General features: G+C 44.3%; 9 protein-coding genes and 1 long non-coding RNA gene across 14 annotated transcripts; 5 read left to right on the forward strand and 5 right to left on the reverse strand.

Moving 5' to 3' along the window:
• Nucleotides 1-11243: 11243 nt before the first annotated feature.
• On the reverse strand, nucleotides 11244-12718 carry LOC132837352 (histone H1-like). 2 transcript variants are annotated; one of them, XM_060857018.1, is made up of 2 exons: nucleotides 12103-12718; nucleotides 11244-11267 (listed from the first exon to the last, which is right to left on the reverse strand). In XM_060857018.1, the coding sequence occupies exons 1-2, from the start codon at nucleotides 12649-12651 to the stop codon at nucleotides 11259-11261; spliced, it is 558 nt and encodes a 185-aa protein (XP_060713001.1). In that variant the 5' UTR covers nucleotides 12652-12718; the 3' UTR covers nucleotides 11244-11258. The 2 variants fall into 2 exon arrangements, with proteins under 2 accessions (XP_060713001.1, XP_060713000.1); XM_060857017.1 differs by lacking the exon at nucleotides 11244-11267 and having other exon boundaries at nucleotides 11310-12718.
• Nucleotides 12719-24677: 11959 nt separating this feature from the next.
• Nucleotides 24678-28188, forward strand: LOC132837362 (late histone H2B.L4-like). The gene has a single exon (XM_060857031.1). The coding sequence runs from the start codon at nucleotides 24766-24768 to the stop codon at nucleotides 25144-25146; it is 381 nt and encodes a 126-aa protein (XP_060713014.1). The 5' UTR covers nucleotides 24678-24765; the 3' UTR covers nucleotides 25147-28188.
• Nucleotides 28189-32043: 3855 nt separating this feature from the next.
• On the forward strand, nucleotides 32044-32773 carry LOC132837359 (histone H2A-beta, sperm-like). The gene has a single exon (XM_060857027.1). The coding sequence runs from the start codon at nucleotides 32055-32057 to the stop codon at nucleotides 32445-32447; it is 393 nt and encodes a 130-aa protein (XP_060713010.1). The 5' UTR covers nucleotides 32044-32054; the 3' UTR covers nucleotides 32448-32773.
• Nucleotides 32774-34899: 2126 nt separating this feature from the next.
• On the reverse strand, nucleotides 34900-48248 carry LOC132837366 (uncharacterized). 2 transcript variants are annotated; one of them, XR_009647509.1, is made up of 3 exons: nucleotides 48185-48248; nucleotides 44619-44700; nucleotides 34900-34970 (listed from the first exon to the last, which is right to left on the reverse strand). It is a non-coding gene; the product is annotated as an uncharacterized LOC132837366 (long non-coding RNA). The 2 variants fall into 2 exon arrangements; XR_009647510.1 differs by lacking the exon at nucleotides 34900-34970 and adding an exon at nucleotides 41295-41353.
• Nucleotides 48249-65098: 16850 nt separating this feature from the next.
• Nucleotides 65099-67193, reverse strand: LOC132837355 (histone H1-like). Its single transcript, XM_060857020.1, has one exon. The coding sequence runs from the start codon at nucleotides 67148-67150 to the stop codon at nucleotides 66503-66505; it is 648 nt and encodes a 215-aa protein (XP_060713003.1). The 5' UTR covers nucleotides 67151-67193; the 3' UTR covers nucleotides 65099-66502.
• An 11835-nt stretch (nucleotides 67194-79028) lies between these two features.
• On the forward strand, nucleotides 79029-117747 carry LOC132837361 (late histone H2B.L4-like). Its single transcript, XM_060857030.1, has 2 exons — nucleotides 79029-79511; nucleotides 117684-117747. Exon 1 carries the CDS (start codon nucleotides 79040-79042, stop codon nucleotides 79418-79420), a length of 381 nt encoding a protein of 126 aa, XP_060713013.1. The 5' UTR covers nucleotides 79029-79039; the 3' UTR covers nucleotides 79421-79511; nucleotides 117684-117747.
• On the reverse strand, nucleotides 85692-106051 carry LOC132837365 (histone H4). Of its 3 annotated transcripts, XR_009647508.1 has the most exons (4): nucleotides 105974-106051; nucleotides 99757-99838; nucleotides 89599-90116; nucleotides 85692-86542 (listed from the first exon to the last, which is right to left on the reverse strand). XR_009647508.1 is itself a non-coding variant. In XM_060857035.1 (3 exons), the coding sequence occupies exon 3, from the start codon at nucleotides 90033-90035 to the stop codon at nucleotides 89724-89726; it is 312 nt and encodes a 103-aa protein (XP_060713018.1). In that variant the 5' UTR covers nucleotides 90036-90112; nucleotides 99757-99838; nucleotides 105974-106051; the 3' UTR covers nucleotides 89355-89723. The 3 variants fall into 3 exon arrangements, 2 of the variants coding, with proteins under 2 accessions (XP_060713018.1, XP_060713017.1); XM_060857035.1 differs by lacking the exon at nucleotides 85692-86542 and having other exon boundaries at nucleotides 89355-90112; XM_060857034.1 differs by lacking the exon at nucleotides 85692-86542 and having other exon boundaries at nucleotides 89355-90116.
• On the forward strand, nucleotides 86464-87365 carry LOC132837358 (late histone H2A.2.2-like). The gene has a single exon (XM_060857026.1). The coding sequence runs from the start codon at nucleotides 86530-86532 to the stop codon at nucleotides 87082-87084; it is 555 nt and encodes a 184-aa protein (XP_060713009.1). The 5' UTR covers nucleotides 86464-86529; the 3' UTR covers nucleotides 87085-87365.
• LOC132837356 (histone H1-like) lies at nucleotides 110755-112165 on the reverse strand. Its single transcript, XM_060857022.1, has one exon. It carries the CDS (start codon nucleotides 112094-112096, stop codon nucleotides 111449-111451), a length of 648 nt encoding a protein of 215 aa, XP_060713005.1. The 5' UTR covers nucleotides 112097-112165; the 3' UTR covers nucleotides 110755-111448.
• A 6168-nt stretch (nucleotides 117748-123915) lies between the features above and the next one.
• LOC132837364 (late histone H2B.L4-like) lies at nucleotides 123916-124512 on the forward strand. The gene has a single exon (XM_060857033.1). It carries the CDS (start codon nucleotides 124004-124006, stop codon nucleotides 124382-124384), a length of 381 nt encoding a protein of 126 aa, XP_060713016.1. The 5' UTR covers nucleotides 123916-124003; the 3' UTR covers nucleotides 124385-124512.
• Nucleotides 124513-133256: the final 8744 nt, after the last annotated feature.

The following is a 133256-nucleotide window of genomic DNA, read 5'->3' on the forward strand; positions in this document are numbered from 1 at the left end:
TGGGCTGAAGGCACTTCTTCTGTGCTGCAGATCTCTATGAATCGATATTGTGAATAAAAGACTGTGCATTCAAAATGAATGATTTTCAGTGGATCTAGAACTTCATGGTGTGTGCAGGTGTGTGCGTGCTTGCAGGCATGTGATTATTTCTCACTTTGCCAGGCTTTGGTACAGAATGTGTTTGGAATTTGTATTATTTATTTAATTGCCGTGTTCTTGCAAATCCTTTGTTGGAAAATCACATCTTGCTCAGTCACCTTCAACAGACCATTGCTAGCAGCAAACTGCCCCAGTCTTCAGGACAACAGCGAACACATCACCGTACAACCCTGCCATGGCGACCACTGCAAGGCATGTCAGGATGTCAGCATTACGCATGGGGTCACCACCCACTGTGTGTGCAGCAGGTCCTCATGTGACTCAGCAACATTGTCTATCTTATACGCTGCAGGCGAGAATGCCTTAAGGCACTGGGAAAACCAAACAGATGTTACAACAATAGATGGACACTGCACAACAATCACCATACAGGGATGATAGAATTCCTACAGTGTGGATACAGGCTATTTGGCCTAAAAAGTCCACAATGACCTTCCAAAGAGCAACCCACCCAGACCCATTCCACTTCCCTATTACTCTACATTTACCCCTCATTACTGCAGCCAACCTACACAGCCCTGAACACTACGGACTATTTGACATGGCCAGTTTACCTAATCTTTGGATTGTGGGGGAAAGCTGGGGCGCCGGAAGAAATCCCACACAGACACGGGCTGCAAGTATAAATGTCACACAGAAAGTCACCCGAGGCTGGAGTCGAATCCAGGACCCTGGCGCTGTGGAGTAGCAGTGCTAACCATTGAGCCAACGTGCCGCCCCTCTCAGATTTGGAAAACTTCAGTTGTCAAGGACATTTGTCCTCAGATCTTTAGGTGACTATCCTCCAAGGTGAAAATGTGTTGCTGGTCAAAGCACAGCAGGCCAGGCAGCATCTCAGGAATAGGGAATTCGACGTTTCGAGCATAAGCCCTTCATCAGGAATATTTTCCCTATTCCTGAGATGCTGCCTGGCCTGCTGTGCTTTGACCAGCAACACATTTTCAGCTGTGATCTCCAGCATCTGCAGACCTCATTTTTTACTATCCTCTAAGGTGGACTTGGGGATACACAACAACGCAGTGTGGTCAAGCAGAGATGAATAGCCAAGTTTGGTACCATTAAGAGAGAGGCCCCAACCGGAAACTTTGTTTCATGTCACACTACAGGTGACCCCACTACACTATACACCCACACAAGGACAAACACACTCTTACACACGATCACACTCACACAGACTATCTTTCATACACACACACTCACAGGCATATACTCGATCACACTTGCACACAGATATTCACACACACGCACATCTATGGGGAGAATTAGAGATGTACAGCATGGAAACAGACCCTTTGGTCCAACCAAATATCCCAACCCAATCTAGTCCAACCTGCCAGCACCCGGCCCATATCCCTCCAAACCCTTCCTATTCATATACCCATCCAAATGCCTCTTAAATGTTGCAATTGTACCAGCCTCCACCACATGCTCTGGCAGCTCATTTCATACACGTACCACCCTCTGCGTGAAAACGTTGCCCCGTAGGTCTCTTTTATATCTTTCCCCTCTCACCCTAAACCGATGCCCTCTAGTTCTGGACTCCACAAACCCAGGGAAGAGACTTTGCCTATTTATCCTATCCATGCCCCTCATAGTTTTGTAAACCTCTATAAGGTCACCCCTCAGCCTCCGACGCTCCAGGGAAAACAGCCCCAGCCTGTTCAGCCTCTCCCTGTAGCTCAGATCCTCCAACCCTGGCAACATCCTTGTCAAAACAATGACTGCAGATGCTGGAAACCAGTTTCTGGATCAGTGGTGCTGGAAGAGCACAGCAGTTCAGGCAGCATGAAAGGAGCAGCAAAATCGATGTTTCGGGCAAAAGCCCTTCATCAGGAATAAAGGCAGAGAGCCTGAAGTGTGGAGAGATAAGCTAGAGGAGGGTGGGTGTGGGGAGAAAGTAGCATAGAGTACAATAGGTGAGTGGGGGAGGGGATGAAGGTGGTAGGTCAGGGAGGAGGGTGGAGTGGATAGGTGGAAAAGAAGATAGGCAGGTAGGACAAGTCCGGACAAGTCTTGGGGACAGTGCTGAGCTGGAAGTTTGGAACTAGGGTGAGGTGGGGGAAGGGGAAATGAGAAAACTGTTGAAGTCCACATTGATGCCCTGGTGTTGAAGTGTTCCAAGGTGGAAGATGAGGCATTCTTCCTCCAGGCGTCTGGTGGTGAGGGAGCGGCGGTGAAGGAGACCCAGGACCTCCATGTCCTTGGCAGAGTGGGAGGGGGAGTTGAAATGTTGGGCTACGGGACGGTGTGGTTGATTGGTGCGGGTATCGTGGAGATGTCCCCTAAAGCGCTCTGCTAGGAGGTGCCCAGTCTCCCCAATGTAGAGGAGACCGCATCGGGAGCAGCGGATACAATAAATGATATTAGTGGACGTGCAGGTAAAATTTTGATGGATGTAGAAGGCTCCTTTAGGGCCTTGGATAGAGGTGAGGGAGGAGATGTGGGCACAGGTTTTACAGTTCCTGCAATGGCATGGGAAGGTGGGTGGGTTGTAGTTGGGGCATGGACCTGACCAGGTAGTCACGGAGTGAACGGTCTTTGCGGAAGGTGGAAAGGGGTGGGGAGGGAAATATATCTCTGGTGGTGGGGTTTTTTGGAGGTGGCAGAAATGTTGGCAGATGGTTTGGTTTATGCGAAGGTTGGTAGAGTGGAAGGTGAGCAACAGGGGCGTTCAGTCCTTGTTACGGTTGGAGGGTGGTGTCTGAGGGCGGAGGTGCATGATGTGGATGAGATGCATTGGAGGGCATCTTTAACCATGTGGGAAGGGAAATTGCGGTCTCTAAAGAAGGAGGCCATCTGGTCTGTTCTATGGTGGAACTGGTCCTCCTGGGAGCAGATACGGTGGAGGCAGAGGAATTAGGAATACAGGATGGCATTTTTGCAAGAGGTAGGGTGGGAAGAGGTGTAATCCAGGTAGCTGTGGGATTCGGTGGATTTGTAAAAAATGTCAGTGTCAAATCGGTCGTCATTAATGGAGATGGAGAGGTCCAGGAAGGGGAGGGAGGTGTCAGGGTGGAATGTGTTGGTGAAGTTGATGAATTGCTCAACCTCCTCGCGGAAGCACGAGGTGGCGCCAATGCAGACATCAATGTACCGGAGGAAGAGGTGGGGAGTGGTGCTGGTGTAATTACAGAAGATTAACTGTTCTACGTAGCCAACAAACATCTTTGTAAATCTTTTTGAATCCTTTCAAGTTTCACAACATCTTTCCAATAGGAAGGAGACCAGAATTGCATGCAATATTCTGTACAGCCGCAACATGACCTCCCAACTCTTGTACTCAATACTCTGACCAATAAAGGAAAGCATACCAAACGCCTTCTTCACTATCCTATCTACCTGTGACTCCACTTTCAAGGAGCTATGAACCTGCACTCCAATGTCTCTTTGTTCAGCAACATTCCCTAGGAGCTTACCATTAAGTGTATAAGTCCTGCTAAGATTTGCTTTCCCAAAATGCAGCACCTCACATTTATCTGATTTAAACTCCATCTGCCACTTCTCAGCCCATTGGCCCATCTGGTCAAGATGTTGTTGTAATCTGAGGTAACCCTCTTCGCTGTCCACTACACCTCCAATTTTGGTGTCATCTGCAAACTTACTAACTGTACCTCTTATGCTCGCATCCAAATCATTTATGTAAATGACAAAAATAGAGGGCCCAGCACTGATTCTTGTGGCATTCTGAAAAACAAACCAACAACCCTCCACTACCACCCTCTGTCTTCTACCTTTGAGGCAGTTCTGTATCCAAATGGCTAGTTCTCCCTGTATTCCATGAGATCTAACCTTGCTAATCAATCTCCCATGGGGAACCTTGTCGAACGCCTTACTGAAGTCCATATAGATCACATCGACTGATCTGCCCTCATCGATCTTCTTTGTTACTTCATCAAAAAACTCTATCATGTTTGTGAGACATGATTTCCCACACACAAAGCCATGTTGACTATCCCAAATCAGTCCTTGCCTTTCCAAATACATGTACATCCTGTCCCTCAGGATTCCCTCCAACAACTTGCCCACCACCAAGGTCAGGCTCACTGGTCTATAGTTCCCTGGCTTGTCCTTACCACCCTTCTTAAACAGTGGCACCACGTTTGCCAACTTCCAGTCTTCCAGCACCTCACCTGTGACTACCTGTAACATACCTGCTGTTTGGAAGGAGCAGCTGCTCACACTTAGCTTTATACCGAGGTCATATTACATTGTCTTGGGCCATTGAATATTTGCCTGGAGGAAGACAGAAGATTTATCTCCTTTAAATCAACATTAGCTAAGTTTGGTAATATCAAACTGAGCAATGAAATTTTGAGTTAATAGTTATGATGATCTTTATAAAGCCAGCAATGGGAACAGAGCAGGCGTTGGTTCCACTTTTGCCCTCAGCTGCTCCTGCTCTCTTTTTGTGATATTATAGAGCAATTTATTAAGATACAAAAATTAACCAAGCCCTCTACAGCTCCATGATTGGGATGCTTACACAGTTCAAAACTAAGATCCCAATACATTAACTATTGAAGAACAACAGGCACTATTTCAAATATGATATTTGAGACTTTTGATCCAATGACTGTCATATTTATTCTTTACTGAATTGTGACATTCATATATATTATCTTTATTTCCACAGTTGAAAGTTTGTTGCCAACAAACAATGTGAAACAGAAACCAAACAATTTATTCCAATCAGTATTCAGAGGATTGCAAACTACAGCAATGATATATAGTTCACAGTCCCAACAATTAGTGGAAACTAGTAATAGAAAGGATAAAAATTAGAATGTTCGAGTAAAAAGTGAGGTCTGCAGATGCTGGAGATCAGAGCTGAAAATGTGTTGCTGGTTAAAGCACAGCAGGTCAGGCAGCATCCAAGGAACAGGAAATTCGACGTTTCGGGCCAGAGTCCTTCATCAGGAATGAGGAGAGGGTGCCAGGCAGGCTAAGATAAAAGGTAGGGAGGAGGGACTTGGGGGGAGGGGCGATGGAGATGTGATAGGTGGAACGCCTTATCTTCATGATGGACCCCAATGCCTTATCTTCACCATGGACCCCAACGCCTTATCTTCACGATGGACATCCAGTCCCTGTACACCTCCATCCCCCATCACGAAGGACTCAAAGCCCTCCGCTTCTTCCTTTCCCACCGCACCAACCAGTACTCTTCCACTGACACCCTCCTTCGACTGACTGAACTGGTCCTCACCCTGAACAACTTCTCTTTCCAATCCTCCCACTTCCTCCAAACTAAAGGAGTTGCCATGGCACCCCCATGGGCCCCAGCTATGCCTGTCTCTTCGTAGGATATGTGGAACAGTCCATCTTCCGCAACTACACTGTCATCACCCCCCACCTTTTCCTCCGCTACATCGATGACTGTATCGGCGCTGCCTCGTGCTCCCACGAGGAGGTTGAACAGTTCATCAACTTTACCAACACCTTCCATCCCGACCTGAAATTCACCTGGACTGTCTCAGACTCCTCCCTCCCCTTCCTAGACCTTACCATTTCTATCTCAGGCGACCGACTCAACACAGACATCTACTATAAACCGACGGACTCTCACAGCTACCTGGACTACACCTCCTCCCATCCTGCCCCCTGTAAAAACTCCATCCCATATTCCCAATTCCTTTGTCTCCGCCGCATCTGCTCCCAGGAGGACCAGTTCCAATACCGTACAGCCCAGATGGCCTCCTTCTTCAAGGACCGCAGATTCTCCCCAGACGTGATCGACGATGCCCTCCACCGCATCTCCTCCACTTCCTGCTCCTCCTCCCATGAGCCCCGCCCCTCCAACCGCCACCAAGACAGAACCCCACTGGTTCTCACCTACCACCCCACCAACCTCTGTATACAGAGTATCATCCACCGTCATTTCCGCCAAATCCAAACGGACCCCACCACCAGGGATATATTTCCCTCCCTTCCCGTATCAGCGTTCCGCAAAGACCACTCCCTTCGTGACTCCCTCATCAGGTCCACACCCCCCACCAACCCATCCTCCACTCCCAGCACCTTCCCCTGCAACTGCAGGAAATGCAAAACTTGTGCCCACACCTCCTCCCTTACTTCTCTCCAAGGCCCCAAGGGATCCTTCCATATCCACCACAAATTCACCTGCACCTCCACACACATCATCTATTGCATCCGCTGCACCCGATGTGGCCTCCTCTATATTGGGGAGACAGGCCGCCTACTTGCAGAACGCTTCAGGGAACACCTCTGGGACGCCCGGACCAACCAACCCAACCACCCCGTGTCTCAACACTTTAACTCTCCCTCCCACTCCACCGAAGACATGCAGGTCCTTGGACTACTCCATCGCCAGAACATAACAACACGACGGTTGGAGGAAGAGTGTCTCATCTTCCGCCTGGGAACCCTCCAACCACAAGGGATGAACTCAGATTTCTCCAGTTTCCTCATTTCCCCTCCCCCCACCTTGTCTCAGTTGATTCCCTTGAACTCAGCACCGCCCTCCTAACCTGCAATCCTCTTCCTGACCTCTCCGCCCCACCCCACTCCGGCCTATCACCCTCACCTTGACCTCCTTCCACCTATCACATCTCCATCGCCCCTCCCCCAAGTCCCTCCTGCCTACCTTTTATCTTAGCCTGCCTGGCACCCTCTCCTCATTCCTGATGAAGGGCTCTGGCCCGAAACGTCGAATTTCCTGTTCCTTGGATGCTGCCTGACCTGCTGTGCTTTAACCAGCAACACATTTTCAGCTCATAAAGAATAGAATGTCCAACTGTAGACACAATGAGCAAAATTGGACTGCTTCTGTGCTCTACAAAATCTGTGATTCTGATTCTAATGATAAAGGAAATCACATCCTGTTGAATAGACTGTCCATATAAAAATATCATGGAGAAATGGACAGACCAACTTATTTACAAGGCTGGTCCGGTACATGGTGTGGCATAGTTCCCTTCCTAATGTTCTACGTTATCACTGAGACATTTACGTTCATTTTGGACTGGGATATTGTTGTTTGGTTTTGTGAAATAGTTCTATTCTGCATCTGAAAGTCCAGGCTGCATGATATTTTTTATACTAATACGCTATACAACAGAATGTGAATTCCTTTATCAGCAGAATCAGCATGACAGAATTGGTACAGCACAGAAAGCAGGCCATTCAGCCCATTGTGTTTGCATTGGGACATTCCATTCTGCATACAGTTTCCAGCAATGTATGAAATGTGAACTTCATCCACTCACTGTCAGTGTCTCTACATAAATGCCAATATGAGATCAGCTCTGAAGAATGAATTTTGTTTCAACATTTGGTTTTCCCATTAAGCTTAATTTTCTTGCATTCAGTCTCAGTTTTCATTTACATTTTGTGTGTACAGTAGAGTTTATTAGTTGCTGCTGAGCACAATAGGAATCTACCATCTAACACCATCAGCCTTAGTTTTGGCGAGTGATTTGGTGAGTCAATTTACAAGTGTCCACATCTGGAAATGCTTGTGGGCCTACATATTTTTCTTTTCCTTTCAGCATCAACTGACTGTGTGAGAGTCAATTTTCTCTTCTGCTGGTGGTCTGTATCACTTCAAACAGTGATACTGATGTTTGCTATACTGTTTTTTTATCTATGTCTCCTTATGTTTCTGATTCAGCATGTCATGATCTAATACAGGTTATGATGTGGGATTAATACATCCTAAATCAGTTTCGCATGTAGTAACAAAGTGTGGACAGGCTTCTGCATTAGTCAGTCTCTCAATCGGAATGTGAGTATGGATAAAGTCAGCTTTTGTCAGCTAACATTGAATGTGGGATTCATTCAGTGTCTCATTATGAGTTATCAATGTGCTTCTTATTCATGGTTATTGTATTTTGTATTGATGCAGTGTCATTTCAAAGTGGAATTGTCATCTTTCAGAACTGCAGGAGCTCTTTATTGTTCAAACCTTTGCGATTCAGAATGTATCAGATATTATCCAATGTCACTTGTGTCAGCTCCTGTCAGTGACAGTGGATGTGTTTATATCACTGTTAATCTCTGGCACTGTATGTCTCAGTTGAATAACTTCCACAACATTGGAATCTATGGGACAATGTAGTCAATGATTGATAATTTATTTTGGACATGCCAATCTCTAGACTGAATGTACGTTTAAAATGTATTATTCCTATGTTAGTCCCAGCGAAACTATATGAGAGTCTACATGCTGTATTCAAAAGTCTCTCATTATCTGTCTGAATACGGGATACTTTGTGTCCTTTGAAGTCAATATTTGATTTCCTTTTGTTAATTTCACACCAAATTTTATATTCTGTAGTTTTGTATGAGATGTGCATTGCTTTTCAGTTTGGGGTTCCATGCATAAATATATATTTTAAAATACAATTTGGGCTGAAGTGTAATTCCTCCATTTTGATGGAATTGATGCATGAGTTACATTTCATATCTAAGACAGGATGAGATATTTGGTGGGATAATTATATATAGTTCAAGCTACTTCTTGGAAAACCTCACTACAATTTACTGTGTATCATGTGATAGATTTAGTCTTTTCTAATATAGAACAACTGGGTTAAAATTTATGGCTATAGAGAACTATTGTATTTAAATTATATAGGGAGTGAATGTTTATGGTAAGATTGAAGCTGTCAACCTGTTCTGCTTAAAACGTTTAATGAAAGGCTCACTCTTTCAACCATCGGATCTTTGCGGATCTTGGTATTTCTTTTATTCATGTCTGTGGACCTATTAGTCTGGCAGTAACTCAGGACTTTGAGAGGGATTCTGTACCCATTGTGTATCTCACAGCTCTCTTCCAAATGTTGACAAATCATCAGCCATCTTCAATTCTTTACTCGTGTGAAACAGAACACATTCTGTGACTGTTTGATCTTTTATATGAATGCAGAACTAAGTTTGCTTCCTTCTGTCCCTTGTATTGGTTATATATATGGGAATTTTTTTCTCTAACTGTTACCTTCAATGGAACTATGTGATTCATTCTAATGCCTTTCAAATCTCATAAACAGACTTTTCTGCAGCCAGCAGAGAAAAATCAGAATGGTGTGTTGCCTCCCTGGTGTCAGGATCAAGGATGTCTCAGAGAGGGTGCAGAGTGTTTGCAAAGGACAGAGGGACCAACAGGAGGTCATTGTACACATTGGAACCAATGACACAGGAAGGGAAAAGGATGAGATTCTGAAGGGAGAATATAGAAAGTTAGGCAGGAATTTAAAAAGCAGGTCCTCGAACGTAGTGATATCTAGATTACTCCCATTGGTATGAGCTAGTGAGGATAGAAATAGAAGGATAGAGCAGATGAATGTGTAGCTGAGGAACTGGCGCATGCGAGAAGAGTTCACATTTTTGCATCATTGGAATCTCTTCTGGGGTAAAAGAGACCTGTATAAGAAGGATGGGTTGCACCAGAATTGGAAGGGAACTAATATACTGGCAGGGAGATTTGCTGGAGCTGCCCAGGAAGATTTACAATAGTAAGGTGGTGGGCTGGGACCCAGGGAAAAAGTGAGGAAAGAGTTCAATCTGAGACTGGTACAGTTGGGAACGGGAGCAAATCAAACAGTCAGGGCAGGCAGGGACAGAGCAGAGTACAAGGTAAGACTGATAAATTAAACTGAATTTACTTCAATACAAGAGGCCTAACAGGGAAGGCAGATTAACTCAGGGCATAGGTAGGACTGGGATAGCATAGCAATTACAGAAATATGGCTCAGAGATGGGGGGGTGGGCAAGAGAGGAGGAGTGTGTGGTGTTTTTGATAAGGGATAGAATTACTACTGTAGTTAGGGAGGATATTCCTGGGAATGTATACTTGGGTTACTTGGGTGGTACTGAGGAATAAGAAATGGATGATCACATTGTTTGAATTGCCTTTTCGACGCCCTAATAGTCAGCAAGAAATTGAAAACATATTTGTAAGAAGATTTCAGTTAGCTGTCATAATAATATGGTATTTATGGTAAATGATTTTAACTTTTCAAGCATAGACTGGGACTGCCATAGTGTTAGGGGATCAGATGGAGCTGTGTTTGATGCTTGGATTGAATGTATCCCTCTGGAAATTGAGCTCAATGTGTGTCTGGTTCAATCCACTCTGTGTCTGTGGAAAGGATGTTCTCTGCCCTGACAGCAGTAACATACCTGGTGTCTGGGAGAAGCAGTTGGTCACACTTGGCTTTGTCCTGAGTATATATTAGATTGTCTTGGTCCAGCGAGTATGCTTCTGGAGGGAAACAGAAGATATGTTTCATCTAATTCAAACCAACTGAGTTTTAAAATATCAAACTGATCAAAGCAAAATTCAATTTGTAATATTTATGATTTTTTTAAACGAAAGATGACAGTGTGAACAAAGCATGGTTTGGTTCTGTAATTTCTCTGAGTTATTCCCGGTCTCTTTTTTGTCGAAATTATTCAGCAATTTCCGGAGACACAAAACCGAACTTATAGCTGTGCAGCTCCCTGAAGCTGAAAATGTGTTGCTGGTTAAAGCACAGCAGGTTAGGCAGCATCCAAGGAATAGGAAATTCGACGTTTCGGGCATAAGCCCTTCATCAGCTCCCTGAAGGTAATACTTAGATAGATCAATGTGCAGTTCCCACTACACTAATAGAATCCTACAAGATGATCAGCGGATTAGATAAGGCGGACAGTGAGAGCCTTTTTTCCTTGGATGGTGATGTCCAGCAGGATAGAACATAGCTTAAAATTGAGGGGTGATAGATATAGGACAGATGTCTGAGGTAGGTTCGAGAGCAGTATGGGTGTGGAACGTTCTGCCTGCGACAGTAGTAGACTCGCCAACCTTAAATGGCATTTAAATAGTCATTGGATAAACATATGGATGATAATGAGACATCACAGAACACACACAAACACACAGGCTGCTGTTATCAAAGCTGAGGCTGCTGTGGTGATGCCTGTTTCAGGGAATGGAGAGTCCCGCCCCCCGAGAGCTGGGATTGGATACAGCCCCATCCGTCAACCCACAGAGGAACACCTCCGGAAGGTACAGATAAGGCTGGAAAAGGTTATTGGCGGGTGATTGGTTCACTTGGAATGACGGTCTGTCAATTTCAAAAAGCCCGCCGATTTCACCCTCACAAATCCTGAAATGAAATGAAACATTAAGAAGCAAAACACTGTCCGTCTGCAACTAAGATAAAAGTTTATTCTTTACAGCAGTATTTAAAACCCTGCGGAAAGCAGGCGGGATCACTGCCTGACCTGTGTGTAACAGGCAGGAGGAAAGTGAGGGGAACCTCACAGCCCAGCCTAACAACCGCCCTGAGTCAATCTAAACCCCCCCGCCGGTTTAAACAGCTTACAAACTCATACAGTGTACCCCGAGAAAGGGACAGAGTCTCCCTGTATCGGGACATCTTTGTTTCACCCAGATTGTAATGAGCCCGAACACAATGTGTCATTGCTGCCTGATCTGTCTGTGAGAGACAGACCGAAAGAACACGCCATGATAACATCCGCACCGCCCTAGCATCAAAACTGAACAAAGCATCATTCCTGGAAGGGTCAATGAAATACAAATACTGCAATCTGTCACATTGGGGTCCGGGCAGAAATACAAGTCGCGATGTGAAATAACCAGATGGGAGATCAAGAAACCCTCCCCGTGTGATCCCTTCCCCATTCTCAGGGTCTGTCCACTCACAAACTGTGGCGAGAGGGTGTGCCTGAGTAACTCAGTCAGATTAACATCTTGGGTATGTCTGCACTCGGCCCCGGGACAGGGACCATTTGATCCGGGGCTCAGCTCTTTCCTGAGAGATGTGGGTGGCTCTGAGAAGAGCCTTTGGGTTCAGATGGTGACATGTTACACCGACTGGTTCATTTCTTTGCTGCTTTCTTGGGCACTTTGGCCTGGGTCTTGGCTTTAACCGATTTGCTGAGGGGTTTGGGGGACTTGGGGCTCTTGGCCTTTTTCACCTTCTTCACGGAAGCCTTTTTCTTCGGCGCTGCTTTGATCACTCGCTTTTTCTTTGGCGGGGCTGCCTTCCCGGCGCCTGGTCTCTTAGCTGTCGCTTTCTTAGCTGTTGGTTTCTTGGCTGGGGATTTTTTCACTGTAGCCTTCTTGGCTGGTGTTTTCTTCCCGACCACTTTCTTGCCGCTTGCTGCTCTTCTCACCTTCTTGGCCCCTTCTGCCTTGCCTCGAGTCTGAGCGAGTTTGAAGGAGCCGGAGGCGCCCTGGCCCTTGACCTGAACCAGGGAGCCTTTCGCCAGGGCCCTCCTGATACACATCTTGATCTGGGAGTTGCGCTTGTCCACCTCGACCCCGCTTTTCTCCAACGCTTTCTTTATACTGACAAGGGACATCCCCTTGCGATCCTTGGACTGCTCGACAATCCTCAGAATCTGCTCGCCCAACTTGGGACCGGCTGGTCTTTTCCTGGGAGACGCCGCCTTTTTCTTGGGAGCCTTGGCTTTGGTGGGAGCGGAGGCTGGAGGAGCCGTTTCGGCGGCTGCACTGTCGCTCATGTCGAGAACTCTGTGCTGAATCTCTCTCTCTCTCTGGGTGAGTCTGAACTGGGTCAGCAATGAAGCTGCTGGGGGGCGGCACTGAGCAACTTCAAGGCAGCGAGCGGACGGCGCAGAGACAACCTGCCGTCAGCTCCCTGCTCCTGCTGCCTCTCTGTGTTTCTCTCACTGTCTAAACTCTCCGATTCCTCTGAAATTCCGTATCTCCGGGGAGCCAGGCTCGGTCGCTCCTGTCCCTGACACGGGAAGGTTTGTGACTGAAAAGTTTTCACTCGAATAGACGGCTCCGCTGTCGAGTTAAACGCATTTTGCTGCTGCACAGATCCAGCCCTCTGAGCTGAGCGCTGACATTGTCGGTACTTTTCGACTGAAATCTTGAAATCATCAAATATATTCCCTTGAATTCCATCTTTGGGGTCGAGTGGGGCAGCCGGGGGATAACTGGAAATGAAAATGTTTTTGATTCGCACAAGAGAGACTCAGAAATATCATAATATTCGCGGACACACAAACACAGTTACGTTCGACCAACCGACCCGCCCTTTTCCTCCAGTCTCTCTGAGACAATATTCACATCCATACAGTCACAGGCCAGTAATATCACCAAGTGGAAGGGTGGAAGGATAGAATTTCTCCTCCTTTCAGCCTTTGCTCCGGTGTCCCGGGAGTTAGTTGTAGTTTTCTTTTCTCCTCAGTGATTGTTAAACTCTCATCAACTCTCCTGGTTACATCCTGAAATATTTCCAGGCGGTTTGTCAAGCTGAGAACATGGAAGTGTAAGCACAGGAACAGGCCTTTCAAATCCATGCTGACTCCATCAGAACCTGATCATCGTTTGCTCAAAAGCTTTGCAATTAAATCTTTTATTTTGATTGTTTTCCCTGGAGACTGGCTGGTCTACAATTCCCAGTTGTATATCTCCCTCCGTATTCCATTGAATTGCTCACATTAGCCACCATCCGATTTGTTGAAATGAATGCAGAGCCTGTAGAATCTTGGAACATGAGCACTAATACACCCACGGTCCCTGAGGCCACTGTGGTAATTACTCTGGGGGGTAGATTATCAGTGTCTGGGATTTCTCAGCCTTCAGTCCTATCCATTGCCTCAACTCAATTTCCCAAATAATGCTGATTTGGTTCATTATCTCCATCTCACTAAACTCTGTGTTCCCCAAAATTCCCGCTGTGTTAATTATATCCTCTTTTGTGAACACAGAACAAGAGAAGATATTCAGTTGGAAAACCATTTTTGGTCCCCATTGTGGGCTCCCCCCATTTTAATTCTAAGTGAACTACGTTTGTCCTCATCAACCTGTGTGTTTTCCTTTCTGTCTTTACATACCTATCATAACTTTCACTTTTTAATGGTTTCTACAACCTGACTCTGTTACACCTTTTCTCTTCAGTAATCAATGCCTTTTTATCATTCTGTGTTGGATATTAAGCTGACCCCAGGCTTCACGTCTGTCGGGGTTCTTTCCTTCACAATTTGGAGGCCTTTTCTTTGGATCAAAGCTATCTCAGATGGCCCTTGTAAACTATAGGTTTGTAATTTATAATCAGGGCACCTTCAAACTCATGACCACTTCTGTCTAAAAAAGGATAAGGGAAGCTGATGTAGGGAAACACCACCTTCATATCAGACAAGTTCACCTCCAAGGCACTCACCGTCCTGACTTGGAAATGTATTCCTTCTCCTTTACTGTCACTGGATCAAGAGCCTGGCCCTCCCGGCTAGGTGGGGTCTATCATTATGGGACTCCATTCCTCACCAAGTTCCTGCCTGTGGCATGCCACACGCCTCCTCCACCACCAAACTCTCACCAGCCGAGGCCTGGTGGAAGAATGCCTCATCTTCACCTTGATAGCCTCCAACTACGCAGGGTTAATGTGGATTTCACCATTTTCCTCATTTCCCCTCAGCCCAACTCATTCCAGATCCAACCTTCCAGCTAGGCACCACCCTTTTGACCTGTCCTACCTGTCCATCCACCTTCCCACCTATCCATTCCAGCCTCCTCACCTACCGATCACCTTCACCCCAACTTCATCTACCTATCACACTCTCGGGTATCTTCCCCCCCAACCCCACCTGCCTCCCAATTATCTCTCCCCCTCCTTGTGCCACCCCGTCATTCCTGATGAAGAGCTTCTGCTCAAAACATTGATTTTCCTGCTCCTTAGATGCTGCCTGAATGGCTGTGCTTGACAGCTCCACACTCTCTGACACTAAAATCACTCAGCTACTATAAGCTGGTATTTGCATTCAGTCACAGACTTGATATTACACACCTCTATCCAGGTAGGGCTTTAGCCCGGCCTCCTGACCAGAGATTCATAAACTATCACTGTGACATCAGAAACCCTGCAACATTGGTGCTGGGTCCATTGCTTTTCATTATTTCTATAAATCATTTGGATGTGAACACAGAAAATATAGTTAGTTAGTTTGCAGATGACATCAAAATTGGAGTTGTAGTGGACAATGAAGAAGGTTATCTCCGAGTACAATGGGACCTTGTCCAGATGGGCCTATGGGCCGAGGCCTGGCAGATGGAGTTCAATTTAGATAAATGGGAAATGCTGTATCTGGAATGGCGTATCAGGACAGGACTTATATATGCTGAAAATGTGTTGCTGTAAAAGTGCAGCAGGTCAGGCAGCATCCAAGGAGCAGGAGAATCGACATTCAGGCATGAGCCCTTCTTCAGGAATGGTATGGTCCTAGGGAGTGTTGCTGAGCAAAGAGACCTTGGAGTGTAGGTTCATAGTTTCTTGAAAGTCGAGTTGCAGGGAGATAGAACAGTGAATGAGGCATTTCGTACGCTTTCCTTTGGTGGCAAGAGCTTTGATTTGCAGAAGTTGGGAATTCATGCTGCGGCTGTAAGGGACATTGGTTCGGTCACTTTGGGAAGAGTGTGTGGAATTCCAGTCTCGCTCCTATCACAGGATGTTGTGAAACTTGAAAGGGTTCAGAAAAGACTTGCAAAGATGTTGCCATGGTTGGAGGAGTGGAGTTACAGGGTGAGGCTGGGATTGTTTTCCCTGGGGCGTTGGAGGCTGAGGGGTGACCGTATCGAGCTTTTATAAAATAATGAGGGCATGGATAGGGTAAACAGACAATGTCTTTTTCCCTGCGGTGGAGGAGTCCAGACCCAGTGTGCATAGATTCAGGGTGAGAGGGGTAAAGTTTAAAAGGGACCTAAGCAGTAACTTTTTACACAGAGAGTGGAAACACGTAAGGAATGAGCTGCCAGAGGACATGGTGAAGGCTAGTACAATTACAACATTTAAAAGGCATCAGGATGGCTGTATGAATAGGAAGGGTATTATAGCGTGATGGGGAAAGTGCTGGAAAATGGGACTTCTTTGGTGATGATAACTGCTCGGCACAGCCGAGTTATACCGAAGCATCTGTTTCCGTGCTGTACATCTCTCTGACTCTTTTAGCTGCATTTGCGAAAATGTCCCATTTAAGACCATAAGACATAGGAGTGCAAGTAAGGCCATTCGGCCCATCGAGTCCACTCCGCCATTTAATCATAGCTGATGGGCATTACAACTCCACTTATGCGCATTCTCCCCGTAGCCCTTAAATTCTCCTGACATCAAAAATTTATCAATCTCTGCCTTGAAGACATTTAGCGTCCCGGCCTCCACTGCACTCCGCAGCAATGAATTCCACAGGCCCACCACTCTCTGGCTGAAGAAATGTCCCCACATTTCTGTTCTGAATTGACCCCCTCTAATTCTAAGGCTGTGCCCATGGGTCCTAGTCACCTCACATAATGGAAACAATTTCTTAGCGTCCACCCTTTCCAAGCCATGTATGATCTTATAAGTTTTTATGAGATCTCCCCTTAACCTTCTAAACTCCAATGAGTACAATCCCAGGATCCTCAGCCATTCCTCATATGTTAGACCTACCTTTCCAGGGATCATCCATGTGAATCTCTGCTGGACATGCTCCAGTGCCAGTATGTCCCTCCTGAGGCGTGGGGCCCAAAACTGGACACAGTACTCCAAATGGGGCCTAACCAGAGCTTTATAAAGTCTCAGTAGCACCTCGCTGCTTTTATATTCCAACCCTCTTGAGATAAATGACAACATTGAATTCGCTTTCTTAATCACGGATTCAACCTGCATGTTTACCTTTAGAGAATCCTCGACGAGCACTCCCAGATCCCTTTGTACTTTGGCTTTATGAATTTTCTCACCGTTTAGAAAGTAGTCCATGTTTGTATTCTTTTTTCCAACGTGCAAGAACTCGCATTTGCTCACATTGAACTTCATCAGCCGTTTCCTGGACCACTCTCCCAAACTGTCTCCATCCTTCTGCAGCCTCCCCACATCCTCAGTACTACCTGCCTGTCCACCTATCTTCATATCATCGGCAAACTTCACTAGAATGCCCCCAGTCCCTTCATCCAGATCATTAATATATAACGGCCCCAACCCTGAACCCTGTGGGACACCGCTTCTCACCGGCTGCCATTCCGAAAAAGAGCCTCTTATCCCAACTCTCTGCCTTCTCTCAGACAGCCAATCCTCAATCCATGCCATTTATTCTCACTCTCTGCATGACACTTTCGACAAAGCGTTAATACTCATGGGAAGAAGTTCGGCAGGAATTTAATACGCAGACATGATGTTACCGAATGGTAGTCCACATTAGATGGGTCGAATGGCCGTCAGCTTGCCCGCTCCCTGATCGGATTGCGATGAAGCCGGGGGGAGGGGTTATGAACATGACCGGGGAAGGAGCTCCATTGGAGCTTCAGAAAGGGACAATGTCCCACCTTGAAACGTTCCCTGCCCTTTCCCCCCACAGCCACAGGAACTGGGAGAAAAGGGAATTGGGGAAATGACCAATTGCTGTTTGTTTCTGGGATTCAGTGGGGGAGAGCGGCGCATGCGCGAGGCTGTCCCTTCTCCCAAAGGCCGATTGTTCCTGCCGGGAGGAGCGCATGCGTGAGACCCTGCGGAGCAGGAACTGGTCCCGGAGCTTGGAGTGAGCGGGCTGGGGGGGGAAGAGGGAGGTCTTTCTCGGGCTGTGTGTGTGTGTGGCGGGGGGGCTTCTTGGGGGAGAGAGAGCGGGAAGGAGCTGCTGTGGGCCATTCTTGTGGTTTGCAATCCTCTGAACACTGATGGTAATTCATTGTTTGGCTTCTGTTCCAGGCTGTCTGTTGATATTGGGCAGTGAATAATGGATGCACAGACTATAATTGTGTGACAATCCTAGAAAGGACACGTACTAGACTCAACAGATTCAAAGTTTAGAGTGAAACTTTAGAAATAGAACCTCTTCTTTCCTTCAATGAGTGTATTACCAACTTGATATTGGTGTATGTCACCATTGCAGCTGCTTCAGGAACTCCCAGTCATGGAGGTGTACAGATGTTAGTTTCTGGATCTCACCCAATCGTTAACAAATGGGAATAAAAGAAAATGAGATGAGGAGCAAGTCAGGGAAAAAACTGGAATCAAAGTCTGGTTCTGTTCGAATTGCTGAGTTTCAAAAATCCCTAATGATTATTAACTGAATGGCCACACTGATCAGTTTGATCTTGCCTAACTTGGCTTTATGTTGATTTACAGCTGAAACATCTTCTGTCTCTCTCCAAGCAAATATTCCAAGGATCAAGGCAATCTAATATTTCCTCAGTACAAAGCTAAGTGTGATCAGCTGCTTCCAACAAACACCAGGTATGTTACTGCTGGCAGAGTGGAGAATTTCCTTTCCACAGTCTCAGATCAGATTGAAACAGACTTAGATTGAGTTCAGTTTCCAGAGACTTATCCAAACAAATAGTCAGACACAACAGTGGAAAGACAAGTTTCTTTTCTCTCTCCATTCCCCATAGATGTCTTCCCACTTCCAATTAATATCATTCATAACGCATTAACATTCACACCATGTTTGAAGTGTTATAGGCTGACTCCTTATCTAAGGTACATAATTGGGAAGTAAATGAACATTGTATTTAATAATGGCATTTTAAATGTCACAAACCAGAAAGATAATGACATCACACTGTTACATCATTTCAACAGCCAAATATGACAATTAGTGAATCATTACTGAGCAGACACACATACACAAAGGAACTGGCTGATTCAGATTGAGTCCCAGAGACACTCAACGTATCGACACACAAGGTACAAAGACTAACAACAATGTACATCCATTTACGTTGCAGGGAACAGACGTGACTGCATCCAAAATGTTTTACAAAGACAAGCACCTAATCCCATTCAGCCAGCATTCCATTTCAATAAGTGTGTCATAGCAGCAGAGGAGCTGTCAACTCCTCCGTTATCTCAACACAATTCTCAACTTTCCATCTCCCCTCCCCCAAGTCCCTCCTCCCTACCTTTTATCTTAGCCTGCTTGGCACACACTCCTCATTCCTGATGAAGGGCTTATGCCCGAAACGTCGAATTTCTTATTCCTTGGATGCTGCCTAACCTGCTGTGCTTTAACCAGCAACACATTTTCAACTGTGATCTCCAGCATCTGCAGACCTCATTTTTTACCCGGAGAATTCTCACCTTGTTCACCTTGCAAACAGAGAAACTATGTTTTCCCTCTGCCCAGCAATAGGTTTGTTTTTAAAAAAAAACAGTTGTGTAACTTTGTTCCCAAATTCACTTCAATCTTGTACAAAGAGTCCCACATGTTCCCCCCCTATGAAATATTACAAAAAAGGAGGAAAATAGAATGTCATTTCTTCAAATTAACCATACAATCAAATAATCACCTTTTATTCTGATGAAGAAAGATCAATTAGCCAAATCTTGTAATTTGTAAATTCTCTTCACATAGAACATTGAATGTTACAGCCCATTACAGGCCTTTCACCCTTGATGTTGCACTGACCTGTGACACCAACCTGAAGCCCATCTAACCTACACTATTCCATTATCATCCATCTATTTATCCAATGACCATTTAAATACCTTCACAGTTGGTGAGTATACTACTGTTGCAGGGAGCATTCCATGCTCTTACTACTCTGAGTAAAGAACCTACCTCTGACATCTGTCCTGTATCTATCACCCCTCAATTTAAAGCTAATTTAATTCACATTCACACACATCCCCTCATGCTAGCTATCACCATCTGAGGAAAAAGGTTCTCACTGTCCACCCTAACAAATCCTCTGATCATCTCTTAAGTCACATCTTAACCTTCTTCTCTCTAATGAAAACAGCTTCATGTCCCTCAGCCCTTCCTCATAAGACTTTGCTTTCATACCAGGCAATGTCCTGGTAAACCTCCTCTGCACGCTTTCAATGTTTCCACATCCATCGTATAATGCGGTGACCACAAATGTAGGCAATACTCCAAGTGTATCCACCCCAGAGTATTGTACAGCTGCTAAATTTACCTGAATGGTTTAAATCTTCCCCACTGTATAACAGAAAGCACAATTCCTTTTGCTATTGACATTCCCACCAAAGAGCATCAGAGAGTACTGCCAATGCCTTGCACCGTCACACTACTGAACAGGGTTTTATAATATTCAGAATAGAACAATGAAATGAACTAGCCAGTTCTTTTTCCTGTAGAAGGAACGCTGTGGTCAGTCAGCTGCGATACAGTTTATTTGTTTGTTGCCCTTTCCCTCACACATTAACAACAGAATGTTACACCTATCCATTTCTCAGCATTATTCACAAAAGTATGTCACTATTCTCTGAGAAAAGCTGATGGCATCCTGAGGAACAGCCCCGATATCATTCCTCCCAGTTAGACTGTGCACTGAAGGAGTGAGAAAACTCTTCACTTTTCCATGTCACAATCCATGACCCAAAACAAATGAACTGAGCAGAACTGACAGGCAGAGATTGATAACTACATTCACAGATTCACAAAGCAGAAGCTGGCATGTACAGATTGATGACTATACTGACACATTCACAGGGAAGAAGTGTACAAAAGAAGATCGATAACTGTAGTTTCCTGCTCACATAACAGAAACATGTATATATAGATTGTTGAGTACAGTTTCTAACACATAGTACAAACTGAAAAGGAGAAATTGGTTACTATATTTACATACTTATATAACAGACTGGCAGGGACAAATTGCTAAGCATATTCACATACTTACAACACAGAAGCTAATCGAGAAAGATTGATAAATGCATTCACATAGTGGATACTGACAGTTACAGATTAATAACTGTAACTGCACACTCAGATACACAGAGCTGAAACTGTCAGGAACAGGTTGGTAAATATACTCAGACATTCACTTCGTAGTTACTGACAGAGAAAGTTTGATAACAAATCCATCATGTCGACATAGCAGAACCTGACAGGAACAGATTAATAACCATAATACTCCTAGTGTCACACGGCATCAATAACTCATCTCACATTTTCACAGAGCAGTACAGATCAATAACTATATCAGATTGACAAGCAAAACCTGACAGGTATAGAATGACAACTATCCTCACACATTTGCTGTTAGAAACTGAAGATAACTATGCTCATATTCACATGGCAGACACAGTTACCGCTTGATAACTACAGTCACCCATTCATATTGCAGTAACTGACAGGGACAGATTGATGATGACACCCACACATTGATATGACAGAAACCGACACAGGTACAGATCGATAGCTAAAATCACATATGGATGTAGCACAAACTGACAGGTAGAGACTGATAATGGCAGTGTAATTCATATTGCAGACACTGAGATTGATAACTACACTCACATATTCACATAGAAACTGACAAGTACAGGTTTGATATCCACAGTCACACATTCATAGTACAGTAACTGACAGGGATCCTCCCTATGAAATATTACAAAAAAGAAAGAAAACCGAATGTCATTTTTTGAAGTTATCAACATAAGTTTTCCACTACATCCTAAGATATACATGATGATGTTCCAGAGATTTAGTCACTTTTATGTTTTTTTTTAACACCTCTAGGACCTTCTTTACTGTCAAGTGTACTGTTTTCAAGACATCAATATTTATTTCCCCAAGTTCCCTAGCCTCCACCACTACAGAATGATAACTAAGTTCATATATTCAAATAGGAGAAATACACACATGCACAAACCCAAAACTGACAAGATCAAATTGATAACTACACTGTCAGATTTACAGAGCAGAAACTGACGGGCACAGCACGATACCTGCTTTGATGTATTCACAGAGTCGAGTCTGATAGGTATATATGCATGACACAACTCACACATTCACCTTGCAGAAACTGACAGGTATAGATTTATCACTACACAAAGCAGAAACTAACCGGAAAAATTTCATAACTACACTGGCATAGGAGAGACCGACTGTACAGATCCACTCTCACATATTGATATAGCAAACAGAGATTAATTGGCACAGATGCAGTCATGCATTAGTTGGGAAAACACACACATTTGCATTGTGAAAACTGACATGTCCATGTTGATAACTATATTTGGATGCTCACATAGCAAAGACAGATTGATAACTGCACTATATTCACAAAGCAGAATCTGACAGGAAGAAATTAATAATTTTATTTTGATTTGGACATAGCTGAAACTGACAGCTTTATAAATTGATAACCTCATTCACATATTCACAAGACAGATACTGACAAGGAATAATTAATAAATACACTCATATTCACCAAGCAGAAACTGACTGGTAAGAGACTGATAGCAATACTCATTCTCATAGGTGAAACTGCTAGATATTGGTTGATATGTGCACTATTATTCACATAGCAAACACTCACATGGACGGATGTATTACTTTCTCAGATATACAGAAGAGATACTGACAGGGACAGATTGGTAATTACACGCCTCTTGTCAATAACAGAAAATCACAGGAACAAATCAATAATAACACTCCCCCTTTCATGTAACATAAACTCACAGATACAGTTTGTTAGCTACACACAATTTCACACAGCAGAATCTGAGAGGTGCAGTTTGATAACTGCCTCACATATTGACTTGGCAGAAACTGGTAGAGATGGATTCAAACATGTGCTCACAAATTCACATTGAAGAAACTGACTGGTACATACAGAGAAGATCTTCTGGCAAGTACAATTTGATAAAGACACTTAACTTTGAATAGAGTCTCACACGTATCTGACAGGTACAGAGTGATAAATGTATCTACACATTCTCAAAGCCAAACACTGACAGTTACAGATTGATAACAACACCCTCTCTCACGTAGCAGAAACCAGCAGGGACATTTGATAACCATACACTCACTTATTCACTTTGCAGAGACTGGCATGAATATTTGCTTCTGATATTCTCATATTTACTCAGCAGAATTGGTTGAGAATAGACTGACAATTACACACACACATATTCAGCAAGAAAAATTGACAGGTATCGATTGGTAACTCTATTTATAAATTCACACAAAGTCTGACAGGGCAGATCAAACTTAAACTCAGATAAACTCATAGGTACATAAACTTTGACAGGTACAGATTCAGAGAGCAAAAGCTAATAGTGAAAGATTGATAAATTCACTTTTACATTGGAAAGACTGGCAGGAATAGATTGATAAATGCACCTACATGCACAGAGCAGAAACTGATAGGTACAGATTGATAACTACATACCTGTATGCACACAGCAGAAAGTGACATGGACAGAGTGATAACTACATTCACATATTTGTATTGCAACAACTGACAGGGACACATTAATTGACCATCACTTGTTCACATGACCAACCTGACAGGCATAGACTGAAAATGACAGTCTCGTTCACACAGCAGAATCTGATGGGCAGAGATTGATAACGGCACTCTCACATTCACATTGGCTGCAACTGACAGGTACATATTGATAAGTGCATTGACACATTAACAAACCAGAAACAGATCAGTACAGAGTATTACTGACCCTTTAAGATTAACAGATCAGAAACTGACTGGGACAGGCTGGTAAATAAACTCTTACATTTACATCGTAGAGACTGACAGGTACATATTACCAGCTGTATCTGAACAAATTTCACCATTTATAGCCCATTGACATGCGCAATATTTTGAAGATAGATAGACTGAATTCTCATCCAAAATATACACTCGGGAACTGCAACATATCTGGAGAAAGGGAGGACTGCAGGTGCTGGAGATCAGAGTACTGGAAAAGCACAGCAGGCCAGGCAGCATCTGAGGAGCATGAGAATCAATGTTTTGGGCATAAGCCATTCATCAGGAAGGGAAGGGCTTCCTGATGAAGGGCTTCTGCCCGAAACATTGATTCTCCTGTTCCTCAGAGGATGCCTGGCCTGCTGTATTTTTCCAGCACTACGCTCTCGACACTGAAAGAAATCACCTGTTTTAGTGAATTTCTCTTTTTGCCAAGTGTGTTTATTGGACATTACTATATTAAAATTCATGTGATCAACAGAAAATAAAAGGCACAGGTCACAATATATCACTTCCCTTTTATTCATGGTGGTAATCCAAGTAAAACTGACAGTGTTACACACACTGGCAGCTATTCTGAGGAATGTATGAATAGTTTGGGCCTATTCTCATTGGAGAATTGAAGAAGGGTGTGGAACCTTAAGGGGAAATGGAAACTGAAGGGGGCTGACCGATGAGATGCTGGTAGAATGTCCTTAATCTACAGAGAGTGTAGAGCAAGAAACACAAACAAGATGCAATTGTCAAGTAGTTCCATCATTTCCAGGAGAGAAACACACTCCCTGTCAGATTGCACTGCACTTTGTCACTTGGCGACAGAAGTGATGCCAATTTTCAAAGGGATGAGAAAAGAGAACCATTATTAAAAGATGCAGGGTAAATCGGTATTAGGGTCTCACAATTTAGAGTGAGCTCGGAGGTTGATCCCTGCTCAAGAGTTCGGTTTGTGTTCCCCATGTCATTGCAGATCCTGATAGATCCACATTTTGGGATTCTCTGCAGGTCAGCATCGTGTCCCACAGTAACCAATCAGAACGAGGTGAATATTTCCTGTAAGGCAGCCAATCAGAGAGCAGGCCTTCCCCATCCCTCATTAGCATTACTGACGCTGTCAGTGTATAAAAGGCGAGCTCGGAGCCCGCTTTCCCCTTACACTGTGTGTGAAAGGGAGCGGCAGGATGGCGGATGAGAAGAAAGCACAGGCAGTCCCCAAAAAGGGCGCTAAGAAAATGGTCAAGAAGCCGGCAGCGAAGGGCGTCAAGCAGAGGAGGCGGCGGAGGAAAGAAACTTACTCCATCTACATCTACAAAGTGATGAAGCAGGTTCACCCCGACACCGGCATCTCCTCCAAGGCCATGAGCATCATGAACTCGTTCGTCAAAGATATTTTCGAGCGGATCGCGGGGGAAGCTTCCCGCCTGGCCCAGTACAACAAGCGCAGAACCATCAGCTCCCGGGAGATCCAGACCGCCGTGCGGCTGCTGCTGCCCGGGGAGCTGGCCAAGCACGCCGTGTCGGAGGGCACAAAGGCGGTGACCAAGTACACCAGCTCCAAGTGAAGGGCAGCATTGGAGTGAAAACCAAAACCCAACGGCTCTTTTCAGAGCCACCTCCACCTTCCGTGAAACAGCTGAACTAGTATCGTTCTGAGTATGTACGGTGAATGTGACCACGGTATTGGGGTTGGATGAAGATTGTGTCAATGAATGAGTGCCCGCCGACCCTCTGCGCGCCTTATTCTCGGATATATTCCTGTATATCCTGTAATCCCTGCCCGGGAGGGAGATCATGGTAAATGCCACAGTCATTTCTCAGCTGCTTCCGCGTTACTCGATCAGTTCAGGAGCAAAAGGTCCCTGTGGGGTATGAACCCCGAGTTTCACTCCCTACAAACCAACCCACCCGCCGGCAGGCAAAGGAAATGTTTCCCCCTGCGTCCCATTTGCCTTGGTTTTTATTTCCAAATCTCCATGCGAGTATTGTCCGGATGCAGAATGCTATAAATGCTGCCGGGGAGACATTCCAAATGATCTGCACTAACCCCAGAACAGCAGCAAGACTGGCCCCGTAAATGTGGGCCTTTTACTGATCTCTGATCGAGTCCAATAGGGAGGGCAACTTGAACATCTTCCCGAAAGGCGGTGTTCGCTGTTAACGCGCCCACGCCGGAGAACGTTCCCTGATGTTTGATCAATATAACCGGGTGCTCCTGAAATGGGAAGGAAAGGATTAGTTGCACATTGCAGTGTTTGGCGCCTTTTTTGTTTCCGCTGAGCTTCAAGTTCAGAAAATCCCCTTCCAGATCAGAAATGGGCAGATTGAAGTGGGCGGGGGAATGGGGTAAAGGGACACTGTGTAAAGTGTACATTTTTAAAGTAGAATTAACTCGAGTATTCGTGCATTCTTCCGTGTTAAAGTATCCCCTTTCCATGACATATTGGCGGGCTTTTCAAATTGGAAAGAAAGCGGTTGATGATGTGGGGCCGGGAGCTTCCGCCTTCCTCCCCGGGCCCCCTCCGGATTGGCGAATGGAGCAGTTCCCTGTTTGGGAATTGAAACAACGTTTAGGGGGATGTTGGAGAGGTTTGAAGGAGAATGGGTGACCTTTAGGGGAAAGGAGAACTTTCTGAAGGGAGTTGGGGCAGGAGATGCTGGGGAAATGTCACTGATTAACATTTTATTTTCAAATCTCCATGCGAGTATTGCCCGGATGTAAAATGTTGTAAATGTTCCTGTCTGCTGTCAGTGAGAAACTTTCAAAATGTAAGGGACACAGTTTAGAATATGAGGCGAAGAAAGAAATGTGGAACTTGCTGATCTTGTTATTATTTCACAGCGAGCCGTTGGTGATGGTTTATGAGCTGAGGTGAAGACTTGATAACCATTTGTCTTTTTTTAATTAGATAAGGGAGTCTCTGGGTATGGGCAGCAAGCAGGGACATGTGATTCAAACCATAACTGGAGCAATTTGTGATCATTTCTTATGACAGAATACACAGAGGCAGATGAAAATACCACAGATGTCTGACTTTTGTGATGGTTTTCTGCTCTGAGATCTTCAACATGACAGAAACCTGAACAAAATAATACCTGTCTGTTAAAAAAGACATATAGAACAGTACAGCACAGAACAGGCCCTTCAGCCCACGATGTTGTGCTGACCACTGATCCTGATGTATGCACCCTCAAATTTCTGTGACCATATGCATGTCCAGGAGTCTCTTAAATGTCCCCAATGACCCTGCCTCCACAACTGCTGCTGGCAATGCATTCCATGCTCTCTCAACTCTGTGTAAAGAACCAGCCTCTGACATCCCCCTATACTTTCCTCCAACCAGCTTAAAACTATGACCCCTTGTGTTGGTTATTTCTGCCCTGGGAAATAGTCTCTGGCTATCGACTCTATCTATGCCTCCTATTATCTTGTATACCTCAATTAGGTCCCCTTTTCTCCAATGAAAAATGTCAGAGCTTAGTCAACCTCTCTCAATAAGATAAGCCCTCCAGTCCAGGCAGCATCCTAGTAAACCTCCTCTGAACCCTCTCCAAAGCATCCACATCTTTCTTTTAATAGGGCCACCAGAAGTGGACGCAGTATTCCAAGTGTGGTCTAACCAAAGTTTTATAGAGGTGCAACAAGATCTCACGACTCTTAAACTCAATCCCCCTGTTAATGAAAGCCAAAACACCACATGCTTTTTTAACAATCCTGTCCACTTGGGTGGCCATTTTAAGGGATGTATGTATCTGCACCCCAAGATCCCTCTCTTCCTCCACACTTCCAAGAATCCTATCCTTAATCCTGTACTCAGCTTTCAAATTCGACCTTCCAAAATGCATCACCTCGTATTTATCCAGGTTGAACTCCATCTGCCACCTCTTAGCCCATCTCTGCATCCTGTCAATGTCCCGCTGCAGCCTACAACAGCCCTCTATAATGTCAACGATACCTCCATCCTTTGTGTCATCTCCAAACTTGCCAACCCATCCTTCAATCCCCTCATCCAAGTCATTAATAAAAATTACAAACAATAGAGGCCCAAGGACAGGGCCCTGTGGAACACCACTCCCCACAGACTTCCAGGCAGAATATTTTCCTTCCACTACCACTCACTGTCTTCTGTTGGCCAGCCAATTCTCTATCCAGACAGCTATGTTCCCCTGAATCCCATTCCTCCTGACCTTCTGAATAAGCCTACCATGGGGGAACCTGTTCAAATGCCTTGCTGAAGTCCATATACACCACATCCACAGCTCGACCCTAATCAACGTTTCTAGTCACGTCCTCAAAGAACTCGATAAGGTTTGTGAGGTATGACCTGACCCCTTCAAAGCTGTGTTAACTGCATTTAATCAAGCCATGCTCTTCCCGATGGTCATAAATTCTATCCCTCAGAATCCTTTCTGGAGCCTTAATGGACATTCTAACAGATGAGAGACTTAACAAACAATCAAGGTATTTTTCAATGTAAAATTTCAATTACATCACACTAAACTGTTGCTATAAATTCTGTGTCTTAGAATTGTGTCCTCCACAACCACCTGATGAAGAAGCAGTGCTCCAGAAGCTAGTGCTTCCAATTAAACCTGTTGGACTCTAACCTGGTGTTGTGTGATTTTTAACTTTATACTGTTAATCAGTGGCATTTTTCTTTTTGCCGAAAGATCATACATTTTTCTTAAAACCTCTTCAACATCTCGTAAATACTCTACAATGCCTGACAGAAAGAGGCATCATTCTCCATAGACTTTAACTGTAACTTCCTGATATCTGTGTACTCACAGATCACATACTGACATATTTAATAACAAGTCTCCATGATATTAAAAAAAATTAACCATATATTTCATCAGAAACTTAGATGTTGAGATATTTGCTCGCTCACATGTCAGTGATTTGACAGAAACTCAGTAAAAACAAGACTGAAAACAACAAACTGGAAGTTACAAAATGAAATTCAAAGCAATAAACTGTTAGAATATAATACTTCTGTCTATTGACGAGAAACTGACATAAACAGTGTAACAGCAGCAGTGCCATTGCAGAAGTTGGCTTTTGGGAGAGATTGAGGAGACAGTGAGGACTACAGATGTTGGAGATCAGAGCAGAAAAGCGCAGCAGGTCATGCAGCATCCAAGGAACAGGAGAGTCGATGTTTCGGGCATGAGCCCTTCGGATAAGCTAGGGCTTTTTTCCTTTAGATGGTAGGAAACTGCGGGAAACCTTGTCGAGGAGTATAAGATCATGAGAGGCATGGATAGGGTGAATACACTCAGCCATTTTCCCAGGGTTGGGGAATCGAGGACTAGAGGGCACCATTTTATGGTAAGAGGGGAGAGAATAAAAGGAAACCTGAGGGGCAACATTTTACACAGACAGTAGTAAACATGTGGAATAGCTGCCTGTGGAAGTGATTGTATTGGGTACATTAATAACAGTGACAAGGCATTTGGACACATACGTGGATAGGAAATGTTGAGAAGGATATGGGCCAAGTGCAGGGAAATGGGGTTAGCGTGGATGGACATTTTGGGCAGCATGGACCAGTTTGTTCCAATGGGCCTGCCTCCATACTGCAGGTCTCCATGTCTGTATAATGGCTGCACTCTATAATATTGATAGTGACAGCTCTTCCCTATAAAGCAGAAAAGAAACATTATTTTCGTTTTATTTCTTCAGATAAAAATGACCGCAGTCAACTGACTGTGTGTGTTCCTGCCAATTGTTGCAGTTTTCTCTCTCAGTGCAAAGACTTACTAGTTCGGTGAGTTGGCAATTGTCCATTGTGTTCAGGCATTAGTAGGTGAGGTGTGTAAGCCATGGGAAAATGCAGGGTTACAGGGATAGAGCAATGGGATCAGTCTGGGTGAGATGATCTTCAGAGGGTCAGTGTGGATTTGTTGGGTAAAATGGTTGTTCCACAACGTAAGGGTTTTATGATGTAGGAAAAGTTTGGGGGGATATTGAACAAAGAACAAAGAAAATGTACAGCCCAGGAACAGGCCCATCGGCCCTCCAAGCCTGAGACAGTACAAATGTAATGTCTAAACTTGTCGGTCAATTCCTATGCATCTGTATCCCTCTGCTCCCCACCGACTCATGCATCTGTCCAGACACATCATAAATGAATCTACCGTGCCTGCCTGTACCTCCTCTGTTGGCAACACGTTCCAAACGACCACCACTCTCTGTGTGAAGTGCTTGCCGCGTGTATCTCCCTTAAACATTCCTCCTCTCATTTTGAAAGCATGATTTCCCATTATTGTATCCTTCACCCTGGGAAAAAGCTTGTCTCTATCCACCCTGTCTATACCCTTCATGATTTTGTAAACATCAATCAGGTCCCCCCTCAATCTCCTTTTTTCTAGTGAAAATAAACCTAACCTACTCAATCTGTCTTCATAGCTAGCACCTTCCATACCAGGCAACATCCTTGTCAACCTTCTCGGCAGCCGCTCCAAAGTGTCCACATCCTTTTGGTAATGTGGCGCCCAGTATTTTAAATGTGGCTGAACCAATGTCTTCTAAAATTTTAACATGACTTGCCAGCTCTTATACTCAATACCCCATCTGATGAAGGCAAGCAGTCTATGTATATCCTCCTGTATTCTCTGACAGTCCCTTATGCTTTCTCCCACTCCACCAATCTTTGTGTCATCTGCAAACGTGCTGATCATACCAACAGTGCCCTCTTCTAGATCATTTATGTATATTACACACAACAGTGGCCCCAATACTGACCCCTGTGGAACACAAGGTGCTGGCAGATGGGACTAGATTGGATTGGGATATCTGGTTGGCATGGACAGGTTGGACCGAAGGATCTGTTTCCATGCTGTACATCTCTGTGGCTCTATGTCAATGTATAAGGTATGCCTCTTACAATGTGCTGCAGTTATAATTACAAACGTAATGTCAACTCACAGAAGTGGATATTCACAGTTTACGGGTATGGAGGGTAGGAGGTCTGAGATTGTCCAATATAGTATCCGGTCACGTGCACAATTGTAGCTATGACCTGAAACAGATCCTTACATCAATGACTGACCCCTGTTCAGTAAAACAAGAAGTTACACTTCAGAAGGTTTGAGTTACTTTCCAGTAACATACTGACAGACATGTGAAATCTGAAATAGAGTGAACAAAAATGCTGGACATCTCAGGAACAGATGGGCAAAAAATGAAGGAATATTTCCAAATGGGGTAAAGTTTGACCCCTTCCATCAGTGTTTGATGGAGACAGAATATACCCCGTCTTGAAGTAACAGTAGTTGACTATTACACAGAGGACCAGCGCCTCAATGGACAGATGTTGAGTCAATGCCAAATAAGGCATCGACTGTTACAAAGTGACATGGATATAAGATGCGAACAGATGTTGGTTAACAGACATTCGCATTAAACTGAGAAATGCTAGAAGTCCCTACATGGAAATGCAATACTCGTAAATGAAATTGCAAACTCTTGAGGCGGGGTATTGGGTACTCGGGGTGAGGCCTTCATAAACAACCTCTCCCTTGTCTGTAGAGAGACAGGATTCAACCCAGGTGTCAGTTCTCATTTATTTGTTCAAGTTACTAAAACGCCGAGGTGGATTGTTCACATTTAATTTCACTCCTTGCAAGCAAAACATAAGCGCCCACATTCTTCAGTCCCACGGACAGATGCCTTTTAACATCTGCATTTATTCTCATTTCCAATGCGCGGGTTGAATGGATTTTTTTCAGAATTGCAATAAAAAGCATTCCTCCAGCTGTCAGTGAGAGGCTTTCAAAGTGAACCGAGATAACACCAAAACAGGTGCCGGACTGAAATGGGAATTGTGGTGCTTTTGTTGGATCTAATCTCCAGCAAGAAGGGAGGAAGACTTTAAAACATAGTCTAAAAACGGTGTTTCCAGTTGGTACGCTGAGCCGGAAGAACGTTGTGTGCTGTTTTATCAGCATGTCGTGGGTGCTATTGAAATGTGAAGTGAAAAGACAAGTTGCAGACTGCAGTGTTTCGCCGGATTAGTTTCAGCTTCAATAACCCACTGTCAAGATCAGAAAAGGATAGATGTGGGTGGGCAAATGAGGGAGACAGAGATCGTGTAAAGTATACATTGGTATTCTTAAAGGGAAATTAACATATGAGGATTAGGAATTATTCTTTGTGAAACTTCCTCAATATTTTGTACCTGATTTTTCAATCGAAAACATTTTCCTTTCTTTAAATTGGCGGGCTTTTCAAATTGGAAAGAAAGCGGTTGATGATGTGGTGCCGGGAGGTTCCGCCCTCCAGCCCGAGCCCTCTCCGGTTTGGCGGATGAAGCAGAAATCTGATTGGGAATTGAAACAACATGAGGAGATGGTGAACAATGTGACCAATCAGAAATGGCCGCCTCCCCAATCCCCACCGAAGGTAGAAGAGGCCGCAATGTGGGCGGATTGCAGCATTCTCTGTGGAAGTGCTTGTGAGATTGTGACAATGTCTGGAAGAGGAAAGGGCAGTGGGGGCAAAGCTCGCAATAAGGCCAGGTCTCGGTCATCCCGGGCTGGCCTGCAGTTCCCGGTGGGCCGTGTTCACAGGCTCCTGAGAAAGGGCAACTATGCTGAGCGGGTGGGGGCCGGAGCGCCGGTCTATCTGGCTGCGGTGCTGGAGTATCTGGCGGCTGAAGTGCTCGAGTTGGCCGGGAACGCGGCCCGGGACAACAAGAAGACCCGCATCATCCCCAGGCACCTGCAGCTGGCCGTGCGCAACGACGAGGAGCTCAACAAGCTGCTGGGAGGGGTGACCATCGCTCAGGGCGGGGTGCTGCCTAATATCCAGGCCGTGCTGCTGCCCAAGAAATCCGCCGCTGCTGGGGCCGCGAAAAAGTGAAGGCACCGTTCTTGAATCTGACAACCCAAAGGCTCTTTTAAGAGCCACCCACAGCATCTGGGAAAGAGAGGAGACCCTGCCAGCTAGCCGATTAATGTTGCCTTTTAATGTGAAGAGTCCAGGATTTGGTCATTGATCGTGAATCATGCTTATAATCGCGAAAAGAAATTATTTTTATTTCAATACGGAGAGGCCCGTACACTGATCCCGGTATCGGTTATTTTCTGTCTCGGTGTTGGAGACTGTATTGTCACTGTGGGAGCAGAGAGAGTTTATCATCAAATGTAACTGTGACAGTTTCTGGAAATGCATTATTTCTCAGTGCACGGTCATTGCCTGAGTGGTCTCAATCTTTAGTTCTCTGTCCAATGTATTTAGAATATTCCTCGACATGTTGGCGGGCTTTCCAAGTTTGAAAATAAGCGGTTGATCTCTTGGCGCCAACTGTGTCCCTCCCCTCGCCAGCCCCAAAACCTTGCTCATACCAAAGGAGATAATGAGGAGACGGGGATTTTCCGGGAACTTCTAAAATGACACTGCATAATATAATCCCATAATAAATCCTGCACCACTGAAGATCTGATGAGATGTAAATTCACTGGCGCTGCCAGTGAGTTCTGCCTCTTAGCAAAGCCCCACACACGCACTAACCTGTCCCTATATTCTCCCTGTCCGTATAATAACGATAACAATGACCCCCCACCCCGTGAATTCCTGCTCCCTCTGGATGGTGTGGTGGCTCTGAAAAGAGCCGTTGTGTGTCTCTCTGTTTAGGGGTGAATGTACAGGGCCGGCCGCGCTCCCGTTTAGGCGCGCTCCCCCCGGATCCGGCGGGCCAGCTGGATGTCTTTGGGCATGATGGTGACCCGCTTGGCGTGGATGGCGCACAGGTTGGTGTCCTCAAACAGTCCCACCAGGTAAGCCTCGCTGGCCTCCTGCAGGGCCATCACCGCCGAGCTCTGGAAGCGCAGGTCGGTCTTGAAGTCCTGAGCGATCTCTCGCACCAGGCGCTGGAAGGGCAGTTTGCGGATCAGCAGCTCGGTGGATTTCTGGTAGCGGCGGATCTCCCGCAGAGCCACCGTGCCGGGCCTGTAGCGATGAGGCTTCTTCACTCCGCCCGTGGCCGGAGCGCTCTTGCGGGCCGCTTTGGTCGCCAGCTGCTTGCGGGGAGCTTTCCCTCCGGTGGATTTGCGCGCTGTCTGCTTGGTTCTGGCCATTCTCTCCAACTCTCTCTAACACTCACACAGGCTGCTGCTGCTGTCAATGCTGAGGCTGCTGCAGTGCTGCCTTTTTAAGGGGATGGAGAGCCCTCCCTAGAGCTGGGATTGGATATAGACCCGTCCCTCAGCTCACTGAGAAACCGCTCCTGAAGGTGCAGAAAAGGCAGGAAAAGAATCATTGCAGGCTAATTGGTTCACTTGGACCATTTCAAAAAGCCCGCCGATTTCACCCTCACAAACCCGGAGATGAAATTAAACATGAAGAAGCAAAACACCATGGGTCCCCAATTAAGATAAACTGTTATACTTTATAGCAGTATGTTACACTCCAGTTAGCAGTGAGGGCGGGCAGGGGGCGGGATCACTGCCTGATCTGTCTGTCACAGGCAGGAGGGAAACGCGGGCTTTATAACAGCCGGGACAAACTGAATGGGAAACGGTTGCTAATGAAGCGATGCAACCGCGCCGCTTTAAACAAAGATACTGAAACACGGCCCACTGTCCTTGGGCAAAGTTACCCAATCTCAGCCCGAGTAAGGACAGCTTTTTATAATCAATTGCAGTGAACCTGAATACAATTGCCATTGTAGCCTTCCACATAAACCTGTCGGCACAACGTGGTGTTGGGTCAATGTTAACAACTTACATTGAAACAGGCCGATGGAAAGATCAAAGCTCAAAACTATTATCCCCACAAAGCATGGAATACAAATACTGCAATATACAACATTAGTGTCTGGGCAGAATTACCAATCGCGATGTGATGTATTAAACGTGTAGTAACCTGGTACAGAACACCATCCCCTCCCTCTGTGCTCTCTCCGGCCTCAGGTCCCCGCTCTCAATGGGAAGATTTGGGATGGCTCTGAAAAGAGCCTTTGGGTTCGCTGGAAAAAGGGTCGCTTGATGCTCAGCCGCCGAATCCATAGAGAGTGCGGCCCTGGCGTTTCAGAGCGTACACCACATCCATGGCGGTGACCGTCTTGCGCTTGGCGTGCTCAGTGTAGGTGACCGCATCCCTGATCACATTCTCCAGGAAAACCTTCAGCACCCCGCGGGTCTCCTCGTAGATCAAGCCCGAGATGCGCTTGACCCCGCCACGGCGAGCCAGGCGCCGGATGGCTGGTTTCGTGATGCCCTGGATGTTATCACGGAGCACTTTACGGTGCCGCTTCGCTCCGCCTTTTCCCAGGCCTTTGCCTCCTTTACCTCTTCCAGACATCACGCTTCTTCACTCCAATCGCTGCTGAATGAGAGCCGAGCTGCCTGCCCTTCCTTTTTTATACAGCCCGGCCCGACCTGACTGAGAAAGGGTTGACAGAGAGTGAGAGGCTGGTCCGGAGAGGAAACGGAGTGACAGACAGAGTGATCCTGCAGCTCCGCCTCCAGCTAACTGCAGCCCCAACTCTCTCTCTGGAACTAAAGCTTTTCTCCACAATGGCACAGAATTCAGAGTAAAAGATCAGTGTCATACAACCGATGCACAAACCCAGATTGCTGTAAAATTTTGAATCATTTAGAGTGGGGATGCATGTTTCGATTCATTAATATAGAAATCCCAGACCTTCTTTCAAGTCACATTCCCGAGCTAACTTAAGGATTTATGAAGAAAAGATGATATCTCAGCTGAGACAATACATTAAAGGTGTGAGGTTCAAGTCTGGTTTTTTTGCCAACCTTGCGTCAGACTGGTTCTATTTCCAAAGTAGGAATTGATAAAATGTCACATGAACTGGCTGCGAGCAGATTGTGTGTAATTTGAACAATATAGTAAATTCACCTCTGACATTGTGTGGTTTTTAATTTCGCTTTATTGTCGAGTGTGGGACAGGGACTGGGTGTAAATCACAGCAAGAAAGTGTCTATCGAGTTTTGCAAATCAATCAATATCTAAGGTATGTCTGCACTCAGCATAGACCGGGACAGGGATCACTTGATCCAGGCTCAGCTCTTTCCTGAGAGATGTGGGTAGCTCTGAGAAGAGCCTTTGGGTTCACATGTTTACGTGTTACACCAACTTTGCTTTTTCTGCTTTCTTTGTGACTTTCAATTTGGGCAAAGTCTTGGGTTGAATGAGAATGGCCAGTGACTTCAATTTGCTCCTCCTGCCCTGAGAGTTAACAGTAATTCTCCATTTCAACCAGACTTCAGCACGATAGGTGGTAGCTGAGCACCCTTCAGGGTGAGCAGGTGCCTGGTCAGACTTGCTGAGTGAACGAACAGAGACTGCCTCAGTTATAATCCTGGAGGATTGGTTACTGGCTCAGTGCTACATGTCCAGTTCTGTTCACCATATCACTCACAATAACCAATACAATACCAGAGAGATTTGGGGTTGAGGGTTCAATGGTGCAGGTTGCTTTTGGTGTCAAATCGGATCAGTGTCAGGCATCATTTGGTCATCTGGTGTATTACAGCAGAATGCACACAAATACATAGCAACATCCCATTGTCATGAAACACAGTCATTCGCTATGTTCATTACCTGGGTTAGACTGAGTTTGAGTCTCAGAACATCATACAACAGGAACAAGAGACAGTCAATCAGCCCAATGAATCATTGTGTACAATCATGGCTGATCAGGAAGTTCCAAATCTCTTACCCATAATATCCTATAACTTCTCACATCATTGACAATCAAAAGTTAATTGATCTATACTTTAGCATACTCAAAGACTGGCCTTCTACAACCTCCAGGAAACAGATTTCCAAATATTCACCATTTCCTGTTTAAAGAAAACTGCGGTTTCATTCCTGAACTGACTCTCTGTTTCTTTTCAATTCCAGCCTCCAGGTTCTAGACACCCACTGCAGACATCTTGCAGGGCAGACCTCTAGCCTGGGCTGAATACATAATATGTACATTAATGATTTGGAGGAAGGAATAGGTGGTTTGATTAGCAAGTTTGCAAATGACACTAAATAGCAGAAGGGGACTGTCAGAGAATACAGCAGGATATGGATAGATTGGAGAGGAAATGGCAAATGGAGTTCAATCCAGTCAAATGTGAGGTGATGCATTGTGTAAGATCCAATTCAAAAGTGAACTACATGGTAAATGGAAAAGCACTGGGGAAAATTGATGTGCAGAGACCTGGGTGTTCAGTCCCTTGAATCCTGAAGGTGGAAACACAAGTTTACAAAGTGGTCAAGAAGGCATACAGCATGCTTTCCTTCATCAGATGGGGTATTGAGTACAAGAGTTGGGAGGTCATGGTACAGAGATATAAGATTTTGCTTTGGTCACATTTGGAATACTGTGTACAGTTCTGGTTATCATATTCCCAAAGGGATGTGGATGCTTTGGAGATAGTACACAGGAGGTTCACCAGGATGTTGCCTGGTATGGAGGCATGAGCAATGAGGAGAGTTTGAGGAGATTAGGATTATTTTCATTAGAAAGACAAAGGTTGAGCGGGGACCTGTTGAGAGCTACAAAATCATGAGAGGGTGGATAGCAAGTAGCTTCTTCCCCAGAGTGGGGGAGTCAATTACTAGGAGTCATGATCTCAAGGTGAGAGGGGAAAAGTTTAAGCGAGATATGCATGGAAACTTCTTTATGAAGAGTGGTGGGTGCTTGGAATGTGTTGCCAGCGGAGGTGGTAGAGGCTGGCATGACACTGTCATTTAACATGTATCTAGACTGACACATTAATGAGCAGGGAGCAGAGAGATACAGATCCTTAGAAAATAGGCGACATGTTTGGATATAGAGGATCTGGAACAGCACAGGCTCGGAGGGCTGAAGGGCCTCTTCCAGTGCTGTAATTTTCTTTGTTCTCTTTATTCTGGTTTAAAGCTGTGTATGACCTTGGGTACTTTGTGGATTTCAGTGTGATAGTTTCTCATTCATCAAAACTAGAAAATACTGGTCCAATTTCTCAAACTCTCTCCCAATCCTGTGATCCTGGGAACAAGGTGGGTAAACTGCCATTGCACTCTCAATATGGCAATTCTATCTTTTCTTGTGAATACACAAACCAAAAATGGACCATGATTTCAGGTGCAGTCTAACCAATTTCTTGCACAATTGAAGCAAGACTTTCCTACTCCTCAACTTCCCTAATCCATTCTTTTAAGAATGGATTCCATTCCATGAGCTTTCCTAACAACATACACACCTGCATGTTTGCCTTCAGTGACTTACTGACAAGGACACCCAAGGCAATTTGTAAATCTGCATTTTCCAGCCTCTCATGATTTTGACATCTGTTTCTCCAACAAAAGTGCATGACAAATTGTTGGAGGGAATCCTGAGGGACAGAATTTACATATATTTGGAAAGGCAAGGACTGATTAGGGATCGTCAAAATGTTGTTGTGCATAGAAAATTGTGTCTTACTAACTTGACTGAGTTTTCTGAAGTAACAAAAAGAGGATTGATGATGGCAGGGGAGTGGATGTGATCTGTATGGTCTTCAGAAAGGCATTTGACAAGGTTCCTCGTGGTAGGCTGGTGAGCAAGGTTAGACCACGTGGAATACAGGGAGAACTAGCCATTTGGATACAGAACTAACTCAAAGGTAGGAGACAGAGGGTGCCGATGGAGGGTTGCTTTTCAGCCTGGACGCCTGTGATCACCAGAGAACCACAAGCATTGGTGCTGGGTCCACTGCTATTTGTCATTTATATAAATGATTTGGATGTAAACATTGGGGTATAGTTAGTAAGTTTGCAGATGACACCAAGATTAGAGGAACAGTGTAAAGCAAAGTGAGTTACCTCAGAGTACAGTGAGACCTTGATCAGATTGGCCAATGGTTCAAGGAGTGGCAGGTGGAATTTAATTTTGATAAATGTGTTGTGTTGCATGTTGCAAAGGCAAATCAGGGCCAGAATCATTAAGTTCTTTTACTCTTGACATTCCTACACACTTGATGGAACTGCAACACACCTGACTTCTGTGAACAAGCAACAACATTTATTAAGTACAGGACAGTACAAGCTTTCTGGAGAAACCTTTAACACACACCTCGCAGAGCTTATGGGGTCGTGGCAAAAGCTCTATCTGAGCAAAGGGAACAGTCTTTCCTTTATACAAAAGTCTTTACGTCACAGTTAGTAATGCCCACAAGACAACCTCCAGCCATCCCCTCATAGTCACATGCCACACAAGATACAAAGCAGTGACCCCCCCAGCTCCAGAAACAATGTAATACAAATCATCCCTTCATGGTCACATCTGTTGCAAACCATTGTTTTGTAACTATAGGGGAGGAGTGACATGCCAACTGTAATGTTCTAATTGATTTCTGGATGAAAATGTAAGTCATCCCTGAATGGCAAGGAAATGGCCACGTAAACCTCCCACATTCCACCGATAAGACAAAGACACACCACCCTCCCCTAGGGGGCATTCAATATCTTGCAGGTCAGCAGAGCAAGTTCACTCTCTAATGTCTCAGAGTTATGGTAATATCTTGGGGTGTGTTGCTGACCAAAGCGACCTTGGAGTGTAGTTTCATAGTTCCTTGAAAGTGGGGTCCCAGGGAGACAGAATAGTGAATAAGACATTTGATATGCTTGCCTTTCTTGGTCAGTGCATCGAGTATAGGAGCTGGGAGGTCATGTTGCAGATGTACAGGACATTGGTTATGTCACTTTTGGAACATTGTGTGCAATTCTGGCCTTCCTCCTATTCAAATAATCATAGAATCCCTACAGTGTACAAACAGGCCATTTGACCCAACAAATCCACACTGACCCTCTGAAGAGTATCCTCACCAGACCTATTCCCTGAGGAATGACTCCACATTTCCCCTGACTAATGCAACAAACCTACACATCCTTGAACACTAGGGGCAATTGAGCTTGGCCAATTCACCGAACCTGCATATCTGGAGCACCTGGAGGAAACCCACGCACACACGGGGAGCATGTGCAAGCTCCACACAGACTGTCGCCCGAGGCTGCTCTCAAACCAGGGTCACTGGCGCTGTGAGGCAACAGTGAAACCCAAAGAGCCACCATGCCACTGACTGGAAGAATGGTATGAAACATGAGAGGGTTCATAAAAGATGAACAAGGATGTTGTCAAGATGGGAGGATTGGAGGTAGAGGGAGAGTCTGAATAGGCAGGGGCTATATTCCCTAGAACTTTGGAGACTGAGGGGTGACCCTTTAGAGGTTTATAAAACAATAAAGTGTACTGATGGGGTAAATAGTAGGTGTCATTTCGCTAGGATGGGGCAGTTTCAAGACTATGGAGCATATTGTAAGGGACAGTCAAGAATCTGGTGCTGGAAAAGCACAGCAGGTCAGGCAGTATCTGAGGAGCAGGAAAAGCGACATTTCGGGCAAAAGCCCTTCATTAGGAATTCGGGCTTTTGTCCAAAATGTCGAGTTTCCTGCTCCTTGGATGCTGCCTGACCTGCTGTGCTTTTCCAGCACCACACTCTTGACTCTAAACTCCAACATCTGCAGTCCTCACTTTCACCATATTTTAAGGTGAGGAGAGAGATTTATAAAAAGACATGAGGCGCAATTTTCTTTACACAGATGGTGGTTCGCATGTGCAATTAACGTCCTGTGGTAGTGGTGGATGCAGACACAGTTACAACATTTATTAGACAGTCAGATAAGTACATGAATAGTAAAGGTTTGGAGGGATATGCACCAGCAGGAGGCAGGTGGGACTAGTTTAGTTTGTGATTCTGGTCAGCATGGACTGGTGGACAGAAGGGTCTATTCCTGTGCTGTGTCTCTCTGGCTCCATTATGAATCGAAGTCATTTTGAACGGATCATTTCTCACTACCTGCCATGTCATTCCATGGCTGTTCCCAATGTAACAGATGTCTCAGTACAGTGTGTGTATTTGGGACCCGTTTTACACCAGTCAGTTTGTGTGCACACCGTCACCATGCTTGTTTTGTCAGACTTTGGCACAGTATGTGTGTTTGGATTTCACATTATTTAATTGTTGTGTCTATGTATTGGACAACTGTTCATCAAAGGAGGATAATTCTGTCCCGTTTAGTTATAAGTAATATTAATGTGTTTCATCCTCTACTTTGGCAACTTGTCCTGCCTGTGAACGCAGTTTCCTTCTATCTCTGTATTTTTAACACTGACCTTATGTATGGCTGTTGAAATGATGTAAAAGTGAAATCTATTTGTTTTCCTTGATTAGAACTACAAAAATGCCCTTCTCAAATGCAGATTTAATGGTGTCCACGCGTGTCTATTTCCAATCAGGTTCAGTCTCTCCCTCGTCAAAAAATGGTGTAAATGTCAATAGGCTGTGAGTGATAAAACTTATTGGAACTGGGCTGGTGTGACTGAGAACGGAGAGAGAAAAATGTAATTCCTTGGTGGCATTTGACTCTTGATTTGAACATCTCTCTGGGAATTGACTCCAATGTGGGTCTAAAACTGAGAGAACTGCAGATGCTGTAAATCAGAAACAAAACCAGAAATTGCTGGAAAAGCTCAGCAGGTCTGCCAGTATCTGCGGAGAGAAATCAGAATTAACATTTCGGGCTGAGTTCTCAGAACCAGTTCTGAGGAAGGGTCACACGTCCCAAAACATTAACTCTGATTTCTTTCCACAGATGCTTCCAGACCTGCTGAACTTTCCCAACAATTTCTGTATGTGTAACATTCCTGCTGTTTGGCAGAAGCAGCTGGTCACACTTGGTTTTGTACTGAGGAAATATTACATTGTCTTGATCCTTTGATTATTTACCTGTAAGAAGACAGAAGAGATATCTCTTCAGCATTAGGCATGATTGCCAGGATCAAATTGAACTATGTAACATTCAGTTAGTAATCGTTAGGATGTTATTCTTTAAAACTAATGATTCAAACTGAAACATGTATGTGTTTCCATTCTTGGACTGAGCTACTATGTTTTAAGGGTTCTATACCAATTCACTGAGATCCAGAGACTAACCAATACCTGTACAGCTCCATGAACAGGACCACCTGACGAAACTGTGGATATGAGCATCGAGTTACCAATCTGCTTATGTTAGTTTCAAATGAATACTGCATTTGAGAAAAGTTATCAATTTTACCTGTTAGTTTCTGTGAAGAAGGTTAGGGTCTAGCCTATTTCCATGATACACTGTATTTTGAGGGGGCATGGTCTGGTGCATAACAGTGAATTTAGTTATTGATCTGTACCTGTCAGATTCTGCTTTTGAATATGAGTGTACTTTTGAAACTGTACAGTTTAAACTATCTGAATATGTGAGTGTAGTTATCAATCTGTCCCTAGATGACTTGTACATATACTTTCATGTGCACAAAGCAGAGTGTGACAGGGACAGATTAATAACTATATTCAAATGTTCACATCACATAAACTGACAGGGACAGATTGATAAATAACATCACATATCCACATAATAGAAACTGTCAGGGACTGGCTGATAAATACATTGATATATTTAGACAGCAATCAGGCTCTGATTGTTTCATTGAGGTGAATATGTGAATTTAGTTACACAATGTGTATCTGTCCCTTTCTGACATGGGAATGTGTGAGTACAGTTATCATTCTCTCCCTGTCTGTTTCGGTTTTGTTGTCTCTGTCAATGTGAGTGTAGTTGTCAATCTGTACCTGGCAGACCTTGCTGTGTGAATATGTAAATATAGTTATCAAGCTGTACCTGTCAGTTTCTGCTGGCAAAATATGTGAATGTGGTTATCAGTCTTTCCCTGTCAAGCTCTCTAATGTAAATATGAGTGTATTTAACAATCTTTTCCTGTTAATTTCTGTGTTACGAAGATGTGAATGTCGTTATCAATTGTAGCTGTCAGTTTCTGCTCTGTGAAGATGCAAATGTAGTTGTCAATCTCAAACTGTCACTTTGTGCTTTGTTAATATGAGAGTCTCATTCTCCATCTTCCTCTGAAATATTACTTCTTTGTCTGCATGTGGGAGTGTATTTACCAATCGGTCAAACCTTTTGACAAGGTCCCACATTAGAGACCGATTGAGAGAGTTAAATCATATGGAATTCAGGGAAACTGGAATGCACTGCCTGGGAAGGTTGTGGAAGCCACAAACCTTAGAACCTTAAAAAGATACTTGGATGAGCACATCAAGGAAATGGGACACGTGCAGCAAATTGGGATTAGTGTGCCCTCAATGGGAGTTATCATCAATGCAGACTGATATGCCGAATGGCCTTTTCTGTACTCCCTCCCTTTTCTTGACCTCTCCATTTCCATCTCCAGATGGACATTTACTATAAACCCACAGAGTCTCACAACTACCTGGATGACACAACCTCCCACTCAGTATTCTGCAAAAACCCCATCCCAATCTCCCAATTCCTCCACCTCCAACCCATCTGCTCGGAGAAGGAGTCATTCCACTCCCAAGCACCCAAAACGTTCACCCCGTTTAAAATCACCCCTCGGCCTCCGATGCTAATGGGATAAAAGTCCCAGACTGTTCACAATCTCCTTAAATTTCAAACCCTCTAGCCCTGGCAACAACTCTGTCAATCATTTTTGCACCCTCTCAGGATTAATGCCATCCTTCTGAAAGCAGGGTGACCAGAATGTTACACAGTATTCTACAAGTGCCCTACCTTATGTCCTGTGCAGCCCTAACATGATGTCCCAACTCCTATACTCAATGTGCAGAGCAAAGGAGGCAAACATGGCAAGCCCCTTTTTCACATCCTTGTTCACCTGGGACTCCACTTCCAAAGAACAACACACATGCAATCCTAGGTCTCTGTGTTTGGCAACTCTCCTCAGGACCCTACCATTGACTGTACAAGTCCTGCACTGTTTTGCGTAATAAGAATGTTTGTGTAATTATTGTTTTCTCTTTGTCAGTGTCTGCAATGTTAATATGTAAGAGCAACTATCAATTTACATCTGACAGTTGCTGTCATGATGACATGGGAGTTCAGTAATTGATGGATAAAACATCAGCTTCTGATGTGTGACTATGACAGTGAAGTTCTCCATCTGTACTAATCACTTCCTACTTTTGGGTATCAAAGTGGTTTAATTCTCTGGCAGCCAGGAATATTCCCTGTGATTCTGTATCATTCTGTGATAGCAGTTATCAGTGTATTGAGCGTGGGGTCTTAATCTCTGCTGCATTTTGTGATTTCTGAGTTTTCTCTCAATCTTTGGGGAAGGGGTCAGCAGATGGTATCTAGTTCACAATCCCAACCATTACTGGAAACTGTTTTGCAGAACAATTAAAGAATAGAATGTACGAGCACAGATTGAATGGGAGGAATGGCCTTCATCTGTGTTGTCCCAATTCTGAGATTCTGATTCTGGTGTGAAAAGGAAAACACATCCCGCTGTATGAAATATTGGTACAAAACTACCATGTAGAAATGGACAGACCGGCTAATTAAAATACCAGCTCTTGTTGCTCAGTGTGGGATGTTTCCCTTTTCAGGGGTTCGGTACTATCACTGAGACACATCGTTTCATTTTGTAATCAGGCATTGATAGCGTTTTTTTGTGAGAGAGTTTTATTCTGCATCTGCCTGTCCATGCTACATGATAGGTTTTTATTGCTGAACATGATTTAATGGTTGTGTCTTTGAATGGGACTACTATTTCTCAAAGATTATTTTTGTCCTGCTCAGTTACTGTTAACATCAAAAGTTGCCTTTTGGATCTGCACTCAATAACTACTGCATATATGGTTACTCCAGCTATGTAACAGCATGATCTATTTGTTCATCTTGATTGTAACTTTGAAAATTCTCTAACTGTGGATTTAATGCAGTTCCTGACTGTCTGTTTCCAGTGAGGATTCAGTGTATCCCTTTTCAAATCTGAATGACAATGCGCCTTGAATGATGACATTTATTGCATCTGCGCTGGTCCATAGTGAGAATTGGCTGTGTTTTACTCATGGATTGAAGGTATATCTCTGGAAAGTGAGCTTTTTGTGAGTCTGCCTCAATCCATTCTGTAATTGTGGAAAGGACCTGCCCCCAGCTCAGACAGTGGTAACATACCTGCTGTTTGGAAGGAGCAGCTGCTCACACTTGGCTTTATACCGAGGTCATATTACATTGTCTTGGGCCATTGAATATTTGCCTGGAGGAAGACAGAAGATTTATCTCCTTTAAATCAACATTAGCTAAGTTTGGTAATATCAAACTGAGCAATGAAATTTTGAGTTAATAGTTATGATGATCTTTATAAAGCCAGCAATGGGAACAGAGCAGGCGTTGGTTCCACTTTTGCCCTCAGCTGCTCCTGCTCTCTTTTTGTGAAATTATAGAGCAATTTATTAAGATACAAAAATTAACCAAGACCTCTACAGCTCCATGATTGGGATGCTTACACAGTTCCAAACCAAGATCCCAATACACTAACTATTGAAGAACAACACACACTATTTCAAATACTATATTTGAGGCTTTTGATCCAATGATTATCATATTTATTCTTTACTAAACTGTGACATTCATATATATTATCTTTATTTCCACAGCTGAAAGTTCATTCACAACAAACAATGCGAAACAGAAACCAAACAATTTATTCCAATCAGTATTCAGAGGATTGCAAACTACAACAATGATATATAGTTCACAGTCCCAACAATTAATGTAAACTAGTAATAGAAGGGATAAAGAATAGAATGTCCAACTGTAGACACAATGAGCTAATTGGACTGCTTCTGTGCTCTACAAAATCTGTGATTCTGATTCTAATGATAAAGGAAATTACATCCAGTTCTTTAAACTATCCATGTAAAAATATCATGGAGAAATGGACAGACCATCTTATTTACAAGGCTGGTCCGGTACATAGTGTGGCATAGTTCCCTTCCTAATGTTCTACATTATCACTGAGACATTTACTTTCATTTTGGACTCGGATATGTTTGTGTTGTTTTGCATTAGTCAGTCACTCAATCAGAATGTGAGTATGGATAAAGTCAGCTTTTGTCAGCTAACATTGAACATGGGATTCATTCAGTCTCTCATTATGAGTTATCAATGTGCTTCTTATTCATGGTTATTGTATTTTATATTGATGCAGTGTCATTTCAAAGTGGAATTGTCATCTTTCAGAACTGCTGGAGCTCTTTATTGTGCAAACCTTTGTATAATATCTGATACATTCTGAATAGCAATGTCATTTGTGTCACCTCCTGTCAGTGAAAGGGGATGTGTTGATATCACTGTTAATCTCTGGCACTGTACGTCTCAGTTGAATAACTTACACAACATTGGAATCTATGGGACAATGTAGTTTACGATTGTAAGTGTATTTTGGGCATGCTGATCTCTAGACTGAATGTATGTTTTAACTTAATTATTCCTATGTTAGTCCCAGAGAAACTATATGAGAGTCTTCACACTGTACTCAAAAGTCTCTCATTATCTGTCTGAATATGGGATACTTTCTGTCCTTTCAAGTCTATATTTGATTTCCTTTCGGTCAATTTCACATCAAATTTTATATTCTGTAGTTTTGTATGAGATGTGCACTGCTTTTCAGTTTGGGGTTCCATACAAAAATATATATTTTAAAATACAATTTGGGCTGAAGTGTAATTCCTCCAATCTGTAAAATGGAATTGATGCATGAGTTACATCTCCATATCTAAGACAGGATGAGATATTTGGAGGGGTAATTATACATAGCTCAGGTTATTTCTTGGGCAATGTCACTGGAATTTACTGCATATCATGTGATAGGTTCAGTATTTTCTAATACAGCACACAATTGGGTTAAATTTTATGGCCAAACTGATACACTCTATTTAAATCATATAGGGAGTGTATGTTGATGCTGAGATTGAAGCTGTTACCCTGTTCTGCTTAAACCTTTTAATGAAAGGCTCACTCTTACAACCATCGGATCATTGGGGATCTTGGGGTTTCTTTTATTCATGTCTGTGAACCTATTAACCTGGCAGTAACTCAGGACTTTGAGAGGGATTCTGTACCCATTGTGTATTGGCACCATCTCACAGCTCTCTTCCAAATGTTGACAAATGTTGGTATGTTCTGTGACTGTTTGATCTTTAATGTGAATGCAGTATTAAGTTTGCTTCTTTCTGTTCTTTGTACTGGTTGCATACATGGAAGTTAATTCTCTAACTGTTACCTTCAATGGAACCACGTGATTCATTCTAATGCCTTTCAAATCTCATAGACAGACATTTCTGCAGCCAGCAGAGAAAAATCAGAATGGTGTGTTGCCTCCCTAGTGCCAGGATCAAGGATGTCTCGGAGAGGGTGCAGAATGTTCGCAAAGGACAGAGGGACCAACAGGAGGTCATTGTACACATTGGAACCAATGACACAGGAAGGGAAAAGGATGAGATTCTGAAGGGAGAATATAGAAAGTTAGGCAGGAATCCAAATGGTCAATTTCAATTTATTAATCTATCAACACTGTCCAAACCTTCACAGAAAAAAATTGAGAAGCTTGACACACCTATCCATTATGGCTATTTGGTTTCTTACTGCTCTGCTATGAATGGTGACTATCTGATTCCATTGATTCATTGAGAAATCTGTACCCAGATTCCTTGTTTTTTAGTAATGCATCCTAGGGACGGTCAACAGGAATGTCAGGCTTTTTGAAGACATATGAAACAAACGTTGAAAGATGTACAGAATTATAAAGAAAAAGATTTTGCTGGAATGGGAAAAGAAAAGAAAAATGACACCTGCAAGGTGAAGCAATAAAGAATGACACTGTGAGAAAGATGGGGCTGGCAGATTCTCTGCTGTCATGATATATTTATGGAAATGGAATGCTGATTGAAAGGGTTGTTAGCTTGGTCAATTGTTATGCTGTTATGGATTGGTTTTGATCAGTGCAGACTTAATCATTTGAAGGGCTTTCTTCTGTGTTGGAGATCTCTTGCCTCGAGAGCTGAGTGTAGAAATCAGTTTGAATGTAACATTTTCTGACACTTGCAATGTATATGGATCTTCATCACTGTTTGATATCATCGTGTGTGTGTTAGGATGTATTTGTGACTCATTATAAATCATTCAGGATTTTATGTTTGTGTGCGGAAGTGGTGGGGTGTTAGTAGTGTGTGTGTACATGCAGTAAGCCTTCTGTCCATGTCAGGAAAGAACATTTGGAATGTACATTATACCATTGTAATGTCTTTGTATGGGACAACTATTGATCAAATGATTAATTTGGCCTCATCAGTTACTGATAATGTCAAAGTTTCCCTTTATGTTTGCACTCAGTCTCTACTTCATACATAGTTATTGTAACTGTGTAACAATGACCTAAACTAAACTAATAACCCTTTATACCACATTTGGATTTAATGTGGTTCCTGAGTGCAGATTTTGGATTAGCAGACAGTCTATACATATTCAGATGTGGTGAATCACGATGGGCTTTAAATGGTAAAAAGTATTGGAGCTGGCTACAGTGTGCATTCAGAGGAGAGAAGAAAATGTATTTCAACTGATGTGTTTGACTCTTGGATTAAATGTATCCCTCTGGAAATTGAGCTCAATGTGTGTCTGGTTCAATCCACTCTGTGTCTGTGGAAAGGATGTTCTCTGCCCTGACAGCAGTAACATACCTGGTGTCTGGGAGAAGCAGTTGGTCACACTCGGCTTTGTACTGAGTATATATTAGATTGTCTTGGTCCAGCGAGTATGTTTCTGGAGGGAAACAGAAGATATGTTACATCCAATTCAAACTGATCAATGCTAAATTCAAGTAATATTAATGATGATTTTGTTTTAAAGAAAGACCACATTGTGAACAAAGCATGGTTTGGTTCTGTTATTGCTCTGAGTTACTTCTAGTATCTTTTTTTGTCGAAATTATTAAACAATTTCCTGAGACACCAAACCTAACTAATATCTGTGCAGCTCCATGAATGGAATGCTTAGATAGTTCAATATGTAGCTCCCACTACACAAACATGAAGGGAAGGGTAACAGGCGTGATTTCAAATGCTGTACCTGAGACTTTTGATCTGGTGACTGCTACATTTATCACTTAGAGGATTGTCACAGTCAAAGTCGATTTGATTTCTACTATTCACTGCCCAGTATTAACAGACAGCCTGAAACAGAAGCCAAACAATGAATTGCCATCAATGTTCAGAGGATTGCAAGCCACAAGAATGTCCCACAGCAGCTCCTTCCCGCTCTGTCACCCACAGAAGGCCCACCCCCCCCCACCACCCCGCCACCCCGACCCAACCCCCCCACGAGAGGTTTTGACAGGGTGGATAGCAAGTAGCTTCTTCCCCATGTGGGGGATTCAATTACTCGGGGTGTTGAGAAACAATGTAATACAAATCATCCCTTCATGGTCACATCTGTTGCAAACTATTGTTTTGTAACTATAGGGGAGGAGTGACATTCCAACTGTAATGTTCTAATTGATTTCTGGATGAAAATGTAAGTCATCCCTGAATGGCAAGGAAATGGCCACGTAAACCTCCCACATTCCACTGATAAGACAAAGACACACCACCCTCCCCCAGGGGGCGTTCGATATCTTGCAGGTCAGCAGAGCAAATTCACTCTCTAATATCTCAGAGTTATGGTAAGGTCCTGGGGTGTGTTGCTGACCAAACAGACCTTGGAGTGTAGTTTCATAGTTCCTTGAAAGTGGGGTCCCAGGGAGACAGAATAGTGAATAACACATTTGATATGCTTGCCTTTCTTGGTCAGTGCATCGAGTATAGGAGCTGGGAGGTCATGTTGCAGCTGTACAGGACATTGGTTATGTCACTTTTGGAACATTGTGTGCAATTCTGGTCTCCCTCCTATTCAAATAATCATAGAATCCCTACAGTGTACAAACAGGCCATTTGACCCAACATGTCCACACTGACCCTCTGAAGAGTATCCTCACCAGACCTATTCCCCAAGTAATGACTCCACATTTCCCTTGACTAATGCAACAAACCTACATATCCTTGAACACTAGGAACAATTGAGCTTGGCCAGTTCACCGAACCTGCATATCTGGAGCACCTGGAGGAAACCCACGCACACACGGGGAGCATGTGCAAGCTCCACACAGACTGTCACCCGAGGCTGCTCTCAAACCAGGGTCACTGGCGCTGTGAGGCAACAGTGCAACCCAAAGAGCCACCATGCCACTGACTGGAAGAATGGTGTGAAACATGAGAGGGTGCATAAAAGATTTACAAGGATGTTGTCAAGATGGGAGGATTGGAGGGAGAGGGAGAGGCTGAATAGGCAGGGGCTGTATTCCCTAGAACTTTGGAGACTGAGGGGTGACCCTTTAGAGGTTTATAAAATAATGAAGGGTACTGATGGGGTAAATAGTAGGTGTCATTTCGCTAGGATGGGGCAGTTTTAAGACTATGGAGCGTGTTTTAAGGGGACAGTCATGAGGCTGGTGCTGGAAAAGCACAGCACGTCAGGCAGTATCTGAGGAGCAGGAAAAGTGACATTTCGGGCAAAAGCCTTTCATCAGGGATTTGGGCTTTTGCCTGAAATGTCGAGTTTCCTGCCCCTTGGATACTGCCTGACCTGCTGTGCTTTTCCAGCACCACACTCTTGACTCTAAACTCCAGCATTTGCAGTCCTCACTTTCACCATATTTGAAGGTGAGGAGAGAGAGATTTATAAAAAGACATGAGGGGCAATTCTCTTTCCACAGATGGTGGTTCGCATGTGCAATTAACTTCCTGTGGTAGTGGTGGATGCAGACACAGTTACAACATTTATAAGACAGTCAGATAAGTACATGAATAGGAACGGTTTGGAGGGATATGCACCAGCAGTAGGCAGGTGGGACTAGTTTAGTTTGTGATTCTAGTCAGCATGGACTGGTGGACTCAAGGGTCTATTCCTGTGCTCTATGTCTCTATGGCTCCATTATGAATTGAAGTCATTTTGAATGTATCATTTTTCACAACCTGACATGTCATTCCATGGCTGTTCCCAATGTAACAGATGTCTCAGTACAGTGTGTGTATTTGGGACCGGTTTTACACCAGCCAGTTTGTGTGCACACTGTCACCATGCTTGTTTTGTCAGACTTTGGCACAGTATGTGTGTTTGGATTTCACATTATTTAATTGTTGTGTCTATGTATCGGACCAATTTTAATCAAAGGAGAATAATTCTGTCCTGTTTAGTGATAAGAAACCTTAATTTGTTTCATCCTCTACTTTGGCAACTTGTCCTGCCTGTGAACGCAGTTTCCTTCTATCTCTGTATTTTTAACACTGACCTTATGTATGGTTGTTGAAATGATGTAAAGGTAAAATCTATTTGTTTACCTTGATTAGAACTACAAAAATGCCCTTTTCAAATGCAGATTTAAAGGTGTCCATGACTGTCTATTTCCAATCAGGTTCAGTCTCTCCCTCGTCAAAAAATGGTGTAAATGTCAATAGGCTGTGAGTGATAAAACTTATTGGAACTGGGCTGGTGTGACTGAGAATGGAGAGAGAAAAATGTAATTCCTTGGTGGCATTTGACTCTTGATTTGAACATCTCTCTGGGAATTGACTCCAATGTAGGTCTAAAACTGAGAGAACTGCAGATGCTGTAAATCAGAAACAAAACCAGAAATTGCTGGAAAAGCTCAGCAGGTCTGCCAGTATCTGCGGAGAGAAATCAGAATTAACATTTCGGGCTGAGTTCTCAGAACCAGTTCTGAGGAAGGGTCACACGTCCCAAAACATTAACTCTGATTTCTTTCCACAGATGCTTCCAGACCTGCTGAACTTTCCTAACAATTTCTGTTTGTGTAACATTCCTGCTGTTTGGCAGAAGCAGCTGGTCACACTTGGTTTAGTACTGAGGAAATATTACATTGTCTTGATTCTTTGATTATTTTCCTGTAAGAAGACAGAAGAGATATCTCCTCAGCATTAGGCACGATTGCCAGAATCAAATTGAACTATGTAACATTCAGGTAGTAATCGTTAGGATGTTATTCTTTAAAACTAATGATTCAAACTGAAACATATATGTGTTTCCATTCTTGGACTGAGCTACTATGTTTTAAGGGTTCTATACCAATTCACTGAGATCCAGAAACTAACCAATACCTGTACAGTTCATTGAACATGACCACCTGATGAAACTGTGGATATGTGCATCTAGTTACCAATCTGCTTATGTTAGTTTCAAATGAATACTGCATTTGAGAAAAGTTATCAATTTTACCTGTTAGTTTCTGTGAAGAAGGTTAGGGTCTAGCCTATTTCCATGATACACTGTATTTTGAGGTGATATGGTCTGGTGCATAACAGTGAATTTAGTTATTGATCTGGACCTGTCAGATTCTGCTTTTGAATATGAGTGTACTTTTGAAACTGTACAGTTTAAACTATCTGAATATGTGAGTGTAGTTATCAATCTGTCCCTAGATGACTTGTACATATACTTTCATGTGCACAAAGCAGAGTGTGACAGGGACAGATTAATAACTATATTCAAATGTTCACATCACATAAACTGACAGGGACAGATTGATAAATAACATCACATATCCACCTAATAGAAACTGACAGGGACTGGCTGATAAATACATTGATATATTTAGACAGCAATCAGGCTCTGATTGTTTCATTGAGGTGAATATGTGAATTTAGTTACACAATCTGTATCTGTCCCTTTCTGACATGGGAATGTGTGGGTACAGTTATCATTCTCTCCCTGTCTGTTTCGGTTCTGTTGTCTATGTCAATGTGAGTGTAGTTGTCAATCTGTACCTGGCAGACCTTGCTGTGTGAATATGTAAATATAGTTATCAACCTGTACCTGTAAGTTTCTGCTGGCAAAATATGTGAATGTGGTTATCAGTCTTTCCCTGTCAAGCTCTCTAATGTAAATATGAGTGTATTTAACAACCTTTTCCTGTTAATTTCTGTGTTACGAAGATGTGAATGTCGTTATCAATTGTAGCTGTCAGTTTCAGCTCTGTGAAGATGCAAATGTAGTTGTCAATCTCAAACTGTCACTTTGTGCTTTGTTAATATGAGAGTCTCATTCTCCATCTTCCTCTGAAATATTACTTCTTTGTCTGCATGTGGGAGTGTATTTACCAATCGGTCAAACCTTTTGACAAGGTCCCACATAAGAGACCGATTGAGAGAGTTAAATCACATGGAATTCAGGGAAACTGGAATGCACTGCCTGGGAAGGTTGTGGAAGCCACAAACCTTAGAACCTTAAAAAGATACTTGGATGAGCACATCAAGGATATGGCACACGTGCAGCAAATTGGGATTAGTGTGCCCTCAATGGGAGTTATCATCAATGCAGACTGATATGCCGAATGGCCTTTTCTGTACACCCTTTTCTTGACCTCTCCATTTCCATCTCCAGATGGACATTTACCCACAGACTCTCACAACGACCTGGATGACACAACCTCCCACTCAGTATTCTGCAAAAACCCCATCCCAATCTCCCAATTCCTCCACCTCCAACCCATCTGCTCGGAGAAGGAGTCATTCCACTCCCAAGCACCCAAAACGTTCACCCCGTTTAAAATCACCCCTCAGCCTCCGATGCTAATGGGATAAAAGTCCCAGACTGTTCACAATCTCCTTAAATTTCAAACCCTCTAGCCCTGGCAACAACTCTGTCAATCATTTTTGCACCCTCTCAGGATTAACGCCATCTTCTGAAAGCAGGGTGACCAGAATGTTACACAGCATTCTACAAGTGCCCTACCTTAAGTCCTGTGCAGCCCTAACATGATGTCCCAACTCCGATACTCAATGTGCAGAGCAAAGAAGGCAAACATGGCAAGCCCCTTTTTCACATCCTTGTTCACCTGGGACTCCACTTCCAAAGAACAACACACATGCAATCCTAGGTCTCTGTGTTTGGCAACTCTCCTCAGGATCCTACCATTGACTGTACAAGTCCTGCACTGTTTTGCGTAATAAGAATGTTTGTGTAATTATTGTTTTCTCTTTGTCAGTGTCTGCAATGTTAATATGTAAGAACAACTATCAATCTACATCTGACAGTTGCTGTCATGATGACATGGGAGTCCAGTAATTGATGTATAAAACATCAGCTTCTGATGTGTGACTATGACAGTGAAGTTCTCCATCTGTACTAATCACTTTCTTCTTTTGGGTATCAAAGTGGTTTAATTCTCTGGCAGCCAGGAATATTCCCTGTGATTCTGTATCATTCTGTGATAGCTGTTATCAGTGTATTGAGAGTGGGGTCTTAATCTCTGCTGCATTTTGTGATTTCTGACTTTTCTCTCAATCTTTGGGGAAGGGGTCAGCAGATGGTATCTAGTTCACAATCCCAACCATTACTGGAAACTGTTTTGCAGAACAGTTAAAGAATAGAATGTACGAGCACAGATTGAATGGGAGGAATGGCCTACATCTGTGTTGTCCCAATTCTGAGATTCTGATTCTGGTGTGAAAAGGAAAACACATCCCGCTGTATGAAATATTGGTACAAAGCTACCATGCAGAAATGGACAGACCGGCTAATTAAAATACCAGCTCTTGTTGCTCAGTGTGGGATGTTTCCCTTTTCAGGGGTTCGGTACTATCACTGAGACACGTCGTTTCATTTTGTAATCAGGCATTGATAGTGTTTTTTGTCTGTGAGAGCTTTATTCTGCATCTGCCTGTCCATGCTACATGATAGATTTTATTGCTAAACATGATTTAATGGTTGTGTCTTTGAATGGGACTACTATTTCTCAAAGATTATTTTTGTCCTGCTCAGTTACTGTTAATATCAAAAGTTTCCTTTTGGATCTGTACTCAATAACTACTGCATATATGGTTACTCCAGCTATGTAACAGCATGATCTATTTGTTCATCTTGATTGTAACTTTGAAAATTCCCTAACTGTGGATTTAATGCAGTCCCTGACTGCCTGTTTCCAGTGAGGATTCAGTGTATCCCTTTTCAAATCTGAATGACAATGAGCTTTGAATGATGACACTTATTGCATCTGCGCTGGTCCACAGTGAGAATTCGCTGTGCTTTACTCATGGATTGAATGTATATCTCTGGAAAGTGAGCTTTTTGTGAGTCTGACTCAATCTGTTCTGTAATTGTGGAAAGGACCATCCCCCAGCTCAGACAGTGGTAACATACCTGCTATTTGGAAGGAGCAGCTGCTCACACTTGGCTTTATACCGAGGTCATATTACATTGTCTTGGGCCATTGAATATTTACCTGGAGGAAGACAGAAGATTTATCTCCTTTAAATCAACATTAGCTAAGTTTGGTCATATCAAACTGAGCAATGACATTTTGAGTTAATAGTTATGATGATCTTTATAAAGCCAGCAATGGGAACAGAGCAGGCTTTGGTTCCACTTTTGCCCTCAGCTGCTCCTGCTCTCTTTTTGTGATATTATAGAGCAATTTATTAAGATACAAAAATTAACCAAGCCCTCTACAGCTCCATGATTGGGATGCTTACACAGTTCAAAACTAAGATCCCAATACACTAACTATTGAAGAATAACACACACTATTTCAAATACTATATTTGAGACTTTTGATCCAACGACTATCATATTTATTCTTTACTGAACTGTGACATTCATATATATTATCTTTATTTCCACAGTTGAAAGTTCATTGCTAATAAACAATGTGAAACAGAAACCAAACAATTTATTCCAATCAGTACTCAGAGGATTGCAAACTACAACAATGATATATAGTTCACAATCCCAACAATTAGTGGAAACTAGTAATAGAAGGGATAAAGAATAGAATGTCCAACTGTCGACACAATGAGCTAATTGGGCTGCTTCTGTGCTCTACAAAATCTGTGATTCTGATTCTAATGATAAAGGAAATTACATCCAGTTGTATGGACTAGCCATATAAAAATATCATGGAGAAATGGACAGACCAACTTATTTACAAGGCTGGTCCGGTACATAGTGTGGCATAGTTTCCTTCCCAATGTTCTACATTATCACTGAGACATTTACTTTCATTTTGGACTCGGATATTGTTGTTTTGTTTTGCATGAGTCATTCTCTCAATCAGGATGTGTGTATGGATAAAATCAGCTTTTGTCAGCTAACATTGAACATGGGATTCATTCAGTCTCTCATTATGAGTTATCAATGTGCTTCTTATTCATGGTTATTGTATTTTATATTCATGCAGTGTCATTTCAAAGTGGAATTGTCATCTTTCAGAACTGCAGGAGCTCTTTATTGTTCAAACCTTTGCTATTCAGAATGTATCAGATATTATCCAATGTCATTTGTGTCAGCGCCTGTCAGTGAAAGTGGATGTGTTTATATCACTGTTAATCTCTGGCACTGTACGTCTCAGTTGAATAACTTCCACAACATTGGAATCTATGGGACAATGTAGTTTACGATTGTAAGTTTATTTTGGGCATGCCGATCTCGAGACTGAACGTATGTTTTAAATTTATTATTCCGATGTTAGTCCCAGAGAAACTATATAAGAGTCCTCACACTGTATTCAAAAATCTCTCATTATCTGTCTGAATATGGGATACTTTGTGTCCTTTCAAGTCAATGATTTCCTTTTGGTCAGTTTCACATCAAACTTTATATTCTGTAGTTTTTTTTATGAGATGTGCTTTTCAGTTTGGGGTTCCATTCAAAAATATATATTTTAAAATACAATTTGGGCTGAAGTGTAATTTCCCCAATCTGTAAAATGGAATTCATGCATGAGTTACATCTCCATATCTAAGACAGGATGAGATATTTGGAGGGGTAATTATACATAGCTCAAGTTACTTCTTGGGCAATGTCACTGGAATTTTATGGCCAAACTGATACACTCTATTTAAATCATATAGGGAGTGTATGTTGATGCTGAGATTGAAGCTGTTACCCTGTTCTGCTTAAACCTTTTAATGAAAGGCTCACTCTTACAACCATCAGATCATTGGGGATCTTGGTGTTTCTTTAATCATGTCTGTGAACCTATTAACCTGGCAGTAACTCAGGACTTTGAGAGGGATTCTGTACCCATTGTGTATTGGCACCATCTCACAGCTCTCTTCCAAATGTTGACAAATGTTGCTATGTTCTGTGACTGTTTGAACTTTAATGTGAATGCAGAATTAAGTTTGCTTCTTTCTGTCCCTTGTACTGGTTGTATACATGGAAGTTAATTCTCTAACTGTTACCTTCAATGGAACCACGTGATTCATTCTAATGCCTTTCAAATCTCATAGACAGACATTTCTGCAGCCAGCAGAGAAAAATCAGAATGATGTGTTGCCTCCCTGGTGTCAGGTTAAAGCACAGCAGGTGAGGCAGCATCCAAGGAATAGGAAATTCGACGTTTCGGGCATAAGCCCTTCATCAGGAAAGGGCTGATGAAGGGCTTATGCCCGAAACGTCAAATTTCCTATTCCTTGGATGATGCCTAACCTGCTGTGCTTTAACCAGCAACACATTTTCAACTGTGATCTCCAGCATCTGCAGACCTCATTTTTTATCCCTGGTGTCAGGATCAAGGATGTCTCAGAGAGGGTGCAGAATGTTCGCAAAGGACAGAGGGACCAACAGTAGGTCATTGTACACATTGGAACCAATGACACAGGAAGGGAAAAGGATGAGATTCTGAAGGGAGAATATAGAAAGTTAGGCAGGAATTCAAAAAGCAGGTCCTCGAACGTAGTGATATCTAGATTACTCCCATTGGTATGAGCTAGTGAGGATAGAAATAGAAGGATAGAGCAGATGAATGTGTAGCTGAGGAGCTGGTGCATGGGAGAAGGGTTCACATTTTTGCATCATTGGAATCTCTTCTGGGGTAAAAGAGACCTGTATAAGAAGGATGGGTTGCACCAGAATTGGAAGGGAACTAATATACTGGCAGGGAGATTTGCTGGAGCTGCCCACGAAGATTTACAATAGTAAGGTGGTGGGCTGGGACCCAGGGAAATAATGAGGAAAGAGTTCAATCTGAGACTGGTACAGTTGGGAACGGGAGCAAATCAAACAGTCAGGGCAGGCAGGGACAGAGCAGAGAACAAGTAAGACTGATAAATTAAACTGCATTTACTTCAATGCTGAGATATGTGTATCATTGATAGTCACAGGTGAGGTGTCAGAAGACTGGAGGTTGGATAATGCGATACCACTGTTTAAGAAATGTGGTGAGGAAAAGCTAGGGAAGTGTGAACCAGTGAGCCTAACATCGATGGTGGGCAAGGTTTTGTGAGGAATCCTGAGGGCCAGAATTTACACGTATTTGGAAGGGCAATGGCTGATTAGGGATAGTCAGCATGGCATTGTGCACGGGAAATCATGTCTCTCAAACTCAATTGAGCTTTTTGAAGAAATAACACAGAAGACTGATGAGGGCAAAAAGGTGGATGTGATCCATGTGGCATTCAACAAGGTTCCCCATGGGAGACTGGTTAGTAAGATTAGAGATCACGGAATATAGGGAGCACTAGCTATTTGGAGACAGAACTGGCTCAAAGGTGGAAGACAGATGGTGGTGGTGGTGGCGGGTTGCTTTTCAGACTGGAGGCCTCTGACTACTGGGGTGCCACAAGGATCAGTGCTGGGTCCACTACTTTTCATCATGTATATAAATGATTTGGGTGTGAACATAGGCGGTATGGTTAGTAGGTTTGCAGATGACACCAAAACTGGAGGTGCAGTGGAGAGCGAAGAAGGTTACCACAGGGTACAATGGAATCTTGACCAGATGGGCCAATGGGCCCAGGAGTGGCAGAGAGCATTTAATTTAGATAAATGTGAGGTGCTGTGTTTTGGAAGAGCAAATCAGAGAGGACTTATACTCGTCGTGGAAAGGTGTTAAGGAGAGTTCCTGAACAAGGAAACTTTGGAGTGCAGGTTCATATTTCCTGAAAGATAGCAGAGTGAAGGCGGCATTCGGTCTGCTTTCATTTATTGGGCAGAGTACTGAGTATAGAAGTTGGGAGGTCATGTTGCGGCTGTTCAGGACATTGGTTAGGTCACTTTAAGAATATTGCATGCAATTCTGGTCTCCTTCCTATCAGAAGGATGTTGTGAAACTTGAAAGTGTCAGAAAAGATTTACAAAGAAGTTTCCAGGGTTGGAGGTTTCGAACAATAATGATATACTGAATAAGCTGGTACTGTTTCCCCTGGAGCGTCGGAGACTGAGGGTTGACCTGATAGTGGTTTATAACACCATGAGGGGCATGGATAGGATAAATGGACAAAATCTTTTCCCTGGGGTGGGCGAGTCCAGAAGTAGAGGGCATAAGTTTCCGGTGACAGGGGAAAGATATTAAAGGAACAACTTTTTCAAGCAGAGCCTGGTGCATAAATGGAATGAGATGTCAGAGGAAGTGGAGGAGGCTGGTACAATTGCAGTATTTAAAAGGCATCTGGATGTATATATGAACAGGAAGGGTTTAGAGGGATGTGGGCCAAGTGCTGGGAAATGGGACTGGATTAGGTTAGGATATCAGATCAGCATGGAGGAAAGGTCTGTTTGTGTGCTGTACATCTCTATGACTCCATATGTGACAGACGTTCAACAGAACAAAAAAGCTCCATGGATTAATGAAGAACCTTGTACCTAAAATTGAGTGTTGGAAACTAGGGCTGCTGTCTCCAGTGTAAATGAACTGGTTATACAGGCAAAGATTGTTTGGAAAGGAACAGTTATTGTGAGATAAGAAGGACATAGATTCAAGTTTGATGCAATTTCAATCTTCCTGCATTATGTTACTGAGCAATTTAAACGATTCCTGAAAAGTGGGGAACCAATTACCAAAGTGGGAGAGAAGAGAGTTCTCAGTGCACGTATTCTTTAGTGAATGGGAAACAGCCTATGTTCTTTAGTTGTAGTGCCTACAGGATTCATGGATATGTGAACATGCAACACATCACAACAGACAAGAGTCTGTGTTGTTCATCGTAATCAAGGAGAGAAAAGTAATGGGCCTTTGTGTCTCCTATTGTACAAAGTCTAACTGGGAATACTAACAACAATTGCTGGTCTTCACGATGCTATCAGTTATTGCACAGTGACCTACTTTTCTGAATACTGCTGAATTGATGATCAGTATTAACTGAATCCATTTGCAATGAAGTGAACAAATCCACTGCTTGCATCTGACTGACCACAATATTCCTTATACAGGAATGAAAATTCATCAATTCCATTGTATTTGCTGATGCAGGCAGGATAGTACTTCACCTCTGTAGTGTGATAGTGCAAACCATGAGCAATACTGTTGTGTTGTTCTATGGTCATGAGGAGGAAAGCAAAAGGAATTTTACTTTCTGTCATGCAATGCAGAATATTTAAATGGTCAAATTCAGTTTATTAATCAATCAACACTGTCCAAACCTTCACAGAAAAACATTGAGAAGCTTGACACACCTACCCATTATGGTTATTTGGGTTCTTGCTGCTCTGCTATGAATGGTGACTATCTGATTCCATTGATTCATTGAGAAATCTGTACCCAGATTCCTTGTTTTTTAGTAATGTATCCTAGGGAGGGTCAACAGGAATGTCAGGCTTGGAGATCTCCGTGTAGAAAAATAAAACAGCCTTTAAATGATGTACAAAAGCATAACGAAAAAGATTTCGCTGGAATGGAAAACGAAAAGAAAAATGACACGTGCAAGGTGAAGCAATAAAGAATGACACTGTAAGAAAGACGGGGCTGGCAGATTGTCTGCTGTCATGATATATTTATGGAAATGGAATGCTGATTGAAAGGGTTGTTAGCTTGGTCAATTGTTATGTTGTTGTGGATTGTTATTGTTCGGTGCAGACTTAATCATTTGAAGGGCTTTGTTCTGTGTTGGAGATCTCTTGCCTCGAGATCTGAGAGTAGAAATCAGTTTGAATGTATATGGATCTTCATCCCTGTTTGGTATCTGTGTGTGTGTGTGTGTGTGTGTGTGTGTGTGTGTGTGTGTGTGTGTGTGTGTGTGTGTGTGTGTGTGTGTGTATTTGCGACTCATTGTAAATCATTCAGGATTTTATGTTTGTGTGCGGAAGTGGTGGGGTGTTAGTAGTGTGTGTGTACATGCAGTAAGCCTTCTGTCCATGTCAGGAAAGAACATTTGGAATGTACATTATACCATTGTAATGTCTTTGTATGGGACAACTATTGATCAAAAGATTAATTTGGCCTCATCAGTTACTGATAATGTCAAAGTTTCCCTTTATGTTTGCACTCAATCTCTACTTCATACATAGTTATTGTAACTGTGTAACAATGACCTAAACTAAACTAATAAACCTTTATACCAATTTGGATTCAATGTGGTTTCTGATTGCAGAGTTTGCAATCTGGTTGCAGTCTATACATATTCAGATGCGGTGAATCATGGGTTTTAAATGGTAAAAACTATTGGAATTGGCTATAGTGTGCATTGAGAGGAGAGAAGAAAATGTATTTCAACAGATGTGTTTGACTCTTGGATTGAATGTATCCCTCTGGAAATTGAGCTCAATGTGTGTCTGGTTCAATCCACTCTGTGTCTGTGGAAAGGATGTTCTCTGCCCTGACAGCAGTAACATACCTGGTGTCTGGGAGAAGCAGTTGGTCACACTTGGCTTTGTACTGAGTATATATTAGATTGTCTTGGTCCAGCGAGTATGTTTCTGGAGGGAAACAGAAGATATGTTACATTTAATTCAAACTGATCAATGCTAAATTCAAGTAATATTAATTATGATTTTTTTAAAGAAAGATCACATTGTGAACAAAGCATGGTTTGGTTCTGTTATTGCTGTGAGTTATTTCAAATGCTGTACCTGAGACTTTTGATCTGGTGACTGCTACATTTATCACTTACAGGATTGTCACAGTCAAAGTCGATTTGCTTTCTACTATTCACAGCCCAATATTAACAGACAGCCTGAAACAGAAGCCAAACAATGAATTGCCATCAGTGTTCAGGGGATTTGCAAACCACAAGAATGTCCCACAGCAGCTCCTTCCCGCTCTGTCTACCACAGCAGCCCTCCCCTCCCCTCCACGCCCCACGCCCCACGCCCCCCCACCCCCAACACACACACACACACACAGCCCGAGAAAGGCCTCCCCCTTCCCCCCCAGCCCGCTCACTCCAAGTTCCGGGACCAGTTCCTGCTCCGCTCGGCATCTCACACACAGCTCCCGGCTCTCCCTGAACTCCCCTCCCGAACCAATCCGGGTCTGGGAGCCCCCTCTGTGTCCCAGGCTCCCATCCCGATGTGCTGCTGGAAGGAGCCCCTGCTGTTCCCTCCCTTCCCTGGGCTCGGAGCTCTCCATTGCGGTCTGTTTCACACAAACCGCTTCCACTCACTGAGTCAATGCTCCTCAATGGCCGCGCGGGGGCAGGGCCTCACGCATGCGCACATATGGACAGGAACCAAATTCAAACTCACCCACCACCAGGTTGCAGAATAATGGGATAATGGTAAGATTCTTGGCAGCGTGGAAGAGCAGAGAGATCTCAGTGTCCTTTTGCACAGAGCCCTGAAAGTTGCCACCCAGTACTTCCCAGGAGCTGAAAAACTACGCCATGTTCTTCGTGACCTGCAGCACATTGTCAATGAGGACGAGCACCTCTCCAAGACAGTCCCCACACCTCCATTGCTTGCTTTTAAACAACCGCCAAACCTCAAACAGATCATTGTTGGTAGCAAGCTGCCCGGCTTTCAGGACACCTCCATACAACCGTGTCACGGTAGGCACTGCAAGGCGTGTCAGAGTGTGGACATGGATACCACCCTTACACTTGGGGACACCTCCCACCATGTACATGACAGGTACTCATGTGACTCAGCCAACGTTGTCTATCTTATATGTTGCAGGCAAGGATGCCCTGAGGCATGGTACATTGGGGAAACTGCGCAAAGGCTCCGGCAATGGATGAATGGGCACCTCACAAAAATCAACAGACAGGCGTGTTCCCTCCAAGTTGGGGAATACTTCAGTGTTCCAAGACATTCGACCTCAGACCTTTGGGTGACCATACTCCAAGTCGGATTTTGGGACAGGCAGCAGCAAAAAGTGGCAAAATAGAGGCTGATAGCTATGTTCCATACCCATGGGGAGGGCCTCAACCGGGACCTTGTGTTCATGTCACACTACAGATGACCACGATTGCACTATATATATACACACACACACACACACACACACACACAGGCACTCCTAAATACACACAGACTCACGTATTCACAGGCACACCTAAACAAACACGGACACACATATACACAGACACTCACACACACCCTTACAGACACATGCACTCACATGCATCCTCTCACAGACTTAGACCAACTCTACGCTCGTGCACACACATATACCCTGTCTCACACAGATGCTCACAACCCCAAACCCCAGACAAACAAACACACTCCTACAGATACACACACTCCCACACTCACACATGCACCCCCTCACAGACTTAGACACTCTACATTCACATGTACACTCTCTCTCACACTCACAATCCCAACCCCAGACAGACAGAAAAACACACACACAAAGACCCACATGCACACATGTACATATACATTTGTGGGTGAAATTGAACTGCAAGAATTCATGTAAAACTCTGTTATCTCGCTTTTTAGATTAGAATCAGTCTAAACATTATAGCACAGACAGAGAACACAGGGGGCTAACACCTTCAACCTATTGTCTGGCTAACACCAATTGTTACAGTTAATCTGAGAATGTAACTTTGAAAAAACAGTTTTGTGATTTACACATGAAAGAAGTGAAACTATCATGGTATTTGAACACATGAAAGACTCAACAAACAATCAAGATATTTTTCAATGTATAATTTCATTACATCACACTGTAAACATTTGCTATAAATTCTGTGTCTTATAATTGTGTCCTCCACAACCACCTGATGAAGGAGCGGCGCTCCGAAAGCTAGTGTTTCCAATTAAGCCTGTTGGACTATAACGTGGTGTTGTGTGATCTTTAACTTTGGCCACCCAGGTCAGTACAAGTAAGAACGGTACGGTGTGGTAGCTTTTATTGGTCAAGGGATTCAATTTTGGAGCCATGGGGTCATGTTGCAGCTATACAAAACTCTGGTGCGGCCGCATATGGTGTATTATAGGAGGGACGTGGAAACATTGCAAAGGTGTGGAAGAGATTTACCAAGACATTGCCTGGTATGGAGGAAAGATTGGAGTGGTGCTGGATAAGCACAGTAGGTCAGGCAGCATCTGAGGAGCAGGAAAATTGACATTTCAGGCAAAGGCCATTCATCAGGAATGAGGCAGGAAGCCTCCAGTATGGAGAGATAAATGGGAGGAGGGTGGGACTGAGAAGAAGGTCACTTAGAGTGCAATAGGTGGATGGAGGTGGGGATGAAGGTGGTAGGTCAGAGAGGAGGGTGGAGTGGATAGGTGGTTAGGAGGATTGGCAGGTAGGACAGGTCATGAGGAGAGTTCTGAGCTGGTAGGTTGGAACTGGGGTAAGATGGGGGGAGGGGAAATGAGGAAACTGGTGAAGTCCACATTGATGCCCTGGGTTTGGAGTGTTCTGAGGCGGAAGATGAGGTGAACTTTCTCCAGGCGTCGGGTGGTGAGGGAATGGCGGTGGAGGATGCCTAGGATCTGCATGTACTCAGCAGAATGTGAGGGGAGTGGAAATGTTCAGTCACGGGGCGGTGGGGTAGATTGGTTCGGGTGGCCTGGAGATGTTCCCTAAAGCTCTCTGTGAGAAGGCATCCAGTCTCCTCAATGTAAAGGAGACCACATCGGGAGCAAGAAATACAATAAATGACATTGGTGGATCTGCAGGTGAATCTTTGATGGATGTGGAAGGCTCCTTTGGGGCCTTGGATGGAGGTGAGGGGGGAGGTGTGGGCATAGGTTTTGCAATTCCTGCAGTGCCAGGAGGGGACGGTGGGTTGTTGGGGGAGTGTGGACCTGACCAGGTAGTCATGGAGGGAACAGTCTTTGTCAATGTGGATCAGGTGGGGAGAGAAATGTATCCCTGGTGGTGGGGTCCACTTGTAGGTGGATGCACTCCCGAAACGGTCTCCTTTACATTGGGGAGATTGGATGCCTTGTCGCAGATCGCATTAGGGAACATCTCTGGGACACCCACACCAATCAACCCCACTGCCCCGTGGCCAGACATTTCAACTCCCTCTCACACTCTGCCGAGGACATGCAGGTCCTTGGCCCCCTCCACCACCACTCCCTCACCCCATGATGCCTGGAGGAAGAATGCCTCATCTTCTGCCTTGGGACACTTCAACCGTAGTGCATCAATGTGGACTTCACCACTTTCCTCATTTCCCCTCCCCCCCACCTTATCCCAGTTCCAACCTGCCAGCTCAGCACCATCCTCATGACCTATCCTTCCTGCCAGTCTTCTTTCCCATGTATCCGCTCCACCCTCCTCTCTGACCAGTCACCTTCGTCCCCACCTCAATTCACCAATTACCCATTTAGCTATCTTCTCCCCAGCCCCCCCCCCCTCCCATTCATCTCTCCATCCCGGAGGCTCCCAGCCTCATTCCTGATGAAGGGCTTTTGCCCAAAACGTCGATTTTCCTGCTCCTCGGATGCTGCCTGACCTGCTGTGCTTTTCCAGCACCACTCTAATCTTGACTCTGATCTCCAGCATCTGCTGTCCTCACTTTTGTCTTATGAGGAAAGGCTGAGGGACCTGAGGCTGTATTCGTTAGAGAGAAGAAGCTTCAGAGATGACTTAATAGAATCATACAAGATGATCAGCGGATGAGAGAAGGCGGACAGTGAGAGCCTTTTTTCCTTGGATGGTGATGTCTAGCAGGATGGAACATAGCTTAAAATTGAGGGGTGATAGATATAGGACAGATGTCAGAGGTAGGTTCGAGAGCAGTATGGGTGTGGAACGTTCTGCCTGCAACAGTAGTAGACTCGCCAACCTTAAATGGCACTTAAATAGTCATTGGACAAACATATGGATGATAATGAGACATCACAGAACACACACAAACACACAGGCTGCTGTTACCAAAGCTGAGGCTGCTGTGGTGATGCCTGTTTCAGGGAATGGAGAGTCCCGCCCCCCGGGAGCTGGGATTGGATACAGCCCCATCCGTCAACCCACAGAGGAACACCTCCGGAAGGTACAGAAAAGGCAGGAAAAGGTTATTGGCGGGTGATTGGTTCACTTGGAATGACGGTCTGTCAATTTCAAAAAGCCCGCCGATTTCACCCTCACAAATCCTGAAATGAAATTAAACATTAAGAAACAAAACACTGTCCGTCTGCAACTAAGATAAAAGTTTATTCTTTACAGCAGTATTTAAAACCCTGCGGAAAGCAGGCGGGATCACTGCCTGACCTGTGTGTAACAGGCAGGAGGAAAGCGAGGGGAATTTCACAGCCCAGCCTAACAACCGCCCTGAGTCAATCTAAACACCCCCCGCCGGTTTAAACAGCTTACAAACTCATACAGTGTACCCCGAGAAAGGGACAGAGTCTCCCTGTATCGGGACATCTTTGTTTCACCCAGATTGTAATGAGCCCGAACACAATGTGTCATTGCTGCCTGATCTGTCTGTGAGAGACAGACCGAAAGAACACGCCATGATAACATCCGCACCGCCCCAGCATCAAAACTGAACAAAGCATCATCCCTGGAAGGGTCAATGAAATACAAATACTGCAATCTGTCACATTGGGGTCCGGGCAGAAATACAAGTCGCGATGTGAAATAACCAGATGGGAGATCAAGAAACCCTCCCCGTGTGATCCCTTCCCCATTCTCAGGGTCTGTCCACTCACAAACTGTGGCGAGAGGGTGTGCCTGAGTAACTCAGTCAGATTAACATCTTGGGTATGTCTGCACTCGGCCCCGGGACAGGGACCATTTGATCCGGGGCTCAGCTCTTTCCTGAGAGATGTGGGTGGCTCTGAGAAGAGCCTTTGGGTTCAGATGGTGACATGTTACACCGACTGGTTCATTTCTTTGCTGCTTTCTTGGGCACTTTGGCCTGGGTCTTGGCTTTAACCGATTTGCTGAGGGGTTTGGGGGACTTGGGGCTCTTGGCCTTTTTCACCTTCTTCACGGAAGCCTTTTTCTTCGGCGCTGCTTTGATCACTCGCTTTTTCTTTGGCGGGGCTGCCTTCCCGGCGCCTGGTCTCTTAGCTGTCGCTTTCTTAGCTGTTGGTTTCTTGGCTGGGGATTTTTTCACTGTAGCCTTCTTGGCTGGTGTTTTCTTCCCGACCACTTTCTTGCCGCTTGCTGCTCTTCTCACCTTCTTGGCCCCTTCTGCCTTGCCTCGAGTCTGAGCGAGTTTGAAGGAGCCGGAGGCGCCCTGGCCCTTGACCTGAACCAGGGAGCCTTTCGCCAGGGCCCTCCTGATACACATCTTGATCTGGGAGTTGCGCTTGTCCACCTCGACCCCGCTTTTCTCCAACGCTTTCTTTATACTGAAAAGGGACATCCCCTTGCGATCCTTGGACTGCTCGACAATCCTCAGAATCTGCTCGCCCAACTTGGGACCGGCTGGTCTTTTCCTGGGAGACGCCGCCTTTTTCTTGGGAGCCTTGGCTTTGGTGGGAGCGGAGGCTGGAGGAGCCGTTTCGGCGGCTGCACTGTCGCTCATGTCGACAACTCTGTGCTGAATCTCTCTCTCTCTCTGGGTGAGTCTGAACTGGGTCAGCAATGAAGCTGCTGAGGGGCGGCACTGAGCAACTTCAAGGCAGCGAGCGGACGGCGCAGAGACAACCTGCCGTCAGCTCCCTGCTCCTGCTGCCTCTCTGTGTTTCTCTCACTGTCTAAACTCTCCGATTCCTCTGAAATTCCGTATCTCCGGAGAGCCAGGCTCGGTCGCTCCTGTCCCCGACACGGGAAGGTTTGTGACTGAAAAGTTTTCACTCGAATAGACGGCTCCGCTGTCGAGTTAAACGCATTTTGCTGCTGCACAGATCGAGCCCTCTGAGCTGAGCGCTGACATTGTCGGTACTTTTCGACTGAAATCTTGAAATCATCAAATATATTCCCTTGAATTCCACCTTTGGGGTCGAGTGAGGCAGCCGGGGGATAACTGGAAATGAAAATGTTTTTGATTCGCACAAGAGAGACTCAGAAATATCATAATATTCGCGGACACACAAACACAGTTACGTTCGACCAACCGACCCGCCCTTTTCCTCCAGTCTCTCTGAGACAATATTCACATCCATACAGTCACAGGCCAGTAATATCACCAAGTGGAAGGGTGGAAGGATAGAATTTCTCCTCCTTTCAGCCTTTGCTCCGGTGTCCCGGGAGTTAGTTGTAGTTTTCTTTTCTCCTCAGTGATTGTTAAACTCTCATCAACTCTCCTGGTTCCATCCTGAAATATTTCCAGGCGGTTTGTCAAGCTGGGAACATGGAAGTGTAAGCACAGGAACAGGCCTTTCAACTCCATGCTGACTCCATCAGAACCTGATCATCGTTTGCTCAAATGCCTTGCAATTAAATCTTTTATTTTGATTGGTTTCCCTGGTAACTGACTGGTCTACAATTCCCAGTTGTATATCTCCCTCCGTATTCCATTGAATTGCTCACATTAGCCACCGTCCGATCTGTTGAAATGAATGCAGAGCCTGTAGAATCTTGGAACATGAGCACTAATACACCCACGGTCCCTGAGGCCACTGTGGTAATTACTCTGGGGGGTAGATTATCAGTGTCTGGGATTTCTCAGCCTTCAGTCCTATCCATTGCCTCAACTCAATTTCCCAAATAATGCTGATTTGGTTCATTATCTCCATCTCACTAAACTCTGTGTTCCCCAAAATTCCCGCTGTGTTAATTATATCCTCTTTTGTGAACACAGAACAAGAGAAGATATTCAGTTGGAAAACCATTTTTGGTCCCCATTGTGGGCTCCCCCCATTTTAATTCTAAGTGAACTACGTTTGTCCTCACCAACCTGTGTGTTTTCCTTTCTCTCTTTACATACCTATCATAACTTTCACTTTTTAATGGTTTCTACAACCTGACTCTGTTACTCCTTTGCTCTTCAGTAATCAATGCCATTTTATCATTCTGTGTTGGATATTAAGCTGTCCCCAGGCTTCACGTCTGTCGGGGTTCTTTCCTTCACAATTTGGAGGCCTTTCCTTTGGATCAAAACTATCTCAGATGGCCCTTGTAAACTATAGGTTTGTAATTTGTAATCAGGGCACCTTCAAACTCATGACCACTTCTGTCTAAAAAAGGATAAGGGAAGCTGATGTAGGGGAACACCACCATCATATCAGACAAGTTCACCTCCAAGGCACTCACCGTCCTGACTTGGAAATGTATTCCTTCTCCTTTACTGTCACTGGATCAAGAGCCTGGCCCTCCCGGCTAGGTGGGGTCTATCATTATGGGACTCCATTCCTCATCAAGTTCCTGCCTGTGGCATGCCACACGCCTCCTCCACCACCAAACTCTCACCAGCCGAGGCCTGGAGGAAGAATGCCTCATCTTCACCTTGATAGCCTCCAACTACGCAGGGTTAATGTGGATTTCACCATTTTCCTCATTTCCCCTCAGCCCAACTCATTCCAGATCCAACCTTCCAGCTAGGCACCACCCTTTTGACCTGTCCTACCTGTCCATCCTCCTTCCCACCTATCCATTCCACCCTCCTCACCTACCGATCACCTTCACCCCAACTTCATCTACCTATCACACTCTCGGGTACCTTCCCCCCCAACCCCACCTGCCTCCCAATTATCTCTCCCCCTCCTTGTGCCACCCCCTCATTCCTGATGAAGAGCTTCTGCTCAAAACATTGATTTTCCTGCTCCTTAGATGCTGCCTGAATGGCTGTGCTTGACAGCTCCACACTCTCTGACACTAAAGTCACTCAGCTCCTATAAGCTGGTATTTGCATCCAGTCGCAGACATGATATTACACACCTCTAGTCCAGGTAGGGCTTTAGCCCGGCCTCCTGACCAGACATTCATAAACTATCACTGTGACATCAGACACCCTGCAACATTGGTGCTGGGTCCATTGCTTTTCAGTATTTCTATAAATCATTTGGATGTGAAAACAGAAGATATAGTTAGTTAGTTTGCAGATGACATCAAAATTGGAGTTGTAGTGGACAATGAAGAAGGTTACCTCTGAGTACAATGGGACCTTGTCCAGATGGGCCAATGGGCTGAGGACTGGCAGATGGAGTTCAATTTAGATAAATGGGAAATGCTGTATCTGGAACGGCGTATCAGGACAGGACTTATATATGCTGAAATTGTGTTGCTGTAAAAGTGCAGCAGGTCAGGCAGCATCCAAGGAGCAGGAGAATCGACATTCAGGCATGAGCCCTTCTTCAGGAATGGTATGGTCCTTGGGAGTGTTGCTGAGCAAAGAGATCTTGGAGTGTAGGTTCATAGTTTCTTGAAAGTCGAGTTGCAGGGAGATAGAACAGTGAATGAGGCATTTCGTACGCTTTCCTTTGGTGGCAAGAGCTTTGATTTGCAGAAGTTGGGAATTCATGCTGCAGCTGTAAGGGACATTGGTTCGGTCACTTTGGGAAGAGTGTGTGGAATTCCAGTCTCGCTCCTATCACAGGATGTTGTGAAACTTGAAAGAGTTCAGAAAAGACTTGCAAGGATGTTGCCATGGTTGGAGGAGTGGAGCTACAGGGAGAGGCTGGGATTGTTTTCCCTGGAGTGTTGGAGGCTGAGGGGTGACCGTATCGAGCTTTTATAAAATCATGAGGGGCATGGATAGGGTAAACAGACAATGTTTTTTTCCCTGCGGTGGAGGAGTCCAGACTCAGTGTGCATAGATTTAGGGTGAGAGGGTAAAGTTTAAAAGGGACCAGGGCGGTAACTTTTTACACACAGAGTGGTTGCATGTAAGGAATGAGCTGCCAGAGGAAGTGGTGGAGGCTAGTACAATTACAACATTTAAAAGGCATCAGGATGGCTGTATGAATAGGAAGGGTTTTATAGGGTAATGGGGAAAGTGCTGGAAAATGGGACTTCATTCGGTGATGGTATCTGCTCAGCACGGCCTAGTTATACCGAAGGGTCTGTTTCCGTGCTGTACATCTCTCTGACTCTTTTAGCTGCATTTGCAAAAATGTCCCATTTAAGACCATAAGACATAGGAGTGGAAGTAAGGCCATTCAGCCCATCGAGTCCACTCCGCCATTCAATCATGGCTGATGGGCATTTCAACTCCACTTACCCGCATTCTCCCCGTAGCCCTTAATTCCTTGTGACATCAAGAATTTATCAATCTCTGCCTTGAAGACATTTAGTGTCCCGGCCTCCACTGCGCTCCGCGGCAATGAATTCCACAGGCCCACCACTCTCTGGCTGAAGAAATGTCTCCACATTTCTGTTCTGAATTTACCCCCTCTAATTCTAAGGCTGTGTCCACGGGTCCTCACCTCCTCGCCTAACGGAAACAATTTCTTAGCGTCCATCCTTTCCAAGCCATGTAATATCTTATAAGTTTCTATTAGATCTCCCCTTAACCTTCTAAACTCCAATGAGTACAATCCCAGGATCCTCAGCCATTCCTCATATTTTAGACCTACTTTTCCAGGGATCATCCGTGTGAATCTCTGCTGGACATGCTCCAGTGCCAGTATGTCCCTCCTGAGGCGTGGGGCCCAAAACTGGACACAGTACTCCAAATGGGGCCTAACCAGAGCTTTATAAAGTCTCAGTAGCACCTCGCTGCTTTTATATTCCAATCCTCTTGAGATAAATGACAACATTGCATTCGCTTTCTTAATCACGGATTCAACCTGCATGTTTACCTTTAGAGAATCCTCGACGAGCACTCCCAGATCCCTTTGTACTTTGGCTTTATGAATTTTCTCACCGTTTAGAAAGTAGTCCATGTTTGTATTCTTTTTTCCAACATACAAGACCTCGCATTTGCTCACATTGAACTTCATCAGCCGTTTCCTGGACCACTCTCCCAAACTGTCTCCATCCTTCTGCAGCCTCCCCACATCCTCAGTACTACCTGCCTGTCCACCTATCTTCATATCATCGGCAAACTTCACTAGAATGCCCCCGGTCCCTTCATCCAGATCATTAATATATAACGGCCCCAACCCTGAACCCTGTGGGACACCGCTTCTCACCGGCTGCCATTCCGAAAAAGAGCCTCTTATCCCAACTCTCTGCCTTCTCTCAGACAGCCAATCCTCAATCCATGCCATTTATTCTCACTCTCTGCAGGACACTTTCGACAAAGCGTTAGTACTGATGGGAAGAAGTTCGGCAGGAATTTAATACGCAGACATGATGTTACCGAATGGTAGTCCACATTAGATGGGTCGAATGGCCGTCAGCTTGCCCGCTCCCTGATCGGATTGCGATGAAGCCGGGGGGAGGGGTTATGAACATGACCGGGGAAGGAGCTCCATTGGAGCTTCAGAAAGGGACAATGTCCCACCTTGAAACGTTCCCTGCCCTTTCCCCCCACAGCCACAGGAACTGGGAGAAAAGGGAATTGGGGAAATGACCAATTGATGTTTGTTTCTGGGATTCAGTGGGGGAGAGCGGCGCATGCGCGAGGCTGTCCCTTCTCCCAAAGGCCGATTGTTCCTGCCGGGAGGAGCGCATGCGTGAGGCCCTGCGGAGCAGGAACTGGTCCCGGAACTTGGAGTGAGCGGGTTGGGGGGGGAAGAGGGAGGTCTTTCCCGGTGTGTGTGTGTTGCTGGGGGAGACAGAGCGGGAAGGAGCTGCTGTGGGCCATTCTTGTGGTTTGCAATCCCCTGAACACTGATGGCAATTCATTGTTTGGCTTCTGTTCCAGGCTGTCTGTTGATATTGGGCAGTGAATAATGGATGCACAGACTATAATTGTGTGACAATCCTAGAAAGGACACGTACTAGACTCAACAGGTTCAAAGTTTCGAGTGAAACATTAGAAATAGCGCCTCTTCTTTCTTTCAATGAGTGTATTACCAACTTGATATTGATGTATGTCACCATTGCAGCTGCTTCAAGAACTCCCAGTCATGGAGGTGTACAGATGTTAGTTTCTGGATCTCACCCAATCGTTAACAAATGGGAATAAAAGAAAAGGAGATGAGGAGCAAGTCAGGGAAAAAACTGGAATCAAAGTCTGGTTCTGTTCGAATTGCTGAGTTTCAAAAATCCCTAATGATTATTAACTGAATGGCCACACTGATCAGTTTGATCTTGCCTAACTTGGCTTTATGTTGATTTACAGCTGAAACATCTTCTGTCTCTCTCCAAGCAAATATTCCAAGGATCAAGGCAATCTAATATTTCCTCAGTACAAAGCTAAGTGTGATCAGCTGCTTCCAACAACCACCAGGTATGTTACTGCTGGCAGAGTGGAGAATTTCCTTTCCACAGTCTCAGACCAGATTGAAACAGACTTAGATTGAGTTCAGTTTCCAGAGACTTATCCAAACAAATAGTCAGACACAACAGTGGAAAGGCAAGTTTCTTTTCTCTCTCCATTCCCCATAAATGTCTTCCCACTTCCAATTAATATCATTCATAATGCATTAACATTCACACCATGTTTGAAGTGTTATAGGCTGACTCCTTATCTAAGGTACATAATTGGGAAGTAAATGAAGATTGTATTTAATAAGGGCATTTTAAATGTCACAAGCCAGAAAGATAATGATATCACACTGTTACATCTTTTCAACAGCCAAATATGACAATTAGTGAATCATTACTGAGCAGACACACATACACAAAGGAACTGGCTGATTCAGATTGCGTCCCAGAGACACGCAATGTATCGACACACAAGGTACAAAGACTAACAACAATATACATCCATGTACATTGCAGGGAACAGACGTGACTGCATCCAAAATGTTTTACAAACACAAGCACCTAATCCCATTCAGCCAGCATTCCATTTCAATAAGTGTGTCATGGCAGCAGAGGAGCTGTCAACCCCTCCTTTATCTCAACAGAATTCTCACCTTGTTCACCTTGCAAGCAGAGAAACTATATTTTCCCTCTGCCCAGCAATAAGTTTCTTTTTGAAAAAACTGTAGTGTAACTTTGTTCCCAAATTCACTTCAATCTTGTACAAAGAGTCCCACATGTCCCACCCTATGAAATATTACAAAAAAGGAGGAAAATAGAATGTCATTTCCTCAAATTAATCATACAATCAAATAATCACCTTTTATTCTGATGAAGAAAGATCAATTAGCCAAGCCTTGTAATTTGTAAATTCTCTTCACACAGAACATTGAATGTTACAGCCCATTACAGGCCTTTCACCCTTGATGTTGCACTGACCTGTGAAAAAACCTGAAGCCCATCTAACCTACACTATTCCATTAGCATCCATATATTTATCCAATGACCATTTAAATACCTTCACAGTTGGTGAGTCTACTACTGTTGCAGGGAGGTCATTCCATGCTCTTCATACTCTCTGAGTAAAGAACCTACCTCTGACATCTGTCTTGTATCTATCACTCCTCAATTTAAAGCTAATTTAATTCACATTCACACACATCCCCTCATGCTAGCTATCACCATCTGAGGAAAAAGGTTCTCACTGTCCACCCTAACAAATCCTCTGATCATCTCTTAAGTCACATCTTAACCTTCTTCTCTCTAATGAAAACAGCTTCATGTCCCTCAGCCCTTCCTCATAAGACTTTGCTTTCATACCAGGCAATGTCCTGGTAAACCTCCTCTGCACGCTTTCAATGTTTCCATATCCATCGTATAATGCGGTGACCACAAATGTAGGCAATACTCCAAGTGTGGCCACCCCAGAGTTTTGTACAGCTGCTAAATTTACCTGAATGGTTTAAATCTTCCCCACTGTATGACAGAAAGCACAAGTCCTTTTGCTGTTGACATTCCCACCAAAGAGCATCAGAGACTACTGCTAATGGCTTGCACCATCACACTACTGAACAGGGTTTTATAATATTCAGAATAGAACAATGAAATGAACTAGCCAGTTCTTTTTCCTGTAGAAGGAACGCTGTGGTCAGTCAGCTGCAATACAGTTTATTTGTTTGTTGCCCTTTCCCTCCCACATTAACAACAGAATGTTACACCTATCCATTTCTCAGCATTATTCACAAAAGTATGTAACTATTCTCTGAGAAAAGCTGATGGCATCCTGAGGAACAGCCCCTGATATCATTCCTTCCAGTTAGACTGTGCACTGAAGGAGTGAGAAAACTCTTCACTTTTCCATGTCTCAATCCATGACCCAAAACAAATGAACTGAGCAGAACTGACAGGCAGAGATTGATAACTAAATTCACAGATTCACAAAGCAGAAGCTGGCATGTACAGATTGATGACTATACTGACACATTCACAGGGAAGAAGTGTACAAAAGAAGATCGATAACTGTAGTTTCCTGCTCACATTACAGAAACATGTATATATAGATTGTTGAGTACAGTTTCTAACACATAGTACAAACTGAAAAGGAGAAATTGGTTACTATATTTACATACTTATATAACAGACTGGCAGGGACAAATTGCTAAGCACATTCACATACCTACAACACAGAAGCTAATAGAGAAAGATTGATAAATGCATTCACACATTCACCTAGTGGATACTGACAGTTACAGATTAATAATTGTCACTGCACACTCAGATACACAGAGCTGAAACTGTCAGGAACAGGTTGGTAAATATACTCAGACATTCACATCGTAGTTACTGACAGAGAAAGTTTGATAACAAATCTATCATGTCGACGAGCAGAACCTGACAGGAACAGATTAATAACCATAATACTCCTAGTGTCACACTGTATCAATAACTCATCTCACATTTTCACAGAGCAGTACAGATCAATAACTATATCAGATTGACAAGCAAAACCTGACAGGTATAGAATGACAACTATCCTCACACATTTGCTGTTAGAAACTGAAGATAACGACGCTCATATTCACATGGCAGACACAGTTACAGCTTGATAACTACAGTCACCCATTCACATTGCAGTAACTGACAGGGAGAGATTGATGATGACACCCACACATTGATATGACAGAAACCGACACAGGTACAGATCGATAGCTAAAATCACATATGGATGTAGCACAAACTGACAGGTAGAGACTGATAATGGCAGTGTAATTCATATTGCAGACACTGAGATTGATAACTACACCCACATATTCACATAGAAACTGACAAGTACAGGTTTGATACCCACAGTCACACATTCATATTGCAGTAACTGACAGGGATCCTCCCTATGAAATATTACAAAAAGAAAGAAAGCAGAATGTCATTTTTTGAAGTTATCAACATAAGTTTTCCACTACATCCTGAGATATACTTGATGATGTTCCAGAGATTTAGTCACATTTATGTTTTTTAAACACCTCTAGGACCTTCTTTACTGTCATGTGTACTGTTTTCAAGTCATCAATATTTATTTCCCCAAGTTCCCTAGCCTCCATCTTTACAGAATGATAACTAAGTTCATATATTCAAATAGGAGAAATACACACATGCACAAACCCAAAACTGACAAGATCAGATTGATCACTACACTGTCAGATTTACAGAGCAGAAACTGACGGGCACAGCACGATACCTGCTTTGATATATTCACAGAGTCGAGTCTGATAGGTATATATGCATGACACAACTCACACATTCACTTTGCAGAAACTGACAGGTATAGATTAATCACTACACAAAGCAGAAACTAACAAGAAAAATTTGATAACTACACTGGCATAGGAGAGACCGACTGTACAGATCCACTCTCACATATTGATATAGCAAACAGAGATTAATTGGCACAGATGTAGTCATGCATTAGTTGGGAAAACACACACATTGCATTGTGAAAACTGACATGTCCATGTTGATAACTATATTTGGATGCTCACATAGCAAAGACAGATTGATAACTGCACTATATTCACAAAGCAGAATCTGACAGGAAGAAATTAATAATATTATTTTGGTTTGGACATAGCTGAAACTGACAGCTTTATAAATTGATAACTTCATTCACATATTCACAAGACGGATACTGACAAGGAATGATTCGTACATACACTCACATATTCACCATGCAGAAACTGACTGGTAAGAGACTGATAGCAATACTCATTCTCATAGCTGAAACTGCCAGATATTGGTTGATATGTGCTATCATTCACATAGCAAATGCTCACATGGACGGATGTATTACTTTCTCAGATATACAGAAGAGACACTGACAGGGACAGATTGGTAATTACACTCCTCTTGTCAATAACAGAAAATCACAGGAACAAATCACTAACAACACTCCCACTTTCACGTAACATAAACTCACAGATACAGTTTGTTAGCTACACACAATTTCACACAGCAGAATCTGAGAGGTGCAGTTTGATAACTGCCTCACATATTGACTTGGCAGAAAATGGTAGAGATGGATTCAAACATGTGCTCACAAATTCACGTTGAAGAAACTGACTGGTATATGCAGAGAAGATCTTCTGGAAGTACAATTTGATAAAGACACTTAACTTTGAACAGAGTCTCACACGTATCTGACAGGTGAGAGAGTGATAAATGTGTCTACACATTCTCAAAGCCAAACACTGACAGTTACAGATTGATAACAACACCCTCTCTCATGCAGCAGAAACTGGCAGGGACATTTGATAACCATTCACTCACTTATTCACTTTGCAGAGACTGACAGGAATATTTATTTCTGATATTCTCATATTTACTCAGCTGAATTGGTGGAGAATACACTGACAATTACACACACACATATTCAGCAAGAAAAACTGACAGGTATCGATTGGTAACTCCATTTATAGATTCACACAAAGTCTGATGGGGCAGATCAAACCTAAACTCAGATAAATTCATAGGTACATAAACTTTGACAGGTACAGATTCAGAGAGCACAAACTAATAGTGAAAGATTGATAAATTCACTTTTACATTGGACAGACTGGCAGGAATAGATTGATAAATGCACCTACATGCACAGAGCAGAAACTGATAGGTACAGATTGATAACTACATACCTGTATGCACACAGCAGAAAGTGACATGGATAGAGTGATAACTACATTCACATATTTGTATTGCAACAACTGACAGGGACACATTAATTGACCATCACTTGTTCACATGACCAACCTGACAGGCATAGACTGAAAATGACAGTCTCGTTCACACAGCAGAATCTGATGGGCAGAGATTGATAACGGCACTCTCACATTCACATTGGCTGCAACTGACAGGTACATATTGATAAGTGCATTGACACATTAACAAACCAGAAACAGATCAGTACAGAGTATTACTGACCCTTTAAGATTAACAGATCAGAAACTGACTGGGACAGGCTGGTAAATAAACTCTTACATTTACATCGTAGAGACTGACAGGTACATATTACCAGCTGTATCTGAACAAATTTCACCATTTATAGCCCATTGACATGCACAATATTTTGAAGATGGATAGACTGAATTCTCATCCAAAATATACACTCAGGAACTGCAACATATCTGGAGAAAGGGAGGACTGCAGGTGCTGGAGATCAGAGTACTGGAAAAGCACAGCAGGCCAGGCAGCATCTGAGGAGCATGAGAATCAACGTTTTGGGCATAAGCCATTAATCAGGAAGGGAAGGGCTTCCTGATGAAGGGCTTCTGCCCGAAACATTGATTCTCCTGTTCCTCAGAGGCTGCCTGGCCTGCTGTGTTTTTCCAGCACTACGCTCTCGACACTGAAAGAAATCACCTGTTTTAGTGAATTTCTCTTTTTGCCAAGTGTGTTTATTGGACATTACTATATGAAAATTCATGTGATCAACAGAAAATAAAAGGCACAGGTCACAATACATCACTTCCCTTTTATTCATGGTGGTAATCCAAGTAAAACTGACAGTGTTACACACACTGGCAGCTATTCTGAGGAATGTATGAATAGTTTGGGCCTATTCTCATTGGAGAATTGAAGAAGGGTGTGGAACCTTAAGGGGAAATGGAAACTGAAGGGGGCTGACCGATGAGATGCTGGTAGAATGTCCTTAATCTACAGAGTGTGTAGAGCAAGAAACACAAACCAGATGCAATTGCCAAGTAGTTCCATCATTTCCAGGAGAGAAACACACTCCCTGTCAGATTGCACTGCACTTTGTCACTTGGCGACAGAAGTGATGCCAATTTTCAAAGGGATGAGAAAAGAGAACCATTATTAAAAGATGCAGGGTAAATCGGTATTAGGGTCTCACAATTTAGAGTGAGCTCGGAGGTTGATCCCTGCTCAAGAGTTCGGTTTGTGTTCCCCATGTCATTGCAGATCCTGATAGATCCACATTTTGGGATTCTCTGCAGGTCAGCATCGTGTCCCACAGTAACCAATCAGAGCGAGGTGAATATTTCCTGTAAGGCAGCCAATCAGAGAGCAGGCCTTCCCCATCCCTCATTAGCATTACTGACGCTGTCAGTGTATAAAAGGCGAGCTCGGAGCCCGCTTTCCCCTTACACTGTGTGTGAAAGGGAGCGGCAGGATGGCGGATGAGAAGAAAGCACAGCCAGTCCCCAAAAAGGGCGCTAAGAAAATGGTCAAGAAGCCGGCAGCGAAGGGCGTCAAGCAGAGGAGGCGGCGGAGGAAAGAAACTTACTCCATCTACATCTACAAAGTGATGAAGCAGGTTCACCCCGACACCGGCATCTCCTCCAAGGCCATGAGCATCATGAACTCGTTCGTCAAAGATATTTTCGAGCGGATCGCGGGGGAAGCTTCCCGCCTGGCCCAGTACAACAAGCGCAGCACCATCAGCTCCCGGGAGATCCAGACCGCCGTGCGGCTGCTGCTGCCCGGGGAGTTGGCCAAGCACGCCGTGTCGGAGGGCACAAAGGCGGTGACCAAGTACACCAGCTCCAAGTGAAGGGCAGCATTGGAGTGAAAACCAAAACCCAACGGCTCTTTTCAGAGCCACCTCCACCTTCCGTGAATCAGCTGAACTAGTATCGTTCTGGGTATGTACGGTGAATGTGACCACGGTATTGGGGTTGGATGAAGATTGTGTCAATGAATGAGTGCCCGCCGACTCTCTGCGCGCCTTATTCTCGGATATATTCCTGTATATCCTGTAATCCCTGCCCGGGAGGGAGATCATGGTAAATGCCACAGTCATTTCTCAGCTGCTTCCGCGTTACTCGATCAGTTCAGGAGCAAAAGGTCCCTGTGGGGTATGAACCCCGAGTTTCACTCCCTACAAACCAACCCACCCGCCGGCAGGCAAAGGAAATGTTTCCCCCTGCGTCCCATTTGCCTTGGTTTTTATTTCCAAATCTCAATGCGAGTATTGTCCGGATGCAGAATGCTATAAATGCTGCCGGGGAGAGACATTCCAAATGATCTGCACTAACCCCAGAACAGCAGCAAGACTGGCCCCGGAAATGTGGGCCTTTTACTGATCTCTGATCGAGTCCAATAGGGAGGGCAACTTGAACATCTTCTCGAAAGGCGGTGTTCGCTGTTAACGCGCCCACGCCGGAGAACGTTCCCTGATGTTTGATCAATATAACCGGGTGCTCCTGAAATGGGAAGGAAAGGATTAGTTGTACATTGCAGTGTTTGGCGCCTTTTTTGTTTCCGCTGAGCTTCAAGTTCAGAAAATCCCCTTCCAGATCAGAAATGGGCAGATTGAAGTGGGCGGGGGAATGGGGTAAAGGGAGACTGTGTAAAGTGTACATTTTAAAAGTAGGATTAACTCGAGTATTCGTGCATTCTTCCGTGTTAAAGTATCCCCTTTCCATGACATATTGGCGGGCTTTTCAAATTGGAAAGAAAGCGGTTGATGATGTGGGGCCGGGAGCTTCCGCCTTCCTCCCCGGGCCCCCTCCGGATTGGCGAATGGAGCAGTTCCCTGTTTGGGAATTGAAACAACGTTTAGGGGATCTTGGAGAGGTTTGAAGGAGAATGGGTGACCTTTAGGGGAAAAGAGAACTTTCTGAAGGGAGTTGGGGCAGGAGATGCTGGGGAAATGTCACTGATTAACATTTTATTTTCAAATCTCCATGCGAGTATTGCCCGGATGTAAAATGTTGTAAATGTTACTGTCTGCTGTCAGTGACAAACTTTCAAAATGTAAGGGACACAGTTTAGAGTATGAGGCGAAGAAAGAAATGTGGAACTTGCTGATCTTGTTATTTCACAGCGAGCCGTTGGTGACGGTTTATGAGCTGAGGTGAAGACTTGATAACCATTTGTCTTTTTTATTATTAGATAAGGGAGTCTCTGGGTATGGGCAGCAAGCAGGGACATGTGATTCAAACCATAACTGGAGCAATTTGTGATCATTTCTTATGACAGAATACAGAGGGGCATTTGAAAATGCCACAAAAGTCTGACTTTTGTGATGGTTTTCATAGAGATGTACAACATGGAAACAGACCCTTCGGTCCAATCTGTCCATGTTGACCCAGATATCCCAACCCAATGTAGTCCCACCTGCCAGCACCCAGTCCATATACCTCCAAAATCTTTCTATTCATATACCCATCCAAATACCTCCTCTGGCAGCTCATTCCATACACGTACCACCCTCTGCGTGAAAAGTCCCTTTGGTCTCTTTTATATCTTCCCCTCTCACCCTAAATCTATGCCCTCTAGTTCTGGACTCCCCAACCCCAGGGAAAACAATTTGCCTATGTATCCTATCCATGCCCCTCATAAATTTGTATACCTCTATAAGGTCAACCCTCAGCCTATGACACTCCGGGAAAACTGCCCCAGCCTGTTCAGCCTGTCCTTGTAGCTCAGATCCTCCAATCCTGGCAATATCCTTGTAAATCATTTCTGAACCCTTTCAAGTTTCACAGCATCTTTCTGAAAGGAAGAGACCAGAATTGCACACAATATTCCAACAGTGGCCTAACCAATGTCCTGTACAGCTGCAACCTGACCTCCCAACTCCTGTACTCAACACTGACTAATAAAGGAAAGAATACCAAATGCCGCCTTCACTATCCTATCTACCTGCGATTCCACTTTCAAGGAGCTCTGAACCTGCACTCCAAGGTCTCTTTTTTCAGCAACATTCCCAAGGACCTTATCATTAAGTGTGTAAGTCCTGCTAAGATTTGACCCCAATCTGAATTAAACTCCGTCTGCCACTTCTCAGCCCATTGGCCCATCTGGTGCAGATCCTGTTGTAATCTGAGATAAACCTCTTCACTGTCCACCACACCTCCAATTTTGGTGTCATCTAAAAACTTACTGACTGTACCTCTTATGCTCGCATCCAAATCATTTATGTAAATGACGAAAAGTCGAGGGCCCAGCACCGTTCCTTGTGGCACTCCACTGGTCACAGGCATCCATTCTGAAAAACAACCCTCCACCACCACCACCCTCTGTCTTCTCCCTTTGAGCCAGTTCTGTATCCAAGTGGGTAGTTCTCCCTATATTCCATGAGATCTAACCTTACTAATCAGTCTCCCATGGGGAACCTTGTCGAACACCTTACTGAAGTCCATATAGATGACATCTCCTCCTGCTCTGCCCTCATCAATCCTTTGTTACTTCATCAAAAAACTCAATCAAGTTTGTGAGATATGATTTCCCATGCACAAACCCATGTTGACTATCCCTAATCAGTCCTTGCCTTTCCAAATATGTCCTGTCCCTCAGGATTCCCTCCAAGTTGCCCACCACCTAGGTCAGGCTCACTGATCTATAGTTCCATGGCTTGTCCTTACCACCCTTCTTAAACAGTGGCAGCACATTTGCCAACCTCCAGTCTTCCAGCACCTCACCTGTGACTATCAATGATACAAATATCTCAGCAAGAGGCCCAGCAATCACTTCTCTAGCTTCCCTCAGAGTTCTCGGGTACACCTGATCAGGTCCTGGGGATTTATCCATCTTTAACAGTTTCAAGACATCCAGCACTTCCTCCTCTGTAATCTGGACATTTTGGAAGATGTCACCATCTATTTCCCTACAGTCTATATCTTCCATGTCCTTTTCCACAGTAAATACTGATGCAAAATATTCATTTAGTATCTCCTCCATTTTCTGTAGCTCCACACAAAGGCCGCCTTGCTGATCCTTAAGGGGCCCTATTCTCTCCCCAGTTATCCTTTTTCCTTAATATATTTATAAAACCCCTTTGGGTTCTCCTTAATTCTATTTGCCAAAGCTATCTCATATCCCTGTTTTGCCCTCCTGATTTCCCTCAACTATACTCCTACTTTCTGTATACTCTTCTAAGGATTCACTCGATCTATCCTGACTGTATCTGACATATGCTTCCTTCTTTTTCTTAACCAAACCCTCAATTTCTTTTGTCATCCAGCATTCCTTGTACCTACCAGCCTTCCCTTTCACCCTAACAGGAATATATTTTCTCTAGATTCTTGTTATATCATTTCTGAAGACATCCCATTTTCCAGCCGTCCCCTTATCTGTGAACATCTACCTCCAATCAGTTCTTGCCTAATACCTTCAAAATTGGCCTTTCTCCAATTTAGAACTTCACTTTTAGATCTGGTCTATCCTATTCCATCACTATTTTAATATGAATAGAATTATTGTCACTGACCCCAAAGTGCTCCCCCACTGACACCTCAGTCACCTGCCCTGCCTTACTTCCCAAGAGTAGATGAAGTTTTGCACCTTCTCTAGTAGGTACATCCACGTACTGAATCAGAATATTGTCTTGTACACACTTAAGAAATTCCTCTCCATCTAAACCTTTAACACATGGCTGTCCCAGTTGATGTTTGGAAAGTTCAAATCCCCTACCATAACCATCCTATTATTCTTACAGATAGCTGAGATCTCCTTACAAGTTTGTTTCTCAATTTCCCTCTGACTATTGGTGGGTCTATTATACAATCCCAATAAGGTGATCATCCCTTTCTTCTTTCTCAGTTCCACCCAAAAAAAATTTCCCTGGATGTATTTCCAGGAATATCCTCCCTTAGCACAGCTGTAATGCTATCCCTTATCAAAATGCCACTCCCCCTCCTCTTTTGCCTCCCTTTCTATCCTTCCTGTAGCATTTGTATCCTGGAACATTCAGCTGCCAGTCCTGCTCATCCCTGAGCCATGTTTCCGTGATTGCTATGATATCCCATTCCCATGTTCCTAACCATGCCCTGAGTTCATCTGCCTTCCCTATAAGGCCCCTTGCATTGAAATAAATGCAGTTTAATTTATTAGTCCTACCTTGACTCTGACTGTTTGACTCACTTCTGTTCTCAGTTGTACCCATCTCGGATCGATCTCTTTCCTCACTATCTCCCTGGGCCCCACCCCCCACCTTACCAGTTTAAGTCCTGCCTAGCAGTTGTAGCAAATTTCCCTGCCAGTATAACAGTCCCCTTCCAATTTATATGCAATCTGTCGTTCTTGTACAGGTCACTTCTACCCTAAAAGAGATTCCAATGATCCAAAACTGTGAATCTTTCTCCCATGCACCAGCTCCTTAGCCATGCATTCATCTGCTCTATCCTCCTATTCCTGCTCTCTCAAGCTCATAGCACTGGGAGTAATCCAGATATTACTACCTTTGAGGACCTCCTTTTTAAAATTCTGCCAACTCTGTAATCTCCCTTCAGAATCTCAACTTTTTCCCTTCCAATGTTGTTGGTTCCAATGTGGACAATGACCTCCTGCTGGCCCCTCTCCCCCATGAAAACATTCTGCACCCTCTCTGAGACATCCTTGATCCTGGCACCAGGGAAACAACACACCATTCTGCTTTTCCTCTACTGGCCACAAAAACGTCTGCCTGTACCTTGGACTACAGAATCCCCTAACACAATTGATCTTGGAGTCTGACGTACCCTCGATGCATTAGAGCCAGTCTCAATACCAGAAACTTGGCTGTTTGTGCTACGTTCCCCTGAGAATCCATCACCCCCTACATTTTCCAAAACAGCATACCCATTTTGGAAATGGGTATATCCACAAAAGACTTCTGCTCTAGCTGCCTACCTCCCTTACCCTACCCTTACCCATCTATGTGACTGTATCTGAGACTTTCCCCCCTTTCTATAACTGCCATCCATCACATACTGTAGCTGTTGCAAATTCCTCATGGCTTCTATTTGTCTCTCCAACCGATCCACTCTATCTAATAAGATTTGCATCCAACAGCATTTATGGCAGATATAATCTGCAGTAACCCTTAAACTCTCTTTAAATTCCCACATCTGACAAGAAGTACATATCACTGCAAAGGCTATTTTTGCTCCTTCACAATCTACAGACCCAGAAAATAGCACCGTCTAGTCTGCCTTTCTCCCTTTTAATATGCTATTGTTTTGACTTTTTTTGTCCCTAATCTCTGTCCCTTACTCTGGATACATTGTTAATGATTTGGAGATGCTGGTGCTGGGCTGGCCTGTACAAAGTAAAAAAAATCACACAGCACCAGGTAATAGTCCAACAGGTTTAATTGGAAGCACAATCTTTTGGAGCGCTGTTCCTTCATCAGACAGTTGTGTAGTAAACAATTGTTAGACACAGAATTTATAGCAAAAGTTTACAGTGTGAGGTAACTGAAATTATACATTGAAAAATACCTTTATTGTTTGATAAGCCTCTCTTCTGTTAGAATGACCATGACCGTTTCACGTCTTTCAGATGAAAATCACAAAACTTATTTTAAAAGTTACATTCTCAGGTTAACTGGTGTCAGGCCAGATAAGATGTTGAAGGTGTTAGCCCTCTGTGTTCTGTTGTCTGTGTTGGAATGTTAAGACTGATTCTAACCTAACAAATGAGTGAACAGAGTCGAACATGGATTCATGCAGTTTTTGAGCAAAGTTCAAATTCGCCTCACAAACACAGATGCACATATGGGTTTGTGGGAAGTGGGGGTGGTGAGGTGGTGGTGTGTATTCTGAGTGTCTGAGAGAGTGAGTGAGTGTGAGTGTAAAGGTGTCTAAGTCTGTGAGAGGGTGCATGTGAGTTTGGGAGTGTGTCTGTGTGTAAAGGAGCAAGTGTGTTGGAGTGTCCCTCTGTATAGTGCAATGGTAGTCACCAGTAGTGTGACATGCACCAGAGGTCCCAGTTGAGCTCCTCCCTATAGGTACCAAACGTTTACAAAAATGGTTAACAGACATGCGCATTAAACTGAGAAATGCTAGAAGTCTCTACATGGAACTACAATACAAATAAATGAAATTGCAAACTCTTGAGGCGGGGTGTTGGATGGACGGGGTGAGGCCTTCATAAACAACCTCTCCCTTGTCTGTAGAGAGACAGCAGATTAAACCCCAGAGTCAGTTCTCATTTATTTGTTCAAGTTACTAAAACGCCGAGGTGGATTGTTCACATTTAATTTCACTCATTGAAAGCAAAACATAAGCGCCCACATTCTTCAGTCCCACGGACAGATGCCTTTTAACATCTGCATTTTATTTTCATTTCCAATGCGCGGGGTGAATGGAATTTTTCAGGATTGCAATAAAAGCCCTTCCTCCAGCTGTCAGTGAGAGGCTTTCAAAGTGAACCGAGATAACACCAAAACAGGTGCCGGACTGAAATGGGAATTGTGGTGCTTTTGTTGGATCTAATCTCCAGCAAGAAGAGAGGAAGACTTTCAAACATAGTCTAAAAACGGTGTTTCCAGTTGGTACGCTGAGCCGGAAGAACGTTGTGTGCTGTTTTATCAGCATGTCGTGGGTGCTATTGAAATGTGAAGTGAAAAGACAAGTTGCAGACTGCAGTGTTTGGCCGGTTTAGTTTCAGCTTCAATAACCCACTGTCAAGATCAGAAAAGGATAGATGTGGGTGGGCAAATGAGGGAGACAGAGATCGTGTAAAGTATACATTGGTATTCTTAATGGGAAATTAACATATGAGGACTAGGAATTATTCTTTGTGAAACTTCCTCAATATTTTGTACCTGATCTTTCAATCGAAAACATTTTCCTTTCTTTAAATTGGCGGGCTTTTCAAATTGGAAAGAAAGCGGTTGATGATGTGGTGCCGGGAGGTTCCGCCCTCCAGCCCGAGCCCTCTCCGGTTTGGCGGATGAAGCAGAAATCTGATTGGGAATTGAAACAACATGAGGAGATGGTGAACAATGTGACCAATCAGCAATGGCCGCCTCCCCAATCCCCACCGAAGGTAGAAGAGGCCGCAATGTGGGCGGATTGCAGCATTCTCTGTGGAAGTGCTTGTGAGATTGTGACAATGTCTGGAAGAGGAAAGGGCAGTGGGGGCAAAGCTCGCAATAAGGCCAGGTCTCGGTCATCCCGGGCTGGCCTGCAGTTCCCGGTGGGCCGTGTTCACAGGCTCCTGAGAAAGGGCAACTATGCTGAGCGGGTGGGGGCCGGAGCGCCGGTCTATCTGGCTGCGGTGCTGGAGTATCTGGCGGCTGAAGTGCTCGAGTTGGCCGGGAACGCGGCCCGGGACAACAAGAAGACCCGCATCATCCCCAGGCACCTGCAGCTGGCCGTGCGCAACGACGAGGAGCTCAACAAGCTGCTGGGAGGGGTGACCATCGCTCAGGGCGGGGTGCTGCCTAATATCCAGGCCGTGCTGCTGCCCAAGAAATCCGCCGCTGCTGGGGCCGCGAAAAAGTGAAGGCACCGTTCTTGAATCTGACAACCCAAAGGCTCTTTTAAGAGCCACCCACAGCATCTGGGAAAGAGAGGAGACCCTGCCAGCTAGCCGATTAATGTTGCCTTTTAATGTGAAGGGCCCGGGATGTGGTCATTGATCGTGAATCATGCTAATAATCGCGAAAAGAAATTAGTTTTATTTCAATACGGAGAGGACCGGACATGGATCCCGGTGTCGGTTATTTTCTGTCTCGTTGTTGGAGACTGTATTGTCACTGTGGGAGCAGGGAGAGTTTATCATCAAATGCAATTGTGACACGTTCTGGAAATGCATTATTTCTCAGTGCACGGCCATTGCCTGAGTGGCCTCACTCTGTAGTTCTATGTCCAATGTGTTTACAGTGGCGACATGAATATGCCCGAGCGGGTCTGACATTCACACTGGTGTCACATTCCCTTTAACAGCGTGAGGAAGAGCTGAATTGCCCCAGGGGAATATGTAGTCAGTCGATGCAGCATACAGGGAGGAGCGGGGCGGACTCTCCACGCTTTCTCCGCTGCCAGGTCCATATACAGGCTTTTCTCCTGCCTCCAGAGAGAGAGAGAGAGCACATTAAACACCAGTGAGGGAGTTCTCAGCTGTCAAGGAGGGATGGCGGGAAAGTGAGATTGTGTGAACTCTAGTTTCGGAATCGAGAAACAGATCAACGCGTCCGTATCCCTGCATCCTCCAATGGGAAACCGCTCTCCTCCCCATGTTGGCGGGCTTTCCAAGTTTGAAAATAAGCGGTTGATCTCTTGGCTCCAACTGTGTCCCTCCCCTCGCCAGCCCCAAACCTTGTTAACACCAAAGGAGACAATAAGGAGAGGGGGATTGTCCATGAACTTCTAAAATGACACTCCATAATATAATCCCATAATAAATCCTGCACCACTGAGGATCTGATGAGATGTAAATTCACTGCCGCTGCCAGTGAGTTCTGCCTCTTACCAACGCCCCACACACGCACTAACCTGGCCCTATATTCTCCCTGTCCGTATAATAACGATAACAATGATCCCCCCCGTGAATTCCTGCTCCCTCTGGATGGTGTGGTGGCTCTGAAAAGAGCCGTTGTGTGTCTCTCTGTTTAGGGGTGAATGTACAGGGCCGGCCGCGCTCCCGTTTAGGCGCGCTCCCCCCGGATCCGGCGGGCCAGCTGGATGTCTTTGGGCATGATGGTGACCCGCTTGGCGTGGATGGCGCACAGGTTGGTGTCCTCAAACAGTCCCACCAGGTAAGCCTCGCTGGCCTCCTGCAGGGCCATCACCGCCGAGCTCTGGAAGCGCAGGTCGGTCTTGAAGTCCTGAGCGATCTCTCGCACCAGGCGCTGGAAGGGCAGTTTGCGGATCAGCAGCTCGGTGGATTTCTGGTAGCGGCGGATCTCCCGCAGAGCCACCGTGCCGGGCCTGTAGCGATGAGGCTTCTTCACTCCGCCCGTGGCCGGAGCACTCTTGCGGGCCGCTTTGGTCGCCAGCTGCTTGCGGGGAGCTTTCCCTCCGGTGGATTTGCGCGCTGTCTGCTTGGTTCTGGCCATTCTCTCCAACTCTCTCTAACACTCACACAGGCTGCTGCTGCTGTCAATGCTGAGGCTGCTGCAGTGCTGCCTTTTTAAGGGAATGGAGAGCCCGCCCTAGAGCTGGGATTGGATATAGACCCGTCCCTCAGCTCACTGAGAAACCGCTCCGGAAGGTGCAGAAAAGGCAGGAAAAGAATCATTGCAGGCCCGCCGATTTCACCCTCACAAACCCGGAGATGAAATTAAACAAGAAGAAGCAAAACACCATGGGTCCCCAATTAAGGTAAACTGTTATACTTCGTAGCAGTATTTTACAGTTGAAAATGCGTTGCTAGTTAAAGCACAGCAGGTCAGGCAGCATCCAAGGAAATTCGACGTTTCGGGCATAAGCCATACCCGAAACGTCGAATTTCCTATTCCTTGGATGCTGCCTGACCTGCTGTGCTTTAACCAGCAACGCATTTTCAACTGTGATCTCCAGCATCTGCAGACCTCATTTTTTGCCAGCAGTATTTTACACTCCAGTTAGCAGTGAGGGCGGACAGGGGGCGGGATCACTGCCTGATCTGTCTGTCACAGGCAGGAGGAAAACGCGGGCTTTTTAACAGCCCGTACAAACTGAATGGGCAACGGATGTTAATGAAGCGATGCAACCGCGCCGCTTTAAACAAAGATACTGAAACACGGCCCACTGTCCTTGGGCAAAGTTCGCCAATCTCAGCCCGAGTAAGCACAGGTTTTTATAGTCAATTGCAGTGAACCTGAATACAATTGCCATTGTAGCCTTCCACATAAACCTGTCGGTATAACGTGGCGTTGGGTCAATGTTAACAACTTACATTGAAACAGGCCGATGGAAAGATCAAAGCGCAAAACTATTATCCCCACAAAGCATGGAATACAAATACTGCAATATACAACATTAGTGTCTGGGCAGAATTACCAATCGCGATGTGATGTATTAAACGTGCAGTAACCTGGTACAGAACACCATCCGCTCCCTCTGTGCCCTCTCCGGCCTCAGGTCTCCGCTCTCAATGGGAAGATTTGGGATGGCTCTGAAAAGAGCCTTTGGGTTCGCTGGAAAAGGGTCGCTTGATGCTCAGCCGCCGAATCCATAGAGAGTGCGGCCCTGGCGTTTCAGAGCGTACACCACATCCATGGCGGTGACCGTCTTGCGCTTGGCGTGCTCAGTGTAGGTGACCGCATCCCTGATCACATTCTCCAGGAAAACCTTCAGCACCCCGCGGGTCTCCTCGTAGATCAAGCCCGAGATGCGCTTGACCCCGCCACGGCGAGCCAGGCGCCGGATGGCTGGTTTCGTGATGCCCTGGATGTTATCACGGAGCACTTTACGGTGCCGCTTCGCTCCGCCTTTTCCCAGGCCTTTACCTCCTTTACCTCTTCCAGACATCACGCTTCTTCACTCCAATCGCTGCTGAATGAGAGCCGAGCTGCCTGCCCTTCCTTTTTTATACAGCCCGGCCCGACCTGACTGAGAAAGGGTTGACAGAGAGTGAGAGGCTGGTCCGGAGAGGAAACGGAGTGACAGACAGAGTGATCCTGCAGCTCCGCCTCCAGCTAACTGCAGCCCCAACTCTCTCTCTGGAACTAAAGCTTTTCTCCACAATGGCACAGAATTCAGAGTAAAAGATCAAAGTGTCATACAACCGATGCACAAACCCAGATTGCTGTAAAATTTTGAATCATTTAGAGTGGGGATGCATGTTTCGATTCATTAATATAGAAATCCCAGACCTTCTTTCAAGTCACATTCCCGAGCTAACTTAAGGATTTATGAAGAAAAGATGATATCTCAGCTGAGACAATACATTAAAGGTGTGAGGTTCAAGTCTGGTTTTTTTGCCAACCTTGCGTCAGACTGGTTCTATTTCCAAAGTAGGAATTGATAAAATGTCACATGAACTGGCTGCGAGCAGATTGTGTGTAATTTGAACAATATAGTAAATTCACCTCTGACATTGTGTGGTTTTTAATTTCGCTTTATTGTCGAGTGTGGGACAGGGACTGGGTGTAAATCACAGCAAGAAAGTGTCTATCGAGTTTTGCAAATCAATCAATATCTAAGGTATGTCTGCACTCAGCATAGACCGGGACAGGGATCACTTGATCCAGGCTCAGCTCTTTCCTGAGAGATGTGGGTAGCTCTGAGAAGAGCCTTTGGGTTCACATGTTTACGTGTTACACCAACTTTGCTTTTTCTGCTTTCTTTGTGACTTTCAATTTGGGCAAAGTCTTGGGTTGAATGAGAATGGCCAGTGACTTCAATTTGCTCCTCCTGCCCTGAGAGTTAACAGTAATTCTCCATTTCAACCAGACTTCAGCACGATAGGTGGTAGCTGAGCACCCTTCAGGGTGAGCAGGTGCCTGGTCAGACTTGCTGAGTGAACGAACAGAGACTGCCTCAGTTATAATCCTGGAGGATTGGTTACTGGCTCAGTGCTACATGTCCAGTTCTGTTCACCATATCACTCACAATAACCAATACAATACCAGAGAGATTTGGGGTTGAGGGTTCAATGGTGCAGGTTGCTTTTGGTGTCAAATCGGATCAGTGTCAGGCATCATTTGGTCATCTGGTGTATTACAGCAGAATGCACACAAATACATAGCAACATCCCATTGTCATGAAACACAGTCATTCGCTATGTTCATTACCTGGGTTAGACTGAGTTTGAGTCTCAGAACATCATACAACAGGAACAAGAGACAGTCAATCAGCCCAATGAATCATTGTGTACAATCATGGCTGATCAGGAAGTTCCAAATCTCTTACCCATAATATCCTATAACTTCTCACATCATTGACAATCAAAAGTTAATTGATCTATACTTTAGCATACTCAAAGACTGGCCTTCTACAACCTCCAGGAAACAGATTTCCAAATATTCACCATTTCCTGTTTAAAGAAAACTGCGGTTTCATTCCTGAACTGACTCTCTGTTTCTTTTCAATTCCAGCCTCCAGGTTCTAGACACCCACTGCAGACATCTTGCAGGGCAGACCTCTAGCCTGGGCTGAATACATAATATGTACATTAATGATTTGGAGGAAGGAATAGGTGGTTTGATTAGCAAGTTTGCAAATGACACTAAATAGCAGAAGGGGACTGTCAGAGAATACAGCAGGATATGGATAGATTGGAGAGGAAATGGCAAATGGAGTTCAATCCAGTCAAATGTGAGGTGATGCATTGTGTAAGATCCAATTCAAAAGTGAACTACATGGTAAATGGAAAAGCACTGGGGAAAATTGATGTGCAGAGACCTGGGTGTTCAGTCCCTTGAATCCTGAAGGTGGAAACACAAGTTTACAAAGTGGTCAAGAAGGCATACAGCATGCTTTCCTTCATCAGATGGGGTATTGAGTACAAGAGTTGGGAGGTCATGGTACAGAGATATAAGATTTTGCTTTGGTCACATTTGGAATACTGTGTACAGTTCTGGTTATCATATTCCCAAAGGGATGTGGATGCTTTGGAGATAGTACACAGGAGGTTCACCAGGATGTTGCCTGGTATGGAGGCATGAGCAATGAGGAGAGTTTGAGGAGATTAGGATTATTTTCATTAGAAAGACAAAGGTTGAGCGGGGACCTGTTGAGAGCTACAAAATCATGAGAGGGTGGATAGCAAGTAGCTTCTTCCCCAGAGTGGGGGAGTCAATTACTAGGAGTCATGATCTCAAGGTGAGAGGGGAAAAGTTTAAGCGAGATATGCATGGAAACTTCTTTATGAAGAGTGGTGGGTGCTTGGAATGTGTTGCCAGCGGAGGTGGTAGAGGCTGGCATGACACTGTCATTTAACATGTATCTAGACTGACACATTAATGAGCAGGGAGCAGAGAGATACAGATCCTTAGAAAATAGGCGACATGTTTGGATATAGAGGATCTGGAACAGCACAGGCTCGGAGGGCTGAAGGGCCTCTTCCAGTGCTGTAATTTTCTTTGTTCTCTTTATTCTGGTTTAAAGCTGTGTATGACCTTGGGTACTTTGTGGATTTCAGTGTGATAGTTTCTCATTCATCAAAACTAGAAAATACTGGTCCAATTTCTCAAACTCTCTCCCAATCCTGTGATCCTGGGAACAAGGTGGGTAAACTGCCATTGCACTCTCAATATGGCAATTCTATCTTTTCTTGTGAATACACAAACCAAAAATGGACCATGATTTCAGGTGCAGTCTAACCAATTTCTTGCACAATTGAAGCAAGACTTTCCTACTCCTCAACTTCCCTAATCCATTCTTTTAAGAATGGATTCCATTCCATGAGCTTTCCTAACAACATACACACCTGCATGTTTGCCTTCAGTGACTTACTGACAAGGACACCCAAGGCAATTTGTAAATCTGCATTTTCCAGCCTCTCATGATTTTGACATCTGTTTCTCCAACAAAAGTGCATGACAAATTGTTGGAGGGAATCCTGAGGGACAGAATTTACATATATTTGGAAAGGCAAGGACTGATTAGGGATCGTCAAAATGTTGTTGTGCATAGAAAATTGTGTCTTACTAACTTGACTGAGTTTTCTGAAGTAACAAAAAGAGGATTGATGATGGCAGGGGAGTGGATGTGATCTGTATGGTCTTCAGAAAGGCATTTGACAAGGTTCCTCGTGGTAGGCTGGTGAGCAAGGTTAGACCACGTGGAATACAGGGAGAACTAGCCATTTGGATACAGAACTAACTCAAAGGTAGGAGACAGAGGGTGCCGATGGAGGGTTGCTTTTCAGCCTGGACGCCTGTGATCACCAGAGAACCACAAGCATTGGTGCTGGGTCCACTGCTATTTGTCATTTATATAAATGATTTGGATGTAAACATTGGGGTATAGTTAGTAAGTTTGCAGATGACACCAAGATTAGAGGAACAGTGTAAAGCAAAGTGAGTTACCTCAGAGTACAGTGAGACCTTGATCAGATTGGCCAATGGTTCAAGGAGTGGCAGGTGGAATTTAATTTTGATAAATGTGTTGTGTTGCATGTTGCAAAGGCAAATCAGGGCCAGAATCATTAAGTTCTTTTACTCTTGACATTCCTACACACTTGATGGAACTGCAACACACCTGACTTCTGTGAACAAGCAACAACATTTATTAAGTACAGGACAGTACAAGCTTTCTGGAGAAACCTTTAACACACACCTCGCAGAGCTTATGGGGTCGTGGCAAAAGCTCTATCTGAGCAAAGGGAACAGTCTTTCCTTTATACAAAAGTCTTTACGTCACAGTTAGTAATGCCCACAAGACAACCTCCAGCCATCCCCTCATAGTCACATGCCACACAAGATACAAAGCAGTGACCCCCCCAGCTCCAGAAACAATGTAATACAAATCATCCCTTCATGGTCACATCTGTTGCAAACCATTGTTTTGTAACTATAGGGGAGGAGTGACATGCCAACTGTAATGTTCTAATTGATTTCTGGATGAAAATGTAAGTCATCCCTGAATGGCAAGGAAATGGCCACGTAAACCTCCCACATTCCACCGATAAGACAAAGACACACCACCCTCCCCTAGGGGGCATTCAATATCTTGCAGGTCAGCAGAGCAAGTTCACTCTCTAATGTCTCAGAGTTATGGTAATATCTTGGGGTGTGTTGCTGACCAAAGCGACCTTGGAGTGTAGTTTCATAGTTCCTTGAAAGTGGGGTCCCAGGGAGACAGAATAGTGAATAAGACATTTGATATGCTTGCCTTTCTTGGTCAGTGCATCGAGTATAGGAGCTGGGAGGTCATGTTGCAGATGTACAGGACATTGGTTATGTCACTTTTGGAACATTGTGTGCAATTCTGGCCTTCCTCCTATTCAAATAATCATAGAATCCCTACAGTGTACAAACAGGCCATTTGACCCAACAAATCCACACTGACCCTCTGAAGAGTATCCTCACCAGACCTATTCCCTGAGGAATGACTCCACATTTCCCCTGACTAATGCAACAAACCTACACATCCTTGAACACTAGGGGCAATTGAGCTTGGCCAATTCACCGAACCTGCATATCTGGAGCACCTGGAGGAAACCCACGCACACACGGGGAGCATGTGCAAGCTCCACACAGACTGTCGCCCGAGGCTGCTCTCAAACCAGGGTCACTGGCGCTGTGAGGCAACAGTGCAACCCAAAGAGCCACCATGCCACTGACTGGAAGAATGGTGTGAAACATGAGAGGGTTCATAAAAGATGAACAAGGATGTTGTCAAGATGGGAGGATTGGAGGTAGAGGGAGAGTCTGAATAGGCAGGGGTTATATTCCCTAGAAATTTGGAGACTGAGGGGTGACCCTTTAGAGGTTTATAAAACAATGAAGGGTACTGATGGGGTAAATAGTAGGTGTCATTTTGCTAGGATGGGGCAGTTTCAAGACTATGGAGCATATTGTAAGGGACAGTCAAGAATCTGGTGCTGGAAAAGCACAGCAGGTCAGGCAGTATCTGAGGAGCAGGAAAAGCGACATTTCGGGCAAAAGCCCTTCATTAGGAATTCGGGCTTTTGTCCAAAATGTCGAGTTTCCTGCTCCTTGGATGCTGCCTGACCTGCTGTGCTTTTCCAGCACCACACTCTTGACTCTAAACTCCAACATCTGCAGTCCTCACTTTCACCATATTTTAAGGTGAGGAGAGAGATTTATAAAAAGACATGAGGCGCAATTTTCTTTACACAGATGGTGGTTCGCATGTGCAATTAACCTCCTGTGGTAGTGGTGGATGCAGACACAGTTACAACATTTATAAGACAGTCAGATAAGTACATGAATAGTAAAGGTTTGGAGGGATATGCACCAGCAGGAGGCAGGTGGGACTAGTTTAGTTTGTGATTCTGGTCAGCATGGACTGGTGGACTGAAGGGTCTATTCCTGTGCTCTGTCTCTCTGGCTCCATTATGAATTGAAGTCATTTTGAACGTATCATTTTTCACTACCTGCCATGTCATTCCATGGCTGTTCCCAATGTAACAGATGTCTCAGTACAGTGTGTGTATTTGGGACCCGTTTTACACCAGCCAGTTTGTGTGCACACCGTCACCATGCTTGTTTTGTCAGACTTTGGCACAGTATGTGTGTTTGGATTTCACATTATTTAATTGTTGTGTCTATGTATTGGACAACTATTCATCAAAGGAGAATAATTCTGTCCCGTTTAGTTATAAGTAATATTAATGTGTTTCATCCTCTACTTTGGCAACTTGTCCTGCCTGTGAACGCAGTTTCCTTCTATCTCTGTATTTTTAACACTGACCTTATGTATGGTTGTTGAAATGATGTAAAAGTGAAATCTATTTGTCTTCCTTGATTAGAACTACAAAAATGCCCTTCTCAAATGCAGATTTAATGGTGTCCACGCGTGTCTATTTCCAATCAGGTTCAGTCTCTCCCTCGTCAAAAAATGGTGTAATTGTCAATAGGCTGTGAATGATAAAACTTATTGGAACTGGGCTGGTGTGATTGAGAACGGAGAGAGAAAAATGTAATTCCTTGGTGGCATTTGACTCTTGATTTGAACATCTCTCTGGGAATTGACTCCAATGTAGGTCTAAATCTGAGAGAACTGCAGATGCTGTAAATCAGAAACAAAACCAGAAATTGCTGGAAAAGCTCAGCAGGTCTGCCAGTATCTGCGGAGAGAAATCAGAGTTAACATTTCGGGCTGAGTTCTCAGAACCAGTTCTGAGGAAGGGTCACACGTCCCAAAACATTAACTCTGATTTCTTTCCACAGATGCTTCCAGACCTGCTGAACTTTCCCAACAATTTCTGTTTGTGTAACATTCCTGCTGTTTGGCAGAAGCAGCTGGTCACACTTGGTTTAGTACTGAGGAAATATTACATTGTCTTGATCCTTTGATTATTTACCTGTAAGAAGACAGAAGAGATATCTCTTCAGCATTAGGCACGATTGCCAGGATCAAATTGAACTATGTAACATTCAGTTAGTAATCGTTAGGATGTTATTCTTTAAAACTAATGATTCAAACTGAAACATGTATGTGTTTCCATTCTTGAACTGAGCTGCTATGTTTTAAGGGTTCTATACCAATTCACTGAGATCCAGAGACTAACCAATACCTGTACAGCTCCATGAACAGGACCACCTGATGAAACTGTGGGTACGTGCATCTAGTTACCCATCTGCTTATGTTAGTTTCTGTTATGAATGCTGCATTTGAGAGAAGTTATCAATTTTATCTGTTAGTTTCTGTGAGGAAAGTTAGGGTCTAGCCTATTTCCATGATACACTGTATTTTGAGGGGGCATGGTCTGGTGCATAACAGTGAATTTAGTTATTGATCTGTACCTGTCAGATTCTGCTTTTGAATATGAGCGTACTTATGAAACTGTACAGTTTAAACTATCTGAATATGTGAGTGTAGTTATCAATCTGTCCCTGGAAGTCTTGTAAATATACTTTTATGTGCACAAAGCAGAGTGTGACAGGGACAGAGTAATAACTATATTCAAATGTTCACATCACATAAACTGACAGGGACAGATTGATAAATAACATCACATATCCACATAATAGAAAGTGACAGAGACTGGCTGATAAATACATTGACATATTGAGACAGCAATCAGGCTCTGATTGTTTCATTGATGTGAATATGTGAATTTAGTTACACAATCTGTATCTGTCCCTTTCTGACATGGGAATGTGTGAGTACAGTTATCATTCGCTCCCTGTCTGTTTCGGTTCTGTTGTCTATGTCAATGTGAGTGTAGTTATCAATCTGTACCTGGCAGACCCCGCTGTGTGAATATGTAAATATAGTTATCAAGCTGTACCTGTCAGTTTCTGCTGGCAAAATGTGTGAATGTGATTATCAATCTTTCCCTGTCAGGCTCTCTAATGGAAATATGAGTGTATTTAACAACCTTTTCCTGTTAATTTCTGTGTTGCGAATATGTGAATGTCGTTATCAATTGTAGCTGTCAGTTTCTGCTCTGTGAAGATGCAAATGTAGTTGTCAATCTCAAACTGTCACTTTGTGCTTTGTTAATATGAGAGTCTCATTCTTCATCTTCCTCTGAAATATTACTTCTTTGTCTGCATGTGGGAGTGTATTTACCAATCGGTCAAACTCCAACATAAGAGACCGATTGAGAAAGTTAAATCACATGGAATTCAGGGAATCTGGAATGCACTGCCTGGGAAGGTTGTGGAAGCCACAAACCTTAGAACCTTAAAAAGATACTTGGATGAGTACATCAAGGATATGGGACACGTGCAGCAAATTGGGATTAGTGTGCCCTCAATGGGAGTTATCATCAATGCAGACTGATATGCCGAATGGCCTTTCCTGTACTCCCTCCCTTTTCATGACCTCTCCATTTCCATCTCCAGATGGACATTTATTATAAACCCACAGACTCTCACAACGACCTGGCTGACACGCCCTCCCACTCAGTATTCTGCAAAAACCCCATCGCATTCTCTCAATTCTCCACCTCCACCACATCTGCTCAGAGAAGGAGTCATTCCATTCCGAAGCACCCAAAATGTCAACCTATTTAAAATCACCCCTCAGCCTCTAATGCTAAAGGGAAAAAGCCCCAGAGTATTCACAATCTCCTTAAATTTCAAACCCTCTAGTGCTGGCAACAATTATGTCAATCATTTTTGCACCCTCTCAAGATTAACACCATCCTTCTGAAAGCAGGGTGACCAGAATGTGACACAGTATTCTACAAGTGCCCTACCTTATGTCCTGTGCAGCCCTAACATGATGTCCCAACTCCTATACTCAATGTTCAGACCAAAGAAGGGAAACATGGCAAGCCCCTTTTTCACATACTTGTTCACCTGGGACTCCACTTCCAAAGAACAACACACATGCAATCCTAGGTCTCTGTGTTTGGCAACTCCCCTCAGGACCCTACCATTGTCTGTACAAGTCCTGCACTGTTTTGCGTAATAAGAATATTTGTGTAAGTATTGTTTTCTCTTTGTCAGTGTCTGCAATGTTAATATGTAAGAGCAACTATCAATCTACATCTGACAGTTGCTGTCATGATGACATGGGAGTTCAGTAATTGATGTATAAAACATCAGCTTCTGATGTGTGACTATGACAGTGACATTCTCCATCTGTACTAATCACTTTCTACTTTTGGGTATCAAAGTGGTTTAATTCTCTGGCAGCCAGGAATATTCCCTGTGATTCTGTATCATTCTGTGATAGCTGTTGTCAGTGTATTGAGAGTGGGGTCTTAATCTCTGCTGCATTTTGTGATGTATGAGTTTTCTCTCAATCTTTGGGGAAGGGGTCAGCAGATGGTATCTAGTTCACAATCCCAACCATTACTGGAAACTGTTTTGCAGAACAATTAAAGAATAGAATGTACGAGCACAGATTGAATGGGAGGAATGGCCTACATCTGTGTTGTCCCAATTCTGAGATTCTGATTCTGGTGTGAAAAGGAAAACACATCCCGCTGTATGAAATATTGGTACAAAGCTACCATGTAGAAATGGACAGACCGGCTAATTAAAATACCAGCTCTTGTTGCTCAGTGTGGGATGTTTCCCTTTTCAGGGGTTCAGTACTATCACTGAGACACATCGTTTCATTTTGTAATCAGGCATTGATAGTGTTTTTTTGGTGTGAGAGTTTTATTCTGCATCTGCCTGTCCATGCTACATGATAGATTTTTTTATTGTTGAACATGATTGAGTGGTTGTGTCTTTGAATGGGACTACAATTTCTCAAAGATTATTTTTATCCTGCTCAGTTACTGTTAATATCAAAAGTTTCCTTTTGGATCTGTACTCAGTAACTACTGCATATATGGTTACTCCAGCTATGTAACAGCATGATCTATTTGTTCATCTTGATTGTAACTTTGAAAATTCTCTAACTGTGGATTTCATGCAGTTCCTGACTGTCTGTTTCCAGTGATGATTCAGTGTAGCCCTTTTCAAATCTGAATGAAAATGAGCTTTGAATGATGACATTTATTGCATCTGCGCTGGTCCACAGTGAGAATTGGCTGTGTTTTACTCATGGATTGAATGTATATCTCTGGAAAGTGAGCTTTTAGTGAGTCTGACTCAATCCGTTCTGTAATTGTGGAAAGGACCATCCCCCAGCTCAGACAGTGGTAACATACCTGCTGTTTGGGAGGAGCAGCTGCTCACACTTGGCTTTATATCGAGGTCATATTACATTGTCTTGGGCCATTGAATATTTGCCTGGAGGAAGACAGAAGATTTATCTCCTTTAAATCAACATTAGCTAAGTTTGGTAATATCAAACTGAGCAATGACATTTTGAGCTAATAGTTATGATGATCTTTATAAAGCCAGCAACTGGAACAGAGCAGGCTTTGGTTCCACTTTTGCCCTCAGCTGTTCCTGCTCTCTTTTTGTGATATTATAGAGCAATTTATTAAGATACAAAAATTAACCAAGACCTCTACAGCTCCATGATTGGGATGCTTACACAGTTCAAAACCAAGATCCCAACACACGAACTATTGAAGAACAACACACACTATTTCAAATACTATATTTGAGACTTTTCATCCAATGACTGTCATATTTATTCTTTACTGAATTGTGACATTCATATATGTTATCTTTATTTCCACAGTTGAAAGTTCATTGCCAACAAACAATGTGAAACAGAAACCAAACAATTTATTCCAACCAGTATTCAGAGGATTGCAAACTACAACAATGATATATAGTTCACAGTCCCAACAATTAGTGGAAACTAGTAATAGAAGGGATAAAGAATAGCATGTCCAACTGTAGACACAATGAGCTGATTGGACTACTTCTGTGCTCTACAAAATCTGTGATTCTGATTCTAATGATAAAGGAAATTACATCCAGTTGTATGGACTATCCATATAAAAATATCATGGAGAAATGGACAGACCAACTTATTTACAAGGCTGGTCCGGTACATAGTGTGGCATAGTTCCCTTCCTAATGTTCTACATTATCACTGAGACATTTACTTTCATTTTGGACTTGGATATTGTTGTTTTGTTTTGCATTAGTCATTCTCTCAATCAGGATGTGTGTATGGATAAAATCAGCTTTTGTCAGCTAACATTGAACATGGGATTCATTCAGTCTCTCATTATGAGTTATCAATGTGCTTCTTATTCATGGTTATTGTATTTTATATTCATGCATGTCATTTCAAAGTGGAATTGTCATCTTTCAGAACTGCAGGAGCTCTTTATTGTTCAAACCTTTGCTATTCAGAATGTATCAGAGATTATCCAATGTCATTTGTGTCAGCTCCTGTCAGTGAAAGTGGATGTGTTTATGTCACTGTTAATCTCTGGCACTGTACGTCTCAGTTGAATAACTTCCACAACATTGGAATCTATGGGACAATGTAGTTTACGATTGTAAGTTTATTTTGGGAATGCTGATCTCTAGACTGAACGTATGTTTTAAATTTATTATTCCTATGTTAGTCCCAGAGAAACTATATGAGAGTCCTCACACTGTATTCAAAAGTCTCTCATTATCTGTCTGAATATGGGATACTTTGTGTCCTTTCAAGTCAATATTTGATTTCCTTTTGGTCAGTTTCACATCAAATTTTATATTCTGTAGTTTTGTATGAGATGTGCACTGCTTTTCAGTTTGGGGTTCCATACAAAAATATATATTTTAAAATACAATTTGGGCTGAAGTGTAATTCCCCCAATCTGTAAAATGGAATTGATGCATGAGTTACATCTCCATATCTAAGACAGGATGAGATATTTGGAGGGGTAATTATACATAGCTCAAGTTACTTCTTGGGCAATTGTCACTGGAATTTACTGCATATCATGTGATAGGTTCAGTATTTTCTAATACAGCACACAATTGGGTTAAATTTTATGGCCAAACTGATACACTCCCTTTATGATTTAAATAGAGTGTATGTTGATGCTGAGATTGAAGCTGTTACCCTGTTCTGCTTAAGCCTTTTAATGAAAGGCTCACTCTCACAACCATCGGATCATTGGGGATCTTGGTGTTTCTTTTATTCATGCCTGTGAACCTATTAATCTGGCAGTAACTCAGGACTTTGAGAGGTATTCTGTACCCATTGTGTATTGGCACCATCTCACAGCTCTCTTCCAAATGTTGACAAATGTTGCTATGTTCTGTGACTGTTTGAACTTTAATGTGAATGCAGAATTAAGTTTGCTTCTTTCTGTTCTTTGTACTGGTTGTATACATGGAAGTTAATTCTCTAACTGTTACCTTCAATGGAACCACGTGATTCCTTCTAATGCCTTTCAAATCTCATAGACAGACATTTCTGCAGCCAGCAGAGAAAATTCAGAATGGTGTGTTGCCTCCCTAGTGCCAGGATCAAGGATGTCTCAGAGAGGGTGCAGAATGTTCGCAAAGGACAGAGGCACCAACAGGAGGTCATTGTACACATTGGAACCAATGACACAGGAAGTGAAAAGGATGAGATTCTGAAGGGAGAATATAGAAAGTTAGGCAGGAATTCAAAAAGCAGGTCCTTGAACGTAGTGATATCTAGATTACTCCCATTGGTATGAGCTAGTGAGGATAGAAATAGAAGGATAGAGCAGATGAATGTGTAGCTGAGGAGCTGGTGCATGGGAGAAGGGTTCACATTTTTGCATCATTGGAATCTCTTCTGGGGTAAAAGAGATCTGTATAAGAAGGATGGGTTGCACCAGAATTGGAAGGGAACTAATATACTGGCAGGGAGATTTGCTGGAGCTGCTCTGGAAGATTTACAATAGGAAGGTGGCGGGCTGGGACGCAGGGAAATAGTGAGGAAAGAGTTCAATCTGAGACTGGTACAGTTGGGAACAGGAGCAAATCAAACAGTCAGGGCAGGCAGGGACAAAGCAGAGAACAAGGTAAGACTGATAAATTAAACTGCATTTACTTCAATGTTGAGATATGTGTATCATTGATAGTCACAGGTGAGGTGTCAGAAGACTGGAGGTTGGATAATGCGATACCACTGTTTAAGAAATGCAGTAAGGAAAAGCTAGGGAACTGTGAACCAGTAAACCGGACATCGATGGTGGGCAGGTGTTGTGAGGAATCCTGAGGGCCAGAATTTACATGTATTTGGAAGGGCAACGGCTGATTAGGGATAGTCAGCATGGTATTGTGCACGGGAAATCATGTCTCGCGAACTCAATTGAGTTTTTTGAAGAAATAACACAGAAGACATGAGGGCAAAAAGGTGGATGTGATCCATGTGTCATTCAACAAGGTTCCCCATGGGAGATTGGTTAGTAAGGTTAGAGCTCATGGAATATAGGGAGCACTAGCTATTTGGAGACAGAACTGGCTCAAAGGTAGAAGACAGATGGTGGTGGTGGTGGCAGGTTGCTTTTCAGACTGGAGGCCTCTGATTACTGGGGTGCCACAAGGATCAGTGCTGGGTCCACTACCTTTCATCATGTATATAAATGATTTGGGTGTGAACATAGGAGGTATGGTTAGTAGGTTTGCAGATGACACCAAAACTGGAGGTGCAGTGGAGAGCGAAGAAGGTTACCACAGGGTACAATGGGATCTTGACCAGATGGGCCAATGGGCCCAGGGGTGGCAGAGAGCATTTAATTTAGATAAATGTGAAGTGCTGTGTTTTGGAAAAGCAAATCAGAGAGGACTTATACTTGTCGTGGAAAGGTGTTAGGGAGAGTTCCTGAACAAGGAAACCTTGGAGTGCAGGTTCATAGTTCCTTGAAAGATAGCAGAGTGAAGAAGGCATTTGGTCTGCTTTCATTTATTGGGCAGAGTACTGAGTATCGGAGTTGGGAGGTCACGTTGTGGTTGTGCAGGACATTGGTTAGGTCACTTTAGGAATATTGCATGCAATTCTGGTCTCCTTCCTATCAGAAATGTTGTGAAACTTGAAAGTATCAGAAAAGATTTACAAAGAAGTTGCCAGGGTTGGAGGTTTCGAACAATATGGATATACTGAATAAGGTGGTGTTGTTTTGCCTGGGGCATCGGAGACTGAGGGTTGACCTTATCGAGGTTTATAACACCATGAGGGACATGGATAAGATAAATGGACAAAATCTTTTCCCTGGGGTGGGCGAGTCCAGAAGTAGAGGACATAAGTTTCTGGGGAAAGATATTAAAGGAACAACTTTTTCAAGCAGAGCCTGGTGCATATATGGAATGAGCTGTCAGAGGAAGTGGAGGAGGCTGGTACAATTGCAGTATTTAAAAGGCATCTGGATATGTATATGAACAGGAAGGGTTTTGGAGGGATGTGGGCCAAGTGCTGGGAAATGGGACTGGATTAGGTTAGGATATCAGGTCAGCATGGAGGAAAAGGCCTGTTTGCGTGCTGTACATCTCTATGACTCTATATGTGACAGACGTTCACCAGAACAAAACAGTGAACAACCTGGAACCTAAAATTGAGTGTTGGAAACTAGGGCTGCTGTCTCCAGTGTAAATGCACTGGTTATACAGGCAAAGATTGTTTGGAAAGGAACAGTTATTGTGAGATAAGAAGGACATAGATTCAAGTTTGATGCAATTTCAATCTTCCTGCATTGTGTTACTGAGCAGTTTGAACAATTCCTGAAAAGTGGGGAACCAGTTACCAAAGTGGGAGAGAAGAGAGTTCTCAGTGCACGTATTCTTTAGTGAATGGGAAACAGCCTATGTTCTTTAGTTGTAGTGCCTACAGGATTCATGGATATGTGAACATGCAACACATCACAACAGACAAGAGTCTGTGTTGTTCATCGTAATCAAGGAGAGAAAAGCAATGGGCCTTTGTGTCTCTTATTGTGCAAAGTCTAACTGGGAATACTAACAACAATGGCTGGCCTTCACAATGCTATCAGTTATTGCATAGTGACCTACTTTTCTGAATACTGCTGAATTGATGATCAGTATTAACTGAATCCATTTGCAATGAAGTGAACAATTCCACTGCTTGCATCTGACTGACCACAATATTCCTGATACAGGAATGAAAATTCATCAATTCTATTGTATTTGCTGATGCAGGCAGGATAGTACTTCACCTCTGTAGTGTGATAGTGCAAACCATGAGCAATACTGTTGTGTTGTTCTATGGTCATGAGGAGGAAAGCAAAAGGACTTTTACTTTCTGTCATGCAATGCAGAATATTTAAATGGTCAAATTCAGTTTATTAATCAATCAACACTGTCCAAACCTTCACAGAAAAACATTGAGAAGCTTGACACACCTACCCATTATGGTTATTTGGTTTCTTACTGCTCTGCTATGAATGGTGACTATCTGATTCCATTGATTCATTGAGAAATCTGTACCCAGATTCCTTGTTTTTCAGTAATGTATCCTAGGTACGGTCAACAGGAATGTCTGGCTTTTTGTACAGAAATGAAACAAACCTTGAAAGATGTACAGAATTATAAAGAAAAAGATTTTGCTGGAATGGAAAAAGAAAAATGACACCTGCAAGGTGAAGCAATAAAGAATGACACTGTGAGAAAGATGGGGCTGGCAGATTCTCTGCTGCCATGATATATTTATGGAAATGGAATGCTGATTGAAAGGGTTGTTAGCTTGGTCAATTGTTACGCTGTTATGGATTGTTATTGATCAGTGTAGACTTAGGCTTTCTTCTGTGTTGGAGATCTCATGCCTCGAGATCTGAGAGTAGAAATCGGTTTGAATGTAACATTTTCTGACACTTGCAATGTATATGGATCTTCATCACTGTTTGATATCATCGTGTGTGTGTGTGTGTGTGTGTGTGTGTGTGTGTGTGTGAGGATGTATTTGCGTCTCATTGTAAATCATCCAGGATTTTATGTTTGTGTGCGGAAGTGGTGGGGTGTTAGTAGTGTGTGTGTACATGCAGTAAGCCTTCTGTCCATGTCAGGAAAGAACATTTCGAATGTACATTATACCATTGTAATGTCCTTGTATGGGACAACTATTGATCAAAAGATTAATTTGGCCTCATCAGTTACTGATAATGTCAAAGTTTCCCTTTATGTTTGCACTCAGTCTCTACTTCATACATAATTATTGCAACTGTGTAACAATGATCTAAACTAAACTAATAAACCTTTATACCACATTTGGATTTAATGTGGTTTCTGATTGCAGATTTTGGATTAGCAGACACTCTATACATATTCAGATGTGGTGAATCACGATGGGCTTTAAATGGTAAAAATTATTGGAGCTGGCTACAGTGTGCATTCAGAGGAGAGAAGAAAATGTATTTCAACAGATGTGTTTGACTCTTGGATTGAATGTATCCCTCTGGAAATTGAGCTCAATGTGTGTCTGGTTCAATCCACTCTGTGTCTGTGGAAAGGATGTTCTCTGCCCTGACAGCAGTAACATACCTGGTGTCTGGGAGAAGCAGTTGGTCACACTTGGCTTTGTACTGAGTATATATTAGATTGTCTTGGTCCAGCGAGTATGTTTCTGGAGGGAAATAGAAGATATGTTACATCTAATTCAAACTGATCAATGCTAAATTCAAGTAATATTAATTATGATTTTTTTTAAAGAAAGACCACATTGTGAACAAAGCATGGTTTGGTTCTGTTATTGCTGTGAGTTATTTCAAATGCTGTACCTGAGACTTTTCATCTGGTGACTGCTACATTTATCACTTAGAGGATTGTCACAGTCAAAGTCGATTTGCTTTCTACTATTCACTGCCCAATATCAACAGACAGCCTGGAACAGAAGCCAAACAATGAATGGCCATCAGTGTTCAGGGGATTGCAAACCACAAGAATGTCCCACAGCAGCTCCTTCCCGCTCTGTCTCCCCCAGCAGCCCTCCCCTCCACGCCCCCCACCCCCAACACACACACACACACACACACACACACACAGCCCGAGAAAGGCCTCCCCCTTCCCCCCCAGCCCGCTCACACACACAGCTCCCGGTTCTCCCTGAACTCCCCTCCCGAACCAATCCGGGTCTGGGAGCCCCCTCTGTGTCCCAGGCTCCCATCCCGATGTGCTGCTGGAAGGAGCCCCTGCTGTTCCCTCCCTTCCCTGGGCTCGGAGCTCTCCATTGCGGTCTGTTTCACACAAACCGCTTCCACTCACTGAGTCAATGCTCCTCAATGGCCGCGCGGGGGCAGGGCCTCACGCATGCGCACATCTGGACAGGAACCAAATTCAAACTCACCCACCACCAGGTTCCAGTCCAACCGGTATTTTTGGGTGGACTAGCTTTCGGGGCACTGCTCCTTCGTCAGGAACCTAGTGGGGCAGGATACTGAATTTATAGCAAAAGACCAATGTATCATGCAACTGATACGATCTATTGAACAAATCCATTCACTTTGGAAGGAGTAACAGGAATACAGAATAATGGGATAATGGTAAGATTCTTGGCAGCGTGGAAGAGCAGAGAGATCTCAGTGTCCTTTTGCACAGAGCCCTGAAAGTTGCCACCCAGTACTTCCCAGGAGCTGAAAAACTACGCCATGTTCTTCGTGACCTGCAGCACATTGTCAATGAGGATGAGCACCTCTCCAAGACAGTCCCCACACCTCCATTGCTTGCTTTTAAACAACCGCCAAATATCAAACAGATCATTGTTGGTAGCAAGCTGCCCGGCTTTCAGGACATCTCCATACAACCGTGTCACGGTAGGCACTGCAAGGCGTGTCAGAGTGTGGACATGGATACCACCATTACACTTGGGGACACTTCCCACCATGTACATGGCAGGTACTCATGTGACTCAGCCAACGTTGTCTATCTTATATGTTGTAGGCAAGGATGCCCTGAGGCATGGTACATTGGGGAAACTGTGCAAAGGCTCCGGCAATGGATGAATGGGCACCTCACAAAAATCAACAGACAGGAGTGTTCCCTCCAAGTTGGGGAATACTTCAGTGGTCCAAGACATTCCACCTCAGACCTTTGGCTGACAATACTCCAAGGCGGATTTTGTTTCAGGCTGCAGCAAAAAGTGGCCAAGCAGTTCCATACCCATAAGGAGGGCCTCAACTGGGACCTTGTGTTCATGTAACAGTACAGGTGACCACCATTGCACTATACACACGCACACACATAGAGGCACTCCTAAACACACGGACACACGTATACACAGACACTCACACACACCCTTACACATACATGCACTCACACATGCATCCTCTCACAGACTTAGACCAACTCTACAACCATGCACACACATATACACTCTCTCACACAGACACTCACAACCCCCAACCCCAGACACACAAACACATTCCTACAGACACACACACTTCCACACTTACACATGCACCCCCTCACAGACGTAGGCAATCTACATTCACATATACACTGTCTCTCACACTCACAATCCCCACCCCAGACAGACAGAAAGACACACACACAAAGACCCACATGCACACATATACATATACATTTGTCGGTGAAATTGTACTTGCAGAGTTACATTGTACTTTGCTCAAAAACTGCATGAATTCATGTAAAACTCTTATCTCGCTTTTTAGATGAGAATCAGTCTAAACATTATGGCACAGACAGATATCACAAGGGGCTAACACCTTGAACCTATTGTCTGGCTAACACCAATTGTTACAGTTAATCTGAGAATGTAACTTTTAAAAAATAGTTTTGTGATTTACACATGAACGAAGTGAAACTTTCATGGTATTTGAACAGATGAAAGACTCAACAAACAATCAAGGTATTTTTCAATGTATAATTTCATTACATCACACTGTAAACATTTGCTATAAATTCTGTGTCTTATAATTGTGTCCTCCACAGCCACCTGATGAAGGAGCGGCGCTCCGAAAGCTAGTGTTTCCAATTAAGCCTGTTGGACTATAACCTGGTGTTGTGTGATCTTTAACTTTGGCCACCCAGGTCAGTACAAGTAAGAACGGTACGGTGTGGTAGCTTTTATTGGTCAAGGGATTCAATTTTGGAGCCATGAGGTCATGATGCAGCCAAACAAAACTCTGGTGCGGCCGCATATGGTGTATTATAGGAGGGACGTGGAAACATTGCAAAGGTGTGGAAGAGATTTACCAAGACATTGCCTGGTATGGAGGAAAGACTGGAGTGGTGTTGGATAAGCACAGCAGGTCAGGCAGCATCTGAGAAGCAGAAAAATTGACATTTCAGGCAAAAGCCCTTCATCAGGAATGAGGCAGGAAGCCTCCAGTATGGAGAGATAAATGGGAGGAGGGTGAGACTGGGAAGAAGGTCGCTTAGAGTGCAATAGGTGGATGGAGGTGGGGATGAAGGTGGTAGGTCAGAGAGGAGGGTGGAGTGAATAGGTGGTTAGGAGTATTGGCAGGTAGGACAGGTCATGAGGAGAGTTCTGAGCTGGTAGGTTGGAACTGGGGTAAGATGGGGGGAGGGGAAATGAGGAAACTGGTGAAGTCCACATTGATGCCCTGGGTTTGGAGTGTTCTGAGGCGGAAGATGTGGTGTACTTGCTCCAGGCGTCGGGTGGTGAGGGAATGGCGGTGGAGGATGCCTAGGATCTGCATGTACTCAGCAGAATGTGAGGGGAGTGGAAATGTTCAGTCACGGGGCGGTGGGGTAGATTGGTGCGGATGTCCTGGAGAAGTTCCCTAAAGCTCTCTATGAGAAGGCATCCAGTCTCCCCAATGTAAAGGAGACCACATCGGGAGCAAGAAATACAATACATGACATTGGTGGATGTGCAGGTGAATCTTTGATGGATGTGGAAGGCTCCTTTGGGGCTTTGGATGGAGGTGAGGGGGGAGGTGTGGGCACAGGATTTGCAATTCCTGCGGTGCCAGGAGGGGACGGTAGGTTGTTGGCAGAGAGTGGAGCTGACCAGGTAGTCATGGAGGGAACAGTCTTTGTCAATGTGGATCGGGGTGGGGAGGGAAATGTATCCCTGGTGGTGGGGTCCATTTGTAGGTGGATGTACTCCCGAAGCGGTCTCCTTTACATTGGGGAGATTGGATGCCTTGTCGCAGATCGCATTAGGGAACATCTCTGGGACACCCACACCAATCAACCCCACTGCCCCGTGGCCAGACATTTCAACTCCCCCTCACACTCTGCCAAGGACATGCAGGTTTTTGGCCCCCTCCTCCACCACTCCCTCACCCCATGATGCCTGGAGGAAGAATGCCTCATCTTCTGCCTTGGGACACTTCAACCGCAGGGCATCAATGTGGACTTCACCACTTTCCTCATTTCCCCTCCCCCCCACCTAACCACATTTCCAACCTGCCAGCTCAGCACCATCCACATGGCCTGTCCTACCTGCCAGTCTTCTTTCCCATGTATCCGCTCCACCCTCCTCTCTGACCAGTCACCTTCGTCCCCACCTCAATTCACCAATTGCCCTTTTAGCTATCTTCTCCCCAGCCCCACCCCCTCCCATTTATCTCTCCATCCAGGAGGCTCCCAGCCTCATTCCTGATGAAGGGCTTTTGCCCAGAACGTCGATTTTCCTGCTCCTCGGATGCTGCCTGACCTGCTGTGCTTTTCCAGCACCACTCTAATCTTGACTCTGATCTCCAGCATCTGCTGTCCTCACTTTCGCCTTATGAGGAAAGGCTGAGGGACCTGAGGCTGTATTCGTTAGAGAGAAGAAGCTTCAGAGATGACTTAATAGAATCATACAAGATGATCAGCGGATTAGAGAAGGTGGACAGTGAGAGCCTTTTTTCCTTGGATGGTGATGTCTAGCAGGATGGAACATAGCTTACAATTGAGGGGTGATAGATATAGGACAGATGTCAGAGGTAGGTTCGAGAGCAGTATGGGTGTGGAACGTTCTGCCTGCAACAGTAGTCGACTCGCCAACCTTAAATGGCACTTAAATAGTCATTGGATAAACATATGGATGATAATGGGACATCACAGAACACACACAAACACACAGGCTGGTGTTATCAAAGCTGAGGGTGCTGTGGTGATGCCTGTTTCAGGGAATGGAGAGTCCCGCCCCCCGAGAGCTGGGATTGGATACAGCCCCATCCGTCAACCCACAGAGGAACACCTCCGGAAGGAACAGAAAAGGCAGGAAAAGGTTATTGGCGGGTGATTGGTTCACTTGGAATGACGGTCTGTCAATTTCAAAAAGCCCGCCGATTTCACCCTCACAAATCCTGAAATGAAATTAAACATTAAGAAGCAAAACACTATCCGTCTGCAACTAAGATAAAAGTTTATTATTTACAGCAGTATTTAAAACCCTGCGGAAAGCAGGCGGGATCACTGCCTGACCTGTGTGTAACAGGCAGGAGGAAAGTGAGGGGTTTCTCACAGCCCAGCCTAACAACCGCCCTGAGTCAATCTAAACCCCCCCGCCGGTTTAAACAGCTTACAAACTCATACAGTGTACCCCGAGAAAGGGACAGAGTCTCCCTGTATCGGGACATCTTTGTTTCACCCAGATTGTAATGAGCCCGAACACAATGTGTCATTGCTGCCTGATCTGTCTGTGAGAGACAGACCGAAAGAACACGCCATGATAACATCCGCACCGCCCCAGCATCAAAACTGAACAAAGCATCATTCCTGGAAGGGTCAATGAAATACAAATACTGCAATCTGTCACATTGGGGTCCGGACAGAAATACAAGTCGCGATGTGAAATAACCAGATGGGAGATCAAGAAACCCTCCCCGTGTGATCCCTTCCCCATTCTCAGGGTCTGTCCACTCACAAACTGTGACGAGAGGGTGGGTCTGAGTAACTCAGTCAGATTAACATCTTGGGTATGTCTGCACTCGGCCCCGGGACAGGGACCATTTGATCCGGGGCTCAGCTCTTTCCTGAGAGATGTGGGTGGCTCTGAGAAGAGCCTTTGGGTTCAGATGGTTACATGTTACACCGACTGGTTCATTTCTTTGCTGCTTTCTTGGGCACTTTGGCCTGGGTCTTGGCTTTAACCGATTTGCTGAGGGGTTTGGGGGACTTGGGGCTCTTGGCCTTTTTCACCTTCTTCACGGAAGCCTTTTTCTTCGGCGCTGCTTTGATCACTCGCTTTTTCTTTGGCGGGGCTGCCTTCCCGGCGCCTGGTCTCTTAGCTGTCGCTTTCTTAGCTGTTGGTTTCTTGGCTGGGGACTTTTTCACTGTAGCCTTCTTGGCTGGTGTTTTCTTCCCGACCACTTTCTTGCCGCTTGCTGCTCTTCTCACCTTCTTGGCCCCTTCTGCCTTGCCTCGAGTCTGAGCGAGTTTGAAGGAGCCGGAGGCGCCCTGGCCCTTGACCTGAACCAGGGAGCCTTTCGCCAGGGCCCTCCTGATACACATCTTGATCTGGGAGTTGCGCTTGTCCACCTCGACCCCGCTTTTCTCCAACGCTTTCTTTATACTGAAAAGGGACATCCCCTTGCGATCCTTGGACTGCTCGACAATCCTCAGAATCTGCTCGCCCAACTTGGGACCGGCTGGTCTTTTCCTGGTAGACGCCGCCTTTTTCTTGGGAGCCTTGGCTTTGGTGGGAGCGGAGGCTGGAGGAGCCGTTTCGGCGGCTGCACTGTCGCTCATGTCGAGAACTCTGTGCTGAATCTCTCTCTCTCTCTGGGTGAGTCTGAACTGGGTCAGCAATGAAGCTGCTGGGGGGCGGCACTGAGCAACTTCAAGGCAGCGAGCGGACGGCGCAGAGACAACCTGCCGTCAGCTCCCTGCTCCTGCTGCCTCTCTGTGTTTCTCTCACTGTCTAAACTCTCCGATTCCTCTGAAATTCCGTATCTCCGGAGAGCCAGGCTCGGTCGCTCCTGTCCCCGACACGGGAAGGTTTGTGACTGAAAAGTTTTCACTCGAATAGACGGCTCCGCTGTCGAGTTAAACGCATTTTGCTGCTGCACAGATCGAGACCTCTGAGCTGAGCGCTGACATTGTCGGTACTTTTCGACTGAAATCTTGAAATCATCAAATATATTCCCTTGAATTCCACCTTTGGGGTCGAGTGGGGCAGCCGGGGGATAACTGGAAATGAAAATGTTTTTGATTCGCACAAGAGAGACTCAGAAATATCATAACATTCGCGGACACACAAACACAGTTACGTTCGACCAACCGACCCGCCCTTTTCCTCCAGTCTCTCTGAGACAATATTCACATCCATACAGTCACAGGCCAGTAATATCACCAAGTGGAAGGGTGGAAGGATAGAATTTCTCCTCCTTTCAGCCTTTGCTCCGGTGTCCCGGGAGTTAGTTGTAGTTTTCTTTTCTCCTCAGTGATTGTTAAACTCTCATCAACTCTCCTGGTTACATCCTGAAATATTTCCAGGCGGTTTGTCAAGCTGGGAACATGGAAGTGTAAGCACAGGAACAGGCCTTTCAAATCCATGCTGACTCCATCAGAACCTGATCATCGTTTGCTCAAATGCTTTGCAATTAAATCTTTTATTTTGATTTTTCCCCTGGAGACTGGCTGGTCTACAATTCCCAGTTGTCTATCTCCCTCCGTATTCCATTGAATTGCTCACATTAGCCACCATCCGATCTGTTGAAATGAATGCAGAGCCTGTAGAATCTTGGAACATGAGCACTAATACATCCACGGTCCCTGAGGCCACTGTGGTATTTACTCTGGGGGGTAGATTATCAGTGTCTGGGATTTCTCAGCCTTCAGTCCTATCCATTGCCTCAACTCAATTTCCCAAATAATGCTGATTTGGTTCATTATCTCCATCTCACTAAACTCTGTGTTCCCCAAAATTCCCGCTGTGTTAATTATATCCTCTTTTGTGAACACAGAACAAGAGAAGATATTCAGTTGGAAAACCATTTTTGGTCCCCATTGTGGACTCCCCACATTTTAATTCTAAGTGAACTACGTTTGTCCTCACCAACCTGTGTGTTTTCCTTTCTCTCTTTACATACCTATCATAACTTTCACTTTTTAATGGTTTCTACAACCTGACTCTGTTACTCCTTTGCTCTTCAGTAATCAATGCCTTTTTATCATTCTGTGTTGGATATTAAGCTGTCCCCAGGCTTCACGTCTGTCGGGGTTCTTTCCTTCACAATTTGGAGGCCTTTCCTTTGGATCAAAACTATCTCAGATGGCCCTTGTAAACTATAGGTTTGTAATTTGTAATCAGGGCACCTTCAAACTCATGACCACTTCTGTCTAAAAAAGGATAAGGGAAGCTGATGTAGGGGAACACCACCATCATATCAGACAAGTTCACCTCCAAGGCACTCACCGTCCTGACTTGGAAATGTATTCCTTCTCCTTTACTGTCACTGGATCAAGAGCCTGGCCCTCCCGGCTAGGTGGGGTCTATCATTATGGGACTCCATTCCTCATCAAGTTCCTGCCTGTGGCATGCCACCCGCCTCCTCCACCACCAAACTCTCACCAGCCGAGGCCTGGAGGAAGAATGCCTCATCTTCACCTTGATAGCCTCCAACTACGCAGGGTTAATGTGGATTTCACCATTTTCCTCATTTCCCCTCAGCCCAACTCATTCCAGATCCAACCTTCCAGCTAGGCACCACCCTTTTGACCTGTCCTACCTGTCCATCCACCTTCCCACCTATCCATTCCACCCTCCTCACCTACCGATCACCTTCACCCCAACTTCATCTACCTATCACACTCTCGGGTACCTTCCCCCCCAACCCCACCTGCCTCCCAATTATCTCTCCCCCTCCTTGTGCCACCCCCTCATTCCTGATGAAGAGCTTCTGCTCAAAACATTGATTTTCCTGCTCCTTAGATGCTGCCTGAATGGCTGTGCTTGACAGCTCCACACTCTCTGACACTAAAATCACTCAGCTACTATAAGCTGGTATTTGCATCCAGTCGCAGACATGATATTACACACCTCTATCCAGGTAGGGCTTTAGCCCGGCCTCCTGACCAGACATTCATAAACTATCACTGTGACATCAGACACCCTGCAACATTGGTGCTGGGTCCATTGCTTTTCAGTATTTCTATAAATCATTTGGATGTGAAAACAGAAGATATAGTTAGTTAGTTTGCAGATGACATCAAAATTGGAGTTGTAGTGGACAATGAAGAAGGTTACCTCTGAGTACAATGGGACCTTGTCCAGATGGGCCAATGGGCTGAGGACTGGCAGATGGAGTTCAATTTAGATAAATGGGAAATGCTGTATCTGGAACGGCGTATCAGGACAGGACTTATATATGCTGAAATTGTGTTGCTGTAAAAGTGCAGCAGGTCAGGCAGCATCCAAGGAGCAGGAGAATCGACATTCAGGCATGAGCCCTTCTTCAGGAATGGTATGGTCCTTGGGAGTGTTGCTGAGCAAAGAGATCTTGGAGTGTAGGTTCATAGTTTTCTTGAAAGTCGAGTTGCAGGGAGATAGAACAGTGAATGAGGCATTTCGTACGCTTTCCTTTGGTGGCAAGAGCTTTGATTTGCAGAAGTTGGGAATTCATGCTGCAGCTGTAAGGGACATTGGTTCGGTCACTTTGGGAAGAGTGTGTGGAATTCCAGTCTCGCTCCTATCACAGGATGTTGTGAAACTTGAAAGAGTTCAGAAAAGACTTGCAAGGATGTTGCCATGGTTGGAGGAGTGGAGCTACAGGGAGAGGCTGGGATTGTTTTCCCTGGAGTGTTGGAGGCTGAGGGGTGACCGTATCGAGCTTTTATAAAATCATGAGGGGCATGGATAGGGTAAACAGACAATGTTTTTTTCCCTGCGGTGGAGGAGTCCAGACTCAGTGTGCATAGATTTAGGGTGAGAGGGTAAAGTTTAAAAGGGACCAGGGCGGTAACTTTTTACACACAGAGTGGTTGCATGTAAGGAATGAGCTGCCAGAGGAAGTGGTGGAGGCTAGTACAATTACAACATTTAAAAGGCATCAGGATGGCTGTATGAATAGGAAGGGTTTTATAGGGTAATGGGGAAAGTGCTGGAAAATAGGACTTCATTCGGTGATGGTATCTGCTCAGCACGGCCTAGTTATACCGAAGGGTCTGTTTCCGTGCTGTACATCTCTCTGACTCTTTTAGCTGCATTTGCAAAAATGTCCCATTTAAGACCATAAGACATAGGAGTGGAAGTAAGGCCATTCAGCCCATCGAGTCCACTCCGCCATTCAATCATGGCTGATGGGCATTTCAACTCCACTTACCCGCATTCTCCCCATAGCCCTTAATTCCTTGTGACATCAAGAATTTATCAATCTCTGCCTTGAAGACATTTAGCGTCCCGGCCTCCACTGCACTCTGCGGCAATGAATTCCACAGGCCCACCACTCTCTAGCTGAAGAAATGTCCCCACATTTCTGTTCTGAATTTACCCCCTCTAATTCTAAGTCTGTGCCCACGGGTCCTAGTCTCCTTGCCTAACAGAAACAATTTCTTAGCGTCCACCCTTTCCAAGCCATGTATTATCTTGTAATTTTCTATTAGATCTCCCCATAACATTCCAAACTCCACTGAGTACAATCCCAAGATCCTCAGCCATTCCTCGCATGTTAGACCTGCCATTCCCGGGATCATCCATGTGAATCCCCGCTGGACACGTTCCAGTGCCAGTATGTCCCTCCTGAGGTGTGGGGCCCAAAACTGGACATAGTACTCCAAATGGGGCCTAACCAGAGCTTTATAAAGTCTCAGTAGCACATCGCTGCTTTTATATTCCACCCTCTTGAGATAAATGACAACATTGCATTCGCTTTCTTAATCACGGATTCAACCTGCATGTTTACCTTTAGAGAATCCTCGACTAGCACTCCCAGAGCCCTTTGTACTTTGGCTTTATGAATTTTCTCACCGTTTAGGTAGTAGTCCATGTTTGTATTCTTTTTTCCAACATACAAGACCTCGCATTTGCTCACATGGAACTTCATCAGCCATTTCCTGGACCACTCTCTCAAACTGTCTCCATCCTTCTGCAGCCTCCCCACATCTTCAGTACTACCTGCCTGTCCACCTATCTTCATATCATCGGCAAACTTCACTAGAATGCCCCCAGTCCCTTCATCCAGATCATTAATATATAACGGCCCCAACCCTGAACCCTGTGGGACACCGCTTCTCACCGGCTGCCATTCCGAAAAAGAGCCTCTTATCCCAACTCTCTGCCTTCTCTCAGACAGCCAATCCTCAATCCATGCCATTTATTCTCACTCTCTGCATGACACTTTCGACAAAGCGTTAGTACTGATGGGAAGAAGTTCGGCAGGAATTTAATACGCAGACATGATGTTACCGAATGGTAGTCCACATTAGATGGGTCGAATGGCCGTCAGCTTGCCCGCTCCCTGATCGGATTGCGATGAAGCCGGGGGGAGGGGTTATGAACATGACCGGGGAAGGAGCTCCATTGGAGCTTCAGAAAGGGACAATGTCCCACCTTGAAACGTTCCCTGCCCTTTCCCCCCACAGCCACAGGAACTGGGAGAAAAGGGAATTGGGGAAATGACCAATTGCTGTTTGTTTCTGGGATTCAGTGGGGGAGAGCGGCGCATGCGCGAGGCTGTCCCTTCTCCCAAAGGCCGATTGTTCCTGCCGGGAGGAGCGCATGCGTGAGGCCCTGCGGAGCAGGAACTGGTCCCGGAACTTGGAGTGAGCGGGCTGTGGGGGGGGGAAGGCGTTTCCCGGGCTGTGTGTGTGTGTGTGTGTGTGAGAGAGAGAGCGGGAAGGAGCTGCTGTGGGCCATTCTTGTGGTTTGCAATCCCCTGAACACTGATGGTAATTCATTGTTTGGCTTCTGTTCCAGGCTGTCTGTTAATATTGGGCAGTGAATAATGGATGCACAGACTATAATTGTGTGACAATCCTAGAAAGGACACGTACTAGACTCAACAGATTCAAAGTTTCGAGTGAAACATTAGAAATAGCGCCTCTTCTTTCTTTCAATGAGTGTATTACCAACTTGATATTGATGTATGTCACCATTGCAGCTGCTTCAAGAACTCCCAGTCATGGAGGTGTACAGATGTTAGTTTCTGGATCTCACCCAATCGTTAACAAATGGGAATAAAAGAAAAGGAGATGAGGAGCAAGTCAGGGAAAAAACTGGAATCAAAGTCTGGTTCTGTTCGAATTGCTGAGTTTCAAAAATCCCTAATGATTATTAACTGAATGGCCACACTGATCAGTTTGATCTTGCCTAACTTGGCTTTATGTTGATTTACAGCTGAAACATCTTCTGTCTCTCTCCAAGCAAATATTCCAAGGATCAAGGCAATCTAATATTTCCTCAGTACAAAGCTAAGTGTGATCAGCTGCTTCCAACAAACACCAGGTATGTTACTGCTGGCAGAGTGGAGAATTTCCTTTCCACAGTCTCAGACCAGATTGAAACAGACTTAGATTGAGTTCAGTTTCCAGACACTTATCCAAACAAATAGTCAGACACAACCGTGGAAAGGCAAGTTTCTTTTCTCTCTCCATTCCCCATAGATGTCTTCCCACTTCCAATTAATATCATTCATAACGCATTAACATTCACACCATGTTTGAAGTGTTATAGGCTGACTCCTTATCTAAGGTACATAACTGGTGAGTAAATGAGGATTGTATTTAATAATGGCATTTTAAATGTCACAAACCAGAAAGATAATGACATCACACTGTTACATCATTTCAACAGCCAAATATGACAAGTAGTGAATCATTACTGAGCAGACACACATACACAAAGAAACTGGCTGATTCAGATCGAGTTCCAGAGACACTCAACGTATCAACACACAAGATACAAAGACTAACAACAATGTACATCCATGTACGTTGCAGGGAACAGACGTGACTGCATCCAAAATGTTTTACAAACACAAGCACCTAATCCCATTCAGCCAGCATTCCATTTCAATAAGTGTGTCATGGCAGCAGAGGAGCTGCCAACCCCTCCTTTATCTCAACAGAATTCTCACCTTTTTCACCTTGCAAGCAGAGAAACTATGTTTTCCCTCTGCCCAGCAATAAGTTTCTTTTTTAAAAAACTGTAGTGTAACTTTGTTCCCAAATTCACTTCAATCTTGTACAAAGAGTCCCACATGTCCCACCCTATGAAATATTACAAAAAAGGAGGAAAATAGAATGTCATTTCCTCAAATTAATCATACAATAAAATAATCACCTTTTATTCTGATGAAGAAAGATCAATTAGCCAAGCCTTGTAATTTGTAAATTTTCTTCACATAGAACATTGAATGTTACAGCCCATTACAGGCCTTTCACCCTTGATGTTACACTGACCTGTGAAAAAACCTGAAGCCCATCTAACCTACACTATTCCATTATCATCCATATATTTATCCAATGACCATTTAAATACCTTCACAGTTGGTGAGTCTACTACTATTGCAGGGAGGTCATTCCATGCTCTTCATACTCTCTGAGTAAAGAACCTACCTCTGACATCTGTCCTGTATCTATCACCCCTCAATTTAAAGCTAATTTAATTCACATTCACACACATCCCCTCATGCTAGCTATCACCATCTGAGGAAAAAGGTTCTCACTGTCCACCCTAACAAATCCTCTGATCATCTCTTAAGTCACATCTTAACCTTCTTCTCTCTAATGAAAACAGCTTCATGTCCCTCAGCCCTTCCTCATAAGACTTTGCTTTCATACCAGGCAATGTCCTGGTAAACCTCCTCTGCACGCTTTGCAATGTTTCCATATCCTTCGTATAATGCGGTGACCACAAATGTAGGCAATACTCCAAGTGTGGCCACCCCAGAGTATTGTACAGCTGCTAAATTTACCTGGATGGTTTAAATCTTCCCCACTGTATGACAGAAAGCACAATTCCTTTTGCTATTGACATTCCCACCAAAGAGCATCATGAGAGTACTGCCAATGCCTTGCACCATCACACGACTGAACAGGGTTTTATAACATTCAGAATAGAACAATGAAATGAACTAGCCAGTTCTTTTTCCTGTAGAAGGAACGCTGTGGTCAGTCAGCTGCAATACAGTTTATTTGTTTGTTGCCCTTTCCCTCACACATTAACAACAGAATGTTACACCTATCCATTTCTCAGCATTATTCACAACAGTATGTAACTATTCTCTGAGAAAAGCTGATGGCATCCTGAAGAACAGCCCCTGATATCATTCCTTCCAGTTAGACTGTGCACTGAAGGAGTGAGAAAACTCTTCACTTTTCCATGTCACAATCCATGACCCAAAACAAATGAACTGAGCAGAACTGACAGGCAGAGATTGATAACTAAATTCACAGATTCACAAAGCAGAAGTTGGCATGTACAGATTGATGACTATACTGACACATTCACAGGGAAGAAGTGTACAAAAGAAGATCGATAACTGTAGTTTCCTGCTCACATTACAGAAACATGGATATATAGATTGTTGAGTACAGTTTCTAACACATAGTACAAACTGAAAAGGAGAAATTGGTTACTATATTTACATACTTATATAACAGACTGGCAGGGACAAATTGCTAAGCACGTTCACATACTTACAACACAGAAGCTAATAGAGAAAGATTGATAAATGCATTCACACATTCACCTAGTGGATACTGACAGTTACAGATTAATAATTGTCACTGCACACTCAGATACACAGAGCTGAAACTGTCAGGAACAGGTTGGTAAATATACTCAGACATTCACATCGTAGTTACTGACAGAGAAAGTTTGATAACAAATCTATCATGTCGAAGTAGCAGAACCTGACAGGAACAGATTAATAACCATAATACTCCTAGTGTCACACGGCATCAATAACTCATCTCACATTTTCACAGAGCAGTACAGATCAATAACTATATCAGATTGACAAGCAAAACCTGACAGGTATAGAATGACAACTATCCTCACACATTTGCTGTTAGAAACTGAAGATAACGACGCTCATATTCACATGGCAGACACAGTTACAGCTTGATAACTACAGTCACCCATTCACATTGCAGTAACTGACAGGGAGAGATTGATGATGACACCCACACATTGATATGACAGAAACCGACACAGGTACAGATCGATAGCTAAAATCACATATGGATGTAGCACAAACTGACAGGTAGAGACTGATAATGGCAGTGTAATTCATATTGCAGACACTGAGATTGATAACTACACCCACATATTCACACAGAAACTGACAAGTACAGGTTTGATATCCACAGTCACACATTCATATTGCAGGAACTGACAGGGATCCTCCCTATGAAATATTACAAAAAAGAAAGAAAGCAGAATGTCATTTTTTGAAGTTATCAACATAAGTTTTCCACTACATCCTGAGATATACTTGATGATGTTCCAGAGATTTAGTCACATTTATGTTTTTTAAACACCTCTAGGACCTTCTTTACTGTCATGTGTACTGTTTTCAAGACATCAATATTTATTTCCCCAAGTTCCCTAGTCTCCACCGTTACAGAATGATAACTAAGTTCATATATTCAAATAGGAGAAATACACACATGCACAAACCCAAAACTGACAAGATCAGATTGATCACTACACTGTCAGATTTACAGAGCAGAAACTGACGGGCACAGCACGATACCTGCTTTGATATGTTCACAGAGTCGAGTCTGATAGATACATATGCATGACACAACTCACACATTCACCTTGCGGAAACTGACAGGTATAGATTTATCACTACACAAAGCAGAAACTAACCGGAAAAATGTGATAACTACACTGGCGTAGGAGAGACCGACTGTACAGATCCACTCTCACATATTGATATAGCAAACAGAGATTAATTGGCACAGATGCAGTCATGCATTAGTTGGGAAAACACACACATTGCATTGTGAAAACTGACATGTCCATGTTGATAACTATATTTGGATGCTCACATAGCAAAGACAGATTGATAACTGCACTATATTCACAAAGCAGAATCTGACAGGAAGAAATTAATAATATTATTTTGGTTTGGACATGGCTGAAACTGACAGCTTTATAAATTGATAACTTCATTCACATATTCACAAGATGGATACTGACAAGGAATGATTAGTACATACACTCACATATTCACCATGCAGAAACTGACTGGTAAGAGACTGATAGCAATACTCATTCTCATAGCTGAAACTGCCAGATATTGGTTGATATGTGCTATCATTCACAAAGCAAATGCCCACATGGACGGATGTATTACTTTCTCAGATATACAGAAGAGACACTGACAGGGACAGATTCGTAATTACACTCCTCTTGTCAATAACAGAAAATCACAGGAACAAATCAATAATAACACTCCCACTTTCACGTAACATAAACTCACAGATACAGTTTGTTAGCTACACACAATTTCACACAGCAGAGTCTGAGAGGTGCAGTTTGATAACTGCCTCACATATTGACTTGGCAGAAACTGGTAGAGATGGATTCAAACATGTGCTCACAAATTCACATTGAAGAAACTGACTGGTATATGCAGAGAAGATCTTCTGGCAAGTACAAATTGATAAAGATACTTAACTTTGAATAGAGTCTCACACGTATTTGACAGGTACAGAGTGATAAATGTATCTACACATTCTCAAAGTCAAACACTGACAGTTCCAGATTGATAACAACACCCTCTCTCACGTAGCAGAAACCAGCAGGGACATTTGATAACCATACACTCACTTATTCACTTTGCAGAGACTGACAGGAATATTTGCTTCTGATATTCTCATATTTACTCAGCAGAACTGGTCGAGAATAGACTGACAATTACACACACACATATTCAGCAAGAAAAATTGACAGGTATCGATTGGTAACTCCATTTATAGATTCACACAAAGTCTGACGGGGCAGATCAAACCTAAACTCAGATAAACTCATAGATACATAAGCTTTGACAGGTACAGATTCAGAGAGCAAAAGCTAATAGTGAAAGATTGATAAATTCACTTTTACATTGGACAGACTGCCAGGAATAGATTGATAAATGCACCTCCATGCACAGAGCAGAAACTGATAGGTACAGATTGATAACTACATACCTGTATGCACACAGCAGAAAGTGACATGGACAGAGTGATAACTACATTCACATATTTGTATTGCAACAACTGACAGGGACACATTAATTGACTATCACTTGTTCACATGACCAACCTGACAGGCATAGACTGAAAATGACAGTCTCGTTCACACAGCAGAATCTGATGGGCAGAGATTGATAACGGCACTCTCACATTCACATTGGCTGCAACTGACAGGTACATATTGATAAATGCATTGACACATTAACAAACCAGAAACAGATCAGTACAGACTATTACTGACCCTCTTAGATTAACAGATCAGAAACTGACTGGGACAGGCTGGTAAATAAACTCTTACATTTACATTGTAGAGGCTGACCGGTACATATTATCAGCTGTATCTGAACAAATTCCACCATTTATAGCCCCATTGACACTCGCACTATTTTGAAGATGGATAGACTGAATTCTCATCCAAAATATACACTCAGGAACTGCAACAAATCTGGAGAAAGGGAGGACTGCAGGTGCTGGAGATCAGAGTTGAGTGTGTACTGCTGGAAAAGCACAGCAGGCCAGGCAGCATCTGAGGAGCATGAGAATCAACATTTTGGGCATAAGCCCTTCATCAGGAAGGGAAGGGCTTCGTGATGAATGGCTTCTGCCCGAAACATCGATTCTCCTGTTCCTACGAGGCTGCCTGGCCTGCTGTGTTTTTCCAGCACTACGCTCTCGACACTGAAAGAAATCATTTGTTTTATTGAATTTCTCTTTTTGCCAAGTGTGTTTATTGGACATTACTATATTAAAATTCATGTGATCAGCAGAAAATAAAAGGCACAGGTCCCAATACATCAGTTCCCTTTTATTCAGGGCGGTAATCAAAGTAAAACTGACAGTGTTACACACACAGGCAGCTATTCTGAGGAATGTATGAATAGTTTGGGCCTATTCTCATTGGAGAATTGAAGAAGGGTGTGGAACCTTAAGGGGAAATGGAAACTGAAGGGGGCTGACCGATGAGATGCTGGTAGAATGTCCTTAATCTGCAGAGAGTGTAGAGCAAGAAACACAAACCAGATGCAATTGCCAAGTAGTTCCACCATTTCCAGGAGAGAAACACACTCCCTGTCAGATTGCACTGCACTTTGTCACTTGGCGACAGAAGTGATGCCAATTTTCAAAGGGATGAGAAAAGAGAACCATTATTAAAAGATGCAGGATAAATCGGTATTAGGGTCTCACAATTTAGAGTGAGCTCGGAGGTTGATCCCTGCTCAAGAGTTCGGTTTGTGTTCCCCATGTCATTGCAGATCCTGATAGATCCACATTTTGGGATTCTCTGCAGGTCAGCATCGTGTCCCACAGTAACCAATCAGAGCGAGGTGAATATTTCCTGTAAGGCAGCCAATCAGAGAGCAGGCCTTCCCCATCCCTCATTAGCATTACTGACGCTGTCAGTGTATAAAAGGCGAGCTCGGAGCCCGCTTTCCCCTTACACTGTGTGTGAAAGGGAGCGGCAGGATGGCGGATGAGAAGAAAGCACAGGCAGTCCCCAAAAAGGGCGCTAAGAAAATGGTCAAGAAGCCGGCAGCGAAGGGCGTCAAGCAGAGGAGGCGGCGGAGGAAAGAAACTTACTCCATCTACATCTACAAAGTGATGAAGCAGGTTCACCCCGACACCGGCATCTCCTCCAAGGCCATGAGCATCATGAACTCGTTCGTCAAAGATATTTTCGAGCGGATCGCGGGGGAAGCTTCCCGCCTGGCCCAGTACAACAAGCGCAGAACCATCAGCTCCCGGGAGATCCAGACCGCCGTGCGGCTGCTGCTGCCCGGGGAGCTGGCCAAGCACGCCGTGTCGGAGGGCACAAAGGCGGTGACCAAGTACACCAGCTCCAAGTGAAGGGCAGCATTGGAGTGAAAACCAAAACCCAACGGCTCTTTTCAGAGCCACCTCCACCTTCCGTGAAACAGCTGAACTAGTATCGTTCTGGGTATGTACGGTGAATGTGATCACGGTATTGGGATTGGATGAAGATTGTGTCAATGAATGAGTGCCCGCCGACCCTCTGCGCGCCTTATTCTCGGATATATTCCTGTATATCCTGTAATCCCTGCCCGGGAGGGAGATCATGGTAAATGCCGGTCATTTCTCAGCTGCTTCCGCGTTACTCGATCAGTTCAGGAGCAAAAGGTCCCTGTGGGGTATGAACCCCGAGTTTCACTCCCTACAAACCAACCCACCCGCCGGCAGGCAAAGGAAATGTTTCCCCCTGCGTCCCATTTGCCTTGGTTTTTATTTCCAAATCTCCATGCGAGTATTGTCCGGATGCAGAATGCTATAAATGCTGCCGGGGAGAGACATTCCAAATGATCTGCACTAACCCCAGAACAGCAGCAGGACTGGCCCCGTAAATGTGGGCCTTTTACTGATCTCTGATCGAGTCCAATAGGGAGGGCAACTTGAACATCTTCTCGAAAGGCGGTGTTCGCTGTTAACGCGCCCACGCCGGAGAACGTTCCCTGATGTTTGATCAATATAACCGGGTGCTCCTGAAATGGGAAGGAAAGGATTAGTTGCACATTGCAGTGTTTGGCGCCTTTTTTGTTTCCGCTGAGCTTCAAGTTCAGAAAATCCCATTCCAGATCAGAAATGGGCAGATTGAAGTGGGCGGGGGAATGGGGTAAAGGGAGATTGTGTAAAGTGTACATTTTTAAAGTAGGATTAACTCGAGTATTCGTGCATTCTTCCGTGTTAAAGTATCCCCTTTCCATGACATATTGGCGGGCTTTTCAAATTGGAAAGAAAGCGGTTGATGATGTGGGGCCGGGAGCTTCCGCCTTCCTCCCCGGGCCCCCTCCGGATTGGCGAATGGAGCAGTTCCCTGTTTGGGAATTGAAACAACGTTTAGGGGGATGTTGGAGAGGTTTGAAGGAGAATGGGTGACCTTTAGGGGAAAGGAGAACTTTCTGAAGGGAGTTGGGGCAGGAGATGCTGGGAAAATGTCACTGATTAACATTTTATTTTCAAATCTCCATGCGAGTATTGCCCGGGCGTAAAATGCTGTAAATGTTACTGTCTGCTGTCAGTGAGAAACTTTCAAAATGTAAGGGACACAGTTTAGAATGAGGCGAAGAAATAAATGTGGAACTTGCTGATCTTGTTATTATGTCACAGCGAGCCGTTGGTGATGGTTTATGAACTCAGGTGAAGACTTGATAACCATATGTCTTTTTTAAGTATTAGATAGGGGAGTCTCTGGGTATGGGCAGCAAGCAGGGACATGTGATTCAAACCATAACTGGAGCAATTTGTGATCATTTCTTATGACAGAATACAGAGGGGCATTTGAAAATGCCACAAAAGTCTGACTTTTGTGATGGTTTTCATAGAGATGTACAACATGGAAACAGACCCTTCAGTCCCACCTGTCCATGCTGACCCAGATATCCCAACCCAATCTAGTTCCACCTGCCAGCACCCACTCCATATACCTCCAAACCCTTCCTATTCATCTACCCATCCAAATACCTCTTAAATGTTGCAATTTACCAGCCTCCACCACATCCTCTGGCAGCTCATTCCATACACGTACCACCCTCTGCGTGAAAAAGTTGCCTCAAATGTCTCTTTTATACCTTTCCCCTCTCACCCTAAACTGATGCCCTCTAGTTCTGGACTCCCCGACTCCAGGAAAAACACTTTGCCTATCTATCCTATCCATGCCCCTCATAAATTTGTAAAACTCTATAAGGTCACCCCTCAGCCTCTGACACTCCAAGGAAAACTGCCCCAGCCTGTTCAGCCTCTCCTTGTAGCTCAAGTCCTCCAACCCTGGCAATATCCTTGTAAATCTTTTCTGAACCCTTTCAAGTTTCACAACATCTTTCTGAAAGGAAGAGACCAGAATTGCACACAATATTCCAACAGTGGCCTAACCAATGTCCTGTACAGCTGCAACATGACCTCCCAACTCCTGTACTCAATACTCTGACCAATAAAGGAAAGCATACCAAATGCCTTCTTCACTATCCTATCTACCTGCAACTCCACTCTCAAGGAACTATGAACCTGCACTCCAAGGTCTCTTTATTCTGCAACACTCCCTAGGACCTTACTATTAAGTGTATAAGTCCTGCTAAGATTAGCTTTCTGAAAATGCTGCACCACGTATTTATCTGAATTAAACTCCATCTGCCATTCTCAGCCCATTGGCCCATCTGGTCCAGATCCTGTTGTAATCTGAGGTAACCCACATCGCTGTCCACTACACCTCCAATTTTGGTGTTTTCTAAAAACTTACTAACTGTACCTCTTATGCTCGCATCTAAATCATTTACATAAAATGACAAAAAGTAGAGGGCCCACCACCGTTCCTTGTGGCACTCCACTGGTCACGGGCCTCCATTCTGAAAATCAACCGTTCTCCACCACCACCCTCTGTCTTCTACCTCTGAGCCAGTTCTTTATTCAAGTGGCTAGTTCTCTCTGTATTCCATGAGAATACCTTGCTGATCAGTCTCCCATGGGGAACCTTGTCGAACGCCTAACTGAACTCCATATAGATCGCATCTACTGCTCTGCCCTCATCAATACTCTTTGTACTTCTTCAAAAACACTCAGTCAAGTTTGTGAGACATGATTTCCCATGCACAAAGCCATGTTGACTATCCTGAACCTGTCCTTGCCTTTCCAAATACATGTACATCCTCTCCCTCACGATTCCCTCCAACAACTTGCCCGAGGTCAGGCTCACTGGTCTATAGTTCCCTGGCTTGTCCTTACCACCCTTCTTAAACAGTGGCAGCACATTTGCCAACTTCCAGTCTTCCGGCACCTCACCTGTGACTATCAATGATACAAATATCTCAGCAAGAGGCCCAGCAATCACTTCTCTAGCTTCCCACAGAGTTCTCGGGTACACCTGCTCAGGTCCTGGGGATTTGTCCACCTTTAACCGTTTCAAGACATCCAGCACTTCCTCCTCTGAAATCTGGACATTTTGAAAGATGTCACCATTTATATCCCTACAGTCTATATCTTCCATATCCTTTTCCACAGTAAATACTGATGCAAAATATTCATTTAGTATTTCCCCCATTTTCTGAGGCTCCACACAAAGGCTGCCTTGCTGATCCTTGAGGGGCCCTATTCTCTCCCTAGTTACCCTTTTGTCCTTAATGTATTTGTAAAACCCCTTTGGATTCTCCTTAATTCTATTTGCCAAAGCTATCTCATGTCCCCGTTTTGCCCTCCTGATTTCCCTCTTAAGTATACTCCTACTTCCTTTATACTCTTCTGAGGATTCACTCGATCTATCCTGACTGTACCTGACATATGCTTCCTTCTTTTTCTTAACCAAACCCTCAATTTCTTTAGTCATCCAGCATTCCCTGTACCTACCAGCCTTCCCTTTCACCCTGACAGGAATATACTTTCCCTGGATTCTTGTTATCTCATTTCTGAAGGCTTCCCATTTTCCAGCCGTCCCTTTACCTGCGAACATCTGCCTCCAATCAGCTTTTGAAAGTTCTTACCTAATACCATCAAAATTGGCCTTTCTCCAATTTAGAATTTAACTTTTAGATCTGGTCTATCCATTTCCATCACTATTTTAAAACGAATAGAATTATGGTCACTGGCCCCAAATTGCTCCCCCACTGACACCTCAGTCACCTGCCCTGCCTTATTTCCCAAGAGTAGGTCAAGTTTTGCACCTTCTCTAGTAGGTACATCCACGTACTGAATCAGAAACTTGTCTTGTACACGCTTAAGAAATTCCTCTCCATCTAAACCTTTAACACATGGCAGTCCCAGTTGATGTTTGGAAAGTTCAAATCCCCTACCATAACCACCCTATTATTCTTACAGATAGCTGAGATCTCCTTACAAGTTTGTTTCTCAATTTCCCTCTGACTATTGGTGGGTCCATAATACAATCCCAATAAGGTGATCATCCCTTTCTTCTTTCTCAGTTCCACCCAAAAAACTTCCCTGGATGTATTTCTGGGAATATCCTCCCTTAGCACAGCTGTAATGCTATCCCTTATCAAAAATGACACTCCCCCTCCTCTTTTGCCTCCCTTTCTATCCTTCCTGTAGCATTTGTATCCTGGAACATTCAGCTGCCAGTCCTGCTCACCCCTGAGCCATGTTTCCGTGATTGCTATGATATCCCATGTTCCTAACCATGCCCTGAGTTCATCTGCATTCCCTGTTAGGCCCCTTGCATTGAAATAAATGCAGTTTAATTATTAGTCCTACCTTGTCCCTGCCTGTTCGACTCACGTCTGTTCTCAGCTGTACCCATCTCAGATTGATCTCTTTCCTCACTATCTCCCTGGGTCCCATCCCCCACCCACCACCACCACCTGACTAGTTTAAATCCTCCCAAGCAGTTCGAGCATATTTCCCTGCCAGTATAATAGTCCCCTTCCAATTGAGGTGCAATCCGTCCTTCTTGTACAGGTCACGTCTACCCCAAAAGAGATTACAATGATCCAAAAATGTGAATCCTTCTCCCATGCACCAGCTTCTCAGCCATGCACTCATCTGCTCTATCCTCCTTTTCCTGCCCTCACTAGCTCGTAGCACTGGGAGTAATCCAGATATTACTACCCTGAAGGACCTAATTTTTAATATTATACCTAACTCTCTGTAATCTCCCTTCAGAGTCTCAACTTTTTCCCTTCCAATGTTGTTGGTTCCAATGTGGACAATGGCCCCTCTCCCCCGTGAGAACATTCTGCACCCTCTCTGAGACATCCTTGATCCTGGCACCAGGGAGGCAACATACCATTCTGCTTTTTCTCTGCTGGCCACAGAAACATCTGAGTGTACCTTGGACTACAGAATCCCCTAACACAATTGATCTCTTGGAAGCCCACGTAACCCTCGTTGCATTAGAGCCAGTCTCAATACCAGAAACTTGGCTGTTTGTGCTACGTTCCCCTGAGAATCCATCACCCCCTACATTTTCCAAAACAGCATACCTGTTTGAAATGGGTATATCCACAAAAGACTTCTGCTCTAGCTGCCTACCTCTCTTACCCTTCCTGGAGTTAACCCATCTATGTGACTGTATCTGAGACTTCTTCCCCCCTTCCTATAACTGCCATCCATCACATACTGTAGCTGTTGCAAATTCCTCATGGCTTCTATTTGTCTCTCCAACCGATCCACTCGATCTGATAAGATTCGCAGCCAACAGCATTTATGGCAGATATAATCTGCACAAACCCTTAAACTCTCTTTAAACTCCCAAATCTGACAAGAAGTACATATCACTGCAAAGGCTATTTTTGCTCCTTCACAATCTACAGACCCAGAAAATAACACCGTCTTATTCCCCTACGAACACTGCCCCCAGGTTAAATTAATAGCTATGGCTTATATTTTAAGTTTAATCAAGAGACTTATCTCCAAAAACACATAATCACGAAAGAACCCACTGTACCCACGACTGCAGCCTTTCTATTGGACAGACTTCAAACAACAATTAACTTATCTGATTCTGTGCTGTGAACTTCATCCAACAGTTCCTCCAAGATTAGTTGTGAATGTCACTGTTTGTTAGTGTTCCCAGATGCACTCCAATGTCCAGCGATACACGAATTCAAACAGCAAAGGCAGGTAACTGTGCAGGGTTTTTCTCTCTCTCTCTCCTCACCATGTGCTTCCTTTGTCTGCCCTTCTCCCTTTAAAACTGCTGTTGTTTTGACTTTTTTTTCCAAAGTTCCAAAACAATGCAACATATAAAACAGGAATTGCTGCTCCTGGAATTCGAGGAAATCACCTCCAACACCTAAAATACCTCAAAAAAGGAGCAGCTCTTACAGCCAGAAATTTTTCCCGTCCTCCATCTTGGGATCTCAAGGGATCCTTGCATATCCGTCACAAATTCACCTGCACCTCCCCACACATCATCTATTGCATCCGCTGCACCCGATGTGGCCTTCTCTATATTGAGGAGACAGGCCGCCTACTTGCGGAACGTTTCAGAGAACACCTCTGGGACACCCGGACCAACCAACCCAACCACCCCGTGGCTCAACACTTCAACTCCCCCTCCCACTCCACCAAGGACATGCAGGTCGTTGGACTCCTCCATCGCCAGACCATAGCAACACGACGGGTAGAGGAGGAGCACCTCATCTTCTGCCTAGGAACCCTCCAACCACAAGGGATGAACTCAGATTTCTCCAGTTTCCTCATTTCCCCTCCCCCCACCTTGTCTCAGTCAAATCCCTCGAACTCAGCACCGCCCTCCTAACCTGCAATCTTCTTCCTGACCTCTCCGCCCCCACCCCACTCCAACCTATCACCCTCACCTTGACCTCCTTCCACCTATCGCATTTCCAACGCCACTCCCCCAAGTCCCTCCACCCTACCTTTTATCTTAGCCAGCTTGGCGCACACTCCTCATTCCTGAAGGGCTCATGCCTGAAACGTCGATTTTCCTGCTCTTTGGATGCTGCCTGACCTGCTGCACTTTTCCAGCAACACATTTTCAGCTCTGATCTCCAGCATTTGCAGTTTTCACTTTCTCCTCCTACATCGATCACCCCTCAATTTTAAGCTATGTTCCATCCTGCTAGACATCACCATCCAAGGAAAAAAGGCTCTCACTGTCCACGTTCTCTAATCCGCTGATCATCTTGTATGATTCTATAAAGTCATCTCTTAAGCTTCTTCTCTCTAACGAATACAGCCTCAGGTCCCTCAGCCTAAGACAAAAGTGAGGACAGCAGATGCTGGAGATCAGAGTCAAGATTAGAGTGGTGCTGGAAAAGCACAGCAGGTCAGGCAGCATCCGAGGAGCAGGAAAATCGACGTTCTGGGCAAAAGCCCTTCATCAGGAATGAGGCTGGGAGCCTCCGGGATGGAGAGATAAATGGGAGGGGGTGGGGCTGGGGAGAAGATAGCTAAAAGGGTAATTGGTGAATTGAGGTGGGGACGAAGGTGACTGGTCGGAGAGGAGGGTGGAGCGGATACATGGGAAAGAAGATTGGCAGGAAACACAGGTCATGTGGATGGTGCTGAGCTGGCAGGTTGGAACTGGCGTGAGGTGGGGGGGGAGGGGAAATGAGGAAAGTGGTGAAGTCCACATTGATGCCCTGCGGTTGAAGTGTTCCAAGGCGGAAGATGAGGCGTTCTTCCTCCAGGCATCATGGGGTGAGGGAGTGGTGGTGGAGGGGGCCAAGGACCTGCATGTCCTCGGCAGAGTGTGAGGGGGAGTTGAAATGTCTGGCCACGGGGCAGTGGGGTTGATTGGTGTGGGTGTCCCAGAGATGTTCCCTAATGCGATCTGCGACAAGGCATCCAATCTCCCCAATGTAAAGGAGACCGTTTCGGGAGTGCATCCATCTACAAATGGACCCCATCACCAGGGATACATTCCCTCCCCATTCCGATCCACATTGACAAAGACTGTTCCCTCCATGGCTACCTGGTCAGTTCCACACTCCCCCAACAACCCACCGTCCCCTCCTGGCACTGCAGGAATTGCAAAACCTATGCCCACACCTCCCCCCTCACCTCCATCCAAAGCCCCAAAGGAGCCTTCCACATCCATCAAAGATTCACCTGCACATCCACCAATGTCATTTATTGTATTTCTTGCTCCCGATGTGGTCTCCTTTACATTGGGGAGACTGGATTCCTTCTCACAGAGAGCTTTAGGGAACTTCTCCAGGCCACCTGCACCAATCTACCCCACCGCCCCGTGACTGAACATTTCCACTCCCCTCACATTCTGCTGAGTACATGCAGATCCTAGGCATCCTCCACCGCCATTCCCTCACCACCCGACGCCTGGAGCAAGTACACCTCATCTTCCGCCTCAGAACACTCCAAACCCAGGGCATCAATGTGGGCTTCACCAGTTTCCTCATTTCCCCTCCCCCCATCTTACCCCAGTTCCAACCTACCAGCTCAGAACTCTCCTCATGACCTGTCCTACCTGCCAATCCTCCTAACCACCTATCCACTCCACCCTCCTCTCTGACCTACCACCTTCATCCCCACCTCCATCCACCTATTGCACTCTAAGTGACCTTCTTCTCAGTCCCACCCTCCTCCCATTTATCTCTCCATACTGGAGGCTTCCTGCCTCATTCCTGATGAATGGCCTTTGCCTGAAATGTCAATTTTCCTGCTCCTCAGATGCTGCCTGACCTACTGTGCTTATCCAGCACCACTCCAATCTTTCCTCCATACCAGGCAATGTCTTGGTAAATCTCTTCCACACCTTTGCAATGTTTCCACGTCCCTCCTATAATACACCATATGCGGCCGCACCAGAGTTTTGTATAGCTGCAACATGACCCCATGGCTCCAAAATTGAATCCCTTGACCAATAAAAGCTACCACACCGTACCGTTCTTACTTGTACTGACCTGGGTGGCCAAAGTTAAAGATCACACAACACCACGTTATAGTCCAACAGGCTTAATTGGAAACACTAGCTTTCGGAGCGCCGCTCCTTCATCAGGTGGTTGTGGAGGACACAATTATAAGACACAGAATTTATAGCAAATGTTTACAGTGTGATGTAATGAAATTATACATTGAAAAATATCTTGATTGTTTGTTGAGTCTTTCATGTGTTCAAATACCATGATAGTTTCACTTCTTTCATGTGTAAATCACAAAACTGTTTTTTCAAAGTTACATTCTCAGATTAACTGTAACAATTGGTGTTAGCCAGACAATAGGTTGAAGGTGTTAGCCCCCTGTGTTCTCTGTCTGTGCTATAATGTTTAGACTGATTCTA

This window comes from Hemiscyllium ocellatum, chromosome 49 (genome assembly GCF_020745735.1).
Source record: "Hemiscyllium ocellatum isolate sHemOce1 chromosome 49, sHemOce1.pat.X.cur, whole genome shotgun sequence".
Classification (NCBI taxonomy): domain Eukaryota; kingdom Metazoa; phylum Chordata; class Chondrichthyes; order Orectolobiformes; family Hemiscylliidae; genus Hemiscyllium; species Hemiscyllium ocellatum.

Coding starts and splice junctions, on each gene's coding strand:
- LOC132837356 (XM_060857022.1), bottom strand. CDS start 112,096: ATGAGCGACAGTGCAGCCGCCGAAACGGCTCCTCCAGCCTCCGCTCCC.
- LOC132837359 (XM_060857027.1), top strand. CDS start 32,055: ATGTCTGGAAGAGGAAAGGGCAGTGGGGGCAAAGCTCGCAATAAGGCC.
- LOC132837358 (XM_060857026.1), top strand. CDS start 86,530: ATGAAGCAGAAATCTGATTGGGAATTGAAACAACATGAGGAGATGGTG.
- LOC132837364 (XM_060857033.1), top strand. CDS start 124,004: ATGGCGGATGAGAAGAAAGCACAGGCAGTCCCCAAAAAGGGCGCTAAG.
- LOC132837361 (XM_060857030.1), top strand. CDS start 79,040: ATGGCGGATGAGAAGAAAGCACAGCCAGTCCCCAAAAAGGGCGCTAAG.
- LOC132837352 (XM_060857017.1), bottom strand. CDS start 12,651: ATGAGCGACAGTGCAGCCGCCGAAACGGCTCCTCCAGCCTCCGCTCCC.
- LOC132837355 (XM_060857020.1), bottom strand. CDS start 67,150: ATGAGCGACAGTGCAGCCGCCGAAACGGCTCCTCCAGCCTCCGCTCCC.
- LOC132837365 (XM_060857035.1), bottom strand. CDS start 90,035: ATGTCTGGAAGAGGTAAAGGAGGTAAAGGCCTGGGAAAAGGCGGAGCG.
- LOC132837362 (XM_060857031.1), top strand. CDS start 24,766: ATGGCGGATGAGAAGAAAGCACAGGCAGTCCCCAAAAAGGGCGCTAAG.